This window comes from Gorilla gorilla, chromosome 5, assembly GCF_029281585.2.
Source record: "Gorilla gorilla gorilla isolate KB3781 chromosome 5, NHGRI_mGorGor1-v2.1_pri, whole genome shotgun sequence".
NCBI classification, from domain to species: Eukaryota; Metazoa; Chordata; class Mammalia; order Primates; family Hominidae; genus Gorilla; species Gorilla gorilla.
In genome coordinates, this window is record NC_073229.2 from 66,054,188 (window position 1) to 66,198,366 (window position 144,179).

The window sequence follows — 144,179 nt, forward strand, 5'->3', positions numbered from 1 at the left end:
CCATAAACTTGGGGCTTAGAATATCAACATATGAATTTGGGAGAACACCAACATTTAGACCATAACATCCACCATGACCCGCACTCTATTCCTACCACTAGTTCCTGCTCATTCAGCCTCACTCATGTCCAGGTCCTCCATCTGCCCCAGTGGTTCTCAACTAAATCAGTATCTCTGGAGGGTTGATGCTCAGACATTGGTATTTTTCCAGTGCTTGAATTCACCTGCTTTTATCGTCAAATGCAGGAAAAAGACAAATAATTGCAATTCTAGTACTAGTAGCTGTACCCCATTTGTTTTGGGAAATTACCTTCTACGCTATAAAAGGATCCCAAGTATTTTTACTGAGGACTTACTTTCTTCCCAGAACTTGTTCTTGGCTCTGGAGAAACCACAGTGAGGAAGGAAGGAATGTTCCTGCCGTCTTTGAGCTTAATTTCTGGTGGGAAAACAGACAATAAATAAATGAATATAAGCATACACCAATAGTCAAAAAGCATACACTAGAAAAAACAAACAACAAATAAGCACAATAATTGTGATAAATGCTGAGGTTGGAAATACACCATTCTAAAATGTAATAAAGAAGCTAAGTCCTGAAAGCTGAGAAAGAGGCCAGCTGTACAAAGAAATAGCATGAGTTCTAGTTAGGAGAAATAAAGGACAAGCACAATACAATCACGAAATGGGAACAAAATTGTTGTTCCTAGAAAAGAAAGAACACCAACGTGAAAGCACTACAATGAGAAAGGAGACTGGAATGAAAAGGCTATTTGCAGACAGGGGTCAGATCAGTTTATCTGTCTGAACTCCCCTCCCTGCTTGTGTTGTCATGTCTGCAAAAACCCTCACTATAATGTTGGCCTTCCTCATCAGCCTCCATTTCTGTTCATTTTCATCTGTTCAGCTTGACTCTCAGGCTCAGACCTCACTCAAACACTGAACCTTGACTATGTCCTTTTAAGAATAATGCAAAGGAATAAGAATGATACAACGGACTTAGGGACTTGGAGGAAAGGGTGTCAGGGGGAATGACAGATAAAAGACTACAAATTGGGTACAGTGTATCCTGCTTGGGTGGTGGTTGGACCAAAATCTCAGAAATCACCACTAAACAACTTATCCATGTAACAAAACACCACCTGTTCCCCCCAAAAATATTGAAATAATAACTTTTAAAAAGCCTGATACTCTGGAACTTGATCTTATCTTTGCTCCTGAGACTGTTTTTGTCAACATTCTTTATTTTTGTTTTTTTAATTTTGCTTTAAGTTCTGGAATACATGTGCTGAATGTGCAGGTTTGTTACATAGGTATACATGTGCCATAGTGGTGGTTTGCTGCACCCATCAACTCGTCATCTAGATTTTAAGCCCAACATGCATTAGGTATTTGTCCTAATGCTCTTCCTCCCCTAGCCACTCATCGCCCCCTAGCGCCTCATCCCCCAACAGGCCCCAGTGTGTGATGTTCCCCTCCCTGTGTCCATGTGTTCTCACTGTTCAACTCCCACTTATGAGTGAGAATATGTGGTATTTGGTTTTCTGTTCCTGTGTTAGTTTGCTGAGGATTATAGTTTCCAGCTTTATTTATGTCCTTTCAAAGGACATGAACTCATTTTTTTATGGTAGCATAATATTCCATGGTGTATATGTGCCACATTGTCTTTATGCAGTCTATCATTGATGGGCATTTGGGTTGGTTCCAAGTCTTTGCTATTATAAATAGTGCTGCAAAAAACATACATGTGCATGTGTCTTTATAGTAGAATTATTTATAATGCTTTGGGAATATAACCAGAAATGGTATTGCTGGGTCAAATGGTATTTCTGGCTCTAGATCCATGAGGAATAACCACACTGTCTTCCACAATGGTTGAACTAATTCACACTCCCACCAACAGTGTAAAAGCATTCCTATTTCTCTGCTTCCTCACAGCATCTGTTGTTTCCAGACTTTTTAATGATCACCATTCTAACTGGTATGAGTTGGTATCTCATTGAGGTTTTGATTTGAATTTCTCTAATGACCAGTGATAATGAGTTTTTTTCATTGTTTGTTGGCCGCATACATGCCTTCTTTTGAGAAGTGCCTGTTCATATCCTTTGCCCACTTTTTGATGGGGTTGTTTTTTTTTTTTTCTTGTAAATATGTTTAAGTTCCTTGTAGATTCTGGATATTAGACTTGTCAGATGGATAGACTGCAAAAAATTTTCTCCCATTCTGTAGGTTGCCTGTTCATTCTGATGATAGTTTTTTTTTTTTTTTTTTTTTTTGCTGTATGGAAGCTCGTTAGTTTAATTAGATCCCATATATCAATTTTGGCATTTGTTGTAACTGCTTTTGGTGTTTCAATCATGAAGTCTTTGCCTATGCGTATGTCCTGAATGGCATTGCCTAGGTTTTCTTCTAGGGATTTTATGGTTTTTTTGGTTTTACATTTGAGTCTTTAATTCATCTTTAGTTAATTTTTGTGTAAGGTGTAAGGAAGGGATTCAGTTTTAGTTTTCTGCATATGGCTAGCCAGTTTTCCCAGAACCATTTATTAAACAGGGAATCCTTTCCCAATGCTTGCTTTTTCAGGTTTGTCAAAGATCAGATGATTGCAGATGTGTGGTGTTATTTCTGAGGCCTCCGTTCCATTCCGTTGGTCTATATATCTGTTTTGGTACCAGTACCATGCTGTTTTGGTTATTGTAGCCTTGTAATATAGTTTGAAGTCAGGTAGTGTGATGCCTCCAGCTTTTTTCTTTTGCTTAGGATTGTCTTGGCCATATGGGCTCTTTTTTGGTTCCATATGAAATTTAAAGTAGTTTTTCCTAGTTCTGTGAAGAAAGTCAATGGTAGCTTGATAAGAATAGCTTTGAATCTATAAATTACTCTGGGCAGTATGGCCATTTTCATGATATTGATTCTTTCTATCCATGAGCATGGACATTTTTTCCGTTTTTTTTTTGTCTTTTCTTAGTTTCTTGGGCAGTGCTTTGTAGTTCTTCTTGAAGAGGTCCTTCATGTCCCTTGTAAGTTGTATTCCTAGGTATTTTATTTTCTTTGTAGCAATTGTGAATGGGAGTTCACTCATGATTTGGCTCTGTGCTTGTCTATTATTGGTGTATAAGAATGCTTGTGATTTTTGCACATTGATTTTGTATCCTGAGACTTTGCTGAAGTTGTTTATCAGCTTAAGGAGTTTTGGGGCTGAGATGATGGGGTTTTCTAAATACACAGTCAAGTTGTCTGCAAACAAAGACAATTTGACTTCCTCTCTTCCTATTTGAATACTTTTATTTCTTTCTCTTGCCTGATTGCTCTGGTCAGGACTTCCAATACTATGTTCAATAGGAGTGATGAGAGAGGGCACCCTTGTCTTGTGCAGGTTTTCAAAGGGACCACTTCCAGCTTTTGCCCTTTCAGTATGATATTGGCTATGGGTTTTTCATAAATAGCTCTTATTATTTTGAAATAGGTTCTGTCAATACCTAGTTTATTGAAAGTATTTAGCATGAAGGGGTGTTAAATTTTATTGAAGGCATCTTCTGCCTCCATTGAGATCATCATGTGGTTTTTGCCATTGGTTCTGTTTATGTAATGGATTATATCTGTTGATTTGTGTATGAACCAACCTTGCATTCCAGGGATGAAGCCAACTTGATCATGGTGGATAAGCTTTTTGATGTGCTGCTGGATTTGATTTGCCAGCATTTTACTGAGAATTTTCACATTGATGTTTATCAGGGATATTGGCCTGAAATTTTTGTTGTTGTTGTTGTGTCTCTGCCAGGTTTTGAATCAAGATGATGCTGGCCTCATAAAAGGAGGTAGGGAGGAGTCCCTCTTTTTCTACTGTTTGAAATAGTTTCCGAAAGAATAGTACCAGCTCCTTTTTGCACGTCTGGTAGAATTTGGCTGTGAATCCATCTTGTCCTGGGCTTTTTTTTGTTGGTAGGCTATTAATTACTGCCTTAATTTCAGAATTTTTTATTGGTCTATTCAGGGATTCGACTTCTTACTGGTTTAGTCTTGGGAGGGTTTATGTGTCCAGGAATGTATACATGTCTTCTAGATTTTCTTTTCCTTTTTTCTGTTTTGGAGATGGAGTCTCTCTCTGTCACCCAGGCTGGAATGCAGTGGTGTGATCTCGGCTCACTGCAACCTCCACCTCCTGGGTTCAAGCAATCCTCCTATGTCAGCCTCGTGAGTAGCAGGGAGTACAGGTGCATGCCACCACGCCCTACTAATTTTTTTTTTCTGTATTTTTAGTTGAAACAGGGTTTCACCATGTTGCCCAGGATGGTTTTGAACTCCTGAGCTCAGGCAATCTGTCCCCCTTGGCCTCCCAAAGTGCTAGGATTACAGGCATGAGCCACTGTGCCTGACCCCCTTTATCATTTTTTATTGTGTCTATTTGATTCTTCTCTCTTTTCTTCTTTATTAGTGAGGCTAGTGGTCTATCTATTTTGTGATTCTTTTCAAAAAACCAGCTCCTGGATTAATTGATTTTTTTGAAGGGTTTTTCATGTCTCTATCTCCTTCAGTTCTGCTCTGATATTAGTCATTTCTTGTCTTCTGCTAGCTTTTGAATTTGCTTGCTTTTTCTTGCTTCTCTAGTTCTTTTAATTGAGATCTTTAGGTATCAATTTTAGTTCTTTCCCACTTTCTGATGTGGCCATTTAGTGCTATAAATTTCCTCTAAACACTGTTTTAGCTGTGTCCCAGAGATTCTGGTATGTTATCTCTTTATTCTCACTGGTTTCAAAGAACTTTCTTATTTCTGCCTTTATTTCATTATTTACCCAGTAGTCATGTAGGAACAGGTTGTTCAGTTTCCTTTACATTTTGGTATGTTTTTGCAGTGGCTGGTACCGGTTTTTCTTTTCCATATTTAGTACTTCCTTCAGGAGCTCATGTAAGGCAGGCCTCTTGTTGACAAACTCCCTCGGCATTTGCTTGTCTGTAACGATTTTATTTCTCCTTCACTTTTGAAACTTCATTTGGCTGGATATGAAATTCTGGGTTGAAAATTCTTTCCTTTAAGAATGTTGAATATTGGCTCCCACTCTCTTCTGGATTGTAGGGTTTCTGCAGAGAGATCCTCTGTTAGTGTGATGTGCTTCCCTTTGTAGGAAACCTAATCTTTCTCTCTGGCTGCCCTTAATATTTTTTTCTTTGTTTCAATCTTGGAGAATTTGATGATTATGTGTCTTGGGGTTGCTCTTCTTGAGGAGTATCTTAGTGTTGTTCTCTGTTCCTGAATTTGAATGTTGACCTGTCTTGCTAGGTTAGGGAAGTTCTCCTGGATAATATCCTAAAGTGTGTTTTCCAACTTGATTCCATTCTCCTCATCACTTTCAGGGACCCCAATCAATCACAAGTTTGATGGTTTCACATAGTCCCATATTTCTTGGAAGCTTTTTTCATTCTTTTTTTTTCTCTTTTCTCTAATGTTGTCTTCACACCTTATTGCAGCAAGTTGATCTTCCATCTCTGATACCCTGATATCCTTTCTTCTACTTGATTGATTTGGTTATTGATACTTGTGTGTACTTCACGAAGTTTTGGTGTTGTGTTTTTCAGCTCCATCAGGTCGTTTATCTTCTCTAAACTGGTCATTCTAGTTAGCAATTCCTGTAACCTTTTGTCAAGGTTCTTAGTTTCATTGCATCGGTTTGGAACATGCTCCTTTAGCTCAGAGGAGTTTGTTATTACCTACCTTCTGAAGCCTACTTCTGTCAATTTGTCAAACTCACTCTCTGTCCAGTTTTGTGCCCTTGCTGGAGAGCAGTTGCAATCATTTGGTGAAGATGCATTCTGGTTTTTGGAATTTTCAACATTTTTGCACTGGTTTTTCCTTGTCTTCATAGATTTATCTACCTTTGATCTTTGAGGCTGATGACCTTTGGATAGGGTTTCTGTGTGGGTTTTTTGTTGTTGTTTTTGTTGATGTTGATGTTGATGTTGATGTTATTGCTTTCTGTTTGTTAGTTTTTCCTCTAACAGTCAGGCCCCTCGTCTGCAGGTCTGCTGCAGTTTGCTGGAGGTCCAGTCCAGACCATATTTTCCTGGGTATCACCGGTGAAGTCTGCAGAACAGCAAAGATTGCTGCCTGCTTCATCCTCTGGAAGCTTCATCCCAGAGGGGCACCAGCTTGATGCCTCCCAGTGCCCTCCTGTATGAAGCGTCTGTCAACCCCTGTTGGGTGGTCTCTCCTGGTCAGGAGGCACAGGGGTCAGGACCCCACTTGAGGGGGCAGTCTGTCCCTTAGCAGAGCTCAAGTGCTCTGCTGGGAGAACCCTCCTTGTCAGGATCCACTGCTTTCTTCAGAGCTGGCAGGCAGGAATATTTAAGTCTGCTGAAGCTGTGCCCACAGCTGCCCCTTCCTCCAGGGGCTCTGTCCCAGGGATATCGTAGTTTTATCTATGAGCTCCTGACTGGGACTGCTGCCTTTCTTTCAGAGATGCCCTGCCCAGTGAAGAGGAATCTAGAGAAGCAGTCTGGCCACAGCTGCTTTGCCATGCTGTGTTGAGTTCTACCCAGTACTTAGCACTGTCAGGGGAATATTGCCTACTCAAGCCTCAGTAATGGTGGACACCCCTCCCCCACCAAGTTTGATCATTCCAGGTTGACTTCAGACTGCTGTGCTGGCAGCGAGAATTTCAATCCATTGGTTCTTAGCTTGCTGGGCTCTGTGGGAGTGGGACCTTCTGAGAGAGACCACTTGGCTCCCTGGCTTCAGCCCCCTTTCTAGGAGAGTGTATGATTCTGTCTCCCTGGGGTTCCAGGCACCACTGGGGCACAAAACACACACACACACACACACACACACACACAAACAAAACTCCTGCAGCTAGCTCGGTGTCTGCCAGATCAGCTGCCCAATTTTGTGCTTGAAACCCAGGGCACTGGTGGTGTAGGCACACAAGGGAATCTCCTGGTCTGCAGATTGCAAAAACTGTGGGAAAAGCATAGTATCTGGGACAGATAGCACAGTCCCTCACAGCTTCCCTTGGCTGGAAAGGGAGGCCTCCGACTCCTTGCACTTTCTGGGTGAGGCAATGCCTCACCCTGCTTCTATTTGCCCTTTGTGGGCTGCACCCACTGCCTAACCAGTCTCAATGAGATGAACAGGGTACCTCAGTTGGAAATGCAGAAATCACCCATCTTTCACGTTGGTCCCACTGGGAGCGGCAGACTGGAGCTGTTCCTATTTGGCCCTCTTGCCAGATCTCTCAGCCATCTTGCCAGATCCAGGCATTCTTGCTTTCTTCCATACCCTCCTCAAATCTACCATCAACATTTCCTGTGGAATCTAGACCATGACCATGATCTTCAGCCCAGGACTCTTCCACCAATGTGGGTGCTGGTCAGGCACACCAGGGCCACTTTTTCCTCAACTCACTACCTAATGTGCTGCCTGCCTTTAATAATCACAGTAGCCACTGAACACCAGAACCCAAAACATGCAGCTCCTGGCAACTGCTGATGAGCAGCTAAAAAAGGGAGCAACTGTGTCCAACATGAATCATGAAACCTCAATGGAGAGTTGGTCTTATTTTGGAATTTTAGCCAACAATTATTTCTCTTTTAAATTTTCCAAGTCAATTTTTAGATACTGATATCCATTCAAATATTAGTTCATGGTATGAAGTTGAAATAGCTTTCATGTTTATTTCATATTTGTTAGAAAGAAGGGAATTCCTAAATACTGTTGACTGTTAAAAGTGAATAAACTTAATATGGTAAAGCATCTTTTATTCTTTTCATGTCTTTTATTCTTTCATATTTCACTTATTTCACTGAGAATAATTCCATGAATTCCCTTTATATATTTATACATTTCAGGCTTATCAGTTAGATTTCTTTATCCCAATAAAACAGCTTCCAAAGTACACTGACTTCAGTGAGGCCCTTGTGGCCCCCATTAACAAAACAACAGGGAAGCTTTTAAGCTCTGAATTATAATCACTTGAGTTCATGAAAACCATAGATATTAAACTTTGAGTTGTTATGCACGGATAGTGATGATAACTGGATGGAAATTATAGTATATTCAACACCTTCACTGTTATTCTCTTGTTAATTATGCTTATCACCTAAAAGTCATTGATGCAACATATGTATGAGTCAATCTCACTCAATTAATTTGAACATTTTTATGAGTGAAATGTATTAAAATATAATCCAAAAAGGTTGTGCTTGGAAGATAATGGCTTTCAATTATAATACATAAATAAAAGATTGAAAAAGATGTACCAAACCATTTCTTCAACTCCCTAAAATACTTAAATTGAAAAAGAATAACAAAACTTTCTTAGGACCCAGAATAATTATATTTAACTTAGGTTTAGTTATGCTGCTTTAGCTATTATCAGAGATGATCGAGGTATTTTAAAATCTGAATATAAGTGTGGGACAATTAAAAGGCTGTGGATAGCAGGATGCAGTGTCAGCAGTATTATTTTTTAATGCGGTATTTAGGAAAATGTTTAAAATAATAAGAAACATTAGGCATAAGGGAAGTAATCATCACTGAGACACTGATACTTATGAAAATAGGGTGATCAAGTGTCCCGGCTTCCCTGAGTCTATCCAGCTTTTATCCTAAAATTTCTACATCCCAGGAATAACCTCAGGCTTAGACATACCAGGATGTTTGGTCAGTCTGTGTTTAAACCAGAACACGTAAGAAAACAATGTGAACGGAATAAAGAGATCCTATGGAGTACGAAACAGGGTACTTTATTATTATCCAAATAGGAGATCTATTTATGAGTAAAAACAGCACTATTAAAATTATACTGTGACAACATACATAAACTGGAACAGACTAAAGTGGAGTCAGCAAACTTTGTCTGTAAAGGGCCACAGAGTAAATATTTCTGGGAATTTAGGAATTTTAGAGGGCAAGAGAAAGTGTAATGATGATTAAGCAAACAGTCTCATAGAGCAAAGCCGAGTCAAGAACTAGAGGATAAACAAGTTGAGTGATAAGAGTATCTTGAACTTAGTGTTTGAAGTCTAATTTTGAACACCCAAGCCACTATTTCCAAAAATTTTTCGTCTTGTCTTCTATCATTCACATTTATAATCTCAATTGTCTTGATACGAGAACCCCTCTTGTTTTATTCCCATGAGGCTCAATGTGCAGTATCCTTGAATAATTAAAAGGCAACACTGGTGTCCTCTGGTGATTTATTTTATTAAAATCATTAGCCTACTATAGGGAAGAAAGGTCAAAATACTTAAGAGTTATATCAAGATCCCCTATAATGTTGGTGCTGGGGCACAGGGTTAACAACTGACCTATGAAGTAGGTCCAGAGAAAGACAATCTTGATCTTCCAAAGCTGTTCACTATACAAACATTCTTGAAAAGACAGTCAAAATGGCAATCATGAAGCTTACATTAAAGTTAAGGAAAGAAAATAATAAGAAACAGAGAGTGCATTAGGAGGGTTGATGTACTTCCCAGGATACTCTGGCAAATAATAATCACATGGGTCCTTTGAAGCTAAGCAGCTCACTGTGCCTTTGAGGCCAAGTATCCCAGTGTCATAGCTTTTCTGAGTAGTTATGCTTTTTCTAAGGATAAAAAGGTGAGATAGGCAGAAGCATTCATTTCTGAAATTGGCCTGGATTTTACAAGTTTACTTAGCATGTTTAGCCTAAGTGCCATAGAGAGCACTCAGTCTAGCAGTAGTTGCAGGCATGTACCTAGGAAGGGTTAATTTTATTCTGTCCAAAGAGTACTGGGTCTTCAACATGGCACAGTTCTTGCATTGCTAATTATGCCATATTCTGTGGATGGCTTTTGCACTTTGAATGGTTCTCTTGCTACACCAGCATCTGCTGAGTTTCCTAAATATAACTCTTGATGACTCCTTAACTTTTAGTTTCCTATGAGTTCTACAATGAGCCTCTTTTGCAGTTTTTCTTCCTCTTCTAAACATCTAAGGTGTGATAGTAACGTAGTCATTACGTATCTTTGGAATTTCTTATTGGAATCGCACACATTGGCTTTGTGTATTATTCTAAACTCTTTAGTTGAATTATAACTACATATCTGCATAATATCTCAACTTCAGATATGAAAAAGAGTAGATGTTGATTTTTTCTTTTTGGAAAATTCAAAATATTAATTCATCCATTAATCAATATGATTACCAAATAGTTATTAAGTGCTTATTAAGTACTAACATGTACAAATGCATTCCAATTAATTTTCTCTTAATTTCCTATCACTAATAGGAAAACATCGTTTTTGCTTAGGACTTCTCATCTTGCTGCTCAAATAGTGTCCATCTCTCATGGAATTTCCCCATTATAATCTTTCCTAACATTGGTTGATTTATCAATGAAATAAGAAATTATTATTCCCTTTTATCAACAGCATACTTAAGTGACTTACCAATGTTATGATGAAGCTTGGATTCAACAGAGATGCTCTATGTAAGCTTTGTGTTTCTTCTTATCCATAGGAAAAATGGTTTCCACTAGAGGATAGTTATTAACACCTCAAGGATAATTACTGCTTGTGATGACACTACCAAGGTAATAAGTTGCCCTTAAATATTCATGGTGACTCATTTAACAAGAAAATGGACTATATATTATTTTCTGTTTATTACAACTTGTCTTTTTTCATCTTTCTATGCAAATATTGAGTAAAATTAGGTTAACAATTACAATTATAAAAATACCACTTATGTCTATATCTTAGTAAAGTTTTCAGAGGTTTTTATTTATTAAAATATTAGTGTATTTTCTGACCTACTATGTGCCAGTGATGTTTGAGATGCTAGGGATATAGTATTGGAGAAACAGGTAACATTCTTTGCTCCTGTGTGGCTTGTAGTCTACTATCAAAAGAGATGAGCTGAATACCACAGCTAAGTACCACAGCTAGGAAGTGTTTAACTAGAATTCAAAACTGGGTTTGTTTGACCTAAAGTCCAAATTCTTTCCCTTTGCCCTGAAGCCTGGACTCAATTATTAATGTTTTCTACAAAAAAAAAAAGAGTTTTAAACATAGTCTTATTTCACAAATGGTAATAACTCTGTGAAAGAGGTTCTAAGATGTCAGCAGGTATTGTTGAAAGAGTAAACTAGCCACTTGGGCACATCTAAGAGTCAAAACATTTCTGTTCTTATTAGGTTAGAACGTAGACAAACTCTAATCCCTGAGAATCACTCCATTTTAGATTATTATGCAATTTTCTAAAAATTGTACAATATTGGGTAGATCTAGGGTTTCTATACCACAAATACATTCTCCTTGATTTGAGAACCTTTTGGTAAAGCTATTCTCTAAAGACTAACCTCAGGATGGATTATAATCCTAGTTCAAGAGAACAGAGTATAAATCCTAAGAGATATACCTATATGCGCCTCTGAATTCCACAGTGGACATGTTCAGAAGGGTACCAGAAAGATAATAGGGGTTATCAGAGTTCTTAATTTTTTTCCTCCATATCCATAAGAAAATGCACTGGCCATTTTATGTATTACCACCTATGGTAGGTAGCATAGTCCCTCAAACATGTTCACACTCTAACTTCTGAAACCCATGAACATAGACAACGTGACTTTGCAAATGTAATAAAAATTATGGAGCTAGACTATATGGATAGCCCTAATCTAACCATGTTGAGTCCTTTAAAGCAGAGAACTGTGATTACAGAAATACAGCAGAAGGGCAAGAGGGATGTGGGATAAGGGAAATCATAGAGATTCTAACCCTGAGTAGTTTTGATGATCCACTGTTGGCTCTAAGGCATAAAAGCTCACATGCAAAGATGGAAGACACGCCTCTAGGAAATGAGGGTGGTCTCTACCTGACAGCCACAAGTAAATGCATGCTTCAGCCCTATACCTGCAAGGAAATAAATTATAACAAAAATCTGAGTGAACTTGGAAGTGGATTCTTCCCCAGAGCCTCCAGAAAGGAATGCAATTTTTAGCTGAGTGAGAACTGCAGTGAATTTCCAACCTACAGAACTGTGAGATAATAAATGGGTATTACTGTAAGGTGCTATTTATTAATGTAGCAGTGAAAATCTAATGCATTACTTCTGATAATATTTCATGGCCTCTTGTCTAGTCTGTTATTTTGACTTATACATTCTATCTTATCAAATTTCACTGAAAATACTTGGCTTAAGACTTGTTTTTCATCCTTGGCCTCACCCCTTTTTGATTGAAATCTCAGTTCTTACTATTTCTTTCATTCTCATAGCTCCTTTTGGCTTTGGATATTTTCCACAGTTCTTTCTTTGTTCTAAAAAAGTAGTTCATATCAGGCTCACTCTACCCACATGCTTAGATCATGCTCCAGGATATAAGCTAATTTTTCCTTTCCTTTCATAGAAATTTTTCTTCCTATTTTCAGAAACTGTCTTTCTGTATTGCATATCAACATCACCGTACCTCTGTGAGACAGATGCACAAAACTTCCCCTTCCCCACTTCTCCATCTGATTATTTAGACTTTTTGCTTTCAATGGGTTAATACCATTGTATATTTATTCTCATAGTTAGCCACTTCTACTTAGGTCCCATAGTACTAAATAAGTGCACTTGTAAAAAGGCTAGCAAAGTGGCCTTATAAAAGCAAAAGATGAAAATATAAGAGAGCTAGAAGACATCTAAACTTTTTAAAAAATTTTTATTTTTATCTTCACATGTATTTTTGTAGTTGAAACTTTTGGAGTTAATGCTCCAGATTAACTAGAAAATGATTAAAATATTTTCATGAGGCTGTAGTGGCTACAGGGAAGGTTTCTGGGGCAAGCAAGTCTTTAGGCTTGCAAACATCAGTATACTAATTGGCAAATGACCTGGATTCTACTTTATCTGGAGAGTTAAAACAACAGTGGATTTAGAGTTCAAAGAATATGAGAAATTGCAGATTTGGAGGTCCTGGCATAAAATAATGACAATTTTATGACGCAAGTGGTCTCCAAAGATCACCTAAAGAATCTTCTGCCACCAGGGACATGCATGATAACTTATAAATTTGAATGTCTTTGAATTAGATTTAGATGCCAGAAAATACCCAAATAACAGTAGTTTAAGTCATATATAAATTTCTTCCTTGTATAAAAGAAGTCCATATTCAGATAGATTGAAACTGATATAGTTGTTCATGATTACCAGATACTCATGAAATTTACTTCTAACTTACTCTCCATTATCCTAAGACTGTAACTTCTACCCTAAATATCACCTCATGGTTTAAAAAACCACTAGAGCTCCAGTGAGGTATCTGCATTTAAGTCAACAGGAAGCATGTGGAAGTGGGGAGCAGAAAATGACATTCTTCCCAAGTCAATTTCTTCTGAAAATTCTTTATGGAGGTTCTACAAAATGCTCGTTTTAGGCCAGGCATGGTGGCTCACGCCTGTAATCCCAACATTTTGGGAGGCCGAGGCAGGTGGATCACAAGGTTCAAGACCAGCTCGGCCAAATGGTGAAACCCCGTCTCTACTAAAAATACAAAGAATTAGCTGGGCGTGGTGGTGCACACCATAGTCCCAGCTACTCAGGAGGCTGAGGTATAAGAATTGCTTGAACCCGGGAGGTGGAGGTTGAAGTGAGCCAAGACCGTGCCACTGTACTACAGCCTGGGTGACAGAGTGAGACTCCATCTCAAAAAAAACAAAACAAAACAAAACAAAAAAACACAAACTTGGTTTAGTATCATTAGCCAGATGTTATTTGACCAAACATGGTTAAAAGGGAGGAAGGGAAATTAATGATTTTAGCTAAGTAAAATAAACCCTAAGTAAAATCAGTGTTCTGTTTTTTTTTGTTTTTTTTTTTTTGTTTGTTTGTTTTGTTTGTTTGTTTTTTTGGTTTTTTTGTTTGTTTGTTTTTTATTATACTTTAAGTTTTAGGGTACATGTGCACATTGTGCAGGTTAGTTACATATGTATACATGTGCCATGCTGGTGCGCTGCACCCACTAACTCGTCATCTAGCATTAGGTATATCTCCCAATGCTATCCCTCCCCCCTCCCCCCACCCCACAACAGTCCCCAGAGTGTGATATTCCCCTTCCTGTGTCCATGTGATCTCATTGTTCAATTCCCACCTATGAGTGAGAATATGCGGTGTTTGGTTTTTTGTTCTTGCGATAGCTTACTGAGAATGATGGTTTCCAATTTCATCCATGTCCCTACAAAGGACATGAACTCATCATTTTTTATGGCTGCACAGTATTCCATGGTGTATATGTGCCACATTTTCTTAATCCAGTCTATCATTGTTGGACATTTGGGTTGGTTCCAAGTCTTTGCTATTGTGAATAATGCCGCAATAAACATACATGTGCATGTGTCTTTATAGCAGCATGATTTATAGTCCTTTGGGTATATACCCAGTAATGGGATGGCTGGGTCAAATGGTATTTCTAGTTCTAGATCCCTGAGGAATCGCCATACTGACTTCCACAATGGTTGAACTAGTTTACAGTCCCACCAACAGTGTAAAAGTGTTCCTATTTCTCCACATCCTCTCCAACACCTGTTGTTTCCTGACTTTTTAATGATTGCCATTCTAACTGGTGTGAGATGATATCTCATAGTGGTTTTGATTTGCATTTCTCAAAGAAGACATTTATGCAGCCAAAAAACACATGAAAAAATGCTCATCATCACTGGCCATCAGTGTTCTGTTTTAAGAAAGGAGAGAATAGATATTTTCTCCGTATTTTAAATAATACTTTCTGCTTTATTCAAATTTAAAGATTTCTACAAAAGAGAACCTTTATCCATCTTTGTAGTATATGTAGCTTAGAATACAATTGTTCCTTGCTTTCAGAATTTTCTGCAATGCTGTATAAATTAAGCTCATTAAGAGTATATGCAAAAGGTAAAAAAGATGTGAACTGCAATAGGCTTTATAGGTTTTCACTTTTCGACTGAAGACATGCCACTGAATTTTCTAGAGAGCCTATCCTTCCTTCACTTGAAGCCCATTTGGATTTGGCTGGTTGCAACTCCCTCTTATCTCCCAGAGAAGACTTAGTTGGCCTAAGCTAATCACCCATACAATGGCTATGGTGATTCTTACAGGGATAAGCACACAGCCCAATCCTATTCAAGGAGAGTTAGACCCAAGATTTTGCCTGAGTCTTAGAAACTAAGAAACTTACTTTCTCTTGATACCACACACTTACCTGGAAGACTGCATCTCTGGATGCAGCTGGCAATAATCCTGAGACCTCAAGGGAAAAGGCTGTCTGAGAATAGAGTCAATTTATAGACAGATATGTTAACAGGCAGAGAGAAAGTGAAGTCAGATCTTTTGAGACCCTGTATGAATTCCAAAGAAATCATTTCACTTAAGCAAATGTGTGTCAGGTTTTCTGTCCACTTACAGCCAAAATAGTCTTTATCATCATAGAAAAATAGTGTATTTGATTGGCTATTATATATTGGCCACCATGCATTTCATGTTGACATATTTTCTTTCAATAGTGCCCAATAATTAGTCTCCATAAAAAAGGGATAATAAAAACTATATCCTTTGGCCACTCAAAGAAATTTTCCTTGCATTTTCCAAAAGGAAGAAAAGTTTGCTGGATTACAACATTATAGCATTCCTCATTTCTTTTTATCTTTCTTCATATCACCTCTGATTTCTACTATTTGTTCAAAAATTTGTAAAGTTATTTTGGTATGTATGTATAGCTAAAACATAGATAACCAGGGCTAGCTGAGCTTAATAAGTGGCTCTTATTCCATCCAGTTTTATCCTCTTTTTAATTATTCCCCACCATAAACTTAACCACACCTTGTTTATCCTAGTAATTGGCAATTTTGCCACAGACTGTAAAAGGCACATATGATTAAACATCTTCACAAATATTAAGTCTCTGTTAATGTCACAAGGTAGTATTTGACAGCTTTAGTAGGCATGAAATATTATTTTTTAAATCTTTGACTGCCTTGCGTGTTGTCTTTTACCAAACTATAAAGCTATGATTTTTCATTTTTGCAGCCCTCAGGGTAGCAAGTTTATTGCATCAATTCAGAGAAAAGAAGAAGTGACATTTGGATTTCTGAAACAGACATTTGAAGCTTATAGCACACACAATAGTTTTTAGAGAAAAACATTTGGATTTAAAAGCTTGTCTTTATTGTGCATCAAAGGTCAAGGTCTTACTCTCTACACAGAAGGGATATACAGAAAGTTTATTGAGTAAGAAAATAGAGAGAAGGATATAAAAGAAACAAAAGAGTTAGATGTTGGACACACTGCTGTGGGCCTCCTCTTGCTTAAGTTCCCAGCACAAAATAAGAGAGACCCACTTCTCAAGTAGGTTAGGGATATAAGCACAGAGGACACATGTGCCTTGTATCCAGCAGTGGGTGTCTGAGAATATAGCAAGATTCTACAATGATTTCCACACCATAGAAGGAAGATACATAGGAGGAATAGGTATTTTTAATTAGAGGCCTTGAACCAGCCCCCCACCAAGTTTGCTCTCTACTTGAGATAGAAGTAGCTGCATTTTTCTAAGCTCTTAGAAAAAATCAGCAATAGAAAAGAGAGAGAGAGGGAGACCTGCCCCTTTGTAAGTTAATATCCCACAAGAAAGAGAAATTTTGACTAAAATTCAGTCAAATGAAAGTTTTAAATTCTCATGCTCCTGACTGGTTTTCTGTGGAAATCCTACTATTTTGGGTTGAGGATGTGTCTTCTAAGGTAATTTGTATTTGCTCACACCTGAGGCCCAGTCGGAATACCCATCTTAGATAACTCTCAAATGTAAACCCTCATGAGACCAGGCCTATGGCTGTAATTTCCCAGGGGAGCTCCTCCTGCTTTTGTTCCTCTGGTTCAGACTGAAACAGAAAGTCTGGGTGAGCAAACAGATTTTCCTCACCACCTTTTCTGGTGTTAAGTGATTTTTTTCTGGTCTATTCTTGAATTGAGGTTATAGAATTTCACAAGTTCCAATTTTATTTCAGGGCTATAGCTCCAAATCTGCCTGTGTACAAGCCCAAGATCTTGTATTCCATGAGGCACTTAACACTCAAGGCTGTATTTTTACCAGGATTGGAAATATCCTAGCAGCTGCTGTCCTGGCTTTAATATACTGTTGCAACCCTGACTTACTGCTTCCTATTTAGGTTGAATCTTGGGGATTTCTCTTACTTTCCAGTGAAATCAGTACACTTAAAAAGATGCCAGTTATATTCTGTCTCAATATTGTGTAGCAGAAGTTTCATCAGGATGTCTGGTTTGTCATAGATTGTGTTTTTCAAAACCCATTCACTCATGTTATCTCATTTGGGATCAGAGCTTATATACCTTTGTTAAAGATGAGGCAACAGGTGAAATGGAGAGTGCTTATTCTGTGAGAACTGTGTACTCCTTGTTACGGAAGCAGAACTCAAAACCTCTTCATTCTCTCTGATACATCAAGAACATCTCTTTCCCACCTATCTGTTAAAACACCCGGTGCTTCCAGACTCATGCATTTCTTGCCCCCTGGCTTGGTACCCTATTGACCTCGTGCTCACTCACTCTCATCCTTTAAAGACTGTGGCACCTACTTACAGACCCTCTTCTACCACACACGTTACCATCATTCTGGTTCAATTTAGTGAGTGTCCCATTTAACTCTCAGGCCTTATATTTATTCGATATTTTTATTTTTTATTATGTGCCCTGTCTCAAACGTTTAGTCCAGGGCAGCATGAAAATGTTGCATTCACTTGTGTTTTTATTTGTACAGATTTAAGGTGTACAAGTGCCATTTTATTACATGGATACACTTTCCTGTGATGTATTTTTCTCAGTAACTTCAGTCTTGATTTTTTTTTGGACCACACAGCTATACGGAAAACATTTAATCTGAAATAATAAATTCAGCCACTTAACCTTTTGACTACAATCTCCTGATTGTATACCCACTGAGTATTTGGAGTTTTTAGAGTTTTTTTGGATAACTCTAAATATCCATTCCTTGAACTCTCTTCTTCTTAACATTCTGCCCTATCTTGACCTTATTTCCTTCTGTGTATTGCTTAGACTCTGTGGGTCTTCATTTAAATTCTTTTGTTATTATTAACTTTAACAAGTTGTTTCATTTCCTTTTGTACCCAAACAGGAAAGCCCCAAGCATGAGCAAATCCAACTATATCCCTGTATGAAATGTCAAATGTTAAAATCAGCTAAAGGAAATCCACAGCTTCATAGATTACTTCTAACGTAATCTAGATATTCTGCTGTCATCTGGTTTTCCAGCTTTGTTCAGCACACTTTCACTTTTTTCTAGTTATGTATGTCTGCAGTGTTCTAAACCTTTTATTCTTTCTACAATCCTTCAGTTAAATCAACACCATTTTTTTTTGTCCTCTTTTTAAAAAGAAATTTTGTCGGTACATGGTAGGTGTATATATTTATAGGGTACATGAGATGTTTTGGTACGAGCATGCAATGTGAAATAAGCACATCATGGGGAATGGGGTATCTGTCCTCTCAAGCATTTGTCCTCTGAGTTACAAACAATCCAATTACACTCTTTAAGTTATGTTAAAATGTGCAGTTAATTCATTATTGACTATAGTCACCCTATTGTGCTACCAAATAGTAGGTTTTATTTATTCTATTTTTTTCCATCTATTGACTATCCCTACCTCCACCCAGACCCCCACTACCTTTCCCAGCCTCTGGTAATTATCCTTCTACTGTCTATATCCATGAGTTCAATTGTTTTGATGTTTAGATTGGACAAATAAGTGAGACATGTGTTATTTGTCTTTCTGTGCCTGGTTTATTTCACTTAACATAATGATCTCCAGTTTCATCCATGTTGTTGCAAATGAATGGATCTCGTTCTTTTTTTCATGGCTGAATAGTACTGCATCGTGTATATGTACAACACTTTTTAAAATCCATTTATCTGTTGATGGACACTTATGTTGCTTCCAAATCTTAGCTATTGTAAACAGTAGTGCCGCAAACATAGGAGTGCAGATATCTCTTTGATATACTGGTTTCCTTCCTTTTGAGTATATACCCAGAAGTGGGATTGGTGGATCACATGGTAGCTCAATTTTTGATGTTTTGAGGAACCTCCAAACTTTTCTTCATAGTAGTTTTACTAATTGACTTTCCCATCAGCAGTGCACAAGAGTTCCCATTTCTCCACATCCTCACCAGCATTTGTTATTGCCTGTCTTTTGGATATAAGCCATTTTAACTGGGGTGAGAAGATATCTCATTGTAGCTTTGATTTTTACTTCTCTGATGATCAGTGATGTTGAGCACTTTTTCATATACCTGTTTGCCATTCATATCTCATATTTTGGGAAATGTCTACTCAAATTTTTTGCCAATTTTCTGACCAGATTATTTTACTTTTTCCTATAGAGTTGTTTGAGTTCCTTACATATTCTGGTTATTAATCCCTTGTCAGATGGGTAGTTTGCAAGTATTTTTTCCCATTCTGTGGATTGTCTCTTTACTTTGTTGATTGTCTCTTTGTTGATCAAAGAAGTTTTACTAAAAACTTCTCTGATGCACAAAAGTTTTTAACTTGATGTAATCCTATTTGTCCATTTTTTTCTTTGGGTGCCTGTGCTTGTGGGTTATTGCTCAAGAAATCTTTGTCCAGAATAATGTTATGGGGAGTTTCTCCAGTGTTTTCTTACAGTAGTCTTATAGTTTGAGGTTTTAGATTTAAGTCTTTAATCCATTTTGATTTGATTTTTGTGTATGGTGTGAGATAGTGGTCTAGTTTCATTCTTTTGTACGGGGATATCCAGTTTTCCTGCTACCATTTATTGAAGACGGTGTCTTTTCCCTAATGTATGTTCCTGGCACCTTAGTCAAAAATGAATTCACTGCAGGTGTGTGGATTTGTTTACAGGTTCTACATTCTGTTCCATTGGTCTATGTGTCTATTTTTATGCCAGTACCACGCTCTTTTGTTTACTATATTTCTGGGGTATAGTTTGAAGTCAGGTAATGTGATTTCTTCAGTTTTGTTCTTTTTGCTTAGGATGGCTTTGGCTATTCTGGGTCTTTTGTGGTTCCATATAAATGTTAGGATTTCTTTTTTATTTCTGTGAAGAATTTCACTGGTATTTTGATAGGGATTACATTGAATCTGTAGATTACTTTGGGTAGTATGGACATTTTTGCAATATTGATTCTTCCAATCCAAGAACCTAGAATACTTTTCCATTTTTGGGTGTCCTCTTTATTTTTTTCATCAATGTTTTATAGCTTTCATTATAGAGATCTTTTATTACTTTGGTTAATTCCTATGTATTTAATTTTATGTATGGCTATTATAAATGGGATTACTTTTTAAAATTTCTTTTTCACATCGTTCACTGTTGGCATATAGAAATGCTACTATTTTTATGTTGATTTTGTATCCTGCAACTTTACTGAATTTGTTCATCAGTTCTAATAGTTTTCCTGTAGAGTCTTTAGGTTTTTCCAAATATATGATCATATCATCTGCAAACAAGGATAATTCAAATTTTTCCTTTCCAATATGGATGCCCTTTATATCTTTCTTTTGTCTAATTGCTACAGCTAGGACTTGCAGTACTATGTTGAATAATAGTAGTGACAGCGGGCATCCTGGTTGCATACCAGATCTTAGATCAACTTTTCCCCATTCAATATGATACTACTAGCTTTGGATCTGTCATATGTGACTTTTATTATGTTGAGGTATGTTCCTTCTATCTCCAGTTTTGTGAGGGTTTTTATTATGAAGAGATGTTGAATTTTATCAAGTGCTTTTTCAGCATCAATTGAAATGATTATATGTGTTTTATCCTATCAAGGATAGTTGATTTGATTGATATATGCAAATTATCACTGTGACACTTCATATCAACAGAATGTGACACATAGTTATCCAGAGATAAATCCCTCTTGGTCACGATGAATGATCTTTCTAGTGTATTGTTGAATTCAGTTTGCTGGTATTTTGTTGAGGATTTTTGCATTAGTATTCATCAGAGAGATTGGTCTGAGGTTTTCTTTTTTTCGTATATCTTCATCTGGTTTTGGTAAAAGGGTAATACTGGCCTCATATAATGAGTTTGGAAGTATTTCCTCCTCTATTTTTCAGAACAGTTTGAATAGGATTGGTATTAATGTTTCTTTAAATGTTTGGTAAAATTCAGCAGTGAAGCCACTGGGGCTCAAGCTTCCCTTTAGTGGAAAACTTTTTATTATGGCTTTAATCTTGTTACTTGTTACTGGTCTGTTCAAGTTTTGAATTTCTTCATGGTTCAATCTTTGTACATTTTATGTATGTAAAAGTGTGTTCTAGACTTTATAATTTATTGGCATATAGTTGCTCAGAGTTGCCACTAATAATCTTTGAATCTCTGCAGTGTTGGTTATAATGTCTTCTTTTTCATTTCTGATTTTATTTGGATCTTCTCTCTTTTTTTCTTATTTAGTCTACCCAATGTTTGTCAATTACGTTTAACTTTTCAAAAACCAACTTTTGTTTCATTCATCTTTTGCATTTTTTAAAATTTCAATTCATTGATTTCTGTTCTGATATTTATTATTTTTTTCTTCTATTAATTTGGGGTTTGGTTTGCTCTGGCATTTCTAGCTTTTCCAGATGCATCACTAGACGGTTCATTTGAAGTTTTTCCTATTTTTTGATGTACGTACCTATAGCTACAAACTTCCTCTCTTAAGAGGTACTGCTTTTGTTTTATCCGATAGGTTTTGGTATGTTGTGTTTTCATTATCATTTGTTTCAATACATGTTTAAGTTTCTTCTTAATTGCTTCATTGACACACTGGTAATTCAGGAGCATATTGTTTAATTTCCATGTATTTGTATAATTTCCAAAATTATTCTTCTTATTAATTTCTAGTTTTATTCCATTGTGGTCAGAGAAGATACTTGATATTATTTCAATTTCTTGGAATGTTTTAAGACTTGTTTTGTAACCTAACATATGTTCTATCCTTGAGAATGATCTATGTGTTGAGGAAAAAAATGTGTTTTCTATAGCTCTTAGATGAAATGTTCTGCTTTTCTCAAGCAGAAGGAATTTGGTCTATAGTACAGATTAAGTCTGATGTTTCTTTACTGAATTTCTGTCTGGAAGATCTGTCCAATGCTAAAAGTGGGGTGTTGAATTCTCCAGCTATTATTGTATTGGGGCCTATCTCTCTCTTTAGCTCTAAGTAATATTTTCTTTCTATATCTGGGTGCTCCAGTGTTAGGTGCCTGTCTATTTAAAATTGTTATATCCTCTTGCCAAATTGACCCCTTTATTATTATATAGTGACCTTCTTTTTCTCTTCCTACAGATTTTTGTCTTGAAATCTATTTTGTCTGACATAAGTATAGTGACTCCTGCTCTTTTTTTTATTTCCACTGGTATAGAATGTCTTTGTCCGTTTCTTCATTTTCAGTCAATGTGTGTCTTTATAGATGAAATGTGTTTCTTATAGGCAACAGATCAGTGGGTTTTGTTTATTCATTCATTCAGCCAGTCTATATATCTTTTGATTGGAGAGTTTAGTTCATTTACATTCAACGTTATCATTGATAAGTAAGGACTTACTCCTGCCGTTTTGTCATCTGTTTTCTGGTCATTTTATGGTCTTTATTTTTTCTTTACTTCCTGTCTACCTCTAGTGAAGGTGATTTTCTCTGGTGATATAATTTGATTTATCACTTTTTATCTTTTGTGTATTTATTGTATGTTTTTTGGCTTGAGGTTACCGTGAGGCTTGCAAATATTATCTTACAACCCATTATTTTAACCTGATAACAACTTAACACTATTTGCATAAACAAACAAGCAAAAAGAAAGCTAATAAAAACTCCATGCTTTAACTTCATGCCCATTCTTTAACTTTGTGTTGTTTATATCCTATTGTACCATGTCTTGAAAAGTTGTTGTAGTTATTATTTTTTATTGGATTCTTCATTTATTCTTTCTACTTAGGGTAACAATAGTTTACATACCATGCTTACAGTGTTATAATATTCTATGTCTATGTACTTACTATTACCAGTAAGTTTTTTTACCTTCAGGTGATTATTTATTGCTCATTATTGTCCTTTTCTTTCTGTTGAAGAACTCCATTTAGCATTTCTTGCAGGATAGGCCTGGCATTGGCAAAATCACACAGCTTTTGTTTGTCTGGAAAAGCCTTTATTTCTCCCTCATATTTGAAGGATATTTATTGCCACATATACTATTCTACAGTAAAAGATTTTTCCTTCAATGCTTTAAACATGGTACGCCATTCGCTCCTAGCTTGTAAGGTTTCCACTGAAAAGTCTGCTGCTAGACTTGGAGCTGGGGAGCCTGGGAAGCTCCATTGTGTTGTATTGTTTCTTTTCTCTTGCTGACTTTAGGATCCTTTCTTTATCCTTGGCCTTTAGGAGTTTGATTATTAAATGCCTTGAGGTTGTCTTCTTCAGGTTAAATCTGCTTGGTGTTCTATAACCTTCTTATACTTGGATATTGATATTTTTTCTAGGTTTGGGAAGTTCTCCATTATTATCCCCTCGAATAAACTTTCTACCCCTATCTCTTTCTCTACCTTCTCTTTAAGGCCAATAACTCTCAGCTTTGGCCTGTTGAGACTATTTTCTAGATCCTGTAGGCATGCTTCATTGTTTTTTATTCTTTTTTCTTTTGTCTGCTCCAACTGTGTATTTTCAAATAGCCTGTCATCAAGCTCACTAATTCCTTCTTCTGCTTGGTCCATTCTACTATTAAAGGACTCTGATGCATTATTCAGTTTGCCAACTGCATTTTTCAGTTTCAGAATTTCTGCTTTATTCTTTTTAAATTATTTCAATCTCTTCATTAAATGTATCTGACATAATTCTGAATTTCTTCTCTGTGCTATCTTGAATTTTTTAAAATTTCCTCAATACAGCTATTTTGAATTCTCTGTTTGAAAGGCCACGTGTCTCTGTTTCTCCAGGATTGGTCTCACATTCCTTACAGTGGACTATAGATAGTTCCTTTGGTGAGGTCATGTTTTCCTGGATGGTGTCAATGCTAGTAGATGTTCTTCAGGGTCTGGGTACTGAAGAATTAGGTATTCATTTTAGTCTTTACTGTTTGGGCTTATTTGTATCCATTCTTCTTGGGAAGGCTTTCCAAATATCTGAAAGGACTTGGGTGTTGTGATATAAGCTGTATCTGGTTTAGGAAGCACCACAAGCCCAGTAACATTGTGGCTCTTATAGACTTGTCGATGGTCTTTGACCAGCTCCAGGAGAATTCTCTGGATTACCAGGCAGAGACTCTTGTTCTCTTCCCTTACATTTTCCCAGACATACAGAGTGCTTCTCTCTGTTCTGAGTCACCTAAAGCTGGGGGTGAACTGACATGAGCACCACTGTGTCCACCACTACTTTGGCTATACTGGGTCAGAATTGAAGCCAGCATAGCACTGGGTCTTGCCCAAGGCCTACTGTAACTACTCCCTGTCTACTACCTATGTTCACTAAAGGCCTTGGGGCTCTACAAATAGCAGGTGGCAAAGCCAGCTAGGCCTGTGCCCTTCCCTTCAGGGCAGCAAGGTCCCCTAAGCCCTGGGTGGGTCCAGAAGTGCCATCTGGGACTTAGGGACTAGAGTCAAAAAACCTTAAAAGTCTACTTGAGCTTCTATTGTATTGAAGCTGAACTGAATTGCAGGTTGAGCTATAAGACACAGTCCTTTCCACTCTTCCCGCCCTTTCCACAGGCAGAGGAGCCTCACCTGGTAGCTACCACCACCCCAGGGTACAAGGAGTACTGTCAGTCTACCACCAATGTCCCCTTAAGGCTCAAGGTCTCTTAAGTCAGCTTGTCACAAGTGCTGCCTGGCCTGGGACTCAGTCTTCAGAGCAGTGGACTCCCCTCTGGCCTAAGGCTGGTCCAGAAATGCCATCCAAGAGTCAAGCCCTGAAATTGGTGACCCCAAGAGCCTGCTTGGTGCTCTGCCTCCCTGTGGCTGTGCTGGTAGCTAACCTGCAAGACAAAGTCTTCTTTACTTTTCCCTCTGCTTTTCTCAAGAAGAAGGAATTTTGCCCTGTAGCCACCACAGCTGGTAATGTGCTCAGTTTCACCTGAAGGTAGTAAGTCTCAGAGACCCACACAAGGCCCTCAGTGTAGGACCTGGGTATTGCTGCTGTTTATTCAGAGCCCAGGGGCTCTTCAGCTAGCAGTGATGAATGCTGCCAGGACTGGGTCCTTTCCTTCAAGGCAGCAGGTTCCCTTCTGGTCCAGGGTGTGTCTAGAAATGTCATCTGGGAGGTAGGACCTCGAACAGGGGCCTCACGACTGACGGGTGCCCTATCCTGCTGTAGCTGAGCTGGTGTCCTAGAAGCAAGACAAAATCCTTCCCACTCTGCCCTCTCCTCTCCTAAAGTGGAAGGAAGGGGTTTCTTTTGGAACCTTGAGCTGTGTAGCCTGGGGTTAGGAGAGGCATGATGCCAGCACTCCATTGGCTGCCCCAGATGGGTGTCTCGGTATTTTCTGTGCCCACTCAGTCCACTGTCTCTCAGCCTAGTTCAGCACTAGGAATCACCTAAAGACTTGTAGTCCTTATTGCCTAGACTGCCTTTCACATTTATTTGGAGACACAGAGTGCTGTAGCTCTTGGTGGTGAGGTTTTCAGGTACTCAAGTTCAAACCAATGAGATCTGCAATTCTCTTCTGGCTGGGGCTGGTTTAAATGCTTCCTTTGTGTGCAGGCATCAGCTGAATTTGGTCTGGCTTTTTCTGCTGTAACAGGACAGCACTGAGTTCAGTGCCTCACAGTTGCTGTGTTCTCCCTCTCCCAGTGCCCAGGGATGCTCTATGCAACACATTGCTGCTGCTGGGGGTGGGGGAGGGGTGGCATCTGTGGTTCAGGACTATTTTTTCTCTCTCTTCAGTGCCTCTTTCAGCAATATGAAGTTAAAACCAGGCACTGTGAGTGCTTACCTGATTTTTGGTTCTTATGAAGGTGTTTTTTGTTTTGTTTTTCTGTGTAGATAGTTGTTCACTTGGTGTCTTTATGGGGAGCGTGATTGGTGAAGCTTTTTATTTCACCATCTTTCTCTGCCTCCAAGAACAACACTGTTTTCTCATCCTTCACCACCAGGAAAAGAAACTTTCATCCATCACAAGGAAAATAGAAGTCATTAAGTAACTCATGTTCTTCCTACCCTTACATTTTTAAAACAATGGGCATGTGCATCTACCCTTTTTACCTCTTGAACAGTTACATTGAAAGAGAGTCACCCCTTTGCTCTAGGGCCCATCCTTCCACACATGTAAACCATCATTTTCTAATCCTCCTTAAAATACCCCTTAAGATCTCACTTTGCAGATTTTTATCTCACTGTCTGTACTTTTCATCTCTCCCTCATTGCTAGTACATTTTTCATTAAAAATAATAACAACAAAAACTTAATATGCTCCCTAACCCCATCTAAGGAAATCTTCAGGAATTGCCTCATTATTTCTTTGTTCCCTTAATAGCCAAGCCTCTAAGGAGATATGTAAATGTGTTTGTTCTGTGAAAGGGCCATGTATGCAAAGCAGTCCCCAAATGCCAAAGGAGCCCAGAAATCCAAGAAGGAGGCAGACAAATCCAGTTTGTCAGTATTGGGTGATTTATTAGGGGCGCTTACAGGCAGAAGCGTGGTCTTGGCAGCCTCAAGACAGGTAGATCTCCTCACTGTTCCTCCCAAACCCAAGGTATAGGGAAAGGATCTTATGTGCTCCAGCAAAACAGTTAAAGGCAACCCTCCAAAACCAGCAAGAATCCTGTGTGCGTCACAGCCTCTAATTTATGTGATAACATCAAGGTTGCTTTGATCTAAAAGTAGGAGTACATGTTCTTGCACTAGGGACAGAAAATAAAACAGAAACCAGGAGACATTCATGGGGCTAGGGCCAATCAGAAGTCAACCGGCAGATTAGCATCCACGATAGAGTCACTTTTGTCTCCACAGAACTTTCAGCCTCTATTGCTGCGTTGCTATTTAATTCTTATCTCATTGTCATCTAACTTTCCAACCCATGATGCCACAGAAACTCTCTGGCCAAAGTTCCTAAGAAATTCATTTGGCTAAAATCTAGGACATACTACTTTACAAACTAACTGTTTTTTCGTTTGTGTTCCAAACAGACAGAAAGCTCCTGAGGACAGAAAACATTTGTTTCTTATTCTTACTATGACCGAGCAGGTATTATAGTTCCCAGCCTAGAGTAGATACTCAATAGATATTTCATAAATTAATATATTAACATTATCAATACGTGAAAATAAAAGAATTACAACTTCCTCAATTCTATAGCATGTTGAGATATTATTTTCCAACCCCCCTGCTACAACACCAAATAAAAGTGCATCGAGTCAAGAAGGCATCAGAAACACACAGTGATATCTACCCCTTACCTATTTTAAATACAAATCATTACTTCCTACTTCTAGCAACTGTGACAGTACTCAACAACAACCAAAAAAGTCGTGTGTTTATGAATTCTCAACCACACTTTCAGTCTTATGAGCAGGATCTTTTAGTACACAGTCTTACTTTCTTTGGCTCTGAGATTTTCTTCTGCTGAGCAGAAAGCATTGCCCCCCAGGACATAATTAGGACTGAAAGTATAATGCACAGCTTCACAGAGCCATGGAGTTTGTCAGCCGCACTGCATGTGTCCCTCCCTCTCCTTCCCTGCCAGACTCTGCCAGCTCTTAGGCCATCTGTAGTGGTGCTGCAAGATTGGGTTAATAAACCCGAATTACTCTGAAAGTTTCGCATTAAAATATGAACATTTATCTTAGCCCAGGGAGCCAAGCTTTCTGTGTAATATAAAAGGATTCTGAGATATAGGAAGAAAAGGCCTTTTTAATAGCCCATTCAATCTTTTCTAGAGGGTCACTGACTGTTTACTTTCTTCACCTAAGGTTGATCTGCTAAATTTTCTATGTAAACTTAAAAGTATTCTATAATGGTAATAGATATGCAGTAAATTCCAAACAAACAAACAAACAAAACCCAAGCAAAAAAAGGAAATGGCCTGGTGAAAATCAGGAGAAAGTAGAAATCCAGCTTTTGATATCTACAAAATAATTTGAGAATTAAATGTTCTAATTAATTAATGGAGGAAACAAAACCTTAATAAGATGTTTTTATAAAAATTTTAGCACTAATATTTATTTAATTTATTACTTTGCAAAAGCATCATTTCTATTCTTAGGCTAAAATTGTCCTGCACACAATTTAGGTTGAAATCTTTTTTTTTTTTTTTTTTTGAGACAGAGTCTCACTCTGTCGCCCAGGCTGGAGTGCAGTGGTACAATCTTGGCTCACTGCAACTTTTCCCTCCTGGGTTCAAGTGACTCTCCTGCCTCAGCCTCCCCAGTAGCTGGGATTACAGGTGCATATCACCATGCCTGGCTAACTTTTGCATTTTTAGTAAAGATGAGGTTTCACCATATTGGCCAGGCTGGTCTTGAACTCCTGACCTCAAGTGATCCATCCACCTTGGTCTCCCAAAGTGCTGGGATTACAGGTGTGAGCCACTGCACCCAGCTTAGGCTGACATCTTAATTCAATTTGAATAAATCATTGATGAGATTGAATGAAAATACTAATCTCTGTAGATGTGTAATTTTTAGGTACCATGGTGTTTCATAGTTACTGTTGGACTTAGATATCACCATACACATACACACATCCTTATTTTACACATAGAGGTCTTAGTTTCAGAAAGACACATTTGTTCAATTGCTCATTTATTTATCCTGCTGATAAGTGCCTTCTCTGTCATGAGTTCTGTGTTGGTGCCAATCTTCCAGAAGCAATAACACAAGTGCCCTGCCCTTGAGGAGAAGCTCACAGTCTGGTGTGGAAAATGTAAAGTTAGCCAAACAATTACATTTTAACATGCACATGGAAATATAAGTGTGTCTAAAATAATTTGATGGTATATTAAAACTAGTGATAAATTAGAAGATAAAGAGCATATGTTGCAGGCAGAGGGTTGATGACTTGGTGCCCAATATTAACTTATCAACCTCCTTTCTGTTTATACATTTGTCTTGTAAATAATAAAATCTGTAGAACCTCCTCATACCCACTGCTTTTGACTGCAGTCTCTGACTATGGCCAGGTTTCATGTTTATGAGTATTTGAAAGGAATTCTTCTATCCTAGGAAGCATGAATCAGACATTCTTCTCGACTCTGAGACCACCTTGGGCCTTATGGAATCACAATGTCTAGTGATATTATGATTTCTATGTCACTAAAGCAGAGACCAGAAACTGACAGCCTGTATATGTGCTGTGTATGGCCCAAGTTTGCCCTTTGGTACTTTAAAATACCAAACTTAAATGTTTTGGAATATTGACTGCATTTCCAGTTTACCATGATCTCCACTGCTTCCCGCTGTTGATTATCAGTTGCTTCATTTGTGATATTTGCCTGTCCATATTGGCATTTTAATTTATGATCTTCAGATTAAACTGTGAAAGAGCCAATGCCATTTATCAGTCAAGGGGCACCAGTCAACAAAAGAAAAGAAAAAAGATATTACTAGTTTGTTTTGGGGTGGTCCTATTTAAGCCATTGCTTTCTCTCTGGTAGTTGACTTGCAACTGACGGAAAATAACTCATTAAACAGTTATATTGATAGAGGGTAAGTGGGCACAAAATCATTTAATTTATGGTTCTTTGTAATTAAATCTTTGGGAAAACTGATGTCCCACTTTGTCGTGGTTGAAAAATAACAGGCAAACTCAATGATTTAAAATAAAGTTACAAACTCAGAATTAAGAAAAAGTGTTCCCGTAAATTTTAATGAAAATACTTATCACAAAACTTAGGCACTTTAATTCCCAAGAGAGGCTTGAAGCCAGACTTTGTCATACTATGTTAGTTGTGTTAGCATCACAAACTTAGAGGCTTAATATAACACACACTTACTATCTCACTGTTACTAAGGGTCAGGAAATGAGGTGTGGCTCAGCTGGGCTCTCTGCTTCAATGTCTCTCGCAAGGCTATGGCTGAGGTCTCATCTGAGACTCAGCTGGGGAAAGATCTGCTTCTAAGTTTGTAAGGCCATTGGCAATATTCAGTTCTTTGTGGGTTTTTGAGGACTTCAATATATTGCTAGTTGTTGATTGAGGCTGTCCTCAGTTCCTTGTTATTAAGCCTGTTCACACGGCAGCTTGCTTCACCAAAGCCAGGAAGAAAAATGGTTAATTGATTCTGCTAGCGTGATGGAAGTTATAATTTTATGAAACATAATCATGGGAGTGACATCCCATCACCTTTGCCATATTCTATAGATTAGAAGCTTGTCAGTTCCATCCACACTTAGTGAAAGGGGATTATCCAAATGTGTGAATACCAGGAGGAAGGGTTAATTTAAACTCCTTTTACTGTTGTTAACCACCAATATATAGAGATGGTGGTGATGTGATGCCAGCTAACTTTCACTAGTCTCCTGTTCTCCTGTGTGTGCCAGATTTTCTTTTCTTTCTTTTTTTTTAATTATACTTTAAAGTTTTAGGGTACATGTGCACAATGTGCAGGCTAGTTACATATGTATACATGTGCCATGTTGGTGTGCTGCACCCATTAACTCGTCATTTAACATTAGCTATATCTCCTAATGCTATCCCTCCCCCTTCCCCGACCCCACAACAGGCCTTGGTGTGTGATGTTCCCCTTGCTGTGTCCATGTGTTCTCATTGTTCAATTCCCACCTATGAGTGAGAACATGCGGTGTTTGGTTTTTTGTCCTTGTGATAATTTGCTGAGAATGATGGTATCCAGCTTCATGCATGTCCCTACAAAGGACATGAACTCATCATTTTTATGGCTGCATAGTATTCCATTGTGTATATGTGCCACATTTTCTTAATCCAGTCTATCACTGTTGGACATTTGAGATCAGAGCAGAACTGAAGGAAATAGAGACACAAAAAACCCTTCAAAAAATCAATGAATACAGGAGCTGGTTTTTTGAAAAATCAACAAAATTGATAGACCACTAGCAAGACTAATAAAGAAGAGAGAAGAATCAAATAGATGCAATATAAATTGATAAAGGGATATCACCACCGATCCCACAGAAATACAGACTACCATCAGAGAATACTATAAATACCTCTACACAAATAAACTAGAAAATCTAGAAGAAATGGAGAAATTCCTCAACACATAGACCCTCCCAAGACTAAACCAGGAAGAAGCTTTTTTTTGTTTTTTGTTTTTTTTTTTTTTGAGACAGAGTCTCACTCTGTCACCCAGGCTGGAGTGCAGTGGCACGATCCGTCTTGGCTCACTGCAAGCTCCACCTCCCTGGTTCACGCCATTCTCCTGCCTCAGCCTCCTGAGTAGCTGGGACTACAAGCACCCACCACCACGCCTGGCAGATTTTTTTGTATTTTTAGTAGAGACAGGGTTTCACTGTGTTAGCCAGGATGGTCTCAACCTCTTGGCCTCGTGATCTGCCCATCTCGGCCTCCCAAAGTGCTGGGATTATAGGCGTGAACGTGCCAGATTTTCATTTAGGCATTTTATATGTACCGATTCACTTGTTCCTTCACATTCCACCCCCAAAAAATACAATGCATATATTATTATCATTATCAAAAAAAAAAAAAGCAGCTAGAAAACAGGAAAGCATACTGTTAATATCTTACCCAAAGTCACAGTTAGAAACTTGTGGAACTGGAATTCTAACCCAAGCAGTCCGAACTTATACCCTAAGCTATTTTATTAACAACCTTTTAAAATTTCAGTACTACATACATAGAGGAAAATATACAAACTATATTGGTTTAGCTTAATGAATTATCATAAGTTAAACACACCCATATAACCACCACCCAGGTGAGAAGATGGAGGATTACCAACACTCAATGAACTTCTCTCCAGTCCTTTTCCCAATCACTACCTCTACTCTTCATCTTAAAGGTAACCTGTATCTTGACTTCCAGCTAGTTTTATCTGTTTTTGATTTTTATGTATGAATACATATATACATATAATAAATACTGTTTTATTTCTGCTTCCTTCATTCAACAATGTTAGGTTACTCTATGTTGAATGCAACATCAGTTCATTCATTTTTATGGTGTCTAAAACTGTATTCTACCCATGATCTATAATTTATTACCCATCCCACTGTTAGCAGATACTTGTTTTCATTTTTAAATTATTACAAATTATGATTTTATGACTACCTATATACATGTGTTTTGGTTGATGTATGTACATGATTCTATTTGGTATGTACAAATATGTAGAAGTAGTGTAGGCAATTGTATTAGATAGAAAAATAGATTTCAAAATAGGTAGTATCCATTGCAGTAAATAACACCAGTGGCATATAATAGATCCTCATTAGAACTCAGTATTGACAGTCATTCTCACCACACTCATTTTAATGAACGAGTAATGGTATCTTGTTGTTATATTTTGCATTTCCTTGAAAAGGGTGGATATCTATTCATAGATATTATTGACCATCTTGATATACATTTGCAAGTAGGAGGTTCAAATATCTTAATTAAATATTTAGCCATTTCTTAGTAATATTTAGGAATTCTTTATGTATTTTCAACTTCACAGAATTATAGGTTGTTTTTTCATTTTATCAAAGATGTCTTTTAACAGATATCAGTTTTGTATATCTAAATCATTAAAACTTTCTCACATGGCTAGTGCTGTTTTTTAGTGTCCTGTTAAGAAATTTGTCTACCTCAACATTCTGAAGATATTATTTCCTTTATCTTTTAAAACTTTATTATTTTACTTCTCACATTACATTGTTAATCCCCCATACATGATATACCGAGGAGCATGAATGCTGGGTCTTATTGTAGGAATATGTTTAATTTTGTCTGGAATTATTTTTCATCTGCCTTATTTTTCTTAGTGCTAGTTTGCTGCTGCCAAATTATATTTTGTCTGCAAACATCTTTCATTGACTTTAATTTTTAATGTAATAGTAGCCAAGAAATTTCCAAAACAGACTAAAGCTCTTCATCTACAGACATAAGAAACACTAGAAACCTGAGTATACTAAATACAAATGAAAACACACCTGGATATCAAAATAGAATTGCTGATAACCAAAGAAAAATAGTGCTTCAGCCTTATTATCTCACTTTTCTCTTTATGATATTCAAATTAAATGTATATTAGGTCTTTCATTATTTCCTTTATGTATATCTGATGATACATATGTATCTTCCTATCCTTTAGTCTGAACATTTTGTTCTGACATATTTACCAGTTCCTAAATTCCTTTTTAAATATGAATTAACTTATCTTGAAACCAATACCTGATGATTCCAGTGTCTTGATATCCTGCATATTTATTATGTTTACTCTTTTTTTTTTGCTGTAATGTTTCCTTTTTGTATGCCTGATTAATTTTGCTTGTGTGCTTGACATTGTGAATGAACATTTTTTAGAAAAATTGAAGGCTTTAAATGTCTTTTTCGTTCAGTGAGCATTTACATTTTCTTCTAGGAGGAAGCCTGTTTAGGGACAATCACCTTATTTTATTCATGAGTGAAGTCATTCAAAGACAAATTATTTTTGAAGGATGCTCTCATTCTGTCTTTTTGGTGAGCCCTAAACTTTAATTTTTGACCTTCCTTGCCCTTGAGGCTGCTGAAAGTTATACTCCACTTTTTAGCCTTTTTGTTTTTTCTTTCAATTTTGAAATTGGGAACCACCTTAAGCAGCTACTATAATCACAAATACTCAACTTACCTATTTAGCTTCTGTTTTTAAGCAATTCTCACCCTATAAATTCTTATATCCTTGTCAGTGTTCTAATTCCTAAAACCAGATACTTTTTGGAGGGAAGAAGGGTCACTTATATTTTATTCAGCTTTCTAGTTCACATTAGAAAGTTTTAGGTAAAACAATTAAGTCAGCCATTCCAGGGAGCTGACCTCCAAAGCCTATGTTTGTAACCAAAAGAAGTAAATATTCTTGTCTTAGAATTATCAGTAAACTGATATATAAAGTATGAAGCTCAGTTTTTTATTTTGCACATAAACATGAGAAATGGACTAGATATGAATTTGAAGTTTGTAATACTGATAAAAGAAAACAAATGTATTGACAAGGTTGTGGTTGGAGAATAAGTAATTTAATCAACATTTAGCATGGTATCCAACAAGTATATACATACACACATATGCACAAACACACATTATAATATTTAACCTAATGTAAATTCTATAAGGTTAGAAATTGCCATCCTTCTTTCACAAATGAGGAAACTGAGATTCAGACAGAATAAATAATGTGAATCACAAATTAACCTACTTCTTTTCGATGACTATATATGTGTTATATATGTATACACACAGATATTACATATATTCTAATTTATCACTGTGCATTGATTTTATTCTGACACAAATACATTGAAATATATACTTTAGAAAGCTTTTTCTTTCATAATATGTCTTTTTGAGTTTCTTAAGATTTAATTCTTAAGATGTTGCCCATCCTTTTCTTGAACATTTGCTTACATATGATAGCTAAATTTTAATAATCCAAGAAGCTAAATAAAATACACTTAATGACTTTTTTTTTTTTTTGAGACACAGTCTCCCTCAGTCACCTAGGCTGGAGTGCAGTGGTGCAATCATAGCTCAATGAGCCTCCAATGCCTAATTAGGCTCAAGTGATCTTCCCACATTGGTCTCCCAAAGTGCTAGTATTACAGGCATGAGCCACTGTGCCTGGCCATATTTTCAAATGTGATATAAATCACACTTGCCTTGGAGATATTTCAAAAAATATACAATCAACTGGTGATGTAATTCTACAATTTACACTTAATAAGTTACCATGATCAGATCTAATTTTTCACTGAGGCAGAATACCTAGTGAATTTTAAGCATTGGTGGCTCATGAACAGATAAGTTAGCTTTGCCATGTCCAAATCATTATCAATACGTAAGAAGTATTACCTACTGTTTAAGAGTTCAGAGAGTGCCAGATTTTTGAATTCTTTATCTGGGTTTAACATATTTGTCTGTTGTGAGCCTTATTCTCTTTTCGGATATAGAAAAGCATAGCTGAAATATTAACAGTACATGGCCCACTCTGTTTCTCCTTATCCTTTTTGCTCATTACAACCATAGGATGTCCCTTAAAACAGAGCCAACTTCAGTAAAACAACAAATAATAATACCTTGATATGGCACTTTGTGAAGTGCACCTCTGGAGATTGTTATGTAATCCTCAAGAACGTTATGAAACATAGGTATTAGTATTCTAGTTTTAAATCTGAAAAAAATTGGAGCTCAGAGAGGTTTAACATGTGTCTAAGGTTTTACAATTTGTAAACTGTTGGGTGAAGATTCATGCATGTTTGGGCAGTAAACAGAAAATAAAGAGCGTGGTATAAAATTTATTGGACTTAGATAATAAAAACAGTGTTAATTCAGTGTATCCAGGTGAACATAAAAAAAGTAAAAAAAATGCTTTGGAAAATCAGGGAAAGTAACATTGAGGGAACTGAGAAATGATTATATTTTTGTAAGCAGAGAGTCAGATAAGACAAAAGGACATTTGGAGGCTCTCTGGTTGCCAAGGCCTTTCTATAGCTTCAGCTCATGTGGAAGCCTGATCAGCAAAACTCAGAAAACTTAACAGCTTGAAAATATTTCAGAGTGGGTAGATAATGCTCCCTACCTTTTTTTTTGTTTGATTCATTAATTCATTCAACAAATATTTATTCAAAGCCTATGTTGTATCAGGCACTACTCTAGATGATGAGGATACAGCAATGATCAAAACTGACAAAAATCACTGCCTTTAGGGAGCTTACATCCTAATGGGAGAAAAAGGATAAGCCATAGAGTAATTACATCATGTATTACATGAGAAGTTCTTACGTACTATGAGGGCAAAAGTAAACCAGGCAAATGGGGATGGGGTGATGCAGCTTTAATAATAGCTAAATCAGACTGCAGTGAGAAGGTTAACTCGTGAAAGGGGTGAGGTCTGAGCCTGGTGGATATCTGATGAAGAACATTTCAAGCTGACTGCGAGTCCCCTGAGGTAGAAGGATGCCTGTTGTGTTCAAGAAGTAGCAAGAAGGTCAAAGTGGCTAAAACAAAGAGAAGGAGCGGAAAGAAGAGCATATTAGCCTGGGGAAGTCACTGAGCAGCCAGTGATCCCCTCCGGCCTCCCCATTTAACAAGTGAAAGGTTAACCATTGGCAGCTTCTGAGAAAATGAGTAGCATGATTTTACCTGTAACCAACCTAACAGCAAGGAAACTGGTTGCTGTTTTGAGAACTTATTAGAGAAGTAAGGACGGAAAAAAAATCAGTTAGAAAGCTTCGGCAATGATTCTTACTGCGGCTTAGATGAAATGGTTGCAGTAAAGTTTATAAGTGGCCAGATGCTGGGTATCTTTATGATGGTAGAGAAATAAGATGAATTTCTGGACTTTTATCTCTTGAAACATTGACATTCTATTCTTCATTGAACTATTTTATACACATATTTGTTAAAGGTGGTTGCATATTTTGTCTTAATTTCTGTGTCAAATAGTGATATCGTGAGTAATCTGTGAAGAACTTGTTAGGTACACATTGGAAGTTATTCAAAGCTAAGTGGAGGGCTTGTTCAGAGAGATTTCTCAGCATCCAGTATGACACGAATAAAGGGCATCAAGATATTGATGTATGGTAATTCTATCTATTTTTTGATGATTATCAGTGGTAAAGGGGATAATCACTGCAACCTCAAACTCCTGCATTTCACAAAGTGCCATATCAAGGTATTATTATTTGTTGTTTTACCGAAGTTGGCTCTGTTTTGAGGGACATCCTATGGTTGTAATGAGCAAAAAGGATAAGGAGAAACAGAGTGGGCCACGTACTGTTAATATTTCAGCTATGCTTTTCTATATCCGAAAAGAGAATAAGGCTCACAACAGACAAACCAATTTTGATGATTATCAGTGGAAAAGGCGGCACAGGAGAGTACTCAGTAGATGACATGGGTTATGGATTATGATGCTGAAACTTCTTATGCCTCCTTGCAAATTGTTCATTAATATTATGTCAGTGTCATAATTCTTAAGTGTCATTTCATTACATTGCTCAGAATGACTATAAACACTACTGTAAAAGATAAATTTGATTACACTTTGCAGATGTCAGTTCCATGGAACTAGTAAATAACAACAATAAAAATGTTATGATTGTGCTCTCTTTCTAAAGGAGTTTCCCCTCCATTTTGTACATTGGGGAAAAAATTCAAATGAGTGAGTCTTACAATAAACCTTCATTTACCTTCTTTCCAGAATATCATGAAAGGAGAGTAGAAATTCCAGTGAGTCCTTGTCACTCTTCTGCATGTGAGGGGTTTGTGGCCGACTCCAAATCAATTTTTCTTCTTCTTAGTTGCCAACTTGGAAGCAGAAGTTTCTAAAGTTTAAATGGGTTTTAGGGATTATTTAAGTTACTTAACCTCTCTGACCCTAAGTCTTTGCCTCTGTAATGTGATAAATAAATAGCTCAGAGCTGTGAGGGTAAAATGAGATATTGTCTGCAGTGAGAGTGAGAGGTATTTATTGCACATACTCAGTTTGGACATAATTGGCTTACACTACTGTCTACTGCAGAAAAATTGGAGGCTGAGAGAAATGATATACACAAGATTTCATACTTAGGAATACAACTTATTTTCTTACTTCCAGACTGGTCCTCTGTAACAGGAGACTGTGATGGTTAGTTTTACATGTCAACCTGGCTGGGGCAGAGTGTGACCAGAAATTTGGTCAAACATTATTCTGGATGTGTTTGTGTGGGTGTTTCTGGATATGATTAACATTTAAATTGGTAGACTGAGTAAAGCAAATGTCCTCCATAAGGTGGGTGGTCTCCATACATTCAATTGAAGGCCAGAATAAAACAAAAAGGCTCATCCTGCTGTGAGTATGAAAGAACTCCTTTTTCCTGTCTACCTGCAAACTGGGACATTATTTTCTTCCTGACTTTGTGCTTGAACTGAAACATCAGCTCTTCCTGGGTTTTGAGCTTACAAGCATTGAACTGGAACTATACAATTGGCTCTCCTGATCTCAGATTTTCAAAACTGGAACTATACTGTCAGCTCCCCTGGGTCTCCAGCTTGTTGACTGAAGAGCTTGGGACTTGTTAGTCTCTGTAATTATGTGAGCCAATTCCTTATGAGAAATAACATATGCACACACCCTGTGGGTTCTGTTTCTGTCAACAACAGGTCTCTAATACAGAGACCTGTGCTTGTAACACAGAAAATACAAGTTTTACCCTTGACCTGAAAAAATTTTAAAATATACTCTTATTATATATGCATGTCAAGTGTTTGAAAGTGTGGCTAATTGGGCCAGTTGCAGTGACTGATGCCTGTAATCTCAGTACTTTGGGAGTCTGAGGCAGGAGGATTGCTTGAGCTGGGAGTTTGTGACCAGCCTGGGGCAACATAGGGAGACCTCATCTCTACAAAACATACAAAAAATTAGCTGGGCATGGTGGCATGTTTCTGTGGTCCCAGCTATTGAGGAGGCTAAGGTAGGAGGTTGTCTTGAGCCCAGGAGTTTGAGGTTGCAGTGAGCCCTATTCCTGCTACCACACTGCAGCCTGGGTGACAAAGCGAAACCTCGTCTCCAAAAGAAAAAACGAAAGTGTGGATAATCTATTGTATGATATTAGGATTCTGGCTTACCTGGAACATGTTAGAAGAAACGTGATTGTAAAGAGCTGAAGCAACTTAATTCTGTGTAAAAGAAAAAAAAAATAGACACAGAAAAACCTGAAATCCAATTTTATTGTTTTGCTAATCATTATACTGGTGAGGTACCACAGCTAAGGCCAAGTGGTTGGCAAAATAAGGAGCAGAGGCATATAGAAGAAGAAGGGCCATGAGGAAATCAAATGACTGAAATTAACAAAGCCACAACTAAGACCTATGTTGTCCTGAGGTATGTCTTTGACACCTGGTAGCCACCATGGAACAGCAGATTGCAACTTGAAGATGTCAACACCCATAGTTTCAGGGCATAACTGAGTGGCTCCTGGGAGACTGAGTGACACATCCTGAGACCCTAAAAGGGAATAGAAGGACATATCCTGAGCAAGAGGAAGAAGTCTTATTCCTATTGATTTCTCTCATGGACACTAAAAATACGTGGGTTTCTTTTATTTTCAGTATGGAAAACAAACATACTTTATGCACAAAACTGTAGGAAACACAGAGACTACTAACTAATTCAAAATAAAATGTCTTCTTTTCTGGGAATGAATAGCTTGGTTATACTGATAGCTGATAATGCCATTTGGAATCTGAATAGGAATAATCACATTAGAAGGACGGTCTCCAAAGTTGATGATTTAATGTTACAACTTTGCTGTTGCAGTAACATACAGAGATCAGAGCAGTTCAAAGATTTGATTATCAGTTTCCAAAGACAACAGATTTTAGAAAGACAATTCAGCCTTTAAAATATTAACTTAGTCTAAATATTGTGTCTATTCTTGGCTCCGAGGCAATATTAGCAACTCATTCTTTCTTCCTAAAGCTACTTGCAAAACTGAAATCAACCTACTGTACCATATAACTAATGTTTATGGTTTCTTTTGAATAAACATGGAAATTGACTCCTCCTGTCTTAAAACTTAAGAAAGTTACATTTGTCTTATCTGAGTTTCTTTTTTTAGGAAACCAACCATCAGGCATCCCAGATAGTATCAAGGAGCTGAAACTCACCAGGTTACTATATTAGGACAATGAGATGTCAGATCCCTTACCTGTCATGATTTCCTAACTGACCACCTGCTTCCTATTTCAATTCCTTGTCCTAATTTCTGTTTTCCCACACATGGTTACATTTCTTCCCTGCTATATACATTCCTAATTTTAGTTGGTCAGAGAGTTGGATTTGAGACTGATCTCCCAGCACCTGATTAAAGCCTTTTTCCCTGGCAACACTTGTTGTCTCAGTGGTTGGCTTTCTTTGTGGCAAGCAGCAGGACCTAGGCTGAACCTGTGATGTTTTGGTAACAAAACTATCATGAGTTGGGGTAGAACCTCTTCAGTTGGATATTACACATGCACAAATGGGTCTGTGTTCTCACAACACATTCAGATGTTATTGCTGCCCAATAACAAGGAAGAGCACAGTTTGTCAGAGAAGACATCTTTTAAATTTCCTATTGACACTCTAACCATTGAATCAATCTGCCTGACTCCCTGGAATAGCGTTTTGATCATATTCCAACCCTCTCCCTCTTTTAGGGAACAAAGTTCTTCTCTCCAGAGTTCCCATATTGTACCATACTGACTTGTTGGATTCTGTTTAAAGAGGTTCTATTTGGCTTTGCAAGCCAGCTTTTGAGGTGCTGTATGTTTAGGACCATGGCGAGTACATGGTGAGACCATAATAAATGATCAGGAAAAGATTGTATGCAATGCACATCTTTCAACAAGGCCACATTTACTTATAGGTAGCCAAAGGGAAGAACGATAAGTAAGGTAAGATGGATTGCCAAAAGAAGTTGGAAAAAAAGAGAATGGAGGGAGAGGGGAGTCCTAAATCAACTAATTTGCTGAAGGGATAGATTTTTATTCTTAGGTAATAGGGACCCTGGCAACAGACTAAGAAACAAAAAAACATTTTTTCTATTTTTAATTTTTTTATTAACAGGCACAGGGAATTTCCTATTGAGAAAGGAAAATGGAGAACAATAAAATAAAGTAACTGAGAGAGCTGGTTAAAGAAACCCTGAAAATAGTAGTTTTAAGTTTCCAATTGTTGTTTCAACCTAGTTTGGGAATATAAAATAAGAGTTATCTAAAGGTTAGGAAAATGATTTTTATTATTTCATCTTTTAGTCAAATAGTATTTTTGAATGGAATAGAGAACATACACTAAATAAAGTAGGAAAAAGTACCTTATGTATTGCAGCTTATATGAAAGAATCAAGATAATACATATATAGTATGTAGATAATGCTTGATTATTACAGAAAGGATTATAATCTGAATTATACATTTTATTCTGTGAGAAAAGGCTTCCATTAACACACAGTCTGGATAGATTTTTGGATATGCATACGTATTACAGATTGGTGATTTTGTGAAAAATAACTATAGGTGCATTATCTAAGAATTAAATATGTACCTCAGTGAATGGGAACAAAGAGACATTAAAATTGATTATAGGTTATTCTGACTTTTATCTAAAAGTGGATTAATATAAATCAGAATAGATGAGGATACTAAGACTTATGTAGTATCCACTCTCTATCATGTGTTTCTCGTCGTTTTAATCCACACATTATCTGATATAGTAGGCAACATTATCCACATTTTGAAATGTGATTAAAATCCACAGATGAAATCCACAGTATTAGTTGTAAAGCAAATATTTGGACTCAAGTCAAGCCACAATAATTCCTCAGAAATGGATAAAGGAGATAAGACAAAGGAATGAGTTAGAGATTATTGGGATCAGAGAGGATTTCAGGGAAAACACAGGTTGGATTAGTCTGTTCTTATGCTGCTTATAAAGAACTGCCCAAGACTGGATAGTTTATAAAGGAAAGAGGTTTAATTGACTCATGGTTCTGCGGGGCTGGGGAGGCCTCAAGAAACTTACAATTATTGAGGAAAGGGAAGCAAACACATCCTTCTACACATGGCAGCAGGAAGGATAAGTGCCAAGCAAAAAGGGAAAAAGCCCCTTATAAAGTCATCAGATATCATGAGAACTCACTCACTATTATGAGAACAGCCATGGAGCCCCCAGGATTCAATCATCTCTCACTGGGTTTCTCCAATGACATGTGGGGATTATGGGAACAACAATTCAAGAGAGATTTGGGTGGGGACGCAGTCAAACCATATCACAGGTTATTTTTGGTTTGTGAACAGTTGTTTGAGAGCAACTCAAGCCAGAGCTTATATCTGACCAAGACGGCAAACACCAGAAGGCCAGTGGCAGGAAAACAGTTCTATATCCTCCATGACTAGAGGAACTGAATGTATAAAGAGGATGGAATTGCAATAGACATATTTTTCAGCAGGCGGGGAAGAATAACAACTGGACTAAAGTTTATACAATTATAAATCTTTATATAAAACTTATCAGAAGTTTGATGGGCTAAATAATGGCCCAACAAATAGGTCCATGCCCTAATCCTCAGCATCAGTAAATATACTGCGTTAAATGTCAAAAGGAACTTTTGTAGATGTAATTCAATTAGTGATCTTGAGATGGGGAGATTATCCTGAATTGTCTGGGTTGGTCTAATGTATTCAGAAGTGTCCTTTAAAGAGGGAGGCAGTAGAATTAGATTCAGCAAACATATATGATGGCAGAGCAGATGTTGGACTGATGCATTTTGAAGATGGACTAAGTGGCCTCTAGATGAGGAAGGCTGGCAACCCCCGAAGCTGTAAATAGCAAGAAAATGGATTTTCTCCCAAAGTCTCAGAAGGCAAAGCCCTGCTGGCATCTAACTTTAGCCCATTGAGACTGATTTTAAACTTTTAACCACCAGAACTGTAAGGTGATATATTAGATCGTCTTCAGCCAGGAAGTTTGTGGTAATTTGTTATGGCATCAATAGGAAACTAAAACAAAAAGTATGAGAAACATCAAATTAATTTTTATGCTCCATGTAATTGTTTAGAATTCCCCTGTTCCTAGATGCCTTCTTACAGATTTTATTATTTCCTTATTTGTCTCAAGAAATTGTTGGGAATTAATTTCCTTTTGTATATGAGAGGTAGGACAGGTAAGAAAAAAAAGTTAAAACAATAGCAGAAAAATCTCTGTTCTTAAACCAATAGGAACAAAATAGGAAACTAACAGTTTTGCAATAGTCTGCAGCCTCTTTTTGGCATTTAGATACTTAAGTACTTTTCCTTTCCCCTCGCATTTGTAATTTCATTTGGGTTGTACAGGACAAAAACCCCGCAATTTTTATCTTAATTATAGTACTAGAATGAACTGTATCACTGTCAGCGCCAGGGTACATGGTATTCTGACTTAATCCATTTGTGCTTGATTATGATATCATGTATATTCTGCCTGTTCTGCAATGTCCCACTAATTCTCATACCTTTGGGACCTACTTTTCATTCATATTTTCATTCATTCACTCAAGAACTATTTATTCCATTCTATATGTAAGACATTATGCTAAGAACTGGGATAGATTTGTAAATAGAAAGAACATTATCCTCCCCTTTTATTCCTCCTCAAACTACTCCAGACTACAGTGATCTCATCTACTTACATTTATTCATATTTACTCATATTTACTTATGTCTGCTCCACCATGTTTAAGCACTTAATATAATTTAATGAATATTAGCATGCTTCTCCATCTTAGTTATATATTCATCCAACTTACCTTCTGTTAAAGTGCAGTTATTTTGTTTTCCATAGTATGAAACACTTGATAGACACTAAGTAATTTCTTGTTGACTAGTAGGTATATGAATCACCAAGATTTATAGAATCATTATATCTTGCACTAAGATATTTGAGTAGGTCTTTAGGGTAAGTAAAAATTGTTCAGGTGGTAAGGGAGAAGGACGAGCTTCAAGTGGAGAGAAAGATATGGGTGTTTGAATAGAAAAGAAAAATGTGTGAGGTATATCTAAAAAAGAATGAGTATTTTTGTGTGGTAGGAGCATTTTACATAGCACATCACAAGGCCAAAGAGCCATGCTGGAGTTATATCGAGAAGAACTTTTAGTGTCATAAGGTGTGTGAACGCCAATTTCTAAATTTTAAAGATTTTATTAATCATTTATTTGTTTTTTATTGTGGTAAAAACACATAGCAAAAAGTTTACCACCTTAACTATATTTAAAGTTCAGTAGTGTTAGGTATATTCACATTGTTGTAAAATAGATCTGCAGAACCTTTTCATCTTGCAAAACTGAAACTCCATGTTTTAAGTATAAGGGGATCTATAGAATGAAAAGGTTTGAAATAGATTATTAGAACTCCCCCATTTTTGTTAATAAAAGATAACTTCAGTGTCAATACAATTACCTGACAAAGGGATGAAGGAAATTCAAAAGCCAATTAGCGGCATGATATAATATACTGTTGAAACCAGAGAAGCCTAGATTTAAATTTTGGCTCCAGACTTAATTCCTGTCTTAAGTAAATTTTTAACTATGACATTTTTTCCTTAAGGTTCAAGAATGGGATTTGCTTGTTGATACTCACTTTGATTTGTGTGTGTGTGTGTGTGTGTGTGTGTGTGTGTGTGTGTGTGTGTTTAATCACTGACCATTCTTTTTCTATCTAGGTATTTCTTCTAAAGACTTATAGCAAAACTATTTGAAGGCGAATTGGCTAATAGTAGATTAAATATCTTTAATTTTCTCCATGATTTATATTAATCTATGTCTCCACATTTCCTGAATTCCTAAATGTTAAAATAAATTCTTGAAAATTTTTCTTAACTGCTAGAACATGACTATTTAATCCACTTTATGTTCCAAAATATAATTTAATCTTCACTTTCACAATTAGGGTTTTGAGACTAATATTCTGTGGCAGCTGTTCTCAACCATGACTGCAGATTAAAGTAACCAGAAAGCTTTTGAGAATATAATGCAGGGCCTTACCACAGAAAAATTAAATCACAATCTTTTTGGGTAAGCTTGAGCAGCTACGTAGTTTTTTAAAATTTCCCCAAGTGATTCTAATATAAAGTGAGGGCTGAGAATCACCATGCTACAGTGTGGTATCTTCCAGTGCACTTGTTTTAAATTGAAACCAAGTTGTTCCTTGAGTACGGCTTTCTGTATTTCATCCTGACTTTTTATAAGTATAGTTACTTGGGGAAAAAAATTTAGATGCCCTGTTCTCTGTTGTCATTTTAACATAAATATTTTGTTTTCAAAATTTATCTTATTACAGCCATTAAGTATCTTGATATTTATATAAGTTATGTAATACAGGAAAAGAATCAATGCTTTGTAAGCTCCTGCATGCTAGTAGAAATCTTGATTATATTTAATATCTTAATCAATGAGTTTTCACAAAATTTCAGGAGTGTCAAAACCAATCAATGTGTTGGAGGAGAATCTTTTCTTCTGCACATAATTCCCATCATCCTCTTCCACTGAAAACCACTAAAATGTAAACTATAAACTTGGGAGATACCTTTGGTAGGTAATTACTTTTGGGAGGTAATTAGGTCATAAGTGTAGAGTCCTCATAAATGGGATTAGTTCTCTATAAGAAGAGATGTGAGAGCTTGCCTCTTCTCTCTGTTCTCTGCCATGTAAAGATACAATGAGAAGATGACTATCTGAAAACCAGAAAGAATCCCCTCATGAGACCACAAGACACTGGATTTGCCAGTGCCTTGGCCTTAGACTTCCCAGCCTCTAGAAGTCTGAAAAATAAGTGTTTGTGGTTTAAACGACCAAGTCTACGGTATTGTGCTATTATGGCATCCCAAACTGACTAAGACACCTTATACGATGACGGTAGGCTTTATCCAATCAGTTGAAAGCTTGAATAGGACAAAAAGATAAGCCTTCCAGGGGCAACAAAACATTCTCCAGCAGACTACCTTTGGGCTTCATCAGTAACAGCAACCTTCCCTGGTTCTACAGCAGAAAGTCTTTAGATTTAAACTGGGATATGAGCGCTCTGGTTCTCCAGACTACTGTCCTACCGTGCAAATTTTAGAATTGCCAGCCTTCGTAATCACATAAGCAAATTCTTACAACAAATCTCTTTATACACACACACACACACACACACACACACACACACACACACACCCTATTGGTTCTGTTTTTCTGGAGAATTCTAATATACACTTCAAGAAATGTCTCTTATCCCAGCTTTTCAAAGGAATTTCGTTCCCAAGTCACCTGCTATATAGAAATAGACTTTTGATAATCCTAACTTACTTTAATTCTTCTACTTTGGAAATAATATGTCTTGGAGCTGGTCCATGACCCTATATATTATAGGGATTTGGGATGATTTATTCCAGATGGTAATTAAAAGTAATTTACAAAAAGTCTTTTATTGTTGTTTCCAGTAGAAGAGACCTGGTACTTCCTACTTTGAATTAATAAGATAAAAGGCCATATTGGCTGTTTCAAGTTTCCCCTGTATTCCCGTTTCTTTTGAACGTTATGACCAACCAGAAAGACACAGAAAAGTACTACAGTCTAATGACACAGTCTGCATAAAACCTCTATGCCTTTTTTTCCTGCTTGATAAACTGTGAATTATAGCTCTATATCCTTTCAAGCCAGAAGTTTCCTTTAACTTTTTGTGGCCTTTTTACAGGAAATCTGCTATTTTGCTCAAAACATATTTTTCACTTTGATACAAAACATAGAACCATTCTTAAACCTGGATGCATTCATCTGACAAAATTTTACTGACTATAAATTATTCTATTCCCTTGCGCTAGGTATCAGAGACTAGGAATGATTAAAATATTATTTAACACAAAAGTTCGAATAAAAAGAATAGAAGGTGTCCTAAGGCAATGATTAGTATAGTAACTAAGAAATATAGACATATGGGGTAAAGAAAAATTGCAGGAAATGAATAGAGCTATTGAGATTTAAGCTGGTCCCTAATAAATGTGTACTATATATATCAGGCAAAATTTTTATGTCAAACTCAGTGGAGGCCAAAGATCGCTTACAAAAGGAAAATACTGGATGGCCTCCTAACATCAATAATTCTGTTTTATAGCCCTGTGATTTATTTCACTGGAGGAATAAGCTATTTTCCTTTTGTTACATGCATGTAAGATCCTGGGGTCAATTCTGACCTTACATTATACATCTCATGCATATATGCAGCCACAGGTACTCTGAGAATATTACTTATCTTCTACAGAACATACAAACTAAATGTTATGCTTGCCCCTTCAGCGAAAGAAACACAAACCATGGAAGTGTGTGGAGTTATATATTCTATATAGTGATATATGGTTGATGGAGCATCTAGGGTCTAATGACAAGCTTCTAATCTATAGAATATGGCAAAGGTGATGGGATGTCACTCCCATGATTATGTTTCATAAAATTGTAACTTCCATCACGCTAGCAGAATCAATTGACAGAGAGAGCACAAGCCTTTTGCCATTTACCCCTCTATTTGGAGCTCTCTTTTCTATCAAAACAAAAATTCCCATATTTTCTGACTCACTACTTTCCTATCTTTTCATTTGAATCACTTCCCAAATGACATCAATATGATTTCTGCCCTCATCACTCCACTAAAGGCATTTTTCCAAAGCTCACCAATGATCACCATATAGCAAAATTAAAGGACCCTTCCCATTGGTCAATATACAGTGATGACTCTGCAATATTTGGCACTAATGATCCACTAAGAAATACCTACTTTGTTCTGTGATATACTGCATTCTACTCAATTCTTCATCTCTTTGGATGCCCCTTTACTCATGTTTTGTTTAATTAAAACCATTAAATATTGGAAATTCTCAGAACCCTGTCCTTGATTGTCCTTCCACTCAAACTTTACTCTTTCTTTAAGACAAAATTTTTAGCCTTGGTACTGTTGACATATTGACTATGATTGACTCACCAGACTATTATTTTATTTTATTTGTATCAATTAATTTATTTTCCTTTCAATAGCTTTAGGGTTACAAGTGGTTTTTGGTTACATGGAAGAATTGTACAGAAAATTATTTTTATGTGTTTGTGAGGTGTGTCCCTTATATTACAGGAAGTTTACCGAGCCTTATTCTTGGTCTCTATCCACTAAATGTCAGTAGCATACTCTTTCCCAGTTGTGATAATCAAAAGTATCTCCCACATCGCCAAATGTACCCTTAAAGGCAAAATTGCTTTCAGTGGAGAACAACTGTTCTAGGTGATCTATATCATTGTAGCCCATGTTTTTTGTTTGTTTGTTTGTTATGGTTCTTGTTTTTTATCCATTCTACAACCTGTATGCCACTGGTTTATATCCTCCTTTGGCTGCTATATTGAATTCCAAAGTCATTTATCTAACCGCCATCGCACTGTCTTACTAGTGGGCTTCATATAAAACTTACTATTCAAAAAGTCCCAAATTAAGGTAAGTGTCCTCCCACCATCATACATGCCCCTCTTCCACTTTTGAACCTCAGCCCACCCGGGTACTTGTGCCAGAATCATTGGATTAAAGGACCTAACAAAAATCAACAACTATTTCCTTTTGATTATAATTCTAAAATCTTTTTCAAATCCAACCAGTTCTCTCTATCTCTACTGTCACCAGTTTAATCCAAACCTCCATTTTATCCAGCATCCAGGACTGCAGTATCCACCTCAGACCTCCTCTGTGGTCTCCACGTTGAAGCCAAAACAATCTTTTTAAAAAAACATAATCATGTTATTCTCCTGCTTAAATCTACTTTTAATTTTCTCATAATCTTTCCATTAATGAACAGAAACTATTTCAAAGCCTTGTAAAATCTGGTCCTTGGCAAAGCCTCATTTCTCTTCACTGTCCATTTACCGTCTGCTTTAGCTTTATTGTCCATCTATCACTTTCTTAAATGTGCCACAGTTTTCCTTGACTTAGGGCTATTTCATAGAATGTCATTCTACTCCCACCTTTCATCTAACTAATGATCTCTAGGAAGCAATTGGTTCACTTGTGCGGCACACAGATTAAGAGCTCCCAAATTATGTTTACATCTTAATTCTTATAACTTGTGAATATTCTAGGTTTTATGGCAAAGGGGAATTAAGGTTACAGATAAAATTGAGGTTGCAAATCAGCTGAACTTGCATAAAGAGATTATCCTGGACTCTCCAGGTGGGCCCGATGTAATCACAAAGTTCTTTTAAAATAGAAGGAGGAAGAGGCAGGAGCTCACGGTGATGGTGAGAAGAGCTCAATTCAGCATTGCTGGCCTGTAAGATCGAAGAAGGCGGGGAGCCAATAAATTCGGGCAATCTTTAGAATATTAAAAAAGCAGGGAAAGGGAATTATGTGTAGAACCCACAGAAGGAATGCAGACCTATAAACATCTTCATTTTATGTCATTGAGACCCATGTGAGACTTCGATTTATGGAACAGTGAGATAATACATTTGTATTATTTAAGCCACTAAGTTTGTGGTGGTTTGTTACATCAGCAATAGGAAACTAATACAACCTGTTACTCACATCCATCACACACTCTGTTTTTCTTCCTTACAGTCTTTTGTGTACTGTCAGTTTTATATTCAATGACACTCTGCCTTGTGAGATTGTGTCCAGGTGATAACCATCTTGCTTTTCTCTATTGCTTTTTCTCAAAAAAGGAGGATTCAGAAAATATTCATCGAACAAGTGAAAGGATAATTTGGTTCAGAGTTTATTTTCATCACTTTATTGTATCACATGAATTTCTGCCCCCTGTATCTCGCTGACCTATGGAAAAAATACAGAGCTGGTGTCCTACCTTTTTTTCACAACTATTTTGAAATCAAATGAAATGAAGCATGAGGAATAACTTTAAAAACCTCAAAGCATAATATAAGTTTCTGTTATTTGCAGTATATAGCAAAGATAAGAATTAAATTAATATGTTTAATGAGCAGACACCAAATTTACACTTGCATTTAATTATACAAAATCAGTTAGTGCTTAGAAGTTTTAGGTAGCAAAAATTAACGCCAGGCATAATGAACCCACTTCTCTTTTGAAAACAGACTTCTAGACTGGGGTGGCAGTGTGGGACAAGAAAAGGACATAGCAGTATTAAATAAATATACTGGTAAAAGGGATGTGTCTGGGGAGCTAACACTATAAAAACCGTAGAAAACCCTAGACTTAGTGACAGGACACTTTTCTGTCTCAATACCCTCTAACTCCTTGCACACCATGGGATATATTAGTTGTTAAAAATGTTTTAAAAATAATGTTCAGACTCATAATGAATATCTTTATGCTTTTAAACATTATTTCTTTATGAAAAAAACCTTAATGCTAGAATATTTTTCACTTATTAAAAAAATTTCTAGGCTACAGCCTTCATTTTATCTTGATGTGCTTTCTATTTCTTTCTTTTACTTTATGATGATTTAAAAAATGTATTTGCATGTTTGTTTTGTGTTTATCTCAATTTCTTTATCTTTGAATTCCATAGGTAGGGGACAATGAGTGGATTTTTCACAAGCTATTTGTACTAAGTGTGAACTAGGGCTGAGTTGGTGGCACTACAGATCTACCTCCCACTCACACTATTTTCAAATTCCAGAATACCCTTATTGTTTCATTCTTTTCCTCCGTGTAAAACCTGCCCTTCCTTCCTGGGTCTCCCACTCCCTTTCCTTTCCTGTTCCTCAGAATACCAGGTCCATTCAATCTAATTCTTTGAGCACCTCAGGTGACCTTTATCATTAGCACTTCAAGACCCAACTTGATCTCTGTGCTCCCTGCTAGGTGATTTAGTGTCTAGAGTGAAGGGGGTATTCCAGCTTTTGGAGGGAACGATGTCAAAGACCACTATATCAGGAAAAATAACCTGTGTTCAAAATTATCCCGGAAAATCCTTCAGGGAGATACCTGGGTAGAGAAGAACTACCACATCTCTAATGTAGTCACTAGAACAGGACAGTTAAACAGGACACAAATAATTATGCATGTAGCATTCATTTGATGGTCTTGCAACATGTGAAAATATTTGTTTAAACAATAAAATGACAACCCATATGTCAAGATGATCACACCACAAGAGGAATGCAACGAGCTGACAGTTGAAATTACATAATTTAAATGAGGATCTGATTCCAAAATAGTGTATGAGAACAAAGCGATTTCTTTAAAATAATTTATAATAAACGCTAAGTTTTGAATGTCTAGTGGTCCAAAATATTCAAAAGTTTATTTTATTTATTTCTTTTTAATTTTTAAGAAAGCAATTTGTTTACCTGAATGAGAAGATGGAATCAGCAGGTATTTCTGAGCCTGGGACAATACAGAAACCTCTGGCAACTCTGAATCACTGAGATTCCCCACATGCTCAGGAATTTATAAACACAAATGCACTAAGTGGTGGGTCAGAATAAACACAAATAGATTCAGCTTCCATTTCTCCTGCTCTACTGCCCATATTACAGAAGGTGGCTGGTTCCCCAATTATTTATCAAGTGCAGATTGGTAGGAATCTGATAGCGGGATAACACAAGCTGTGAAACTTTTCGTTAGGCAGCTACTTGAGTTTCCCCAAGTTTCAAACACACACACAAGAGTATCCTTCACCACTGTCCCACAGGGCATGAAAGCCTTTGAGGAGAACCACAGAGCACCTAGTAATTTCATCTCTTTGGAGTTCTAGATGGGCCAAAAGTGCAGAGACCCTATAGCTGTGGCTACCTTCCCTGACATTTGCCAGAGCCACCACCTGGGGTAGCCTCGAAGCAGCTGCTATTTTTGCCTTCTCTTAAGTCACATTACAGCTGATATGGTAATTTGGGGAAAAACTGAGATTCAGTAACTGTTTAATTAGACGGAATATTCCTAGTTTAATTCTATATTATAAATATTCTTTTCTGAACACTTCTTTTTTATATTTTTGTGTGAAGTTTTACTTCATTACCTTTATGGAGCAAAGATTTACCCTCTCACCTCACCCCCTGACCACATACACACGAAATGTTCATCAGGATGGGATTTAAGCTGTCTTTCTGGAATCAGAAACAGCTGGAACTATAGATGGTGTCATACTAGTTCTGAGGCTTCAGTTTCCAGGGACGAGATACTTGGACAGGAAAAGGGAATCTCCAGGAAGGAGTAAATTGAGACATTAAGAAACATATAGGAAAGAGGAGATGTATTTTATTCTGCAACCTACTCATACAACCTTTCTTGTGAATAAGGCCTATTAAGCTGACTGAATTTTGGAAAGGCCCCATTCACACTTTTTTTTTTTATGACTTCTTTTCACAAAGAATAAATACCACAGAGAAACCAAGAGAATGCTGGCTTGGTTATTACCTTTAAAGGTCATTCTGAGTAGAGTACCATATTACTCAATGTTAATGTGACATTTCACCTTAATGCTCCAGGGAAATGTCAACCACAAACAATTAGGGTCAGGGTATACAGGGACTCTCTATTTTGTCTTTGCCACTTTTCTAACTATTCTACAATAAAAATATATTAAAGAATAAAAGTTTCAGGAACCAAAAAATGAAAAGTCATTCTCTCTCTACTTTTGGTAGGAGAATCTGGTGGTGGTGATGATAGCATAGGCAAGGTAGCAATTCTTACTTAAAATAATTGTTATCTTCAGGAACTTAATGCCAGATGGCAATGGGAATTAAAAGGAGATACTATAAAATTTCCATCCAAGTGAAGTTTTCTTTTTAAGATTTAAATTTTTCCAAATGCTATCCCTCCCCACTCCCCCCACCCCACAACAGGTCCCAGTGTGTGATGTTCCCCTTCCTGTGTCTTTGTGTTCTCATTATTCAATTCCCACCTATGAGTGAGAACATGTGGTTTTTGGTTTTTTGTCCTTGCGATAGTTTGCTGAGAATGATGGTTTCCAGCTTCATCCATGTCTCTACAAAGGACATGAACTCATCTTTTTTTATGGCTGCATAGTACCCTAAAACTTAAAGTATAATTAAAAAAAAAAGACTAGATGGAATATCGTGCCTGTTGAGTTTTAGAGACAAAAGGTAACACAGATAAATAAAAGGGAGCTTAATGCAAAAAAAAAAAAATTAAATTTTTAAAAAATGTTGGAGGCTTTTAAAATTAGTCTTTCTCTATGTCAGTATGATTATCTATCTATTTACCCTTCTTTCATTGTAGATACCTGTGGACAAAACTGGAAAATGAATGGGATTAGGATTTATTCTACTAGCTTCCTTTTCTTTCCTCTGGATAAGCCCCTTCATGGCATAGAGTTTCCTACAGTTCCCAGGAAAATTTATCTGGCTGCTCATTTCTACTAAAATAGGGAATATATTTGATAAGATTTCTACATTCAGAGCTTTGCCATTTCCAGTAGGATTTATAGTCTGCTGTTATTATTCATGCAGTGCATTAAAAATGCATGCACTTCTAAGTGCTCATACATTCATTTTTATAGATGTCACTGGGCTTCAGTAGTGTCTCATTAATGGTTTTGCAAGTAATCCAAGACACATTCCAGTTTTTATTTCTAACAGAAAGTGAGACTATCTCTTACATTATACTTTTGAGGTTTGAAAAAGCTGGAAATAAAATTTCATTGAAAAAAATCAAAGAGAAAGGAAGTCTATTCAAATGGTAATGATTTTGCAGTTAAGACAAAATGGTATAAAAAAGATCTATGAAATTTTTTGTTTCATTATAATGAAAGGTTGATTTCCATTTGACAGACTGCAACATATGAAATACAAAGAATATGTGATTCATTTTTGAAGTTGTTCAGCAAGGTCTCTCCATGTAGAGCACTGTGACAATTGTTGTATTAGAGCCTCATTTCTTAAACTCATTCTGTAAGCCAGACTCTGTGCTAAATACTGAGATCCCCACAAAAATCACAGGATAAAGTTACTACCATTAGCCCTATATGATAGAAGAGGAAACTGATACTTAAAATATTATAGAACTAGGCCAGGCACAGTGGCTCATGCCTGTAATCCTAGCAATTTGGGAGGCTGAGGTTGTGGATCACCTAAGGTCAGGAGTTCAAGACCAGCCTGACCAACATGGAGAAACCCTGTTTCTACTAAAAGTACAAAACATTAGCCAGGCGTGGTGGCATGAGCCTGTAATCCCAGCTACTGGGGAGGCCAAGGCAGGAGCATTGCTTGAACTCAGGAGGCGGAGGTTGTGGTGAGCCGAGATTGTGCCATTTGCACTCTAGCCTGGGCAACAAGAGCAAAACTCCATCTCAAGTATATATATATTTGAGAACTAGGAAATAGAGAGTCGAGGTTCTAACCCAAGTCTGTCAGTCACAGAATCTGTTCTCTTATACAATTTCTAGTTGGGGAATAAAAGTTTTAAATTTTGAATAAAATGATATTTGACATATGGAAGCTTACAGTATGAGTAATATGAGTTTGCAAAATAATAATGTGTCTAAAGAAAATTTATAAATTGTCACATTAAGATAGTATGCCAGGCCAGGAATAGTGGCTCATACCTGTAATCTTAGCACTTTGGGAGGCTGAGGCAAGAGGATCATCACTTAATTTCAGGAGTTTGAGACTGGCCTGGGCAACATAGTGATACCCTGTCTGTAGGAAAAAAAAAAAAAAAAGAAAAAAAAAGCTCATTGTGGTGGCATGCGCCTGTGGTCTCAGCTACTAGGGAGGTTGAGATGGGAGGATTGTTTGAGCCTGGGAGGTTGAGGCTTCAGTGGGCTATAATGTGTCATTGCACTCTAGCCTAGGCCACAGAGCAAGACCCTGTCTAAAATAATAATAAAAACTGATAGTATGTCAGTATCAGTTTATTTTTTATTCTAAAATCACAATTTGCTTCTTGCTTTCCCATACTAAATGGAAGTGCTCCTTTAAACACACTGCATGATGTCAAGCATTCTCAGTACAAGGCATTGGAGAGATATTTCAGGAAGAAGGGATTTCCCTTGCAGTTTTTAGAGACTGCATCATTGATTAGTAGCACGGATGTGAGGGCATCTTGTGATTCTTTGCCCCAGCCATGCACATAGGATGCATCGTCTTTTGATGACCTCATAGACCTGGCCTGGCCTAGTGATAATTCTCTTGCAGCTCTCCTGATACAGGCAACAGTTGCTTTAGGCCTCCTGCCCACCGCACTGCTCTGACTCGCTCTGCATGCTGGCTTGCCTGTACACGGGCTATGGCTCATCTGTGACTGAAGAATCTCTCTGTCAAATGGCTGTGCCATCTGTGGCCTGGATTACCCAGTGAAGTTCTCTGATATGTAGTGGGTCGTTAGCACAACTTCAGTGAGATCTGAACTCCTACCTTGGCGAGTGGGTACACCTTTCAAATAGATATCTGAATACAGAATTCAAGGAAATGCCATGACTGAATACCATAATTTGAAGATCGTTGTGTATAGATAGATTTTTAAACCACAGAATTGAATGGCGTTATTTAGGGAAAGAGTTTAGGTACATTAAAATAAATATAAAATAGGGGCATGGTATGGAGCTGTAGGAAACTCTCATAATTAGATGTAAAACATAGGAGTTAGAAACAGCAAGAAAGAGAAAGCAGCCATAATACATAGATGAGATAGAAAATCAGGAGAGGGGACATTACCATGAGAAGGAAAATTTTCCAGAAGGAAGAAAAAATAAACAATGCTGATACTGCCAAGAAGCTAATAAAAGTCATGACATATGAACATTTTATTTGTTGATAGTTCAGCAGAGTAACAAGATGGTTCCTGCAGGGAAATGTGAAGGCAAAGGGAGTTTTAAGTAGAAGATACTGGAATATGTCGTATGCAGTTAGGAATGATTCAGAAGAGAGAGGAAGAAATTAGGATTCAGAATAAAAGGGCAGAGTTAATAAAGGAAATTTCTGGCTAAGACAAGAGGAAACATCTGTGAGACAGAGAGAAAAGAGGCTGTTTCAGAGGAGCAGGGAAGGGAAGACAAAGGGCATAAGAAGAGAGTGAGGGTGTAAGAGAATTGCCATTTATCTGGTTGCTTCTATTTTCTCAGTGAAGCAGGAGGCAAGAGTCATGGAAGTACATGATTGGACTGGTTTTGTGAAAAAGAGAGATACGAAATGACTACTTTAAAAATGGTAATGCAAACCAGAGAAGGATGAATGTGTGTGTGTGTGTGTGTGTGTGTGTGTGTGCATTTTAACAGTGGTAGTTGCTTGAGTGCCAGGGCAGAGTAGGGAGCTAGTAGATTCACCAGGCTTAGGGTTCACCACATGAGTGAAATGGAGTGAGAAGGGAGCAAAGGAGTTAAAGATTTTTTGAAGAGAGTGAGTATAATGATGGGATGTAAACCGTAAGGGGAAAGGTAAGGACATGTGGAAGCAAGGTCAATGAACTTGAGATCTTTATTGAAGGTGAAGAATTGCTCATATAGGAGTACTTATTTAGGTAAGCTGAGAAAATAGAAACAGTTTTCCAAAAACTAAATTCTTAAAATAGTTTTCGTGGTGACAAGGCCACAGATATGTTCATGGTGGTGTACGACTGAGCTGGAATGAAAGAAAAGCCCTTTGGAGATGAGGAGGTCAAGGAACTTGGAGTCCAGAAATTATCCTTAATCTGTCAATTCTCCAAGAACTAGGGATGAAGATATTTAAATAGGATAGAGAAGTACACACGTTTTCAATAAATTTATAGGTTACTTTTCCTCTTCCTGTGAACAACTTTGAGTTTCCATTTCCAGCTTTAGCATAGTCTACCCACTTGAAGTTCTGAACCCTAATACATATTGTATGTGTGTGTTCGGGTGGGGGGGCGCTGGGAAATTGGGAGACATAGTTTGGTGCAAATTTTTGTGGGAAATGTAACACATTAGCAATTATTGGCTATTAATAATAATTGGCGAAATTTGTCAAAGCTTTTATGAAAGTTCCAGTAAGAAACAGAAACCACGTCTAAACCTGTTTTATTTGTTGGATGAAATTTTGTGTTTCATGAGGAAAGGATGAAGGGTGATAAATTATTCTGATATTTCCCAGGCAGGTATAGAGCAGCATGAGTACCTTAGGGTCAGGTCACTGTGAAGTAGGAAACAGCACTAAAAAGAAAGGGGAAATGAATGTCATGAAAAGTTCCTATTGACAACTTTATTTTGTATGGAGACAGGATATCCAGAAATCTCTGTTACATCAGTGTCCTACCCACAGTGAAAACATATAGATAATGATTCATTCCCCACTGACTATTTTCTACCAGAATTTTTCTGGTGGATTTTAAAAAGAACCACAAAAATATAAATCTTTAAAAATTCACTTTTATTGTACCATATAATGGTGCTTTTTTGTTAAGGAATCAATGTGTACAATCTAAAACCGGGTGACTGGGGAGGTTGGGACTTTATTTCTGCAACTGGAGAAATTTTCCATAATAGAAGAAAATGCACCAACTTTTTTTGCTGCAGGTTTTCCTTTGAGATCAATAAAATAATAAACCACGAAAATACAGCCATTAAAGTATTGGGTTTTCCATGAGAATATAGCATGTTTATAGGCTGGCCTTCAAGTCCCTTGTCTTCAATCAGGCATATCTAAGGCACCAGAGTTGCAACTAATAACAAGATGATGAGCTGTTTTTTGTTGTTGTTGCCTTTGTTGCTCACTCCTCCCCACTGTGAGGTAAGGGCTGTCCTGGGTTATCTTGTTGTTGTTTCAAGTTTCTTTGCACATTGCTTGCAGAAATCCACCCTCTACTTTTCTGTAAAGGAGAAACCTTTGTGAGAAGGTGGATAACAATTAGATAGAAGAAAGGAATTAGTCATCCATCATGAAGTCACTGCTATTAAGTGCTATAATATAATCTCTACTGCTATTTCTAACTAGCTTTTAGTCATTCCAGACATTTAGTCCTACAAAGCTCCTTTTAAAAAACACTTTATGAAATTATTCGATGACGTTTTTGCAAATACAATACATTCCAAAGTATTAACTGTCTGAAAAATATCCGTTAGAGGAACAGTGTTGTAATTATACCAATCGTATAGGGGTTTTTATCCTTTTCCAAGTCATCTCCATATATTTTAACCATTCTGCATTACCCTATATCAAATATGACTGATGTAAAAATTTCTAAGATAGGACAGTTTAATAAGACAGCCAAAAATGTGTAAGGAATATGACAAATTGTACTATATGCTTTACCCAGCTGGTTGCATTTGTGCCTATTGCTTCATCTAGCCCTATCTCCCCCAGATTTCATCTTCTCTCTTTGCTGCAGGAAAATATATCTAATTGTCCAATCAAAACTGGCTCTTGGCTAACTCAAAGGCTCCTAAATTCAACTTTTTGAAAACAAAATAAATAACCTTAACCTCTTCCATACTGTCTCAGTTTATTTACGTTGCTATAAAAGAATACCTGAAGCTGGGTGACTTATAAAGAAGAGAAGTGTATTTGGCTCATGGTTCTGCAGGCTTTACAAGAAGCATGGCACTAGCATTTGCTTCTGGTGAGGACCTCAGGAAGCTTCCACCCATAGTGGAAAGTGAAGGGTAATAGGCATCACATGGAGAGAGTAAGGGAGGGAAGGGATGAGTTGCCAGACTCTTTTCAACAATCAGGTCTCTTGGGAACTAATAGGGCAAGAATTCACTTATTACCAAGTTATTCATGAGGGATCTGAGCCCATGATCCAAACACCTCCCACAAGGTCCCAACTTCAACACTGGGGATCAAATTTCAACATGAGATCCAGAGAAGACAAATATTCAAACTATATCACATGCCAAAATAAAAAAAGAAAACAACATCAAAACCAAAAAAATTCTACTCTTCCAGTATTTTTTTCTCAATGAACATCATCACTTTCAATTCAACTGAAAGGCAAGAAACTATTTTACCTTTGACATCACCTCCACTTTACCTCTTTGTTCAACCTATCACTGTGTCCTCTTGATTCTACCTCATAGATAGTCCTCAATTCCTTTCACTATTCAATACCTCTATCACCACTGCTGTAGTTCAAACTCTCATCAGTTTTCACCTGGGAAACTGTGATGTCTTCTTAGTGAGTTTCCTTGCCTTCTATCTTGGCCATTCTAGTTGATTCTCTAGGTGGTTTCTGAAGTAATCATTAAAAAGGTAGATATTATTTTGTCATGCCCTTGATTATAACTTTTAAATTGTTTCCCATAGTTCTTTGGATAAGAACAAATTTCTTCACTATATTAAAGTGTTCCCATATAAACTGTCTTCTGTAAGTTTATCAGCATCATCTTTTATAACTTGCCAGTAATTCTAAGAAGTCTACCTTGGCTTATTATACATCCTACAAAATCATGCTTATTTCTGTTTTAGGATTATACATCCTACAAAATCATGCTTATTTCTGCCTTTCCACAGGCCATTCTGTGAAGATTCTAGGTTTCCTTAGGATAAGGACCATATTTCTTTCACTTGCTTTTTATCCAAAGCCCATCAGAATACCTAGTACTTGGAACTCAGTAAAAAATACATATTTATATTTATGTAAAAATGTATTTATGTATATAAATGTATGTATATATTTCCTGCATGAATCATGATTAAGTGAAAAATTATACCCTATTACCCCATTTTTATTTGCCCTCTTTTAAATTCTTAGATATATATGTCCTGGACTAAAATGGAAAGTACTTATTTTCATTGCTACAAGTGTAATTCTTATTACAGTTAATCAACAATAGTTTATCGAGCTCTAATAATGTTCAGATGATTTCATTAACAGCTAAGGATATCTGAAGGCTACCTAATTTTCATAAGTAATATTTTGGTTAAAAAATTAACAAAGATAAGAGATAGGGAGAGGAGAACATAGTTTGAGATAAGACCGCAAAACAAATTTGGGTTGCAGAAGCAGCAGAGACCATTCTGTTTACATTAGAAAGTATGGGCCAATAAGTATGAAACTATAACTTTCAAAATGTCCAGTTAAGCTAACCTGGATGAAGTATTTTCTGATAATCAAAGTCCATCAATTCTGAATCAATTTTTCCCTATTATTTTTAACGTCCGGTTCCATAGAGCTATCTACTAAAATTTGTCTATATCAAAGGAACAGTATTAACAAGGTTAATATATACTGCTAAGGCCTGTCTCCACATAAGAACCTATGGATCTCTGGAGTATGGTGGGGTATTATTATTTTAGACCACTGGCAAATGTAGTGGATGTTGGTACCAGGGAAATCAGTAAAGTATAAAGATCACAAAGGAGAATATATACATTTCCCTAGATTATTTCAGAAGAAGGAAGGGATTTTAGCTCTAACAATTCTGTGAAGCAGATTAAAAGCCAAGTTTTTAAAAAACTATTTAATTATTATAATCATGTACAGGCTGACATTGAAGCTTGAGTTACAAGTCATAACATGACTTTGATGCTAGGCTCATGTTTGAAAAAATTCCATGCAAAGTCCTTAGCACAGTAATATACCCTTAATAGCTTGTTTTAAAACTTTTTTTCCTGTGTGTTAGCAAGCATAATTTTACATGCTAGGATTTTTGCATCCTGAAAAGATTAGAACTATTGGATTAAGTTATCGAGAGGAAGCACCTGGGATGATTAAGAGAAGGAAATGCAAAAAATCAGAGGCAAATATTAAACTTATATACTGAGTGCCTTGTTTTAAAAAGAACAACCCTCTAGATTTTAAAATTTTGTAAGAATTATAATGTTCTTTTTTTAAAAATTATTCTACTGTCATAAAATAATATTTTGAAATTTCTTCCCTTTTGAGAAGAAAAAATTGTACTATTATGAAATACAGGAAATGAATCAGTATGTAATTTTCAAGTCCAGATTATATCCTATACTAGGAACCACCCTGATATTGTAATTTATTTTGTCTATACCCTTAAAAGGTTATTTTCTTTAAATATAAATATTTAAGAGCCATTATGTATGGTATATGCTAAAATCCTAGAATATAGAGTCAAAATGGCTTAGATGCAGAATGTAAAGTTTTTAAATTTAAATTTAAACTTTTAAAGCCATGAAACCCCAGACCTTATTTTTAGGGTTTCTGAATATTGGTCTCCTCATATAAAATAATGATAATATTTATATCTTATAGATGTATGGGATTAAAAGAAACAATGAATGTGGAGTATTTGGAATATTAACTGGTAAATAATAATTGATAAATGGTGACTATTGTTGGTGCTTTTATTATAGTACTAATATTTACATTCAGAGAACCAGAATGTTATAAATAAATCCAATATACCCCTTTGAAAAAATACTTCATAGAGGTGTCCATAAAAAGGGAGCAAAAATGTTTTTGCTACTTCAAAGAATGTGTATAATACATTTATGAGATTTTGGCTGACCAGGATCTATACATTCAACTTCCAATAATGATTTGAAGATCCATCTGTCTCTTCTGCCACATTTAATCCATAAGGTTTGAATAGGATTCCTACTTTCATTCTAGGCAGATGGCATACAATAACTCAAGCCTAGGTTTATTAGTATATGACATTTTTCTTAGCTTTGGTGATTGACTTAGGCTGGGCACTTACAACAAGCACAGCCAATGAGATGGAATTAAGCTTTTGTTGGAATTTATAGGAGAGAAGCTATTTCCCTTTTCCACAGAATTTGAAACTGGAATGATGGAAGATTGGGAGTCAATATAGATGTCATGTACCTACCAGAGGTCTTCCATGTAAAATAAAGCCAAAATGGAGAAGAGTGGAGCTAAGAATCAAACTTGATCCTTATGATAATTGTTTGAGCCCACTGATCATGTCAGGCTTTAAACGTCACTATGATCAGATGTTTATATCCCCCAAAATTCCTATGTTGAAATCCTAACCCCCCAAATGGATTTTTATATCCCCCAAAATTCATATGTTGAAATCCTAATACCCCTGTTTGGAGGTGTGGCCTTTCGGAGGTGATTAGATCATGGGGGCAAAGCCCTCATGAATGGGCTTGGTGCCTTTAGAAAACAGGTCCAAAGGAGCTCTTTCATCCATTTCACCATGTGAGGACATAGCACAGAAGCACCAGCTATGAACCATATAGTGGGCCCTCACCAGACACTTATCTGCTGACACCTTGATCTTGTGCTTCTCAGACTTCAGGACAGTGAAAAATTTCAGTTGTTTATAAGCTACCCAGTTAATGATATTTTGTCTTAGCAGTCCCCAACAACTAACACAGACACGTCATCTGGATTTTAAGGAATCACTGAAAGAAACAAGGAATAGAAATGTGTTCTTGAGCCAGAGCATAAGCAGGAATACCCCTTTGAAGGTGTGATTTAAGTGTTGTAACTTGGAAGACTTTCACTGGTAGTAAGCATAACTTTGCAATGATTTCAAAATAAAATGGAAGACAGAATTTTTGTTTGCTTGCTTTTCAAAACTAGACAGAACACAGTTGATTAATTAGGAAACACAATGCTTATTATACAGATTATTTTTGGTTACATAAAATGTTTTAATTATAAATGTTTAATTTTTGAAATATCATAGATACAAACAAAATTAAACGTACAAAGATATTTGTTTCTGTCCAGCATCCACAGTTAATTTTAGCAGATACTTGTATATAGTGTCTACTTTGAATAGTTGACCTAGGAGTGTCCAAAAACTATTCATAAGTATTGATGTTTTTCTAATAAGACGGTATCATCCAAAGCAATTAAGGTTTGAAAAAATAGTTACTTTATTGAATTTTATTGTCTTTTGTTGTTAAAACACTGGATAAGAAAGGTGCCAATTCAAAATCCTGGGAATAGAAAATAGAAATGGAGAATAATGAAAGAATGGATTTGTTCAGTATTTACTAGCTATTTCCCTTACCTTCATTATATAAGTTATATAAATTCTGAGAATAGAAAAATAACTTGAGTTTTGAATGTGAATTATGCTATTCAGATCTCTTTTGTCTTCATTTTAAAATAACTTCGTAAAGTTGGCTAACACAAATTTTCAAAAAATTACCTTTGAATTGTAAGTATAGCTATGTTGACAATATTCTTAAACAACTTTCAATGACACGTAATACACATAAAGAGAAGTGCACCTATATAAATGTATATATTGCAGGATTTTCACAACTAAACATATCCCTGCAATCAGCCCCCGTATTAAGAGACAGATTATTACCAACACACCAGAATCTCCCTTCTTACATTCCATTTCACTATTGCTATCTTCTAAAACATAGTTTTGACTATTCCTACACTTTGTGTTATTTGAGTCATATTATACGTAGTCTTTATTAACTAACTTCCTTTGTTCAACATTCTCTGTGAGGTCCATTCATACTGTTGGGCATGAGGCTAATTCTATTGGAACTAAAAGTTGAGTATTCCAAATAAAAAAATCCAAAAAAAATTGCTGCAAAATCTGAAACTTCCGGACTGCCAAAGTAATACTCAAAATAAATGCTTATTGGAGAATTTCAGATTTTCAGATTTGGGATGTTCAACCAATAAGTATATATAATACACATATCTCAAATCCAAAAACGTCACAAATCTGAAACTCTTTTGGTCCCAAGCATTTTGGCTAAGGAATACTCAACCAGTATTACAAACAGTGCCACTCTAAATCTTGTAGTATGTGTCTTTTGGTAAGCATATGTATGAATTTCTGTTCGGTATTACTTAAGGAGTGGAATTGTTAGATCACATAAATTGTATGAGTAACTATTTTCAAAGTGGTTGTACCAATTTATAGTCTTACCAGCAGCACATGAGAATTCTAGTTGCTCCACATTCTCACCAGTACTTGTTATTTTCTACCTTTTAAGTTGTAGCCATTTTGGTTGGTATGTGGTAGTACCTCACAGTTTTAATTTATATTTCCTTGATGTGTATATTTTTATTCATTTATTTGTTCGTTTGTTATCACCTTTGGTGATGTGTCAGTTCAAAGTTTTTTGTATAGTGACAGCATTTTTATAACGTTAAATCAGTAGCAGTTACAATATTTGAAGTCAGGATTTTCATTTCAAATGGAAGCTCAAAAATCCCTTTGGTTCATACATGCCTTCATCCATCTCAAATAATATAACATCTGATACAGAAAAGTGTATTTGTTTCTTGGAGCTAACAGTAGGAATTTGCACGTGCTGAGGGAAAAAAAACCTAAGTTCTGATTCTAGCAAAAGAGTAATTATTTTGGAATTTCTCTTAATATTAAAAGTGAAGGCATTTTACCATTATTTTTGTCATTAAAAGTGATGGAAAAACTGCAATTACTTTTGCACCAACCTAATAGCCCTATAAAGTCTTCACCACTCTAAATTAATTTGCAGGAGAGAGAATTGTCATCGATTTAATTATGTGATAAAGTATCTATATTTATAGTAGCTATCTCATTGGAAATGGTTATTCATTTGAAAAATTTGATTTTTTTCGACATTTTTAAACTTGATCTGTCATTCTTTTGGTATTTTCTTTTACTTAGTATATTTAGCTCCTACTATTGATTTGGTGCTCTACCTGACCTATTACATATATTATCTAATTTAATATTCACAGTAAGTGTAGCAGGTAGGATTTCTATTATCTTCATTTTAAAGATGAGTACATGGAGGCTTAGAGAAGAGAGAAACTTACTCCATGTCACAGTGCTGTTAAGAAGTGAGGACAGGATTCAAAGATAGCTTTGGCGTATCAAAACTGATGCTTTATTCCACAGGGAGCGGTGGCTCACGTCTGTAATCCCAGCACTTTGGGAGGCCGAGGCGGGAAGATCACGAGGTCAGGAGATCGAGACCATCCTGGCTAACACGGTGAAACCCCGTCTCTACTAAAAATACAAAAAATTAGCTGGGCATTGTGGCGAGCGCCTGTAGTTCCAGCTACTCAGGAGGCTAAGGCAGGAGAATGGCGTGAACCCGGGAGGCGGAGCTTGCAGTGAGCTGAGATTGCGCCACTGCACTCCAGCCTGGGCGACAGAGCGACAGAGTGACAGAGCGAGACTCCGTCTTAAAAAAAAAACAAAAAAAACCAACCAAACAAACAAAAAAAAAACCCTGATGCTTTACTTCTTGTTATCCCCTATAACTTACTTGGTGTACAGCTCCTCAAGTCTATCAAACAGTATAAACACACGTGTTTTATTTGGGCCTCACTAAGTCAAGTTGGATCTCTGTTTTGCTATATCTAAGGGACATTTTTTGCTCCCATCTTTCTTTACATCACAGCAACATTCTACATTATTGACCACTTCCATGTCCTTTGAAACACACTTTCCTTTGGCTTCCATGAAAGAGCACTTTCCACTCTTTCTGTGTCTTTTTCTAGTGACTGCTTAGACAGGAGACACTGCTTAGACCTATGTAGGCTGTATCCCCTCAGTGTGGGCTTGTCTCTCAGTAGGAACTTCTAATTGAGTGTTTTGTGCATTTGACTGAAAGAGTCTCATTCCACTTTCAATACTTTCTTTATCTTCTTAGCATATCTTTGTTAAACTGCTCTGATGGGGCTGCCCTTGGCTGTTTAAAACATCTACATCCTTCTCTGAAGTTCTTTTCAAATTTTATACTACTGTACTCCTTGTTAGATTCCAAAACTCTCATTTTTTAAAAAAAGTGACTCACCCTGCATGTTGAAAAGTTCTGGTGGTTCTGGCACCTTAGATTTGGCCTCAGAAATTATTACAGTTCAGCCTAAGTATAATTTTTTCCACATTGATTTGATTTATGATGAGCATTTGTTTCACTCTTGTCAAACAAGAACTCATTTATTTTAAATAAAATGACATTCTGAGCCAGAAGACAGAAGGTGTACTTGGCAAATGAAAAGATCACCATGTTTGCTTGCATCAGTAGAAATTATGTTTTTATATACTCTGAGAATATTTTAAGTGTGGGCTCTTTTATTTGATTTGTACCATAAACAAAGAGGCAAGAGAAATGGATCAACATGAGGTAGAAAAGACATAAATTATTAACATCAGAAGAGATTACTTTCAGGATGAAGCAGTAGCTGTGAATTTCATAGATTAATAAAGAAATAGCAGAAAGCAGAAACAAAGTTTCATACACTGAAATTCATTTTGAGGCTCCATTTGCTACATCTTTGCTTTTTGTTAGAGCACCTCATTAGACATCAAATTGTTTGGTTTTTATCTTTGTATTCAGCACATAGAATGCCTGAAAATAGCCTTTGACTCACAAAGAGCAATCTCCATTAGAAAGTGAGTGAGAGGCAGAAGGATGGCCTTGATCTACTATAGCTTCACTAAGAAGTGTAGAGTGAGGCAGCTTCCAGGAAAAGGAGCTACTATGTATTGTGAGGGTTTTAGAGGAAATGGTTCCCAACTGCTTGAGCACTCCCAGGAAAATCAGAAGGAGGATGACAGTTTTATCTCAGCAAGGATGAGCATCCGAATCAAATCTAACATGGCATCCTGGGTGAATGTGTGATTCCTGAAGGTGACTGCATATAAATTAAGAATGGCTGGATGAGGATATCTCCCCTGTGAACACTGATGGATTCTACTTCACTGGTACCCCTCTCCACGTTCTTTTCAATGTGCCCCAAATCCCTTGCTCAATACAAAGCCAAGTTCTACCAGCTGTTGCACACTGGTAACTCAGCAAGACCAGCCTCCGCTCAGTCTTGGTGTTCTACTCAGGGTTATGACTACTCATGATTTATGCCTGAGGCCCCTCCATGTGTTCTGCCCAATTTAGCAACTGTCCCGCATTTATTTTCATTTTAAATAGTGTATCAGTATTTGGGGGCTCCTTAAAATTCACTGGGATGGGTTTAAGAGGCCTCTGCTTTATAGTTGGAATTTCTACTATGTCCTCAACTGTAGTGAACAACTAGGTTCACTGTATCTATAGAGGACAACTCAACAGAAAGTGGACAAATTTTTTTCTGATACCTGCTTTAATCAGAAAGATAATTAGTAAGGGTTTAAACATATCAATATAACCAGGACCTTCCTTTCAAGGGCAGCATGCAAGCCTCAGCTGACAAAATTAACTGCTTGTGGATATGAATTGCTGAAGACAACTAACTCTGTACTTGGGTGGTATTACAGAAGTATTCACTTCTGCTGTCTGTTGGCCACTGGAGTTTCCATCCAGTTAGGCCATTGTGCTTTTTAGTGCCTGAGAGGTACATGAGGCCCCCAGAATCCAGTTAGTAATATCAGTAGAAAGCATCAGAAATTTTACATTAGATATATATATGTAGTATATATATACTATATATATATACTATATATATATACTATATATATATAGTATATGTAGGAAATAAATATTAAGTAGTCCTGCCATACATAGTCTATAGTCCAAAGTTTTTTATTAATTTTTTATGTTAAAATCTATAATTCTTGTTCAATGATGCTGTTTTGTTTTGCAATTAACCTTTTTGACAACAATAAATGTAAAAATATAAACGCATATTTAATAAGAAATTTGTATTACATTTATGCTTTCAAAAAATAGATGATACATGTATGTCTTACAGAAAAGTTGATCAAAAGTTGCCATCCTTTGTGGGTTGCATATCATTACTATCCTTGTGAAACCCAGAAGACACTAATCTATTGGTCAAGAATCAGCAACTACTTTAAAGTTAAAAGTTATTTTTAAGAACACTGTATTCAAAGATGGCAATACTAGCTGTGCAGCTGCAAAAGATGCATTAATATACAACTCTTGAGCATTATTTTTCATTTAGATCAAATGAATGACCTTTTAAGTTAATTATGCTAATTCTTGGTTAGAAATTTCGTGTGTGTAGAGAAAAAGCACACAAGTACATAAGCACACACTTAGATATTGCTAAGTTAAATATCTCAAGTGAAATAGCTGACATTATGAATGATATTATAAATTTAGCTAAAAGTTCAACGTTAATTTTGTTTCAGTGATATTATGAATATTAATTTCATTGTGGTATAACTCCATGGTCAAAACAATTTTCTAACCAAAGAAAAGAAGCCAGGGAGCAGAAATGTACTTTGTGGTACAAACAAACCAATATGTGGTACAGAAACTTGATATAATTCGTAATTATGCTCAAACAAAATGCAATATTCTACCAATAGAAATAAAGTTGTCGAAATTTGTAAATATGTTAGGTATATACATAATAACTAAACCACCAAGGTGTTTTGCTAAGCCTGATGTTGAAAACAAGCAAAAAATTGTATAAGCTCTTTCTTTTTTCTACTCATCAGCAAGTTTATTTTAGAAATACATGAGCCTTTGAAGTGCTATTTTCAAAATCAACCTAACTGTACTACAAAAGGTTTAAATTTTTCTACACAAGTCTACTATGATTTTATATTTGTACTTTGTTCAAAATTAGTTGTAAAACTTTAATCAAAATAATCAATGAATGAGGGCCCTAAATTAATTCTTTGAAGTTTATAGCAAATTGAAATTATAAAAACAATACTTGCAAGCAGAAAGACATTTGAGTTTAGCTCTACTAAAGGAAGGTTAAATTGAACAAAATATGCAATGCAAGTTCAAATAATGTACTGAATTTGGTTTTGAATTTATATAATAATACTTGAAGCATCTTAAACTGTGGGCAACTGTTTAATGTTGTTACTTTTTTTTTTTTTTTGAGATGGAGTCTCGCTGTGTCACTCAGGCTGGAGTGCAGGCAATCTCAGCTCACTGCAAGCTCCAACTCCCGGGTTCACTCCATTCTCCTGCCTCAGCCTCCGGAGTAGCTGGGACTACAGGCCCTCACCACGCCCAGCTAATTTTTTGTATTTTTAGTAAAGACAGGGTTTCACCGTGTTAGCCAGGATGGTCTCGATCTCCCGACCTCGTAATCCAACCGCCTCAGCCTCCCAAAGTGCTGGGATTATAGGCGTGAGACACCGCGCCTGACCTGTTGTTACTATTTTTAATTGGATACATTTACATTTTCAATGGAATGAAATTGAGACTGTCTAACATATTGCAACATCCAAATCCAGCCAAAGACCCAAGAGAGTCAACAGAAAATTTATTGATGAGTTTCTTTTGTAAGAATGAAGCAGGAATGGATGATATTCACATAGATTTGGGGCTCTAAACATCTATATAACCTGGAAGAAGTTGTTAGACTTTCTATTGTTTCAACTGAGCAGATAATGGGTGGGGAAGAAGAGGATTCAAATATTGATAATTTGACAATAACATGGGGCACCCTTCCTTTCTTCCTAAAAATTTATTTGACATACAAAAAGCTGTACATAATTAAAATGTATACAACTTGATGGAGATAAGTTTATATCCTTGAAATCATCATCACAGTTTATGCCATGAACCTATATATCACCTGCAAAACTTACCCTTCTTGTTTTTATTGCTATTATTATTATTGATAAAAGAATTTAACTTAGATCTATACTCTTAAGTTTTAAAATATACAGTACAGGATTATTAACTGTAGGCGTTATGCTGTACAGATCTCTACGACTTGGTTATCTTACACAACTGAAATTGCACTCTTTGACTAATGCCTCCACATTTTCTCTCACTTACCCCAGGCCCTGCGAACCACCATTCCACTCCCTGCTTCTATGAGCGTAACTATTTAGAGTCACTATATAAGTGGTATCGTGTAGTATTTGTTCTGTCTCTGGCTTATTTCACTTGGCCAATGTCCCCCAGGTTCGTCTGTGTTGTCTTAGGTGGCAGGATTTCCTTCTTTTTAAGACTGAATAAAATTCCATTGTATTTATATACTACATTTTCTTTCTTTATTTTTCTGCTAATGAACACTGAGGTTGCTTCCATGTCTTGGCTATTGTGAATAATGCTGCAATAATATGGAATGTAGATATCTCTTAGAGATCCCAATTTCAATTCCTTTGGATTTGTATCCAGAAGTAGGATTTCTGGATTATATGATAGCTCTATTTTTAGTTGTTTGGGGGAACTTCCATACTGTTTTCCGTAGTGGTTACACTAATTTACGTTTACATCAACAGTATAAAAGGGTTCCCTGTTCTCTATATTCTCACTAAAATTTGATATATATGATACATATATCATATTTGATATATATAATAACAGTCATCCTAATAAGTGTGAAGTGATCTCGTTGTTTTTATTTGCATTTCCCTGATGATTTGTGATGTTGAGCACCTTTTCATATACCTGTTAGTGGGGGCACTTTTATACAACTCATTCTTTGTATCCCTTTCACAGTTCCTTCCCATACAGTTGGTGTATAAAAAGTGTGCCACATTTTATAATTCAAGTATTAACTGATACGCAAACGCACACAGAGAGCTGGAAGAAAATTTAGAATTTAAAAGAAATGGCAGAACTGGAAAACCAACAGTATCTGACATCAGACAATTGTCCTTTCAATTTGCCAGATGCCTTGCAGTTGGACTTTATGAACAAACTTGGTAGTCAGTCATTTATGATTTGAGAAAATCTAAGATCTATTACAAGTAAACCTTTCAGATTGGTTAAGAAATTAAAATCTTTACTATAATGCAATCTCATATAAGTATAGTGAGAAACCAAACAAAACACCACTGGGAAGGATTTTGAAAAACATATTTCCTAGGCTCCCAAGCACCTGTGATGCTGGAAAGAGGATAAATGTTTAAACATATCTCTGAGTTGTCAATAGATAATCACCACAGAAACCTTTATATACATGTTTGAAAATAACACAAACTGTCATAGGTTATTCATGGACATATTGATGTTTATGAAAACTGTCATTATGGAATGGAAAGATATCAACTTCAAGAGCTTAGTTATCTATGAAAAAGGAGAAGAGCTTCAACTTTATAAGATTTTTATTTACGAAAAATTCTGAGTGGGAAGCAAATGGTGAAAATGTTCATATTTGTACGATTTCTTCATGGTAATTATATTCTTCTGTCATTTTTATAATTTTGAAATACTTCATAATTATTCGATTTATTAAAAAAAAAGCAGCAGCACAATGGAGATTGGAAGGGAATAAAAATCTGTACCTTCTTGAAAGTGTTTCTAGGTTCAGTCCTAAAAATGCTTGGGGGACATGTCAAACCAAACATTGTTATTAAAACAATATAGTCTCTGCAGTCTGAACTATAGAAGGCTTCACAATACAAAGGTTAATCCTAATTTTAAATCATTGTGCCATATATCTTCATTAAATTAAATAATCTCTTCTTTCTGCAAAAGTTTTGTGATGCTGTGGTAAGATAAGAATCAGTTTATTTTTATTATCACTTCGAGGATAAATGTTTTGCAAATTCTTCTGTATACATTACGATATTTGATCCAGATAACAACATTGTTAGATAGAAAGGGTTGTCCTCATTATCCCACGTTAAAGACTACCATTTGACCCAGCCATCCCATTACTGGGTATATACCCAAAGGATTATAAATCATGCTGCTATAAAGACACATAACATGCACACGTATGTTTATTGTGGCACTATTCACAATAGCAAAGACTTGGAACCAACCCAAATGTCCAACAATGATAGACTGGATTAAGAAAATGTGGCACATATACACCATGGAATACTATGCAGCCATAAAAATTGATGAGTTCATGTCCTTTGTAGGGACATGGATGAAGCTGGAAACCATCATACTCAGCAAACTATCGCAAGGACAAAAAACCAAACTCCGCATGTTCTCACTCATAGGTGGGAACTGAACAATGAGAACACATGGACACAGGGAGGGGAACATCACACACCAGGGACTGTTGTGGGGCGGGGGGAGGAGGGAGGGATAGCATTCGGAGATATATCTAACGCTAAATGACGAGTTAATGGGTGCAGCACACCAACATGGCACATGTATACATATGTAACAAACCTGCACGTTGTGCACATGTATCCTAAAACTTAAAGTATAATAATAATAATAATAATAATAATAATAATAATAATAATGATAATAATAATAATAAAAGACTAGCAACCAAAGCTTTCTCCTCCCTGGTTACTCTGTGAGCACATTATCACACAGCTAATCTGTGATAGGGCAACTGTTAGAAATCAGGATTTCTAACTTCCAGCAACTTGATACTTTTTTCTACGTCACCATTTTGTCCCCCTCATTACATGTCTTTCAAGTTGTGATTTTTCAAATTATCTTATTTTTTTAACCAATAATATTTCAGTCGTGTTAATATGATGATAAAGGATTCCTAAGGAGAAAAATTAAAGAAAACCCTTCTAACAGTTTCTGTAACTCCTAAGTTCTACAATTCTCTACTTTCCTGTAATTTCCCAGCCTCTATGTCTTTAGAGACAATGTGCCATCTTATTATTCATGAGATCCAAGTTGTCAGAAAGAGCCAAAGAAAATAAATGTTATACATATGAGAAGCAAACATACACTTTTAGGCAAAACTCAGTGCTATATAATTTTATTATTTTCAAAAAATGGAGATTAATTAAACACATAGCACATTGATTTAATTTTGTAATATTGTAAACGTTATAACTCTCTTAATGCTCACAAATTTTAACATTAGGAAAAATTTTTAGAAATGTGTATGTATTTTTGGTTTAGAAAATATGGTCATCTCAGTGTATTGACACAACAGCCTAGAATTAAAGGTAAATGCTAATAATAATATAAACATACGTTGAATCAGAAACTTGCAAAAATCTATTTGTTATTAAATTTTTTCATTTTTTTTCTTAAGGAAGGCCATAAGTTTTTTTCAAGTTTCTTTTAACTTTGTTTTCTATTTTTGTGGCTGTCATTTTTTAAATAAAGCTAAGCTCTGAAGCAAATATGTGAAGAAATCAACATTTTCATGTTTCAGTTTTCTGCTATTGTTGCTCTACCTCACCCCAAGAGGCCTACAAACATTTTTATCTCTGCCCTTTCTGAAATTGTCCAATTTCCTTTAATTTCTCTAACTGGAGTGTCATTATTATAGTTCCTGATTCTTACATGTGCCAAGAGACAGGTAATGGGAAAATCTTCCACGAGGAAAAAGGTGGAGACTGAAACAAGGCTTATGACTGAGTTTTATGCTAATTGCCTCTAAAGAAATAAATTAAAGAACTAATTATGGCAACTAAATTTATTCTCCTGAATTTAGTTGAGGAGAAAAGATCGTGAATGACATTGTGGTAACACCTGAAAGAAAAGCAAAATCAATGCATTTGTTTTATTGGTGTTCTATATTTATTACTGCTTATTCTTGCAGCAAATATCCTTAGAGCCTGCTTTCAACAAAGCTGTTTGCTTAGATGATTACATAATCCATAAAAATAATGTTTGATTAGTCTAACAGATAAGAATTATTCCTAATGGGTTTAGGATGACAAATGCTAATTAACAATTGTACAAATGAGACACCCTAAAAAACAAACAAACAAACAAAAATTAGCTTCTATCTATGTCTTTTCCACCTCACTATTTTTGTCCCACCCAGATAGCTATTGTATTTATTTCTGTTTTTATCTTGTAATGTTTCCTTATTACATACATACATACACACACACACATGTGCACACAAAATGATTGTGGAAAAATCAACAACATATTCTCTTGCAAAATTTAAACACTTTATAAAATTTTTCACTGTTTTCCATATAGTTGGTGCATATTTGATACATACACACATAGGCATACACATCTAAAAATTGTGCATACTTTTTTTATATATTGGCATACTATGTCAAAAATGTATTCTCTATGAATTCAAAAATATTCCAAAGGGAAAAAGAACATAATTTCTTAAGTGCTGGAAGGCTATGGTTCTGTGTTATTTGTGACTGTGGTCTTTACTGTATGTCAAATTTGACTTCAGATTTAGTCTAAGTTCCTATATGCTAGAAATTTTCTTATACTTTTTTTTAATCCTTCACAATATCCATCACCATCACTACTGAAAACAGTAGTAACTAAAATATATTGACTCGATATGCTTCAGTGTTCTTTACTTTCAAAAGAGAACAGGTGATCTTGGTCTCGCTACATAAAACTACAATTTTAATGGGGTAAGCGAGAAGCTTGTATTGTAATCTTGGCTGTTTTCTACTGTGCCTTGAAAACTTTTTTTATTTTCAATTAGTGAAGCCAAATGGAGCTCTTTTAGCCCTTACATTCTATTATTACACAGTATGATAATCTTATGGGTAGTATTTGGAACTAAGATGCATAGGTAGCTGATCAATGCTCAATGTCACCCATGAGTATTGATAAATAAGGAAGCAGATCGGTATGAATAGAAAAAAAATAAAACCGTACAGAGAGTGGTAAAGATGAAAAGGATATGTGGCCCCATTCATTCATTCAACAGCCATTTGGGAACTTATTTTAATTGGGCATTATGCTAGGTGTTTAGGAAACATTAACAAACTTAATTATGATCCATGCCTTCTGAGAGCTTCAGGTCACAGTGAAACAGACATTATAAATGGATACAACATAAACATAAGCACATTCATATAGTAAATATGTAATTAATTGAAATTCTGTCAAGTATCAAATCAAAAAAGCAAACACACTTGCAATGAGAAAGTGTCATAGGAGGAAATGCTTAGTGGTGAAAGCAGTTGGAAAAGGCAAAGCTCTTATGAAGAAGTGATTTTCAAGTTGATGTAGCCATAGTTAGAACCGCTTAGAGAGAAGCACAGAATCTGACTTCATGAATCTCCTAATGTTCTCCAGACTCTAGTTCAATTCTTTCACAGGGTCCAGGTGTACTCCCTGATATTCTGGTTTGGGAGATGCTTTTGAGTCCTAATAATAAATCCCCTTTGGTTTAAACTTTAGGAAACATATTTATTTATTTGAGACCAAAGAACCTTCGGTACCATGTGTGCAAAAGCTGCATTTATACTGAGATGAGTCTTTATGTGATAGTGAGTATAAAAATGCATCATTTGAGGGTCTGATCTTCTTTGAATTGATACTCTAGCAGTTAGCATATTAGTAAATTTAAAACATACTGAATATGCCTATATTTTTGAATAGCCTTCTTTCCTCAAAATAACCTATCTGAAGTGTTGATTTTGTAATCAGTTATAAATTTGTAGAATTTTTAGAGACAGAAAAGGCCCTCAGGAAATCGTGTTATTTTGAAGATAAGAAAACAGAAAAGAAAAATAGAAGAGACAGAGATACAGGGATGAGGTAAGACTGTAAAACTGATGTATAGTATGATGTACAGGATGAAGCTAAGTATGATTGCCATTTTAAGGCTTTCTTTAAAAGTATTTGTCAAGTCACTCTTTAAAAATTTATAGGTTTGGCAAAATATATTGATGACTCTTTGATCATATAACAGCTTTTCCAGACAGGGACAAGTCATCGGCACATGATTGCCTACTACAACTACAACATACAATGTTGGGGTAACATTTGAGTGCAGCAAGAAGATCTAGGCAGATTCTTCACCACATTACTGGAATCAAATAATGTTATTTTTATTTATTTATTTATTTTTGAGACAGAGCCTTGCTCTGTCACCCAGGCTGGAGTGCAATGGTGTGATCTTGGCTCACTGCAACCTTCACCTCCTGGGTTCAAGCGATTCTCCTGCCTCAGCCTCCCGAGTAGCTGGGATTACAAGTGTGCACCACCACACGGCTAATTTTTTTGTATTTTTAGCAGAGACAGGGTTTCACCATGTTGGCCAGGCTGGTCTCAGACTCCTGACCTCAAGCGATCTGCCCGACTCAGCCTCCCAAAATGTTGGGATTACAGGCGTGAGCCACCGCACCCGGCCAAATAATAATCTTGATTTCAGTTTTTCCTTTATAGATTAGTAGTACTAGTTTAGCCTGAATAAGATTATGTAGGACTTGGACTACCCGCAGTTAATCACTTAACCAACTTTAAAAGTGGGCTAAGCAGCAGTGTTCTCATGGTCACCACATTGTGCCTAAAATACATCAAAGAGATGCCCCTCGGGCCAGATGATGGCATCAAATTGATTACATCATTCTTTGGCAGTAGAAGCTGAAGGACATTGAAATCACTGCAGCAATGCCCAGTGCCAAGACCTGAACCAACAGCTTGCTGGTCTCTTTCAAATTCTTTTAAAGGAACAACATAAGAAAACTTCAAGCCCACATAAAATGGTTATGTATTGAGTTTATAGAGAATACAAAGATTTAACAATTCGTCATTGCTGCAAAAAAATCACACCCAATATGCCAATCTGCAAATATTTCATGGTATTCATACAAATAAGATTTAAGAGTATGTATATTGGTGGAAAAAGGAAAGCACATTAAAACCAGAAGAATTATTCTGAACATAGTGTTGTTCATAATAGATAAAATTTTCTCACAGGGGAAGAATTTTGTTTGAATATCTAAAGGCTTGCTGACACAGCTGCAAGATAAGTTTCTCAACCAATAAGTTTCAATAAAATCCGTAGTAGACACCTAAATTAGGGCAATTGAGGACAAAAGCTAGGACAAAAGAGGGAGAAAAAAAGAACTTGTTTTATCAGGGTGCGAAAACACTTCTCAGCTTAATATGGATCAAAACACTCACTTTAGTAATATTTAAACTGTGATCCCAGATTAGTGCTATCTAAACTGAGGGCTTCAAGTCCTAATCCTAGGCTTCTCAGCTGTTGATAATTGAATATACCATTTCTGTTGCTTACCACCTTGTGTGGTCATTACCAAACATAAAAACTGCTTGTCTTTGCAATGTGAGGAATAATACACATGATCATACCAAAATCTCAGATAGAAAAGTAAAATCGAATATCCTTTTCAGTCTGTGCTTAGGTTTCTTAAGCAGAATGCCGGTATTTTTTTTTTAAATCTCTTCATACATTTGCAAAATGGTCTATTGAACTTTTCATTTCCAAATAATTACATTAGATTCTCCTAATGGGAACCATTCGTTCCTTGCCTTATGTCTTTTTCTACAATGTTAAAACACATTGTTTTCTGTTAGTTGTTATGAGAATCCTGAACCATGGCTGGGTGCGGTGGCTCACGCCTGTAATCCCAGCACTTTGGGAGGCCGAGGCAGGCGGATCACGAGGTCAGGAAATCGAGACCATCCTGGCTAACACGGTGAAACCCCGTCTTTACTAAAAACAATACAAAAAATTTGCCGGGCGTGGTGGCGGGCGCCTGTAGTCCCAGCTACTCCGGAGGCTGAGGCAGGAGAATGGCGTGAACCCGGGAGGTGGAGCTTGCAGTGAGCTGAGATCGCGCCACTGCACTCCAGCCTGGGAGACAGAGCGAGACTCAGTCTCAAAAAAAAAAAAAAAAAAAAAAAAAAAAAAAATCCTGAATCATATAGTAAAGAAAGAACAGTATCCTGGGTATTTACAGTTCCTTCTTGAATTGGATCAGTGAAAACACATAGAGGCGCACACACACACACACACGCACACACACGCACACACACGCACACACACTTCTTCCAATAGACACTTTTTAAAATAATATTTCTGTTTCTATCACTTAGAAATTAAATAAATTGGAAGTATTCATCACATGGAGTTTATTCATTTTCAAAGCCAACCCTATTATTTAAGTTATTGTAAAAACACACATTTTTAGATTATATTTCTGTAGACTTAATAGTTTTAAAAGTAATATCTATGTTTCTATCATTATAAGAGATGTCATTATATAAACATACATATATATGAAGGCATATCTATAAGTGGATACATAAATGTGTATATCTATGACCAAAAATCAAAGCATGTGTATCTATCCCTGTCTATCATATCCCTCTCCAGCACATAAAGAACAAGTAATTTAAGTTTCTTTTTAACTTATGACATGTCATAAGTTATCGGTTATAACAAGGAATAAGGCCCTATACTAATAATATCAGTGACTATTCATTTTAACACACAAAGCATTTGATAGGCAAGGATTTCTTCTCAGACCAAATGAGAACATGTGTCAGGTATTTTTTTTCCCTTTACCTAATTCCACTGGAAAAAAAATGTTCTTTTTATAGGCACAGCCTTCTCCTCAATCATAAGATGTGAGTGGGTAAGTGGGACGATAGAAAAGTAATAGGATTGGAGAGTTGAGTTGAGTCTAGTGAAATATGGCTTAGGAAAAAAAAATGCCTGTAGAAACTTTTCTCGGAGCTAGGTTTCCTTGACTTATATAGTGGGGAGTCATGCAGCCAATACAACAGAAATGGTGGCTTTCGAAAGAGTCTTTTATTTTTAGCTCCCCTGGATTTCAAAAGAGGAATGTCTACAGGCATAAGGGTCATGGTTGTCATAGAAACTTATTCTAGATACTTCTAAAAACAAGATTTCTTTCTCCAATCTTGGTTTCTGCTCCTTGACCAGAAGCAGAAATAAAGTTAGAAAATATAAGAAGTTATTTTGGAGTTCTATAAGACTAAATAAAGTTAGAACATTAAAAGAAAGTTTAAAGAGAAAAAAATGATTCTAGTGATATGCACAAAACTGAATCCTACTCTAGTGAGGTAAGTATACTGTAGAATACATCATGGATGTATAGCACATTATGTGAAGTATGGTCTTTCTTACTTTTTGTATAATAAACCTTAATTTTATATTTAGATATTATTTAGAATATGTAAGCTGTTTGTGTCAAGGCTGGAGTATCACAATCTCTACTGAAAGAATACGGAAGGAGGTTTGGGCCAGGAGTAAGAGTGGCCAAAACAAAACCAGTACCAAAAGATTAAAGTTCAGATGAAAAAAATGTATGAAATTTAAAGATGGCTAATAGTTTAAGTAAGCTAGCATCCTTGGGAGTGCCCTGTGGAATTGGGTATGAGCCACAATTTCTACAAGCAAGCTATTTTTTTTTTTTTTTTTGAGACAGAGTCTCCCTCTGTCGCCCAGGCTGGAGTGCAGTGGGGCGATCTCAGCTTACTGTAACATCCATCTCCCGGGTTCAAGCAATTCTCCTGTTTCAGTCTCCCCAGTAGCTGGGACTACAGGTGCACACCACCACGCCTAGCTATTTTTATTTTATTTTATTTTTTTTTGTATTTTTAGTAAAGATGTGGTTCTCACCATATTGGTCAGGCTGGTCTCAAACTGCTGACCTCAGGTGATCCACGTGCCTCAGCCTCCCAAAGTGCTAGAATTACAGGCATGAGCCACCGTGCCTGGCCCAAACAAGCTATTCTAAGAGAAAAGATGTGTTTTAACCAGTTTGTCCACTACTGTCAGTTCATAGTAGCTACCTGCATTGCTGTGTTGATATAGCTTCTGAGGCCAGGGTTGGTGCTAGTGATAAATGTAGAAAGAGAAGTAGAAAGTGATGGTGGCATGCATTGCGTGAGCTTGCTATTTCTGCGCTAGGTTTTTGTTTTTCTTTTCTTTCTTTCTTTCTTTTATTTATTTATTTTTTTTAGATGTAATTTTGCTTTTGTCACCTAGGCTGGAGTGCAATGGCGCGATCTCACTGCAACCTCCGCCTCTCGGGTTCAAGCAATTCTCCTGCCTCAGCCTCCCAGGTTGCTGGGATTACAGACGTCCACCACCATGCCTGGGCTAATTTTTGTATTTGTAGTAGAAATGGGGTTTCACCATGTTGATTAGGCTGGTCTTAAACTTCTGACTTCAGGTGATCCACCTGCCTTGGCCTCCCAAAATGCTGGGATTACAGGTGTGAGCCACTGCGCCCAGCCTATTTATTTATTTATTTTTTGATATATGGTCTGGCTCTGTTGTCCAGTCTGGAGTGCAGTGGCAGAATCTCAGCTAAATGCAACCTCTGCCTCCCAGGTTCAAGCTATCCTCCCACCTCAGCCTCCCAAGTAGCTGGGACTACAGGCACGTGCTACCATGCCCTGCTAATTTTTTTTTTTTTTTGTATTTTGTATAGAAGGGATTTCACCATGTTACCCAAGCTGGTCTCGAACTCCTTAGCTCAAGCTATCTGCCTACCTCAGGCTTCCACAGTGCAGGGATTACAGGTGTGAGCCACCTCGCCCTGGCAGAAGTTGCTTTTTCATTGGCCTGGAGTAGACTATTAGTGCAGTTAGTAAGTCCTGCCCTGATGTGGTCCAATCTTTTCAATTTTTGCTGCTCCGACAATGGATGTGTAGAAGGCCAGCAACTTCTGCTTTAGTTGCTCCGTTAACAGCATCGAGACTGCAGCATTTCATGGTAAAATATAGGCAGCTATTTCTTAGGATCAGATGGTGGAAATGTTTTGAAATTTCATTCTAGAGATTGCATTACCCAGGTACTGGAGTTTTATGGGGTATTTTGCAAGAACAGTATTGAGTTATTGGTTTCATATTATGAGAGTCTCTCTAAGGGATTCTCTGTAAATTACTTTTGTGTACAGGTAATATCTACTGAGTGAGGCTACACCAAAAGACTTCCAATTGGAGAATTAAGATTAGTCAAATGAGAAAAAGAATTAAATGAAGACAACTTTTGATGTTATGCCTATTAAAAAAATTACCTCTTTCATTTTATTGTATTTGTAGAAAAGGAACATTAGGATTTGTAAATATTTTGCTTTCTAGTTATCTGAAATGGCCAAAACCAGGTAAAATAGGTGTAAATGGCTTAGAAATTTTACAGATTTTTATTATAAAGAAAAAAATGTTCAGATACCCGAAATAAAAGACAAGATTTCTGAAATCAGGAAGGTGGGGTGAAATATTTTGAAGAAATAATGTTAATCAGCAGGTTAAGAAAGGAAGTTGTATATTAACCAGAGATTGTTATATTAAAATATCAAACCTCACTTTCCACTCACATCTTATATTTCCCAAAAAGCCAGGCATTTCCTTTCTGTCCAAACATAATTTTCCCAAATCCACACATAAATTAATGGGGATGAAATCAGTACCATCTTGCTATGCTACTTCTTGTCATGTTCAGTTCTGCACAGTGCCATGATGGATACATAACACCCTCTGCACTGATTCCACATCCGGGTCTTGTAACTTCACATCATGTATCATTCTTGGGATGTAGGGTTATAGCTCTCTTGGTTTGTGAGGAAGCCACTTCCTAGAGGCAAATTATCTTTCAGAACTTGACTCAGCTCCGTTTCCCTTGTCTTCCATTTTCTTTCTTCCATGCCAGTGATTATCTCCTCCGAGATGTGGAGTAATTGTTTTATGTGGCACATATACACCATGGAATACTATGCAGCCATAAAAATTGATGAGTTCATGTGCTTTGTAGGGACATGGATGAAGCTGGAAACCATCATTCTCAGCAAACTATCTCAAGGACAGAAAACCAAACACTGCATGTTCTCACTCATAGGTGGGAATTGAACAATGAGAACACATGGACACAGGAAGGGGAACATCACACACAGGGGCCTGTTGTGGGGTGGGGGGAGAAGGGGGGAGGGATAGCATTAGGAGCTATACCTAATGTTAAATGACGAGTTAATGGGTGCAGCACACCAACATGGCACATGTAAACATATGTAACTAACCTGCACGTTGTGCACATGTACCCTAAAACTTAAAGTATAATAATAATAAAAAAAAAGAAATAAATCTTCAAAACACACCAATTCTTCTCACAGCAACTCTTTTTTTTTTTTTTAAAGAATTGGGTCCCTTAACTTAACACCTACGTTCGTAAGACAGACAACATTCTATGTTTCCAAAGTGCATTAATGTCCCCACATGTACTCTGATGTTTCTGGTTCATTTATTGATTCAGAAAAAAGGTAGCCCCATGGAAAGGCACAAATCGAAAGCAGTTTAAACATTTTACATTGCTTTTCATTTTAAAATTCAAGAAGTGCTTCAAAAGTTTATCTCTTAAGTACGTCGCTTTTTAACAAGGAAAGGTTAGCAACTGTAAAAATATTGTCAAGAAATGTGGAAAAACAACTTTATCTCCTTGTTATGAGTATTGTGAGTTAGAATATTGTCATGGAATATGTTCCTAGTGAATGAAGAAGTTTCTACATTTTAAAAAACCCTGTTAATTATATAGTTTGAATATATCAATCTAGAAGCAGTGCTTCAGTTCAAAAGAAGTTGTCTGTGGCAAAACTTGGAAATAATTAATCTTGAATCTCATTACTGCATCGTCTTTACTTCAGAGACCTCTTCATTCTCCATTCCTGAACCATGTCATCATATATATATATATATATATATACACACACACATACAAAAGGGCTTACCGTGTGTTTTATTCTCCATTTATGCTCTCTGTCTCTGAGTGTATTTGCTCAAAACTGTTCCTAAAGAAGTTTTCAAGTGCTACAATTATAAGTTAGTTGCTACAATTATAAGTTAGTTAATAATAAACCTCTGAGATATAATGGAATTACTGTAAAATAGAGGAAAGGTGTGAGAGGTAGATTTTTGGACTGGGCAAAACGTATTGATTAGCACACTTTCTGTAGTGTGGAATAATTTAACTCTTGTGAATAAGAAAAGCTCTAATTTCTAAACGTTTACAACCCTACATAGGTAAGGATGTCAATTCTATCTGGTAAGTTAAAAATGTTTGTTAAAGATGTTTCAATTTAAGTAGAGCTACTTACCTTGTGATGAAACTGCTAACGTTATTAGTTTATTAGCATTCCCATGACAATGAAAATAGATTTGGGCCAGAAGTTCATTCAAGTGAGAAACCTTAAATTCTAAATACACATAGGTATTAGTAGGGCTTAAATTAATGAAGTAATAGCCATTTATATAGTTTGATAGTTTGATCTATAAACATATGTAGCACATTTTTAATGCCAAAGATATTCAATGACTTCAAATTAGTCACTGTTATCCTCACCATAAGTGTTAAGAATGAAGACTGTGTGTATAGAGCCCACCCTTACATATAGCAGTGAAAAAGATCTGCTCAATCATCAAAGTAGAAAACTAAAAAAAAGGTAGCTTTTAAATTACCTTTATATTTTATGTGAAGTACATTTTCATTAAAATGTTATTAAATCACCATTTCACATTATTAAAAATAAACTTAAATTTCATAAGACTAATTTTGTTACATGTCTTAAATTCTGATCTTGAGAAAGTCTGAATAGCATTAAGAGTTGCACTAAACATGTGCTCTGTGAAAGACCTACAGGAGCTTGAGGGGTACCTAAGACTGAATTTTCCACCATTTCAAAGGGATGACGCCACAGAATCAGATTTTGATTTAATAAAAATAAAATACTATGATAACTTCTACATATATAAATGTTTTAAATAAATTTCACATTCCTATTTGAATATCTATTGATCTATTTGGATATTGAAATATATAGATAAATTGGATTTTAGGTATCTATACCAGGGGTGTCCAATCTTTTGACTTCCCTGGGCCACAATGGAAGAAGAAGAATTGTCTTGGGACACACATAAAATACACTAACACTAATATTAACCATAGTTGATGAGCTGACTAAAAAGAAAATTTGCAAAAAAATTTCATAATGTCTTAAGAAAGTTTATGAATTTGTCTTGGGCTGCGTTCAAAGCTGTCCTGAGCCGCATGCGGCCTGTGGGTCACAGGTTGGACAAGCTTGATCTACATCAATATAAATATAAGTGAGATATAGATAATTGTTAGTTCTATATACTTGAATATCTTTTGAGGGGTCAGTATTTAAGTTAAAGGAATGGCATGTGTGCAGTACGACTTTTAATATCACTGTGTAGAGCACACTTGACGTAACTAACTCCATCTTAGAAAAAGACTCCATTTGATATTTCATAGGGCACTTTGTCAGCAAGAATAAGGTGTTTCATTTAATAAATAACAACAACAAAAAATAAAGACTGCATCCAACCAGATAAGGACACAAACAAGCACACTCTTCCATTATCATTTCTCACCAGAGGACTCTGTGATTATAAAAGATTAGACCTCCAGCAGCTTAAAATGGCCATCTTAACTGACACCATTTTGCATTCACTCATGATAAGAACTTGGCATCTGCCACTGAAGGCTCTGCCACCTCAAAGACTCTTCCTTGCAAGGCTTGATGGACTACCAGGCCCAGACCAAGAATCCTTCCTTTTGTCTTCTTTGCATCCCCTGGACTGGTTTGTTACCCTTTCTTCTATCTTTTTTTTCTCTCGATGTGAAATATTACTTTGTGTGTTGTGGCATGCTTAACCTGTAGCATTTATATATTGATTATATATACTATTATGTATGGTTTGCAATATTGACTGACTTGTGGAGTGGCTTGGGCCTGTGTGCCTGCAGCTCTGACTATCGAGTGGATGGGAAGTACTAAGTTGAATTACCTCCTTGGGAACTCCATGTAGCTAGTAGCTTTTGTGATTAACATAGCATCAGGAAAAGCCTGACATTGTGGAAAGATACAAGCATGTACGGACCTGGTTATTTCTAACTTTGCTCTGCTCATGACAATCACCTGTTATGCATTCAGTAGGCCACATTAAAGTCCCTAAAATTATAAATCTTAAGTAGTTGTTGCTTGCCTGGCTTTTGCCTATTTAATTTTGTGATAGTATTTCCCTCTCACCCCAGCTGGCTCAAAGAATATGACTAATATGTCAAATTTCTCTGCCTAAGAATAGCCTTTCCTCTGGTTCGTGTGAGACAAGGGGCCCAAAGGGCCTGAGCTCACGGGCAACAAGTCGAGGAACAAACCTATGACTCAATGTCACTAGTTCTCATGTTACTTTCCCTAGTTTTACACCCCTTTTATTGTTATCACTTACAGATCCTATAAACTGTAAGTTAAAAAGTATTTTAAAAAAATCTATGTCAGGGGATAATTTGACACCTCATGTATGATTTCTCCTCTGTAGTCAAACTGTCCCTGACTTGGATTTTTTTTCTCTTTTATTTAAGTTAAATTAGAGCAAAGATTTTGGCCAATTTTTTGAAAGTAAAATCTTAACATGGTGGAAACTACACTAAGCAAAAAATTCTTAATCTGTTATTCAGCCTCAGCTCTGGTATGTGCTAAATTTATGATCTTGGAGAAATTAGCTTTCTACAGTCAGCTTCCAAATATATAAACTACTATACAAAGGTAAGTTATTCTCATTATCTCTTATTCCTACCTACTTTCAAATGTAAACGAATTCCAACTATATTAGGGTCTTGAGTCCTGAATATAGATTCTAACAGACTTAAGATTTGGGGCATAATCTTAACTGATAAAAAAATTATTTTTAAAAGTCTAATATTTATTTTAATTCATTTTGCAGTTTAATTAACATCTATGGCGTTTTCATGTCCAGTTTTGCTTATAGACACTGCCAACAGTGTTTCCTTATCCATAAAAAATATTGTGTTGATATTTTTGAAAAAAAGGAATGAGATCCCTAAAATTTCTTTGAGGGGTTAATGGAACAGCTATCTCACAGTGCAACTATGTCCAATGAATAAAAACTGTTTCTTAATCTAAAAAGATATTTATTATCTCTCCTAAAAATGGATGAACAACTGGTTTGTAACTACCAGTGAAAACCAAACTTGGACCAATTCAATTGAAATGATTTTTTATGCATGAATGTAAGTAATGTAAAAATTGATTTTTGTACAGTTGAGATATTAAATGTTATTAAGTATCACTAACATTGTCAAATTGTAGAAGTTAAAAACCGATGGTAAGCAGTGACATAAAATATTGTTGGTCCAAAATTATATAAGATCCACCATAGAAATGAAAAGGACGATTATAAGCTAGTGACTAATATCATAAAAGCATTTTGTACAAGGCATGAAATTATTTAAAACATCACTTCCATTTTATTGGGTAAAGGAAATCATAATGCTGAAGTTTATGAGTGCATTTGAATTTGAATTATTGCTACTCTATATAACTGTTCCTGCCATTTCTGCCTAAAAACATCTAATGTGGTAATCTTCATGTACAAAAATGTATGTCAAAATCATAGAAAATAGTGCAAGGAGAGTCCGTTTTGACAGTCTGGTATTGTTCAGTAGTCTATGCACTTTCTCAGCAGTCAATTGCTTCTCTAAATATTTTTAAATTTATCTTTAATATGTACCACCACAACATGGGGACACTATTATTATTTTTTAATTAGTGAAGCATAATTTTTATATTGAGAACTACACATATCTAAATACAGCTCAACAAATCTTCAAAAACTGGTGAACTGAGCACCATATCAAGAAACAGATCGTCATTCACACATCAGAAGAATTCTTGTGATCTCTTTCAGCTGCTACAGCTACTACCTAATCCAAATAAGGGTAACAAATCTGAGGACTTATTAACATCTAGGTTAGTTTTGACTATTTTGTACTTTATATAACCAAAATCACATATTGTGCGCTTCTTAATGACTGACTTCTTTCATCAATAATATCCTTGGGCACAACATATAGTTGTGTTTAGCTGTAAATCATATCACTTATTTATGATAGTCAACTGTATAAATAAATCACATTTTACTTGTTGATTCTACTGTTGGGTGTTTCGTTAGTTTCTAGTTTGGGACTATTATAAATAGGTCTACTTAAAATATTTTAAAAATAACATTTGGTGAATATATGGAAACTTTCCTTTTGGGTGCATAAACCATATGAAATTGCTGCTTGTAAGTCGCAAACAATTGGAAATTAGCAGTTTCATAGGATTTAATCTAATGCACAGTATTAGACAGTTGGGTTACATTGTACACATATATTTTGTTGAGTAGATACTGCAAAAGAGTTTGCTAAAATTGCTGTATCAGTTTATCCACCTGCCAACAGTTTATTATTGTTGGGCTTTGCCACAATCTTTCAAATTTGGTATATATTCGTTTGTAAAAAATTTTAATTATTCCGATAGATTTGTAATTACATATCATTATAGCTTAAATTTTATTTCACTAATAAAATTAAGGCCCTTTTTATAAAATTGACAATTTGAATATCTCTTTTTTGTAAAATATGTTAAGTTCTTTGTCAAATTTATTTTAGTTTTCTCCTTTTCATTTGAATTTGAATTTCTGGTGTGTGTGTGTGTGTGTGTGTGTGTGTGTATTCTTAATCCAATGAGTGCCTTGTCAGATATATGCATTAGGAATGTCTTCTACAACTGTATTGGTTACTTTTTCCATTGCTGAATGGTATTTTTTGCTGAACAGAATTGCCTACATTTAATATAGTCTGATTTATCAATTACTTTTGTTTTATATTTAGTCTTAATGGGCCTGATTTAAGAAACCTTTACCTATTCAAAGGTATCCAAGATGTTCTATTTATTCTTCCAATAGCTCTAGTTTCATGTCTTTCACATTTAGATTTTGATTCATGTGCAATAAATTTTTTAGTATGAAGCAAATGTGGGGGCCAATATACATTTTTCCTTATGGGTATCTACAGTCCTTTATTGAAAAGTTAATACTTTTCCTGCTGAATTGCAGTTTTGTCTTTGTCATAAGTCAGATTATATACATATCCACATTTGTTTCCAGACTACCAGCAACATTCTTTTAAATGTCATAAATGATAGCAAGACTTCATTCATGGGGGTAGACTTGGGATTTGTAAAAAGTCAAACTTTATTTGAACCTGTGTCTAGGAATGCTACCTATGAGCAAACTGGACAAAAATTAAAAATGAGAAAATATTTAAATTGCCAGATTAATTTCTGGTGTGGCATATAAACTTCTCAAGTCAATTTCAACTGAAGAGTTTCAAAAATAGTCAAGCAGCGATGGGCACTTGGGGGGTTGTGTGGTGCAAGGGGAGGGAAAGCATTAGGACAAATACCTAATGCATACGAGGCTTAAAAGCTAGATGATGGGTTGATGGGTGCAGCAAACCACCATGGCACATGTATACCTATGTAACAAACCTGCACATTCTGCACATGTATCCTAGAACTTAAAGTATAATTTAAAAAAAGAAAAAAAATAGTCAAGCAGTATAACTGTCACTGAACTAGCACGCAAAAATAACACTACTAAAAACACTAGATGTTTGTTCAGATAACTCTGTATTTTGTATCTCTATCTTCCAAACAACACTAAAGAATCTTTGATCACTGTCTGTTTTAACATTTGTAGTAATTTAAACAATACATAAACAAATAAACGTGACACTTTTTAAAACAGTTTCAAAGCGATCATATAAACAGATAATTCTGCATTCATTGATGTATTTCCAAATATTGCCATATATATTCGCTGATTTAAGCCTTGGAGACTTCTTGTTATAAAATGTGTGTAATTTACTTATGTATTTTATTTAACTCAAACTTGACTAGATTTTACTTAATATTTTCTTTCCTATTAGCTTCTTTCTCTCTCTTCAACTTTTATTTTTATTTCCACATTCTCATCTGAAGCTCTATCTGGTTGCCATCAGCAGCAGTAAATAAAAATTTAGATTGGCTTAACCTCAGAGTTAACTTTTAAAAATATTTGAGGTTTTTAGAATCCTATGTTTTGTGAAAATTATAGGAAAATAGCTGGTTAAAATGTTAGACTACATCATCAAGTATAAGAGGGAGAAACAAGAAAATAAGCAGGATATATTTCATGTTTATACAAATTGTGTTGAAGACCTGAGTTGCAAGTTGCATGAAAAGTTTCCCTGTTTTTCCCTACTCTCTGACTTTCAAAACCTTTTCTACATTTTTTGAAAGTCTCAACAAATCTTATTTTTGAACTGAGATATTGAAAACAATTATTTACAAATATAAGTTATTAGACAGACAAATATATTTATATCCATTTATTTACCAGATTCCAACTTTCTTAATTCTATAGAAGGGTCTAGAACACTCAGTGGGTTCAACAAGGAAAATGTCCATACATAATAAAGAGGAATATTTATGAGAATGAGACAGCATGTGGTCACGATGGGGCCCTTCAGTGAAGAACCTGGCTGGTTTGGAGGAGAAAGTGTAGTTTGAGGACCCTGAAGAGTTGATGAGTGTGGCAACAAAAGAAAAGAAGACACTCAGACAGGCAAAAGAAAATGCTTGCTACATGTACATCTCTTTTTCCACTTGGCTTAAATTCTGTTCTGCCTCCTAGAGGGGTGGAGAGCTTCCTTATGTACTTGGGGAGGCAAAAAGAGGTCATTTGTCTCTCCTTCAGGTATGAAGGATCCTTCTGTATTTGGTACAGATGGGAACACAGAAGTGATCACAGTGCTTGTTTGACACTCTGTGATTTTCAACAGCTTTATATAAAGAACAAAACCCAATAGAGTTACAGTATAACATCAAGAACTTTTTTTTCTTTGCATAAGCTGCACTAAATACTTCTGCTCAACAGAAAACACCATTAAACAATTGAAAAGCAACTTACACAACTGGAGAAGGCATCTTTAATACATATTTCTGACAAAGCTCTTAGTGTATTTGGAATGCACATGTAAGTGTCCTCAGCTGTTAATACGCAACATGAGTGAAAAGTAAATATTTGTTGTTGAAAGTCAATGAAATTATAAAGTTGTTCGTTAGTTACCATGAGAAATGGTGGGCTATGGATACATCCACAAAGAATCCTATTGAAAGTTAGCTCTATTCATTATTTCAGTACTTTCTCTCATACCAAAGATGGAGAGCATAATTCCACCTTCCAACCCCAAAGTGAAAAAAGTCTCTTTTCTTCAAACCAGTCACTCTCACATCTAGTCTTAACTTGCAGAGTCACTGGAAGTGGTCCACAGGCTCCAAAATGAGATGAACATTAATAGTTCTCTGAACATACTGAGATCGAAGAGTAAAGTAGGTCACTTGAAACTGAATGTCTTTATAACTATTTGCGTCACTTCAATGGCTATAATATTCTACAGAAGTCATGAGTGTTTAATTTAAAAAATATATAATACTTTATTTTTTACAACAGTTTCAGATTTACAGGAAAATTGAGCAGATGGTACAGATGGTTCCTATACATCACTGTGTAGTTTCCTCTATTATTCCTCTACTATTAATATATTCCATTAGTATACTTTTGTTGTAACGAATGCACTGATATTGATACATTTTTATTAACCAAGGCTTATGCTTTCTCAGATTGCCTTAGTTTTTGTGGCTGGGTAATTTGTAAAGAAAGGAGGTTCATTTGGCTCACAGATCTGCTAGCTGAAAGATTGGACATCTGGTGAAAGCCTCACGCTTACTTCCCCTCATGGTGCAAGGCAAAGAGGAACTGGCGTGTGCAGAGATCACCTGGTGAGACAGGAATCCCAAGAGAGAGGGAGGGAAGAGATGCCGGCTGTTTTTAACAATCAGCTCTCTCAGGAACTAAAATAATCCTAGAAGAGTGGGAACTCACTCGTTACCATGAGGATGGCACCAAGGCATTTGTAAGAGATCTGCTGCCATGACCCACATACTTCTCATCGGGCCCCACCTATAATGCTGGGGATCAAATTTTAACATGTGGTTTGGTGGGACAAAAATTCAAACTATAGCATCAACTAATGTCCTTTTTTCTGTTCCGGGAATTCCTCTATAATAGATACCACATTATATTTAGTAGGCATGTCTCCTTAGCCTCTTCTTTACTGTGACAGTTTTGTTGACTTCCCTTGTTTCAGATGAAGCTTGATGTTTTTGAGGAACAATGGTCAGAAGTATTGCAATATGGACTTTTAAAATTTGTCGAATATTTTTCTCCTAAATATACCAGGGTTATGAGTTTTGGGGAAGAAGATCACACATGTAAACTGCCATTCTCATAAAATCATATTAAGTGTATGCCCTAAGATGATTTATGACTATTGATGTTGACATTGATTATCTGGCTAAAGTAGTGTTTATCAAGTTTTTCTACTGTAGACTTAATATTTTTACCCTTTTTATACTGTACTCTTTGGAGGGAAGACATTATGCATAGCACACACATAAGGAGCAAGGATTTAAGCTCCACCTTTTTAGGGTGAAGTGTCTACATACTTTATTTGAAATTCTTCTGCATAGGCTGTCTCTGTTTTCCCATTAGTTTATTCAATCATGTATTTATACAAGTATAGACATATATTATCTATATAAATATCTCATGGATATCTATTTTATACTTTGGTCTATGATCCAATACATAATCCTTACTTATATTCTTGCTTAAATGGTTCCAGCTTTGGCCATTGGGAGCTCTTTCAGTTGGCTTCTGTGTCTTTTTGAAATATCCTGTTATTATGTTTTCTAGAGTTAAAAAAATTGTTTATGTTGTTGTTGTTTCTGTTTGTTTGCTTTTAGAATTCCTTACTTTCTGGCACTATAAGATGCTTCAGGTTCATCTTGCAGATTTTTTGATCTCCCTCTCCAGCCTTAGAATCAGTATTTCTTCAAGGAGACTTGGCTCCATGTAATAGCATTAAACATCAAAGTCTGAGTGATAGATGCACTCGTTGCTACTGGGGTCTCATTTATTTTAGACCTCTCATCTGTCAGAGCAAATAAATATACGTGTGAATACTAACCATTTGTATACACATTTTAATAAATATTTATCTACACAACCAACTTGATTTATATTAAGTTACATAAGAGTTTTTAATATTGTCAAAAGCTGTAATTCATTACAGTATTGATCAATTAAATTTCTCTTCTTGCTTATCTGTAGATCCCCACTTCAACAGTCAGAAGCCTGGTTTCCATCAATTGTCATGTATTTACTTAATTTTTCAATTCCTGTTTCTGTGTACAGTGTTATCAGAATTCTTAATCCTTGCCCTAGTGGTAAAGAATGTTACCAACTAGAGTACAGAAATATGTGTAGTTATTTTGCTTTTAGTCTTTTAAAATAAATTTAATTTTTAATTTTTATGGGTACGTAATAATTGTATTTATTTATGGGGTAAATGTGATGTTTTGATACAGGCATACAATGTGTAATGATCAAATCAGAATAATTAAAGTATCCATTACCTCAAACACTTATAATTTCTTTCTGTTAGTAACATTCAAATTCCATTCATTTCATTATTTAAAAATACATAAGATTTTACCCATACCCTATTCCAGATAGAGTCGCCCTGGTTTCAACACCTCTGACAAAACAAAGATATGTGGTCTGAGAAATCACTCCTGCTTGCTGCTTGGCACCTACAGAAGGCACCTAGACCTGCATCCACCAACATTCCCCACCCAGTAAGACCATGCGCACAATCACCAGCAGGGACCCCTGCCAGCTGTGTTGCCTCCACCATTGTGGTGAACACCCACAGGGAGGCCAGCACCGTGGCACCTGCTAGCACTCTGCCACAACTGCCATATCTCAGGCACCACCAGGGCAGTGGATTCCTAACCTTAAGAAGCCAGAGAACAAAGTCAATGCCCAATACAAGTCCCCCAGAGTTAGAGCATACAGTCTAGGAGTTGGGAGTTCAGTGCTGGCCACCTAAAATCTTCTAGAAACAAAGCAAATTGGCTGAATCCACCTTATAACGGAATCAAACCCTCAAGGTCATCAAATAAGATTAAAAAAATTCATCCAAAAGTCAGAAACCTCAATGATCGAAGGCAGATAAGCCCACAAAGTTGAGAAAAAATCAGCACAAGAAACCTGAAAACTAAAAAAGCCAGAGTGCCTTTTTTTTTTTTCTCCAAATGAGAGCATCACCTCTTCAGGAAGGGTTCTGAACCAGACTGACATGGCTAAAATGAAAGAAATAGAATTCAGAATATAGATAGGAACAAAGATCATTGAGCTACAGGAGTGCATTGAAACTCAATCCATGGAAGCTAAAAATCATGATAAAACAGTGCAGGAGCTGACAAACAAAATAACCAGGATAGAAAAGAATATAACCACTCTGATAGACCAGAAAAACACACTACAAGAATTTCATAACACAATCATAAATATTAATAGCAGAATAGACCAAGTGGAAGAAAGAATATTAGAGCTTGGAGACTGGCTTTCTGAAATAAGACAGTTGGGAAATAATAGAGAAAAAAGAATAAAAAGCAATGAACAAAGCCTCTGGGAAATATGGGATTATGTAAGAAGACAAAATCTATGGCTCGTTGATGTCCCTGAAAGAGATGGGGAGAATGGAACCAACTTGAAAAACATATTTCAGAATATCATTCATTAGAATTTCCCCAACCTAGCTAGAGGCCAGCATTCAAGTTCAGGAAATGCAGAGAACCTCAGTAAGATAGTTCACAAAAAGATCATCCCGAAGACACATAATCATCAGATTCTCCAAGGTCAAAATGAAGAAAAAAATTGTTAAAGGCAGCTAGAGAGAAAAGACTAACAGCAGACATCTCCTTAGAAACCCTACAAGGCAGAAGAGATAGGGGGACAATATTCAGCATTCTTAAAGGAAAGAAATTCCAACATAGAATGCCATATCTAGCCAAACTAGGCTTCACAAGCAAAGGAGAAATAAGATCCTTTTCAGACAAGTAAATGCTGAGGGAATTTGTTACCACCAGACTTGCCTTATGAGAGTTCCTGAAGGAAGCACTAAATATGGTAAGAAAAGACTACTACCAGTTCCTAAAAAAACAGAGAAGCGACCATTGTAAAACAACCACATAAACAAGTCAGCAAAATAACCATGTAAACATCATTATGACAAGATCAAATCCACACATATCAATACTAACCTTAAATGTAAATGGGCTAAATACCCCAATTAAAAGACACAGAGTGACAACCTGGATAAAGAACCAAGACCCTTTGGTATACTGTCTTCAAGAGACCCATCTCACACACATAGGCAAAAAAAAAAAAAAAAAAAAAAAAAACAAGGGATGGAGAAAAATCTACCAAGCAAATGGAAAACAGAAAAACAGCTGGGGTTGTAATCCTAGTTTCTGACAAAACAGACTTTTAACCAACAAGGATCAAAAAAGGTAAAGAAGGGCATAACAGAATGGTAAAGAGTTCAATTCAACAAGTAGATGTAACTACCCTAAATATATATGCACCCAAAACAGGAGCACCCAGATTGATAAAACAAGTTCTTAGAGACCTTCAAAGGGACTTAGACTTCTTCACAATAATAGTGGGAGATTTTAACATCCCACTGACAATATCAGACAGGTCATCAAGATAGAAAATTAATGAAGATCTTCAGAACCGGAAGTTAGCACTGGATCAAATGAACGTGATAGATATCTACAGGACTCTCCACCCAAAACCAACAGAAGATATATTCTTTTCATTGCCATATGGCATATAGTCTGAAATTGATCACATACTTGGAAGTAAAACCTTCCTTAGCAAATGCAAAAGAACTGAAATCATAACAAACAATCTCTCGAACCACAGCACAATCAAATTAGAAATCAAGACTAAGAAATACATTCAAAACAATACAATTACCTGAAAATTGAATAACCTGTTCCTAAATGATCTTAGAATAAATACTGAAATTAAGGAGGAAATCAAGAAGTTCTCCAAAGCTAATGAGAACAAAGATACAACACACCAGAATCTCTGTGACACAGCTAAGGCACTGTTAAGAAGGAAATTTATAGCACTAAATATTCACAGTAAAAACTTAAAAAGATGTCAAGTTAACCTAACATCACAACTAAAAGAAGTAGAGAACCAAGAGCAAACAAATTCCAAAGCTAGAAGGCAAGAAATAACCAAAATCAGAGCTGAACTGAAGGAGATTGAGATACACACACGCACACACATGACATTCAAAAGATCAACAAATTCAGGAGCTGGTTTGTTGAAAGAAATTAATAAAATAGACCATTAGTGAGACTAATAAAGAAGAAAATGGAATATTCAAACAAATACCATTAGAAATGACAGGGAATATTACCACTGACCAGTCAGAAATACAAACAACCATCAGAAAATATTATGACAACTCTACGCACATAAACTAGAAAATCTAGAAGAAATGGTTACATTCCTGGACACATACACCCTCCTAAGACTGAACCAGGAAGATATTGAATCCCTGAACAGCCCAATAACGAGCTCTGAAATTGAGTCAGCAATAAATAGCTTACCAGCCAAAATAAGCCCAGGACCAAATGGATTCATAGCTGAATTCTACCAGATGTACAAAGAAGAGCTGGTATCATTCTTGTTGAAACTATTTCAAAATACTGAGGAGTAGGGATGCCTCCCTAACTCATTCTAGGAGGCCAGCATTATCCTGATACCCAGAGACACAACAAAAGAAGAAAACTTCACATCAGTGTTTTTGATGAACATTGATGCAAAAATCCTCAACAAAATACTGGCAAAGTAAATCCAGCAACACATCAAAAAGCTTATCCACCACAATCAAGTAGGTTTTATCTCTGAGATACAAGATTAGTTCAACATAAACAAACCAATAAACTTGATTCCTTATGTGAACAGAACTATAGACAAAAGTCACATGATTATCTCAATAGATGCAGAAAAGACTTTTGATAAAATTAAACACCACTTCATGTTAAAAAACTCTCAACAAAGTAGGTACTGAAGGAACATCGCTCAAAATAATAAGAGCCATCTATGAGAAACCCACAGCCAGCATCATACTGAATTGGCAAAAGCTGGAAGCATTCTACTTGAAAGTCAGCACAAAACAAGGAAGCCCTCTTTCACCACTTTTATTCAACATAGTATTGGAAGTACTGCCTAGGGTAATCAGACAAGAGAAACAAATAAAGGAGATGCATATAGGAAAAGAGAAAGTCAAATTATCTCTGTGTGCAGATGACATGATTAGATATCTGGAAAATCCCACAGTCTCAGCCCAAAAGCTCCTTAAACTGATAAACAATTTCAGCAAAGTCTTAGGATACAAAATTAATGTGTGAAAGTCACCAGCATTCCTATACACCAACAACAGTCAAGCTGAGAGCCAAATCAGGAACACAATCCCATTTACAATTGACACAAGAAAGAATAAAATACCTAGGAAAGCAGCTAATCTGGGGCATGAAAGATTTCTACAAGCTGAACTACAAAACACTCCTCAAAGAAATCAGAGATGACACAAACAAACAGAAAAACTTCCATGCTCATGCCTAGAAAAAGTCAATATTGCTAAAATGGCCATACTACACAAAACAATTTGTAGACTCAGTTCTATTTCTATTAAACTACCATTGACATTCTTCACAGAACTAGAGAAAATTTAATAATCGTATGGAACCAAAAACGAAATAGCCAAGGCAATCCTACACAAAGAGAAAAAAGCTGAAGGCATCACACTACCTCCCTTCAAACTATACTACAGGGCTACAGTAACCAAAAAAGCATGATACTGGTACAAAAAGAGACACACAGACCAAGGAACAGAATAGAGAACCCAGAAATAAGATTGCACACCTACAACTATCTGATCTTTAATAAACCTGACAAAAACAAGCAATGAGGAAATGATATCCTGTTAAATAAATGGTGCTAGAATAACTGACTAGATATGTGCAGAAGATTGAAACTGGACCCCTTCCTTACACCATATACAAAAATTAACTTAAAATGGATTAAAGACTTAAATGTAAAACCCAAAACCATAAAACCCCTAGAAGATAATCTAGGCAATACCACTCAGGACATAGGAACAGGCAAAGATTTCATGATGAAGATGCCAAAAGCAATTCTAACAAAACCAAAAATTGACAACGGAACCTAATTAAACCAAAGAGCTTCTACACAACAAAGGAAACTATCAACAGAGTGAACAGACAATGTACAGAATGGGAGAAAATATTTGCAAACTCTGCATCTGACAAAGGTCTGATATACAGTATCTATAGAGAACGTAAACAAATTTACTAGAAACAAACCCCATGAAAAAGTGGGCAAAGGACATGAACAGATACTTTTAAAGAAGACATAGAGGTGGCCAAGAAGCATATGAAAAAAAGCTCAGCATCACTGATCATTGGAGAAATACATACCAAAACCACAATGAGATACCATCTCACACCAGTCACAATGGCTATTACTAAAAAGTCAAAAAATGGCAGATGCTGCTGAGGTTGCAGAGAAAAAGGAACACTGCTAACACAAGAGTATAAAACCAAACACTGCACGTTCTTACTTATAAGTGGGAGCTGAACAATGAGAACACATGGACACAGGGAGAGGAAAACTGTCGGTGGGTGGGGGAAGGGAGAACATCAGGATCAATAGCTAATGCATGTGGGTCTTAATACCTAGGTGATGGGTTGATAGGTGCAGCAAACCATCACGACAGACATTTACTTATGTAACAAACCTGCACATCCTGCATGTGTATCCTGGAACTTAATATAAAATAAAATATTTTTTTAAAAAGAAACACTTATACACTGTTGGTGGGAGTGTAAATAATTTGACAAAATTCAGCCTGTTTGTTACTTTGTAAAATATAAATAGATGTTAAAAAATAAAATTTTAATAATATATTCTTCAATGTAATTATTTAAGGTCTATATAAAAACAGCTGGTAGAAAATATTCTAAAAAATCTAAAGAAAAAATATTTTAGTTAAACTTAGGAGATAAACAAGTATGCCAACAAACAATATTGTTGTCAACATTGTCTTGGAGATTCCAGTGAGTACACTAAGGTAAAACATGGAATTACTATCTCAAACATTGACTACAAATAGTTAACCATCTTTGGAATGACCTTAGATGGTATATGCAGAAAACACAATAGAATCTGTCAAACACATCCTTTTTAAAATCTACCTGCTTACCTACGTCTTTATGAATAAGCATTTTATAATGGAAATTTGAAAAATTTTTAATCAGAATATGGATAACTATAAAATACTTAAAATTAAATTAAATAATAAAGTCATAATAATTACATATACAAAATAAAAAATTTCTTTTAGAGAATCAAGAACAATGAATAAATTAACTGACCAACTTAAAAACAAGCCCCAAGCACCAAGACCTGCCTTCTAAGAGCAAATTCTATTATTATAAAATTATAAATACACCAAGGCTTCCAAGGCTTAACATTATTTTTTTTACTTCCAAATTGATCCACAACAAATTGTTTTTTTCTTATTATAAAAATACATTAAATGTATACAGAGGAATAATTGTCCAAGAAAAGCCCAAATATATATAAAAAATGAAGACTAAGAATAAACTTGCTTGCCTGGCATAAAAACAAATTATAAAGCTTTAAGAATCAAATTGATATTTTATCAACCCCACAATAGAGGAAATTTTCTTTAAATAGAGATTACCAGAATAGATTATAATGTATATAAGACAGTAATCTGTATCTCTAAGAATTGTATATTAATTTAGTCAGAAAAAATATATTATGATGACACAACTGGCTATGTGTACAGAAAAAATTGATCTCAGATCCTGTATCTGTTAGAAATGCTTTTGTCCATAAATAACAGGACAAAAGTCATGCATAGGTGTTGACCTTTCTCACTTGGCAAAAAGTCTGCAAGTTGATAGTCTAGGCTGAGGCAGATGCTCTAGGATGTTGTAAGCAATGGGTTTCCTTCTGGCTTTCCACCTCCAGGTTTGCTGAGGAAATTTACATGACTACCACAATGGTTGCAAAATGGCTCCTGAAACTCTAGTCATCCAGGGAAGATATAAAGGAAAGGTACAAAAAGAAAAAGGACTTTCTGCTAGCTATGTTTTGCCATATTTTATTAAAAAAACTGTGACTCTCTAATTCTTTGATTAGAACTTTATTTTTTGGGCTGTGAGGAAAATTGCTGAAAGATAATATATTGAGCTTTCCAGCCATTGTTGTAAAAACAGGCCTGAAAAAAGGTGGTTGAGCATGGAAGTTGAATAAGAAGGTTTTCAGATTCCTAAATTACCATTAATGTATCTCATGCACAAAAAATACATATTCTAGATACATTAAATACTTAACTATATACTATAGAAACCTACAAGCACTCTCTAAAGAGACGATATGAGCCATCTTGGTAAGAAGGAAACATTCTAAACCAAATTCTAAAACTAGAGGCTAAGAAAGAAAATAGAATTTTACCAGTCTCTATAATAAATGAAATATTTTATTTGGCAAAAATAACATTAAGTTGATAAAAATACTATTTTGGAAAAAATTGTAACAAAATTAGCGGTCAAAAGTCTAATATTCAAAATGTTCTCAAAAAAGTACTCTTACATGTTGACAAGAAAATAAATGAAGGAACCAGAGGATAAATGAGAAAGAAACATGTTCAGTTTTTTTAAAGGTAACCACTAAGCTAATTTTCTTTATTCATCTCTTGATGAAATGATCTTAATAAAATTTGTCATAATGCTTATATTTGATCACCTCTAACTCTGAATTCCTTTGGCACAATATGGTTTCCACCCCACTCCACTACTTAAATTGCCCCTTCAAAGGTAACCAAAAACCTCCTTGAGGCTTAATCCAATGCATACTTCAATAATTTGTCTTCTTCTTCACTTCGTTAAACATTATTAATCTTGCCTTTCTTCCAAACATTCTCACCTCACCTTTTCAACTTGTATTGGAACTAATTATAGACTCAAAGAAAGTTGCAAAAATAGCATAGAAGAACTTGTGGACTTTGCACAGCTTCCTTGATGGTAACATCTTATATGATTGTAGTATAATATCAACACTAGAACATTGACACTGAATTAGCACTACTGATTCGACTACAGACTTTAATAAGTTTATAATTTTTCATGATTTGTGTGCAGGTGTGTATAGTTTTATGCAATTTTATCCTGTGTACAGTCTCACGTAACCACTACCCAAACCAAGAAGCAGAACTGTCCTACATGACTACAAAGAAACTTTCTCATGCTACCTGTTTATAACACACACACACACACACACACACACACACACACACACACACACACATATTTATCCCACACTCCTTTTGTCTTATTATGATGCCACATTTTTCTGTTTTTTCTCCTACCTTGATGCTTATCATCCTTAAGCATTCATATTCCTCATAGCTCTGCTATAGGCCCTCCTCTCTTTGTACCTCATGTCAGTACTTCTTAGGCAGAAATTGACTCCTCTCATGCTCAATATTCCTGCCTCTCTCCTACCTCAAGGCATTCACACATGGCATTCTCTCTGCCTGTAACATTTTTATAATCCACCTTAGCCCTCATTCACCTGCCTTTTCCTAATCGCACCTACCATTTTCTCTCTCAAGGGGCTTTTTCACCCTCTGTCCCACTGTACTAGGTTAGGTCCTCTTTTTTATGCGTTCCCATTAAATCTTGTACTTGTTATATTAAAATTATAATATGCTACTGTAATTATTTAATTTCACGACTTCCCTAGTTAAAGATATACCCCATATGGGTAGAGTACAAGTCCATCTTATATTCTGTTGTGTGTCCAACACCTAGCAATAAGTAGCTCATACTGGGCACTTAATAATATCTGTTAAATGAGGTCCTATACTTTTATGAACTGTTGAACCAATTGCTGGTCTGACCTTGAACAGCAGGGTTTTTTGCCTTCATAACCTCTGTTCTAATTTCCACAATTTGTTCTAGTGCCTCAAACCTCGGCTTACACCACAGCAGAACAATATGGAAAAAGCACAAGGCATGATAGTAAGGGGATTATTTGCTTTGTAGAAAGATTTAACCAGCAAAGTACTGGGCAATTTCTGATGAATGAGGTTTCTACTGAGGGAAAAAAAAATTTCCTCTATTCAAGCAATTTTTTTCTAAGTATTGCAAATTTCAGTTAAGAGAGAAATTTCTATCAAAGTGAAGGGAATGAGGGTAATTTCTGCTATAAACCAAAAAACAGATAGCCTAACCACTTCTTAATGAAATTATCTGTCTCTTCTCCATAGATGCACCTCTGACTTGACGCCAAGTTAATTATTCAGGAGAAGCTAAACTCCTCAATATGTAAGGGATTTCTGGCTTGGGTGCTGTTCTCAAATTTTGGTGAGAAGGAATTCATGTGCTGTTTTATTAAGCTTATCAAAAACTTTCCAAATTCTGGCTGGGCACGGTGGCTCACACCTGTAATCCCAGCATTTTAAGAACCTAAGGAGGGTAAATTGCTTTACCCCAGGAGTTCAAGACTAGCCTGGGAAACATAGTGAAACCGTATCTCTACAAAAAATAAAAAATAAATTAAAAAAAATTAGCTGCGTGTAGTGGCACAGGCCTGTGTTCTCAGCTACTCTAGAGGCTGAAGTGGAAGGATCACCTGAGCTTGGGAGGTCGAGTCTGCAGTGAACCGTGATCACACCACTGATACTCTAGCTTGGGTGACAGAGAGAGACCCTAACTTTTCAAATTCTCAAATACATTTTCACTTGTCTTTCCCAAGCTCTAATAAACCTTTCCATTCTTCTCATTTCATTTCCTATTTATGTATCCTCTCTATTTCCTAAAATATCCAATTGTAATGTGCATTCCTTCATTTCTGAAACTCCACTTGTACCTACAGCCCTAAGGTTACACAGGTCTTTGCTTTTTCATTATGCTTGTCATCTATGATCTTTACATATTCTTTGTGTGCACTTGAGTGTGTGTGTGTGCATGCACTCTCTTGCATTTCTTTTCTGTTTACCATTTGGGATTTGTTTTCTAATATTGTTGAGTCAATCTGATAACAGAGGGTGGGATATATAATAGATATCTTATTTAAGGTAAAACTTTTATGTACATCCCTTTTATCCATCCTCAACTGCTTTGTAACACTCACAATAATCTCAAATGGAATAAAAAGTTTGTTATTGCTTATGGTTGTTTTGTTTTGTTTTGTTTTTCATCATTTTAAAATTTCTGTTGTTTTAATTGTTTTTAAGTGCCAATACTCCAATCTTACAACATTATCTGTCAGTTAATCAAAATTTACTTATGGCTTGATGACAAAAGATGTAGGGAGGGAAGATTTGAAGATTAGAGAAATGGACACACTAGTGGCCTCTAATATTTAAGACGCTAATCAGGTTAACTCTGTGCCCTTTATATGAAATTTTTTCTTGTATTTAGTAATAATCTGAGAAAATGCTGTCATTTAGAAAACAAAGAGCATAGTGGTAGGTGACACAATTATAATAACTTTGGAATAATTTTGTAGATCAGTTGATGCAATTATTAAGTAGGCAGAAGATACTAAGAGGATTTTTTAAAATATTGTTTCCAAAACCGAATATTTGTTTTAAAAATATGAGCATATTTAACAAATTTTCTCAAAACATTACTCTGTAAATCCATTACACAGAAATCAAAGTTACAACAACAGATGATTTTGTAACCAAAATGTATAATATTTATAGTACAGTTAGAGATTTTTTATATGAACTAGATAAAAAGTTCATTTGTATATGAACCAAAGAACCTGCTTTACATATTTTTATTTAATTGAACTTTTATAGCATTAACTTGAAATCCATGAGGGAAAAATAAAAACTGAAACTTATATAAAGTATATTTTTGTTGGAAGGCACAACTTATTGCTAAAGGAAATCATTCTCTTGGCTTCTTTATATGGTTTACAATAAACTATTTTTCCTTTACAGACTCATTTTTTAATACCAAAAATACTCTTTCCTTCCATGAGATCTTAATAATTCTCTGATGTTGCCAGTTATCTTCATAATATTCAGTGGCATTAAAATAAAAACCGAAGATTTGTTTTATTGCTAAAGCAGATCGGATTTGTATTAGTCTTTTTTTTGTTCAAGCTTCTGAGTATCAAATGTGAAATTTTCTTTGAGCTTCTCTCTGAAATTGCATTTTGATAAGTTCCTAGTGAGATCACAGAGGATAACACAGAATGACTAAAGATTCCGGGTGGCTTTGAAGATTTACTTAGTTGAGCATATTAAATACATGTGGAGTATATAGAATATACCAAGTATCATGGCACTATAATAATCTTCGTTCGGTATCTTTTAGGAGGTATATGATTTAAAATTCTGATTCTGTAATGTCATTGTTAATGGTTTCTATTGAATAGATTTATCTTTTAGATATATTTTTTAGATATTTAAAATTCATGAATCACATAAGAATGATCATCAGCATTTTATTGATTATAACCCCTACAAATAATACATTTGTGCACATAGCATGGTGGAATTTTTGGACATCAGTAAGACTCAAAACTTCTGGCTGCTTTAAGAAAATGCATTAAAATATGACACAATATATGGCAACTGTATAGCACTAACAAAACACTATCTTACACATACGTTACTTTATTTCACGTATTTGACCTTCACAACTTTTGATTCTATGGTAGATCCTATAGTGTATGCTCCTTGCTGTGTGGTTTATAGAGCACACTGGAGTGAGAATACAGATACCTACCTTGGTTCTATTTTAATGGTAAAATTATTTATGTGTTTGTTTTTAACGGACAAATAATTATTGTGTATATATATGGGGTACAATATAATGTTTTGATCTACGCATACCTTGCAGAAAGACAAAAATCAAGATAATTAATGTATCCATCACCTCACCAGCCTATCTTCTTTTGTGGTAAGAATATTAAAAATCACTATGTTGAATAGGAGTGGTGAGAGAGGACATCCCTGTCTTATGCCAGTTTTCAAAGGGAATGCTTCCAGTTTTTCCCATTCAGTATGATATCGGCTGTGGGTTTGTCATAGATAGCTCTTATTATTTTGAGATATGTCCCATCAATACCTAATTTACTGAGAGTTTTTAGTATGAAGAGTTGTTGAATTTTATCAAAGGCCTTTTCTGCATCTATTGAGATAATCATGTGGTTTTTGTCTTTGGTTCTGTTTATATGCTGGATTACATTTATTGATTTGCGTATATTGAACCACACTTGCATCCCAGGGAAGAAGCCCACTTGATCATGGTGGATAAGCTTTTTGATGTGCTGCTGGATTCATTTTGCCAGTATTTTATTGAGGATTTTTGCATCAATGTTCATCAAGGATATTGGTCTAAAATTCTCTTCTTTGGTTGTGTCTCTGCCCGGCTTTGGTATCAGGATGATGCTGGCCTCATAAAATGAGTTAGGGAGGATTCCCTCTTTTTCTGTTGATTGGAATAGTTTCAGAAGGAGTGGTACCAGTTCCTCCTTGTACCTCTGGTAGAATTCAGCTGTGAATCCATCTGGTCCTGGACTTTTTTTGGTTGGTAAGCTATTGATTATTACCACAATTTCAGAGCCTGTTATTGGTCTATTGAGAGATTCAACCTTTTCCTGGTTCAGTCTTGGGAGGGTGTATGTGTCGAGGAATTTATCCATTTCTTCTAGATTTTCTAGTTTATTTGTGTAGAGGTGTTTGTAGTATTCTCTGATGGTAGTTTGTATTTCTGTGGGATCAGTGGTGATATGACCTTTATCATTTTTTATTGCATCTATTTGATTCTTCTCTCTTTTCTTCTTTATTAGTCTTGCTAGCGGTCTATCAATTTTGTTGATCTTTTCAAAAAACCAGCTCCTGGATTCGTTAATTTTTTGAAGGGTTTTTTATGTCTCTATTTCCTTCAGTTCTGCTCTGATTTTAGTTATTTCTTGCCTTCTACTAGCTTTTGAATGTGTTTGCTCTTGCTTTTCTAGTTCTTTTAATTGTGATGTTAGGGTATCAATTTTGGATCTTTCCTGCTTTCTCTTGTGGGCATTTAGTGTTGTATATAAATTTCCCTCTACACACTGCTTTGAATGTGTCCCAGAGATTCTGGTATGTTGTGTCTTTGTTCTCATTGGTTTCAAAGAACATCTTTATTTCTGCCTTCATTTCGTTATGTATCCAGTAGTCATTCAGGAGCAGGTTCTTCAGTTTCCACGTAGCTGAGTGGTTTTGAGTGAGTTTCTTAATCCTGAGTTCTAGTTTGATTGCACTGTGGTCTGGGAGACAGTTTGTTATAATTTCTGTTCTTTTACATTTGCTGAGGAGAGCTTTACTTCCAACTATGTGGTCAATTTTGGAATAGGTGTGGTGTGATGCTGAAAAAAATGTATATTCTGTTGATTTGGGGTGGAGAGTTCTGTAGATGTCTATTAGGTCTGCTTGGTGCAGAGCTGAGTTCAATTCCTGGATATCCTTGTTAACTTTCTGTCTTGCTGATCTGTCTAATGTTGACAGTGGGGTGTTAAAGTCTCCCATGATTATTGTGTGGGAGTCTAAGTCTCTTTATAGGTCACTCAGGACTTGCTTTATGAATCTGGGTGCTCCTGTATTGGGTGCATATATATTTAGGATAGTTAGCTCTTCTTGTTGAATTGATCCCTTTACCATTATGTAATGGCCTTCTTTGTCTCTTTGGTCTTTGTTGGTTTAAAGTCTGTTTTATCAGCAGGAGAAGGAAATAAAGGGTATTCAGTTAGGAAAAGAGGAAGTCAAATTGTCCTTGTTTGCAGATGACATGATTGCATATCTAGAAAACCCCATCGTCTCAGCTCAAAATCTCCTTAAGCTGATAAGCAACTTCAGCAAAGTCTCAGGATACAAAATCAATGTACAAAAATCACACGCATTCTTATACACCAACAACAGACAAACAAAGAGGCAAATCATGAGTGAACTCCCATTCACAATTGCTTCAAAGAGAATAAAATACCTAGAAATCCAACTTACAAGGGATGTGAAGGACCTCTTCAAGGAGAACTACAATCCACTGCTCAAGGAAATAAAAGAGGATACAAACAAATGGAAGAACATTCCATGCTCATGGGTAGGAAGAATCAATATCAGGAAAATGGCCATACTGCCCAGGGTAATTTATAGATTCAATGCCATCCCCATCCAGCTACCAATGACTTTCTTCACAGAATTGGAAAAAACTATTTTCAAGTTCATATGGAACCAAAAAACAGCCCACATTGCCAAGTCAATCCTAAGCCAAAAGTAAAAAGCTGGAGGCATCATGCTACCTGACTTCAAACTACTACAAGGCTACAGTAACCAAAACAGCATGTTACTGGTACAAAACAGAGATATAGATCAATGGAACAGAACAGAGCCCTCAGAAATAATGCCGCTTATCTACAACTATCTGATCTTTGACAAACCTGAGAAAAACAAGCAATGGGGAAAGGATTCCCTATTTAAGAAATGGTGCTGGGAAAACTGGCTAGCCATATGTAGAAAGCTGAAACTGGATCCCTTCCTTACACCTTATACAAAAATTAATTCAAGATGGATTAAAGACTTAAATGTTAGACCTAAAACCATAAAAACCCTAGAAGAAAACCTAGGCATTACCATTCACGACATAGGCATGGGCAAGGACTTCATGTCTGAAACACCAAAAGCAATGGCAACAAAAGCCAAAATTGTCAAATGGGATCTAATTAAACTAAAGAGCTTCTGCACAGCCAAAGAAACTACCATCAGAGTGAACAGGCAACCTACAAAATGGGAGAAAATTTTCGCAACCTACTCATCTGACAAAGGGCTAATATCCAGAATCTACAATGAATTCAAACAAATTTACAAGAAAAAAACAAGCAACCCCATCAAAATTGGGCAAAGGATATGAACAGACACTTCTCAAAAGAAGACATTTATGCAGCCAAAAAACACATGAAAAAATGCTCACCATCACTGGCCATCAGAGAAATGCACATCAAAACCACAATGAGATACCATCTCACACCAGTTAGAATGGCGATCATGAAAAAGTCAGGAAACAACAGGTGCTGGAGAGCATGTGGAGAAATAGGAACACTTTTACACTGTTGGTGGGACTGTAAACTAGCTCAACCATTGTGGAAGTCAGTGTGGTGATTCCTCAGGGATCTAGAACTAGAAATACCATTTGACCCAGCCATCCTATTACTGGGTATATACCCAAAGGACTATAAGTCATGCTCCTATAAAGACACATGCACACGTATGTTTATTGTGGCACTATTCACAATAGCAAAGACTTGGAACCAACCCAAATGTCCAACAATGATAGACTGGATTAAGCAAATGTGGCACATATACACCATGGAATACTATGCAGCCATAAAAAATGATGAGTTCATGTCCTTTGTAGGGACATGGATGAAATTGGAAATCATCATTCTCAGTAAACTATCGCAAGAACAAAAAACCAAACACCGCATATTCTCACTCATAGGTGGGAATTGAACAATGAGAACACATGGACACAGGAAGGGGAACATCACACTCTGGGGACTGTTGTGGGGTGGGGGGAGGGGGGAGGGTAGCTTTAGGAGATATACCTAAAGCTAAATGATGAGTTAATGGGTGCAGCACACAGCATGGCACATGTATACATATGTAACTAACCTGCACATTGTGCACATGTACCCTAAAACTGAAAGTATATTAATAATAAACTAAAATAAATAAAAATATATTATTTTAGCAATTTTGACATATAGATTATTTTTAACTGTGGTTACCACACAGTGCCTGTCTAATTGAAATTTTGTACCCTTTGATTGACACCTCCCCTTTCCTGAACCCTCCCCATCTCCCACATTTCTGGTGATGATCTTTCTACTCGTTTGTATGACGTCAGCTTTTTTAGATTCCACATATAAGTGAAATTATACGGTATTTATATTTCTGTGCCTGGTTTATTACACTTGGCAGAATGTCCTCCAATTTCATTTATACTGTCACAAATGATAAAATTTCCTTCCTTCTTTAAGGCTGTATGGTATTTCATTGTGTATATATGAAGATGCTCTTCAAATTACAATGGAGTTATGTCTTGATAAACTCATCACACGCTGAAAATACTAAGTCAAAAGGATGTTTCTGCCTTCAGAATATTTCTACATATGGTAGGATAATCTAGGTATAATTTCATCTTAAATTGATGAGTGTACTGAATGCACATAGTTATCACACCATTGTGAGGCCAAAAAATCGCAAGGCACATCATTGTAACTCTGGGAATGTACATATAATATTTTCTTTACCCATTCATTTGTCGATGGACATTTAGGTTTCTCCCATGTCTTGGCTATTGTGAAAAATACAAAAATGAACATGAAAATGCAGATATTTCTTTGACATACCAATTTCAATTCCTTTGAATATATACCCAGTGAGAGTGCTGGATCATATTTTAATTTTATGTTTAGATTTTTGAGAAACCTCCACACTAATTTCCAAAATAACAGTACTAATTTACATTTCCACCAACAGTGTGCAAACATTTCCTTTTCTCCACATCCTTCCAAACACTTGTTATCATGTGTCTTTTTGATAACAGTAACTCTAATAGGTGTGAGGTAATATTTCATTGTGGTTTTAATTTGCCTCTCCTTGAAGATTAGAGATACTGAGCATTTTTCATTTATGTGTTGGGCACTTATATTTACGAGTGAGTCATTGGGCAAATCACTTAACCTTTCTAGCTCTGAAGTTTCTGATTTGTAAATTGAGATGGTTGAATTAGATTGGTGTTTTCTTTTTTGTTTTGTTTTTTGTTGGATTTTTTTTTTAATTTACCACTGGCTATACAGTAGACTCTCATGAGAAACAAAAAAATTAGATGTCCGGCCCCAACCCAAAGAATTTTGGAATAATTGATCTGGGATAAGGATCAAGCATTGTTTGCAACTTCTCAGGTGATTCCAAGGTGCAGCCAGAATTTAATACTACTGGGCTGAAATCTATCTAACATCTCTTTCAAACTCTAATTACATTTTCCTTTTATTGTCAGTGAATTAAATTATAATGCATTCCATTTTTCCTTGACTTATATAATCAATGCTAAAATAGGTTTTCTACTACTCCACAAGACAAAATTACATCAAAAAATATGGACTTTAATATATACTTAAGGGAAAAAGAAAAAATATTTTATACATGACTATTTGGAATTTATTTAGTAGTTTTATGATGTGAAGGATGATTTATTTATTCTTAGTTGCTCTTATGTGTCTCAGGCTGTGTTCTATAAAGAGCCCACGACTTGACCGTAATACTCAGACACTATACTGATACACATCTTCATTAAACCGTCTGAGAAAAACTTCCAGTGACAGACATATTATACTGTCCAGTATGCTAGAATGTCTTGATAGAGCTTTCATGAAACCTGAATTTCTGTACTTAGTCATTTTGTTAATAGAGAGAAAAGCACATATGAGTTTTGGTCAGCCTATACTTAGCACTCAATTTAAATAATTTTTATTTATTTCAGTAAAAAGTAATGTCAAGAATCTTTTCTATACATTAAAAAACCTCACATAAAATGTGTTAAAAATAAATATAAATGTATAAAAATTTTAAAAGCTTTCAAGTAAACAAGTTACCCATCTACAATCTGTTTAATCCAGTAACTCTACATTTCTGCATATTTATTTTCAGTTTGGTCCAAATCATTATTTTGGCCCTAATTTCTCTACTAAGCAACAATTTTAAACTATCTGTGAGATATAAAGACTCAGGTATTACCCTGTGTTTCACAGTGGACAGGTCTGTACGAACCTACCTCAAAATCTGAGGAAGCCAATAGGCCGAGGAAAGATGCTGACAAATCCGGTTTCTTAGGAAGAAACATTTAACTGAGACTTTTGAACAGAAGTTAGGTCTGTGTCTTGAGCAGCAGCAAGTAAAGATGGTGGACCCCATGCCATTAACCCCAGACCTAGGGCATAGATGCCATAGGTGACGGGTGGTTCAGAAGGGTAGGACAGTTGAAGTACAACAGCATCAAGGCTGTTTGACCTAAAAGCAGAATTTAGTGTAAGTACCTGCTCTAACATAAGGAACAATAGATAAATGGAAATCTCAGAGACCTTCCCATAACACGTGTTAATTAGAAGCCAACATGGTGGATTAGCATAGAAGATGGAGTTGCTTTAGCCTCCATACCTTGTCCTCCAAAAAGATCAAAACTGAAATAATTTTTGTTTAAGCTTCAGCTTTACATATATTTTCTATTTCATTTAACAACATCATTATCTTCTCAGAAATAATTTTTATGTAAGCGTTTCAGCTCTACGTATATTTTCTATTTCATTTAACAACATCATTATCTTCCCGGCGGTCTATGTTAGTTATTTCAGGTCAATCTTTTTCTAACCCATTCACACTTCCTCCTAACATTGTATGAGTCATGAACTCTTAAAACAGACTACTTCTCCAAGACTATGGATTCCACTTGGACATTTATAATATTTGTTTCCTTTACACTAAAAATTTATCTATTTAACTTATACTGGAAACAAAGATAAATGAAAAACGACTGAAAGCTAGCTTCAAATCAATTCAATTACTGATTGTGTTAAAAGTTACCTAATTCTACCTTAAGTCTTCAAATTGTTAAGACAAATCCTCCCTGGTGTAAAATAACATAACCCTAATACTCAATTTATCTGTATAAAAATTATACACAGAATGTTAAAAATATTACTGGGGAAAGTTACAAAAAAAGCCATCTAGCAGAAGGAATCTCAGTAACCAAACCAATGGCCTTTGTTAGGAAGGGAAAGGGCTCAACTCAGTAATGGACTGATACAGAGGCTCCTGGGATGAATGTGGGTGGGTGGTTTCTGCCAGCATGAATGCTTAGAGAAATGTCCTTTTCAGCCAGGTGCAGTGGCTCACGCCTTTAGTCCCATCACTTTGGGAGGCCCACGCAGGTGGATCACTTGAGGTCAGGAGTTCGAGACCAGCCTAGCCAACACAGTGAAACCCCATCTCTACAAAAATACAAAAATCAGCCAGTCGTGGTGTCAGGTGCCTGTAATCCCAGCTACTCGGGAGGCTGAGACAGGAGAATTGCTTGAACCCAGAAGGCGGAGGTTGCAGTGAGCCGAGATTTCACCACTGCACTCCGGCCTGGGTGACAGAGTGAAACTCCATCTCACCACATACACACACACACACACACACACACACACACACACACACACACACACACACACAGGAATGTCCTTTCCATAAAAGGAAAATTACTTTTATATTTAGAATACATAGGGCATAATGTGGATTTATTTGTCCTGTAGATAAAATGAAAAACCACTCAGGTAAGAATGCTCTCTCATGGCAGTTTTCAAGCATGAAAATTGTTTCCTGAAAGTATCATCACTTTTCCTTATTAAAGAAGGCTGTTAATTGGATTTTGAGTTCTTACCTCAAAAAAACTTGAATTTTGGCAGGGGAAGTGGGCTCAAAAGATAATATATATTTCGCATTCACATTCAGACCCCACAACTTGGAGTCCAATTTTCAGTATTTTAATTACCTTAATAATACTATGAATGTGAGATAGCGGGATAGAGATCCCAACTTGAAAAAACAGCCAGTGCCTGTGGTAATTTCATGTCTTGTCAAATACTTTTATCGATTGGTTTATATGTCATTCTTGTTATAGAAGACTATGCCTTTTAAAAAATCTTATTAGTAACACTTTCCTAATTTGTATTTTAGAAAGCTAAAGGTCACTGGATTAATAACACTGGGAGGGTTAGAATAAAACAATACATTAATATTGCTGCAAACCTGAGGTGGCATGGGGTGGTTGGAAAACCAGAACTATTTTAAAAACATTAAGCTCCACTATAAATATAACTCACAACTCCTGGCTTTGGGGAGTGGGAGAGCATTGTGTGGGTTTCGTTCAATTTATTGACTAAATAGGCCTTTTTTGAGATTACTGGACCATCGTTAAATGTGTACTGTGAAGAGCTTAATGATATGTATAAAGGGCTTTACTACAGTCCACTAAATAAACACTACTAAAGTACAGACTGCAAACCAAAATGTATCTGTGTTATGACATCAGTTGCAAGTAGCAAGCATGGTGCTAAAGTCTACACCAATGGAATTAGATGAGTCCTATGCATGAATTTTAAAATTAGTTTTCAGTAACAAAAAATGCCATCTAGACAGATGTAAAGATATACCATATTCATGAACTGAAAGGTTCATTAGTATAATGACATTCATTTATCATCTTTAAATTGATCTATAGATTTGGTGGAACCACAGTGAAGTTCTTAGAGGCCAATTCTGGAAGCTAAGGTAATCTTAAAATTTACTTGAAAATAAAAGTGAAACAATTAGCTAACACAAACTTTAAGAACAAAATTAGTGGAGTCATACAACCATATATGGAAACTTACTATAAAGGTGAGGTAACTAAACATTTTGGTATCAGAGAAATTGTAGACAGACAACCATATCAAAATAACACATGTGTAAACAGACCAACACATATATGAACATGCTTTATAACAAAACTGGCATTGCAAAGCAGTGGGGAAAGGAATCATTTCTGTAATTGGTAGCCATAAAAATATCATTACATCATGAACCCTTCCCTAACATGATACACAAATATCAAGGTTTCATACTTCAGTGTGAATGATTAAAAATATATAAAGCTTCTAGAATATAATACTAGTGAATATCTTCATGACTTTGGGATAGGCAATGATATCTTTAATAGCACATAAAAATCAGTTAATAGACTAAATTAAAATAAGAAATGTGTGCTAATCAAAAGATGCCATTAAGAGTGTGGAAAGGTCTCCTACCATCTTCCAGTTTCTAGGGTAGAGAAAAACTGAGTTCAACTATTCAGTTATTTCCTGACTTTGAAAGAATCAGGGAACTGAGGCACACTCATGACAGTTATTATCTCCCAACCACACCCCACCTGATGACACAGAGTAATGTACTCAAGCTTTTCCCGATATTCCATCACCCTGCAATTTTTGCCTCTGTTCTCCAGTGGAGCCAATCATTAATCCATGGTTTGGAACACAATGTGGTGAACCCAATTCTAGTGATTTTTGAGGTTAACTGAACAGAGCTCTCACTTTGTCCAAACCCATATGTTACGTGTCAGAAGCCATATGACTCTGATGTGGAGATAACCTAGCTAGCAGGTGAAAAGCCAAAGAAAGGAAATTGACTTAGGTGTCATTCCTGACAGGAAATACAGTCTTAGGGTAATTGAGGCACTGAATTATAATTATTTGCTATTATGTTTGTTTACTCCACTATCCTTAAAAGTTTAAAAGTTGCTTGAACTCAAGAGTTCGAGCCCAGCCTGGGCAACATGGCAAAACCCCATATCTACAAAAAATTAACTGGGTGTGGTGGCATATGCTTGTAGTCCCAGCTACCAGGGAGGCTGAGGCGGGAGAATAGCCTGAGCCCGGCAGTTCTAGGCTCCAGTGAGCCGTAATCCTGCCACTGCACTCCAGCCTAGGCAACAGAGCGACACCCTGTCTCTTTTTTGATCCTGCAGTGGCGCGATCTCTTTTCATTGCAGCCTCAACCTGCCGGGTTCAAGCGATTCTCCAGCCTCAGCCAGGCCCCCGCCCCAAGTAGCTGGGACTGCAGGCGCGTGCCACTAGGCCCGGCTAATTTTTTGTACTTTTTTTTTCTTAATAGAGATGGGATTTCACTCCTGACCTCCAGTGATCCGCTCGCCTCGGCCTCCCAAAGTGCTGTGATAATAGGCATGAGCCACGGAGACTGGCCAAAAAAAAAAGTTTAAAAGGTGTAGTTCCTTATTTATTATTGTGTTCTTAGCACATCACCCAGAACATGGAACACATTCAGAAATATACATATTTATATACATTTATTAAAATTAATAACTTCCTATTAAGTGTTGACTATTTTTTAGTTTGTTAGTGACACATCCAGATATATAATCGTGTCAAAACAAATAAAATTAAATCATGTCTATACATTCTATGTTGTGATAGATGTGTTAGCTCCTCTAATCCCTGAAATGCCTAAAATGACCAAGGAAATCCATCTGCACGTATGTTGGGAAGGGTCACAAGTCACTTCTTCCACTTAACACTTCATTTACGCCAGTCAAAGAAGCTTTATCCCTAAAGTCTCCCAACATAAGTATCCGTATTCCATTTTTTTTTCCAACCAAGCTGATGAGACATTTTGTTATACTTCCTGACTTGTTTACCTTTCCTTTTGCAAAAGCAGAATTCAGTTATGAGAAATTCTAATACTTACATTCTGACTTTTTTTCAATATGCCCGTAAACATAAACTTTACAAATAGCAATTAAAAACATAAAACTACAGCTAATTGACCAGGATGTAGTCTCCCTTATTGATTAAGTTTAGCGTTTATTTTTTCAATGTCAGTGGGTCAGAGTTCTGAAACTGCTTCTGTGTTTGTGTGGCTGTATTTATATGTGTAAAAGAGAGGATTTAGGGAAGTGAAAGAAAGAAAGAGAGGGAGAGTGAGAGAGACAGAGACAGAGAAAGGAAGAGAGAGAGGCTGGCTGATGATATTTTATTTATTTATTTATTTATTTATTTTTCCCAGGCCTATGCTTAAAGATGTTTTCTTTTTTTTTTTTTATTATACTTTAAGTTTCAGTATGCAGCCATAAAAAATGATGAGTTCATGTCCTTTGTAGGGACATGGATGAAATTGGAAACCATCATTCTCAGTAAACTATCACAAGAACAAAAAACCAAACACCGCATGTTCTCACTCATAGGTGGGAATTGAACAATGAGATCACATGGACACAGGAAGGGGATGATATTTTATTAAACTGCTTTGAGTGGTGAATGTCAGAAAGAAGCAAGATAACAAATGACAGGGCTAAAGTGCTCTATATGAGGAAATCAGAGATTCACATTTGCTCCTTTAGATGATAGGACATAAAAGAAAGTGTTCAGAGGAAGAAAGAAACAGGAAATGATGGAAAACTTGGTGTGCTGAGTAAAGTGATGTTTCCCATGAGAATCCCCAGGATGGGGAAAGGATTCTGATTTGGAAATATATATATGTCGTTTTTTTTTAATTTTTATGAGTACATTGTAGGTGTATATATTTATGGAGTACATGAGATATTTTGATATTGGCATACAAAGTGTAATAATCACATCAGGGTAAATGGGGTATCCATTACCTCAAGCATTTATCATTTTTTTGTGTTATAAACATTATGATTATATTTTTTTACTTGTTTTAAAGTGTACAGTAAATTATCGTTGACTGTATGTTACTTCATGTAGAATGTGTTTTGTTACCTATCCCGATGACCAACCAACTTAGGCAAGCTACGTACTTATATTTGTAGTTATTTCTACAGAGACGTTGAGGAAACAAGGCAAATGACTCTTCTTTCCCCACCTCCCCATCACTTCTGGTTTCCATCCCTCTCTTCCTCTTACTCCACTTCTGTCTTCTTTTTCCATTTCTTTCCTCCCCCTCTATGTCTTCCTCCTTTTCCTCCTCCCTTGTCCTCTCTATGTTCCCCCTCCCTGACCCTATGGTTCAAAATCTGAAGAGCCATTAAAATGCTACATACCAAGGAAAGTATTATGAATGGAGAAAACTATAGTCAGAATAATCAAGAATTTAAGAAATCATAGCTTTGCAGTTATATGAACATGAAATAAAACATTGAGTCAATTGTATCCAGGTCTCTAGTTACCAGAAAACTTCAGGTAATACTTAGTTGAGATGTGTGTGTGTGCTCATGTATGTCTATGTGTGTATAAATTTAATGTAATGTTGTCATGAAGACATTACATATTTATAATATGTAAAAATATCAGTTCATGTTACTAGTTATAATTCCTAGCATCATTCTATTTTCATGATAATATAATCATGTTTAATTAATTTTCATCTGCTATCACATCATCTAGCATCCTAACAAATATTGTACATTCATTTCACTTTCATTTTCACAAGGCAAAGTCACTCTTTGCCTCGATCTAGGTCTCCATCAAGAAAGTTAATGCCACATCCTTAAATAAGGACTGAAAGTTGTAACAATGTTTATTGGACTTAAATTTAAGAATTGAATTACCTGATATGAAGAGTAATATGAAACTAGCTTGATTATTAATATTTTATATTTGATGTGATTAAATGTGAATAGTTTATCAATTTACTCGGCCCTCTAATGACACCTTTTATACTGGCATCCTCCCAGGTATTTCAACCTCCAGTTTCTCTACTATATCAAAGTGGTTACAAACTTTTGCCCTCATTGCTATTCTTGCCTCCAATTACCCTAAAAATTGAGAGTTTCTGTGTAATACCAACGTACCAATGTTTCACAATAAGATTAAATAAATACAATCGCAGTTCAAGTTAAAGCTTACAAGAGATTCAAAAACTGGTTTGTCTCTTAATAAATCTTTAGGCAAACATTGTCACTTAGTCCTCAATGAACACAGAATTGGCAGTGCAATTTGAAAGTAAAGGGTGTAATGCTGGTAATTGAGATTTATTAAATGCAGGTGGCCAAGTTGGCATTAAATATGTATATTGTGAGAGATACTAAGTGTGGATGTGTGTGTGGTTTAACTGACTATGAATGTTTCTTCTATGCAGGAAACTATAAAACAAGAACTATCCTCTGATGTTTTCCACCTGTTCAAATAAAGTTATAAACTACCCAAGTGAATGTAAACAACTCATACACAGAAAATAGAGCCATAATCCTGATTCTACTGTTCTCAAACCCTAGTTCTACATAAGAATACAACAAAGAAAGAATCATTTATATGTATCAGAAAAAGCACAAGTCTGAACAGAAAATTTAAATGATTAACACTAGGAACTTCCAGTCTCAGCACTGACTGCTAAAGAGCTTGGAAGTAATCACATCTATTCTTACAAAAACAACCAAACAAAACACAACAAAAAACACCAACAAAGTTACTTACAGCCATCAGAGAACTGAGACCACAGGGTAAATCACCAGTTTGGAAAGACAGGCCAACACAGAGAATTATACGTGAGATACCTTACCTGAAGCAGAACCTACTGGATCCATAAACTAACAGGAAAGATTAAATAGTAATTTTGACAAATTTTGGGAGGCTTAAGAGTTCTTGAGGTCTCAATCTCAGGGATACCCCACACTTCCAAGGGTTTTAACTGCAAGAATTACTCCAAATCCTCATGGTGAAGATCTGAGAACAATTCCCTCAAATTGTGAGCCAGGGGAGAGGAAAGCTAATCATGTTGAAATACATTGAAAGTAATATTCACAACAAAGTCCTACTCCCCAAGATAAGCCTATTTCTCAGAGCCTTATCCCACTGGGGGAAGGGCAATTGCCAAGCTGTAGCCCACTCTGGCTCTGTCTCACCTAAAGAGAGGTTGAAAAAGCTGAGAAACATTCTAAAGTCACAGCCTAGGGATTCACTCCCACTAAAATATTGAGATTTAATCATAGAATCATACAATGTTCCCCTCCTCTGCACCTTACCATGGTATCAATAGGGCTCCAGTATAACAGTGTATTAGAACTGAAAGAGCAATAAGACACAGCTTCTATTTAAGAAGTAATACTTATAGAAAAACAGAGGGATCAGGAGAGAAACATAAACAAGGTCAGCAAAGGAAACAAGTCTCTAACACCAATGGCCACAAAAAACATTAATCATTAATACCGTCTAGCTCAAAAACATTAATACAGTCTAGCTCCTAGCCAGAATAACACACCACCTGACACTGAAAGCCTATTTGGCTCAGTTTCTATTATCCATATAATTAAATAATACTTCACACGAAAATGTTACAACAAAATACGAAAAAGGCAAGAGAAAAACACAATCTGAAGAGACAAAGCAAACATCAGGATTGGACTCAAATATGACACAGATTTGGAAATTATTAGATGAAAAATTTAAATTTAATTTGAATTAATACATATTTACTATGTTAAGTTTTCCAATAAAAAATAGACAACATGTAAGAACGGATGGATAATGTAAGCAGAGAGATGGAAACACTAAGAAAGAATGGAAAGAAAATGGTAAAAATAAAAAATGCTAACAGATATAAATAATGCCTATGCTGGTGTTATCAGTAGAGTAGATATGGCCAAGGAAAGAATCAGTGAGTTTGACAGCCCAAACTGAAGTGTAAAGAGAAAAAACATTTAAAAAAACGTATTCAAGAACTAAGGCCCGATGCCAAAAAAAAAAATGTATGACATATATGTAATTGAAATACGCAAAGGAGAAAAAAGAGAAAAAGGAGAAGCTAAAATACTTAAAATGCTAAATGACGAGTCAATGGGTGCAGCACACTAACATGGCACATATATACATATGTAACAAACCTGCACATTGTGCACATGTACCCTAAAACTTAAAGTATAATAATAATAAAATAAAATTAAAAAATAAAAATAAATAAATAAATAAATAAGCATTGCTGAGCCTCTAAAAAAAAGAAATAATGTCCAACAATTTTCCAAAATTAATGAGACATTAAACCACAGATCTGAGAATTTCAGAGAATTCCAAGCATAAGAAATACCAAAAGAATATACACATAGGCATGCCATATTCAAACTGCAGAAAAACAAAGTAAAACTGAAAATCTTAGAAGACGACAGAGGACAAAAAAGCCACATTACATGTAAAAGAAAAAGGGTACATAATACACCAGAATTTTCACCAGAAACCATACAAGCAAGTAAAGAGTACAGTGAGATATATAAAGTGTTGAAAGAAAAACCTCACCAATACAGATATTTTTATCTATTGAAATTACCCTTCAAGGCTGAAGGAGAAATACTTTGTCAGATAAGCAAAATCTTAGGGATTTTTGTGTCAGTACAACAGGCCTGTAAGAAATGTTTAAAAATGTTCTTTGTAGGGAAGAAAAATGATACAGGTCAGAATCTTAGATCAAAGATCAGCAAAGAAGAAACAAAGACAAAGATAATTTTAAAAAATTCTTAATTGTTCTAATATGCAACTGTCTATTTAAAGTAACAGTAGTAATTACATAGTGGGTAATTGTGGAATACATATAAGTGAAATGAATGACAGCAATATGATGAGGACAGGAGTGTAAAATTGCTAATACTCTGGTATAAAGTTCCTGTACTACTCATTAAGTATCATAGTGAGAGTAAACTTAAATTTCTTATAAATGCTTATTACAAGCCCCAGTACCCTAAAATATTTTAAAAGTATAATTAATACGTTTAGGAAATAAAATGGAATTGTATATTATCTGCAATTGAAACTGGAAAGGGTAGAAAAGAGAAGAAAAACAAAAGAAATGAAAGAACTAGTATAATAAGTAGAAAAGCTACAAACATGGTAAATATTAACTATATCAATAATACTTTTCAATGTGAATGGTCTATATGCACCAATACAGAAGCAGAGATCAACAAAGATTTAAAGAAAAGATCAAACTCTATGTTGTCTGTGAGAAATCCACTTTAAATATAAAGACAAAGATAGGTTAAAAGTAAATGAATGAAGAAAGATATATCATGACAACACTAGCCAAAATAAACTTGGAGTAGTTTATTACACTAAGATAAGGAAGGCTTCCAAATAGGTAATATTATCACGGATAAGGAGAGGGGCATACAATTATCAAAGGTTGATTATCTAAAAATACATTTTTTGAAAGAATTTATTTATATATTTATTTATTTTAATTTCAATAGCTGTAGAAGTACAAGTGGTTTTTGGTTACATGGATGAATTGTATAGTGGTGAAGTCCAAGATTTCAGTGAACCAGAAACCCAAGTTGTGTACCTTGTACCCAATAGGTAGTTTTTCATCCCTCCCCCATCACTCTCCCCTCTTCTGAGTCTCCAGTGTCCATTATACCACTCTATATGTCTTTGTGAACCCATAGCTTATCTCCCGCTTATAAGCAAGAATATGTGATATTTGGTTTTCACTTCCTGAGTTACTTCACTTGGAATAATGGCCTTCAGTTCCATTCAAGTTGTTGCAAAAGAAATTGTTTTGTTCTTTTTTATGGCTGACTAGACACACACACACACACACACGTGGAACAGAATAGAAAATCTATAAATAAAGCCAAATATATATATAGATAAAAATGTTCTTTGTCAAGGATCAGTTGGTTGAATTTGGCACTATTTATGGGTTTTATATTCCGTTCCATTAGACCATGACTTTTATGCCAGTGCCATGCTGTTTTGGTTTTTATAGCTGTGTAGTATAGTTTGAAGTCAGATAATGTGATGTCTCCAGATTTGTTCTTTTTGCTTAGGGTTGCATTGGCTACTGGGCTCCTTTTTGGTTCCATATAAATTTTAGGATTGTTTTTTCTAATTCTGTGAAAAATTATAGTGGCATTTTGATAGGAATTATATTGAATCTGTAGATTGCTTTGGGCAATATGGTTGTTTTCAAAATATTTACTCTTCCAATCCATGAGCATGGGATATATTTCCATTTGTGTCATCTATGATTTCTTTCAGCAGTGTTTTGTATTCTCCTTCTAGAGATCTTTAACCTCCTTGGTTAAGTATATTCAAAGGTGTGTTTTTTTTTTAAGCTATTGTAAAAGGAATTAAGTTCTTAGTTGGATTCTCTGCTTGGTTGTTCTTGGTATATAGCAGTGCTACTGATTTGTGTACATTGATCTTGCAACCTGACATCTCACTAAACTCATTTATCAGGTCTACGAGTCTTTTGGAGGAGTCCTTGGCAATTTCTACGTATATGATCAACAAACAGACATAGTTTGACTTCCTCTTTTCCAGTTTAGATGCCCTTTATTTATTCCTGCCTGACTGCTCTGGCTAAGACTTCTGGTACTATTTTTGTCTTGCTCCAGTTCTTAGTGAGAATGCTTTCAACTTTTCCCTATTTAGGGTGATGTTGGCTGTGGGTTTGTCATATACAGCTTTTATTATTTTGAGGTATGTTCCTTCTATGCCTAGTTTTTTGAGGGTTTTTATCATAAAGCAATGCTGGGTTTTATTAAATGCTTTTTCTGCATCCATTGAGATAATCATATTTTCATTTTTAATTCGGTTTATGTGATGGATCACATTTATTGATTTACATATGTTGAACTATCTCTGCATCATTGGAATGAAATTTACTGATCATGGTGAATTATTATTTTTTGATATGCTGCTGGATTCAGTTTGCTAGTATTTTGTTGAGGATTCTGGCATCTATATTAATCAGGCACATTGGTCTGTAGATTGTTGTTGTTGTTGTAATGTCCTTTCTGGGCTCTGGTATCAGGGCAATAGTGGCTTCACAGAATGAGTTAGGAAGGGTTCCTTCCTTCTCAATCTTTTGTAATAGTTTCTTTAGAATTAGTACCTATTCTTCTTGAAATATCTAGTAGAATTTGGCTGTGAATCTCTCTGGCTCTGTGATTTTTCTTGTTGGTAGATTTTTTTGTTGTTGTTTAAATTACTGATTTAATCTTACTGCTTGTTATTTGTCAGTTCAGGATTTCTATTTCTTCCCAATGAAAGCTAGGGGAGTTGTATGTTTCCAGGAATTTATCAGTTTCTTCTAGATTTTCTAGTTTGTGTTCCTAGAGGTGTTCGTAGCAGAGTTGAATGATCCTTTGTATTTTTCAGGTGTCAGCTGTAATGTCTCCATTTTATTTCTAATTGAACTTATTTGAATCTTCTCTTTTCTTGCTTAATCTAGCTAGTGGTCTATCAATTTGGTTTATCTTTTTGTTTCATTGATTTTTTTGTATTGTTTGTTTTTTCTTCTTTTTGATTCAGTTTCTTTAGATCTGCTCTGATTTTTGATGTTTATTTTCTTCTGCTAGCTTTGGGTTAGATTTGTTTTTGTTTCTCTAGTTCCTTGAGGTATGACATTAGGTTGTTAATTTGGCATCTTTCAGACTTTTAATAATTTTTTATTTTAATTCCATAGTTGGTATGGTACAGGTGGTTTGTGGTTACATAGATACATTCCTTAGTGGTGATTTCTGGGATTTTGGTGCACCTGTCAACTGAGCAGTGTACACTGTACCAGATTACGTAGTCTTTTATCCCTCATTCCTCTCCCATCCTTCCCATCGAGTCCTCAAAGTCTATTATATTATTTTTATGCATTTGCATCCTCATAGTTTAGCTCTCACTTATAAGTGAGAACATACGATATTTGGTTTTCTATTCCTGAGTTACTTCACTTAGAATAATGGCCTCCAGCTTTATCCAAGTTGCTGTTATTGCTTTTAATCACAAAGTGATGCTGGGTTTTACCAAATGGTTTTACTGCATCTATTAACATGATCAAATAATTTTTGTTTTTAATTCTGTTTATGTGATATATCACATTTATTGACTTGCATATGTGAAACCATCTCTGCATCTGTGGTATGAAACCCACTTGATCATGATGTATTATCTTTTTGATATGCTATTGGATTTGATCAGCTAGCATTTTGTTGAGGATTTTTGTATCTGTTTATCAGGGACATTGGTCTCTAGTGTCTGTTGTTGTTATGTCCTTTCCCGGTTTTGGTATTAGGGTGATCCTAGCTTCATAGAATGATTTAGGGAGGATTCCCTCTTTCTCTATCTTTTAAAATAGTTTTATTGGAATTGGTAGCAGTTCTTCTTTGAATGTCTGATATAATTTAGCTGTGACTCCATCTGGTCCTGGATTTTTTTTATTGGAAATTGTTTTATTACTTATTTAATCTTGCTGCTTGTTATTGGTTTGTTTAGGGTTTCTATTTATTCCTGATCTAATCTAAGAGGATTGTATATCTCCAGGAATTTATCCATTTCCTCTAGATTTCTTAGTTTGTGTGTGTAAAGGTGTTCATGATAGTCCGGAGTGGTCTTTTGTATTTCAGTGGTATCAGTTGTAATATCTCTACTTTCATTTCTAATTGAACTTATTTGGATCGTCTCTCTTTTCTTGTTAATCTCACTAATGATCTATCAATTTTGTTCATCTTTTCAAAGGACTAGCTTTCTGTTGCTTTTACTTTTTGTTTGTTTGTTTCATTTAGTTCTGCTCTTATCTTTTGTATTTCTTTTCTTCTGTTGGGTTTGGGTTTAGTTTGTTTTTGTTTCTCTAGTTCCTTGAGGTGTGATATTAGATTGTCTATTTGTGCTCTTTCAAACTTTTTGATGAAGGCATTAAATGCTATAAATTTTTCTCTTAGCACTGCTTTTGCTGTATCCCAGAAGTTTTGATAAGTTGTGTCACTATTATCATTCATTTCAAATATTTTTTAAACTTCTATCTTGATTTCATTGTTAATCCCCAAATCATTCCAGAACAGATTATTTATTAGGTTGGTGCAAAAATAGTTGGTATTAGGGTGATTCTGGCTTCATAGAATTATTTAGGGGGGATTCTCTCTTTCTCTATCTTTTAAAATAGTTTTATTAGGATTGGTACCAATTCTTCTTTGAATGCCTGATAGAATTTAGCTGTGAATCCAAAGATTGGTTGGATCCACGTTTGAATTAGGTTGGTTGGTGCCATTACTTTTCATGTCAAAAAACAATTATTTTTGTGCCAGGCTAATAATTTCCATGTATTGGTATAGTTTTGAGGTTCCTTTTGGAGTTGATTTTGAGTTTTATTCCACTGTTGTCTGAAAAGATGCTTTATATAATTTTAATTTTCTTAAATTTATCGAGACTTGTTTTGTGGCCTATCACATGGTCTATCTTGGAGAATGTTCCATGTGCTGATGAGAAAAATGTATATTCTTCAGATTTGGGGAATAATATTCTGTAAATATCTCTTAAGTTCATTTGTTCTAGGGTACAGTTTAAATTGATTTTTTTCTTTGTTTACTTTCTGTCTTAATGACCTGTCTAGTGCTGTCAGTGGAGTATTGGAGTCCCCCGCTATTATTGTGTTTCTACCTCATTCCTTAGGTCTAAGAAGTAATTATTTTACAAATTTGGAAGCTCTAGTGTTAGATGCACATAAATTTAGGATTATAATATCTTCGTATTGGACTACTTTTTTATCATTATATAATTTCCTTCTTTTTTTTTTTTTTACTGTTGTTGCTTTAAAGTCTGTTTTTTTCTTACATAAGAATAGGTACTCCTGCTGACTTTTGGTTTAAATTTCTGTGTAATATCTTTTTCTACCCCTATACTTTATGTTTATGTGAGTCCTTATGTGTTAGATGAGTCTCTTGAAGGCAGCAGATATTTGGTTGGTGGTTTTTTAAATTTATTCGGCATTCTGTTATCTTTTAAGTAGAGCATTTAGGCCATTTACATTCAACATTAATATTGAGCTGTAGGTACCTCTGCATTCATCATGTTAATTGTTGCCTAGATACTTTGTTTTTTTATTGTTTTTTTTTTGTAGGCCTAGTGAAATTTATGCATTATGAAGTTTCCTTTGTGGTGTATATCGAGCTTTTGTTTGAAGATTCAGAACTCCTTGTAGCATTTTTTGTGGGGCTAGCCTGGTAGTGACAAATTCCCTCAGCATTTATTTGTCTGAAAAAGACTTTCTCTTTCATTCATAAAGCTTAGGTTTGCTGTATACAAAATTCTTCACTGAAAATAATCTTGTTTAAGGAGGCTAAAGTTAGGACCCCAATCCCTTCTGGCTTGTAAGTCTTCTGCTGAGAAATCTGCTATTAGTTTGATAGGTTTTAACTTTACAGGTTACCTGATACTTTTGTCTCACAGCTCTTGAGATTCCTTCCTTGGTCTTGACTTTAGATAGCCTGATGACAATGGGCCTTCATGATGATCTTTTTTCAGTGAATTCCCCAAGTGTTCTTTGAGCTTCTTGTATTTGGATGTCTACATCTCTACCAAGACCAGGAAAGTTTTCCTCAATTATTCCCTCAAATAATTTTTCCAAACTTTGAGACTTCTCCCTCAGGAACACCAATTTTTCAAAGGTTTGGCTGTTTTACATAATCCCATATTTCTTGGAGACTTTGTTCATTTTTTAAATTATTTTTTCTTCGTCTTTATATGATTGGGTTAATCCAAAAGCCTTGTCATTGAGGTCTGAAATTCATCTAGTTCTAGTCTTGCTCTAGTCTATAGTTGAAATCTTTCACTGCATTTTATATTTCCCTAATTGTATATTTGATTTCCAGAAGTTCTGATTTTTTTAATAATATATATTTCTCTGGACAGTTTTTCATTTATATCCTGGATTTTTAAAAATTTATTTAAGATGTTTTTTACCTTTCTATGGTATCTCCTTGAGTAGCTTAATAATCAACCCTCTGAATTCTTTATCTGGCATTTCAGAGATTTCTTCATGGTTTGGGTCCATTGCTGGGGAGCTAGTGTGATCTTTTGGGGGTGTTATAGAACCATATTTTGTCATATTACCAGAACTAATTTTTGACTCCTCATTTGGGTAGATTATTTCTTAAAGTTGTTCTTAAATTTTTTATTGGACTGTGTTTATTTTTTATTTTTCTTTCTTATAAATCTAAGTTTAACGTTTATAGTTCATTTTAGGCTAATTTGATTCTTGGTGTTTAAAGGGTGAATACTCTGTATGAGTTTTTTAGTTATAGAGGCTCTTCGTGTACTGACTTTCCCAGATGCTGTTTGTAGTAGTTATGTACTTGGTGTGTGGGCAAGTCCACTGTCTTTTATGGGGTTGAAATGGCAAGAATCTTTTGAAGCTTATCTCATTCTTTCACTGTGTACACTGTATTTATTTATTTAATTTATCCCCAGTATTTTATTTACTGAGTCAATGATTCAGGCATCAGGCCAATAGGGAGGCATCCCTGGGTAGGCAATGGTTATAAATAAGGCAAGTGGGTAGATATAATATCCAATGGTGGGGAGATGTACTAGCCTTGATGAAAGCCACTGGGGGAGCTCTCAATTAGATGTGCTGAGGTTTTATCAGAGTGAAGAGTGGGAGCTACCTTAGCTCCCCTGCCATGCCAGGCAGGAAAGCTATCCACTTCACAGCCTCACTCCTATCCCAGTATTCTGGTTATTCGTATCAGACAGGTACCTCTTTTCATCCTTAGAAATGTTGATTTTCCAAGTAGGGAGAAACTGTGATTCTGCCTTTTGTTCAGATCTGAATCTGGGGAGTGCTCCTCCTGTGGGGTTTCCATCACACTGAAATGCTCCAGAAAGGCTGTCTAAAGGTGTATCCACGCTGTGTTTTTGGAGAGAATCCCCAGCTGTCTCTTCAATGGTGTGCTGCAGAGGAAAAAGTACCCCCTCTTTAAGGCCCTTCACAATCACAGAGATTGCCCGCCTGTTAGGATAGAGGTGCAGACTTTCCCTACTGCACCCAGCACTACAATTGTGTCTCTGCTGTAAGAAACTTCCCACTAGACTCAAGGCCTGCCGTTCAGATTCTTTTGTCCCATGGGATGTTCCCTTGATGCGTTGCCCTCCCTCTTCCCCTATGAATGGGGCTTCCTTAGAGCTGAACTACAGTGCTTATTATCACTCTTCTGGGTCTACCCACTCAGTGGGGCTATCTGGCTTTTCAGGTCTCCTAGCAGCGGATACCAGGACTTGCTCTGATGGAGGTGGCAGGGGAGTGACATAGACTCCGTGAGAATTCTTGGTTGTAGATAGACTTAGTGTGTGGGCTTTCTAGAATGCTGGTTGTTTTAGTAGTGAACTTGTCACATGGACAGAGTTGTTTTAGTAGTGAACTTGTCACATGGACAGAGTCAGGACTTTTGATTAGCAAGCAGTGATGTTAGCTGAGACCCTGCTGCTGTTTTCTCCTTCCTGGGCTCAGTGTTATTCTGACAAGAGGTGCTGTAATTGCCTGAGTTGGTTGGCTTCCAGCCAGGAGGTGGTGCTTCCAAGAAAACACCAGCTTCAGTAGTAGCAGTGGGATTTGAGCTTGCCCCAAGTTGTCCAGAGGATGTATTCTGGTTCCTCAGGTGAGAGGTGGGGCCATAAATCTCCCAAAATTGTGTGTCTTTTGTGTTAAGCTACCAGGGAAAGGTAAAGAAATACCATCAGGTGGGGGCAGAGTTAGGTGGTTCTGAGCTCAGACTCTCCTTGGGCGGGGCTTGCTGTGGCCACTGTGGGGGATGGGGCGTGGTTCTCAGGCTGCTGGGATAACGTTCCAGAGGGGACTTATAACTGCCTCCGCTGTGCAGAAGAGTTTGCAAAGGGAGTGGGGTGTAGACAGCAGCAGTAAGCCTCACCCAGCTCCCATGCAGTTTGCAAGGCTGGTCTCACTCCCACAGTGCCTTGCTAACAGTGCCAGGTTTAGATCCTGGCAGCTTGCACACAGAACTCAGTACTTCCTCAGTCCATAAGCTTCCCCACAGAGATAGCAAACAGGGCTTTCATGCCATGCGCCTCCCCATCTGTCCACAAGGCCAGGAATCCAGCTCCTGTGCTCATGTGTTCAGCACACTTCCAGCTTGTCCCTCAGTTCTGTTCAAGGGAGTTCATCCCCACTTGAAATGATAAAATAAAATTCAGGTGGGAGGTTCTTTCACCCTGTGATCCCTCCTTGAGTTCGTTTGCTGACTTCTCTGAGGTCCCCTGTGACATATAGTCAGGAATGGATTTCCTGGACTTAAGCTGGAGATTGGGAATTCCTACAAGACACTTCCCACTGCTGGGAGTTTCATGCTGCTCCCTAAATCCATTCCAGCTCTGGGTAGGGTTAAGGACTTCTCCCGTGATCTGCATTTTCAGATTCCTCACTGGGGATGTGTGTTTGAAGGCAAGCTCTCCTCTCACACTCTGGAAACTTACAGTTTTTCACCTGTGTCTTGGAGTAGCTGCAGCATGCTGCTTCTTTCAAAGGTTCTGTGATTAATTATGGCTTTCCTGGTCAAGTTCCTTTGGTGATTCTTGGAAAAAAAAAATTACAGCATGAATCTCTACACACTATTCTGTCCTTCCAAGTGGGAGAGCATGCTGACACTGCCTCCTGTCCACCATCTTGAAAAAAAAGAAGTTTCAGTCTTTTTGATGTAGACATTCAGCGCTATAAATCTTCCTCTTAGCACTGCTTTTTCTGTTTCCCAGAGGTTTGGATAATTTTTATCACTGTAATTGCTCATTTAATTTTTTTTTAAATTTTCATTTTGATTTTATTATTAACCCAATAATCATTTAGGACCAGATTATTTAAGTTTCATATATTGTGTACTTTCAAGGACTCCTTTTAGAATTAATTTCTGGTTTATTCTGCTGTGTTCTGAGAAGATACTTGATATGATTTTGATTTTTTCAAATTTATTAAGACTTGTTTTGTGGCCTACTATATGGTCTATCTTAGAGAATGTTCTATGTGCTGATGAGATAAATGTATATTCTTGGGTAGAATGTGTTGTAAATAGCTATGAGGTCTGTTTTTTCTAGAGTGCAGTATATATATATATATATGAAATACTATATATATTATATATGAAATACTATATATATTATATATATGAAATACTATATATATTACATATATGAAATACTATATATAATATATATGAAATATATATGAAATACTATATATATGTTATATATAATATATATAGTATTTCTTTGTTGACTTTCTGCCTCGAGGATCTGTCTAGTACTGTGAATGGAGTGGTGAAGATTCCCCATTATTATTGTGTTGCTGCCTATCTCTTTTCTTAGTTCTACTAGTAATTGCTTTCTGAATCTGAGAGCTATGGAGTTAGGTGCATATATATTTAGGATTTTTATATCTTCTTGTTGAATTTATTATTTTATCAATATATAATGACCTTTTCTGTCATTTTCTACTGTTGTTGATTTAAAGTCTGTTTTACGAAATTTACTTCTCACTTTTGGATTCCACTTGCACAAAATATCACTTTCCACCCCTTTACATGGAATCTATAAGAATATTTGCTTGTTAGGTGTGTCTCCTGAAGACAGCAGATATTTGGCTTGTATTTTTTTTTGTTTCTTTTGTCAGTCTGTGTCTTTTTAAGAGGAGAATTTAGATCATTTACATTCAACGTTAATATTAATATGTGAGGATCTGTTTCAATCATCATGTTGACTTTTACCTAGGAACTTTGTTTTCTGGTTGTGTTATTGTTTTTTAAGCCCTGTGAATTGTATTCTTTCAGAAGTTTCTATTCTGGTGTGTATAGATCTTTTATTTCAAGATTTAGAACTCCTTTTAGCATTTATTATGGAGCTGATCTAGTACTGATAGATTTCCTCAGCAATTGCTTGTCTGAAAAATAGTCTATTTCTCCTTCATTTATTAAACTTAGTTTTTCTAGATACAACATTGTTAGCTGACAGTTATTCTATTTAAGGAGAGTATAGACAGGAGTCCAGTACCTTCTGGCTTATAAGATTTCTGCTGAGAAGTTTACTGTTCGTCTGATAAATATGCTTTCCCAGAAGGACATAACAATTCTTAGCATATATAAACCCAATAAAACAATTCAAAATTATTGAAGCAAAAGCTGATAGAACTGCAAAAAGAAATGGAAAAAATGGGAAACTGAAAAAGAAGCACAATTAAACCTAAAGCAAGCAGAAGAAATGATAAAAATTAGAGTGGAAATCTGTAAAATTAAGAACATAAAATCAATAGAGAAAAACAAAAAAATTAAAAGCTGTTATTTGAAATTAATGAAATTGAAAAGTCTCTAGCCAGACTAAGAAAAACAAAACAAAAACAAAAACATGAGAACACACAAATTTTAGAAATAAAAGTGGGGTCATCACTACTGAATTTGTAGGCATTAAAATGATACTAAAATGATAAAAAATACAAACAGCTTTATGACCACAAATTTGATTACTTAAGTAAAATGGGCCAATACCCCAAAAGACATGAACTACCAAAGCTCACACAAAGAGACGCAGATAATCTGAGTGGTCCTAAACCTATTAAATTGAATAAATATTCAATAACCTTCCAAAACAAAATGCACCAGGGCTGACTGGGTTCAATGGTGAATTCTACTAAACATTTAAGAAAGAAATTATGGGCCGGGCGCGGTGGCTCACGCCTGTAATCCCAGCACTTTGGGAGGCCGAGGCGGGTGGATCACGAGGTCAGGAGATCGAGACCATCCTGGCTAACACGGTGAAACCCCGTCTCTACTAAAAATACTAAAAATTAGCCGGGCGTGGTGGCGGGCGCCTGTAGTCCCAGCTACTCGGGAGGCTGAGGCAGGAGAATGGCGTGAACCCAGGAGGCGGAGCTTGCAGTGAGCCGAGATCGCGCCACTGCACTCCAGCCTGGGCGACAGAGCGAGACTCCGCCTCAAAAAAAAAAAAAAAAAAAAAAAGAAAGAAATTATGTCAATTTTCTACAGTATCTTCCATAAAGTAGAAGTCATAATTACCCTAATAACAATACTAGATAGACATTACAAGAAAACTATAGACCACTATTTCTTATGAACATAGATGCAAATATCCTTAATGAAATATTAGCCACAATTATACACCATGACAAAGTGGGATTTATTTCATGTATTTGAAGTTGGCTCCACATTAAAAATGAGTTAATGTAATTTATGACACCAATAGAATAAAGAAATAAAAAGTCTGCAATCATATCAATTGATAAAGGAAAAGTATTTAACAAAACCCAACAGTCATTAGTGATAAAAAAAATCTCAGCAGATTAGAAATAGAAGGGAACTTTCCCAACTTAATAAAGAATGTCTACTAAAAACCTGCAGTTAATGTAGGTTTTCTGGATGCTTTTCTTGCAACATTAGAGACAAGAATGTACTCTCTTACTACATTTATTCAATGTCATACTGGAAGGCCTAGATAATGAAATAAGATAATAAAATAAATTATATACAGATTATGAAGGTAGTAAATGCACTGTCTTTTTTCATGCATGACATGATTATGTAGAAGTCTCAAAGAATTGAAGAAAAGCTTCTGGCAGTAAAAAGTAATTATGGTAAGGTCATAGGATGCAAGGTTAACGTACAAAAGTTGATTGCTTTTTTGTATACCAACAGTGAACAATTATAATTTTGAAATTAAAAACACAATACCATATTTAGTAGCATAAAAACATGAAATAAAGCACAAATTAAAAAATGTATACAAGATCTTTGCATAGCTAACTACAAAACTCTGATGAAATGAATAAAATAGGATATAGAGATATTTGATGTCCATGAATTGGAAGACTCAAAATTGTTAAAATGCCAATTCTTCCCAAGTTCATCTATAGATTTAATACAATCCCAATCAACTTCCCAAGAAGCAATTTTATGGTATTAACCAACTGATTCCAAAGTTTACTTGGAAAGGCAAAGGACTCAGAATAGCCAACAGAACATTGAAGAAGAACAATATTTGAGAACCAATGATACTTGACTTCAAGACTTATTATGAAGCTATTGTAGTCAAAACAGCTTAGTAGTGGCAAAAAAAAAAAAAAAAAAAGGATACCTAGATCAATGGAACAAACTAGAGTACCCAGAAATAGACCCATGCAAATACAGTCAACTGACCTTTGACAAAGGAACAAAGGAAATTCCATGGAGAAAGATAGTTTTCTCTACAAAACAAATGTGAGAAATTTGGACAACCGTATGCCAAAAAAAAAAAAAAATGAATCTTACAACCAGATCTTACAACTTTTACAAAATTAACTCAAGATTAGTCATAGACCAATGGTTGCCAGGGCTTTGAAGGAGAGTGAGTGGGGTAGGTGAAGTACAGAGAATTTTTTGGATGGAGAAACTATTCTCTGTATTTACTCAGTGTATCTGAATCCACAGCTAAATTCACCCCAAATTAGAGATAGGAAAACTCCTATGAAGGACTGTCCCAAACTGTCCCAAGATGGGGCTAGTTGGAATTCTAAAGAAAGGTAATCTGTTTAAAGCATTATCAGGGGAAGTTTACAGAGGAAAGGTGCTAATTTATATAAGTTGGAAAGAAATGGAGTCTGTAAGACTAAAGGCAGAAAGACAAATACCACGTTTTCTCACTAATGTGAGGGACTAAAAAAAAATTGAACTCATGGAGATAGATAGTAGAACGATAGTTCTACCAGAGGATGGAAAGGGTAGTGGGCAGAAGGGGATATAGTGGAGGCTGTTAATGTAGATAAAAATACAGTTAGATAAAATAAATAAGATCTAGTATTCAGTAGCACAATAGGGTGACTGCAGTTAACAATGCTTTATTGTATATTTTATTTATTTTTAAAAAGTTAACTTTTTTTTTAAGTTCAGGGTACATGTGCCAGTTCATTATATAGGTAAACTTGTGTCACAGGTGATTGTTGTACAAATTATTTCATCACCCATGTATTAAGCTTAGTTCCCATTAGAGATTTTTTACTGATCCTCTTCCTCCTCCCATCCTCCACCCTTCAATATACCCAGTGTGTGTTGTTCCCCTCTACGTATCCATGCGTTCTCATCATTTAGCTCCCACCTAGAAGTGAGAACATGTAGTATTTGGTTTTCTGTTCCTGCATTAGTTTGATAAGGATAATGGCCTCCAGCTCCATCATGTTCCTACAAAGGACAAAATTTTGTTCTTTTTTACGACTGCATAGTATTCCATGGTATAATTGTACCACATTTTCTTTATCCAGCCTGTCATCGATGGGCATTTATGTTGATTCCATGCCTTTGCTGCTGTGAATAGTGCTGCAATCAACATATGTGTGCATTTGTCTGTATAATAAAACAATTTATATTCCTTTGGGTATATACCCAGTAATGGGATTGCTGGGTCAAATGATATTTCTGTTTCTAGGTCTTTGACAAATCCCCACACTGCCTTCCAAAATGGTTGAACTAATTTACACTCCTACTAACAGTGTATAAGCATTCCATTTTCTCCTCAACCTGGCCAGCATGTGTAATTTTATGAATTTTTATTAATAGCCATTCTGACTGAGGAGAGACAGTATATCATTCTGGTTTTAATTTGCATTTATCTAATGTTCAGTGATGTTAAGCTTTTTTATCATATGCTTGCTAGCCATATGTATGCCATTTTTTGAAAAGTATGTGTTCATGTCCTTTGCCCACCTTTTCATGGTTTTTTTTTTTGTAAATTTGTTTAAGTGCCTTATAAATTCTGGATATTAGACCTTTGTTAGATACACACTTTGCAAACATTTTCTCCCATTCTGTAGGTTTTCTGCTCACTCTGTTGATAGTTTCCTTTGCTGCATAGAGGCTCTTTAGTTTAATTAGATCCCATTTGTCTATTTTTGGTTTTGTTGCAGTTGCTTTTGGCATGTTCATTATGAAATATTTGCCTGTTCCTATGTCCTGAGTGGTATTGCCTAGATTGTCTTCCAGGGTTTTTATGGTTTTGGGTTTTCCATCTAAGTCTTTAGTCCATCTAAATTTTTGTATATGGTGTAAGGAAGGGGTTCACTTTCAATCTTGTGCATATGGTTAGCCAGTTATTCCAGCACCATTTATTGAATAGGAAATCCTTTACCCATTGCTTGTTTTTGTCAGTTTTGTTAAAGGTCAGATGGTTTGTAGGTGTGAGGTCTTATTTCTGGGTTATTTATTCTGTTCCTTGGTCTGTGTGTCTTTTTTTTGTACCGGTATCATGTTCTTTTGGTTACTGTAGCCCTGTAGTATAGTTGGAAGTCAGGTAGCATGATGCTTCCTGCTTTGTTCTGTTTGTGTAGTTTTGCTTTGGCTATTTTGGCTTTTTTGGTTCCATATGAAATTTAAATAGTTCTTCTTAGTTCTGTGAAGAATCTTAATGGTATTTTAATAGTAATAGCACTGAATCTATAAATTGCTTTGGGCATTATGGGCATTTTAACAATATTGACTTGTCCTATCCATGAGCATGGAATTTTTTTTTTCATTTGTTTGCATCATCTCTGATTTCTGTGAGCAGTGTTTTGCAGTTCTGCTTACAGAGGTCTTTCATGTCCCTGGTTAGCTGTATACCTTGGTACTTTATTCTCTTCTGGCAATTGTGAGTGAGATTACATTCCTGATTTGGCTCTCAATGTCAACTGTTGTTGCTGTATACAAATGTTAGTGATTTTAGCACATTGATTTTGTATCCTGAGACTTTGGCAAAGTTGTTTATCAGCTTAAGAAGCTTTTGGGCTGAGACCATGGGGTTTTTCTAGATCATGTCATTTGCAAACAGAGATAGTTTTACATCCTGTGTTTCTCTTTGGGTGTCTTCCTTTCTTCCTTGCTTTCTTGCTTTCTTGCTTTTTATTTATTTCTTCCTTTCTTTTCATGATTGCCCTGGACAGTACTTGCAATACTATGTTGAATATAAGTGAGGAGAGAGGGCATTCTTGCCTTGTGCCAGTTGTCAAGGGGAATGTTTCCAGCTTTTGCCCATTCAGTATGATGTTGGCTGTGTATTTGCCATAGATGGCTCTTATTATTTTGAAGTAAGAACATACATTTTCATTATTATTTGAAATACTTTAAATCATCAGGGAAAAATGGAAAACCATATAATCATTTTATAAAGGCAGAATACATTTAATACCCAAATCCGATAAGACTGTCAAACAAGTTGTGATCAAATAAAAATATCACTCTATAAGTAGGATAATCTAAATAAATTCCTAGCAAAAGAATCAAATAATGTGACAAAAATACCTTACTAACATATAAGACTTGTTCTAGGAAGAAAGGATTTATTCAGTAACCAGAATGCTAATATAATTCATCATAATTACAAATTGAAGTTTTTTTTTCTGTAGATTATGTCAATAAAGTCAAGGTAACCCACAAGCCTTGCCAGGTTTTATTACTAGAGAGTTCATCTGTTTATTAGACAAATTTTTTCTTATAAAGATATTACAATGGTCAGAACAAATGAGTATTATTGAGAATACCCCTAAAATTCATAATTATTGGTGGACTTCCACATGTTTGAAGATGCAAGCCATGTTTTCAAAATAAATGTATAATAATTTAAATCCCAAAAGTGATATATATTTTCATTTGAAGCAGCAACGTTTAGTAGCTAGAATGGTAGGAATTGAAATCTAGTTCCTTTACTAACAATCTTTGTGAACCTATGCAAATTACTTAACCTGTCTGTCTCTGTTTCTCATATGTAATATAGTTTCTATCTCATAGGATTATTTATAAACATTAAATAAATTAATATATGTAAATATTTAGAATAGTGCCCAGTTTATAGCAAGTGAATACAAGTATTAGTATCATTAATATTAGCACTACCATTACCACTACTACTCCCACTATTATCAGTGATTCCAAATCGTGATCAAGTCCAGGTACCTTGGTATACAGAGGAGGAAATCAGCAACTAGTATAATTTAAAGAATAACATATACCTTAAAATATTCAATGTGTAAGTTTTCTAAAAATTATTCATAATAAAGAATTGATCTAGGAATTATATACTGAAAATTTAAAAAAGCAGTTTTTAGAAGGAATAAAAGGTGATTAGACAAGCATCAAGTTTAATTTAATTTAATTTAATGGCTTGCTAGCATTTAAATCCATAAGTCTGTGCTACCCAACTGGTGATTTTTTGGATATCCTGAAAAATTTGAATTTATGAATCCTATATATAATTTCAAACATTATCCACAAAACTTGAACAAAAACTGCCCAATAGCCTTCATAAAGGTTCTCTTCTGCTGTTATCTTCATAAATAACTGTCAACATTAAAAATGTGCATGCTGTTTGTTTAAATTGAATAATTCAAATAATACTGAATATTGTTAGGTTGACTATCATGGTAGCAGACATTAAAAAAGAATAGTAGTGTAGATGAGAAGAGTTGATGTGTTTCAGAATATAGCAAATCTCTAGAATTTTGAAGTAAAAAGAGATTGATATCTTATGTGATATAGGAGTTTGTCTTCAATCAACCAACCTCTTGTCCACATTCTTTTCCTTCAGGAAAGTAAATTGATTGTCACTCACATTATATTATTCAAGGCTAATTTGACTCACTTAGTTGTACCTTGACAGCTAAATACCAGATATCTTACTCAGCATCCCTCATTGACACTTCTTAATCACTTTAGTGCTCTTGCTAATGTTCCAACAAGTCCTTTTCTCTTTTCTGGTTTTGAACATTATTGCTCTTTCGGTTTGTACAGTAGTTAGTCCAAGGGGTTTATTATTGATAGTACATTTTCCTTTTTCTAGTTATATTTACATCACCCATCTAAAACACTGAATTTGAGTAAAAGTGATTGATCCTGTTTCCATTTTAAATTAATTAGGTAAAAAACAGAGAGAAATTCAAACAGGTAGGGCATTCAAAGGCTAAGATTTCTCATTGTGACAAAACTTGTATTTTCAAATATATGAGCATCTAAAAATCTCTGAACCCAATAGACACATTGTGTTTGTGTGTGTGTGATAGCTTTGATGGGTCTTTTGACATTATCATGGAGTGAGATTTAGGAAGAAAACAAATCCAATCTTAGCCGTACCATTTACTAACTTACTAGATACTAGACACTTACTAGATACTAACATTACTTGCAGGACTGCTCTTAGGATTAATAAACGTGCTAAATATAATTACTTGGAACAATGGCCTGTACCACATACACCCTAGGCTGCAGTTCCCTTTACCCTGCTTTATTACTTCCTATTCCTCCATCTACTCTAGTTTCACAAGCTCCAGAAAAATGTCATATTATCTTATCTGCTCAGACCTAACTCCTATTATTTTCTTTTATTGTTGTTGAATATGTATTCCCTTTATTCTTTTATTGTCAAGGTAATGACATCTCAGGAGGAAAAGGTGATAAATGATTATGCCTAATCTGTCATTTTGGATAAACTACTCCATGTTATTTTGTTATCATATAGAATACATTAAAGTAATCTTTGCTAAGTCTCTGAATGCAATATATCTAATTTTTATAACAGCCCTATAAACTGCATATGATTCTCATTTATAGTTAAAATTGAATTTTTAGGTGGTAAAATAATTTTGTTCACTAACTGAACTAATAAATTCAAGAATGAAGATTCAAGCTGACGCCTTTAACTGTGCAAAGTCTGTACTATTTTTGTCTTTTCAAACAGAGGAAACATCAATAGCTTAACTAGAATGCAAGATTATTTCAGCAATTAGTAAGCTAATACAATAAAATGCATTCTTCAGAATACTAGTGCATTGTTTTGTACTTATCATAAAAGAAAACTTGTAAACGTATAAATCACTTGCACAGTTATGTGAGGCTTTTTATTTATTTCAGCTCACCAGTGAGTTTCCCATTATTAAATCTGACAGTCAATTCTGTCTTTATTTTACCTGACCTAAAAGCAAAATTAGAAACATTTTATGATTCCCTTCACCAAGAAATGCTTTTGTTGCTTGGGTTTTAAATGGTCACATTCTCCTCATTTTCTTCCTTCCTTTCTTGCAAATACTTGTTCTCAGTTTCTACCAATATTGGAGGTCCTTAGGATTTAGTCTTTAGACCACTTCTCTTCTGTCTGTAATTATAATTCCTTTGGAGACTCCTGTAATCTCCATAAATACCATATCTTGCTGATTATTTGCAAATATATTTCCTTGATTTCTCTCTTGAAATCCATACTTGTGTATCCTACTGCCTACTTGACATCTCCTCTTATTTCTAATAGAAAGTCTGTAGACATCTAGACATTTCAAAATTAAAATATTTAAGCCAAATCTTAAATCATATTCCCTGACCCTGTTTTACTTACAACTTTTTATGTTAATTGCTGGCAACTTTATCCACCAGTAGTTCCAGCCAAAAATATTTATTTCACCCACATGCTACATTTACTCCAGCAGAGTTAACTCTACCTTTAAAATATATCCAGAACCATCTGCTAATTACCCTTCATTGCTCTATCTTAATTCCAAGCACTAATATCTGGCATTAGCTATTGCCATAGACTCTCAACTGGTCTTCCAGCTCCCATTTTTGTCTCCCTAGAGTTTATTCTCAAAACATCCTATCAAAATGTGTATCAATTATGTCACACATCTCTGCAAAACCCCTCAATGAGATTCCAGTTGTTTTAGGGTAAATATGAAATCTCAATAATGGTATTGGCACCAGTGACAATTCACTGCTACCCTCTTCTTACTCACTCTGCTCCACCTTTGCTGCTCCTTAAGCTTGTCAGGCACACTTCACTCTTGGAGCTTTACATTGTGTTCTCTCTGCTTGGAAGAACTTTTCTTCGCATATCTGCAGAATTTACTTCCTCCACTCCTTTGACTATGTGCTCAGATTTTTCTTTCTCAAAAATGCTACTCAGGTCATTTATCCACAATTTCAGCCTTTCCCATAGTTCTTCCACCTTACCCAATTTGGTGCCATTTTAATTTTTAACCTCCTATTGCACTACACAATATTTTTGTTTGTTTGTTTCTTGTCTTTCTAGCCCCACAAATATGTTAGCTTCATGAGGGCATGGATTTTTGCTCCCCATCTCCCATGAATACATTCTCAGTGCTCAGAACAGTGCCTGGTTTATAGTAGAATCTTAAACGGTATTTCTTAAATGAATGAATGAATTAACACCATGATGGGACTCCAGGTTTTTGAAATAGTGGCCAATTGGAGCCAACAGCCATGAACACATGAGGAACAATGACTTGAAATATCTTCCTTTATTCAAACAAGACTGTCTTTAACACATAGGAATCAATTCCTCAAACATTTTTTTTTCTTAAAATCACTCTCAAATATTGGACAAGTGTAAACATTCCAGTCCCCATGACAGTGAATATTCAACAAAGACCCTCTGTTAAATACATTAAAGTAGTTTCAAAAGCAATAAAGTTGTAAGCATGCAAGACAACAAGTAAAATAATAGAAAAAACACATTTGCTGGCTTAAACTAGTGAAAAAATATTGGACATGATCATTTTTTCCCTCTTATCTCATAAAAAATGACTAGTGTCTTGAGAATATAAAAAAACTTCAAAATAGGTCAACAAGTTCAATGCCCTTCAAGCCATTCTTTAGCTAATGCTCCAGCCCTTAAAACTGTCTGTTCAGATTGCAACTTTTAGAGGCACTAACATCTGTCTGCCTAATACGTCCCCCAACTCCAGCAGGTGAGCCAACTTCCTAAATAGCAAGCCTTGCTCTAAAGAACAGAAGTTGTATCCCCCGGGATGTTCTTTTGGCAGGGCTAGTGGGCTGTTCTCAGCAATTTTCCAAACTTCCATTTCACACTTCCTTAGTTCTGAAAAGAAAAAAAGGTGGGGGGAAGCAACTAACAACTTCAACGTTTTTCTGAAGCAAAATAGAAAATGTCATAGCGTTCAGTGGCTATAAAATAAATTTGTAAGAGCTCTCTTACTAGCTTATTGCGACAAATTATCTAAGATGATACCACTTGTGTTCTATATATGGTTAAGTACTTTCAGCTCTCCTTAAGGTTTAGGTACCTTAAAAAGTGTTCCTATTTTCAGCTTAGAGTTGATTCAAAGTTGTTTTGGAGAATCTGGTTTTGCTTGGATGAACTCTGAGAATTTTATTCAAATAGAGACTAGGTGTCTTCCTGATGTTGCTTGATGTATTTTAGGAGGATAATTTGCATATGTTGTTGAAACTAATCCTGCATTTAACTTATATTTCTTCCAAAGTTCTTTGGTAAATGTTGAGAAATAATGATGTTAATTTTTTTGTTTTCTTTGTGAAGACACTAAATCATTTAATAGTCACCAAAATTAGTCTTAACTTCTTTGTTAAATTGGTAGGTTAGGCAGCAACAACTAAGAAGAAAACAATGAGTACAATTAGGTTTTAGGTTTGACATTGGCAGAAGAGTATACTTTTGTGAAAGTTTCATAGTTACAATTATCTTATAAAATGTGCATTTTCATTATTAATTTGTAGTAGTCAATTCTCACACTGCTGTAAAGAAATACTGAAGACTGGGTAAATTGTAAAGAAAAGAGGTTTCATTGGCTCATGGTTCTGCAGGCTAGACAGAAAGCATGGCTAGGGAGGCCTTAGGAAACTTACAATCATGACAAAGGTGAAGTGGGAAGCAGGCATTCTTCACATGGCCAGAGGAGGATAGAAGTGTAGGAAGGGGTAGTTCTACACACTTTTAAACAACCAGATCTTGTGATTAACTCATTCACTATCATGAGAACAGCAGCAAAGGGGAAATCTGGCCCCATGATCCAATCATCTCTCACCTGTCCCCACCTCCAACACTGGGAATTACAATTTGACATGAGATTTGGGCAGGGATGCAGACTCAAACTATATTGTAATTCAAATGCTCCAAGTACACTAAATCTCTTTCTTTCTCTTCTATTAAATTGTCTTAGTTTCTCATATGAGGGCAAAATAAACTTTTTGGGTCTGTAGATAGTATGTATTAGCCATATCATTTAATAAATATTACTAATTAAACTAAGAAATTACATTGAAAGAAGGGTAATTATCCAGCATTTTAGAATTAGAGAATCTGTGCTTTTCTTATATTCCAAAAATATTTCCCAAAAACATCTTTGTTGGAAATCTTAAATAGTTATTGTTCTGGGAAATATATTTTAGAAGTAAAATATTCTTGAAATGAAAAGCTATATAAGTTATAGTCAAAGTAATTCTTTCTATCATAAATATATATCTGGTTAATCACTCATTATGAGATAATTATTCATCTTCTTGAGGGGTTTTAGTCTTTAATCTTTAGAGTGGTCTTGAGAAAGCTCATAAGGTCTTTGATAAGTTAATGGAAAATAATGCTAAGATTCAATATTGATAAAATAAAGTGTCTTTCTTCATGGAGAGAAGTCAAGACTATTAGGTTTTATAGGCTATATGTTCTATCTCTATAGTATCTATCTATCTATCTATCTATCTATCTATCTATCTATCTATCTATCTATCTACCTACCCACCTACCTATATGTATATCAACCAGGGTAGCTTCTGGAGAAGGCTAGCTGAAATAATAACACTTTCAACACCTGAAATATTTTTTAAAAAACTTCTCCCCAAAGTGTTATTAGTCAAAATATAAATTTTCATTTCATTTTCCAAAATGATTATTATTTCTTCCTGTCAATAATTGAAGGATTTTTAAAATGTAAAAAATATAGGTATTAATAATTAAAGCTAAGGAAATATGGCCAAAGTAGGGGAAATAATAATTTTGACTAGCTGGGGCTAAGAAAGAATCTTTGAAAGTGATCAACGCTTCTGATTCAGCAGTCTTTTTTTAATATAAATGAACTAAGCTTATCTAGTCTACTAGTCCAAAGACATCAACATTCCATTCCCGCAATCAAGTATGTGTATGTGTGAGAAAGACAGAGAGATAGAGACAGACACAGAGAGATGGGGAGGTAATGGACTGAAGGAGAGGGAAAATTTAAAAAAAGATGAGACTTATAAACTGAGAATTATTAAAAAAAGGTTTCAATATTGAATTTGCCTCATTTCTTTATTCTACTTTTTTATTCAGTAATGTATGTGTAGCTCTCTCTTATCTTTTGAACAAACTATACTCAAACTTAAGTGGGTAAGAAAAAATTAGTAAAGTCAACCTCTTACCAGAAGTCTTTACCATCTATCATAAGATCCACCATCTAAGATGAAATAAAATTTATACTAGTTAGATTTTTTCTGAAGAGATCAACTTGGCTTCTTCAGTACAGAACACGTATTGGCCATAAATCTTAGGTTGGTGCAAAAGTACTTGCGGTTTTTGCCATTGAAAGTAAAAGAAAGAAGACCAAGTCATCCTTTTGAGACAATAACCTTATTCGTTAGTCGAATGCCTTCCAAAGTATTATCTCAAATGATATTCATGGGGTTTACTGAAAAGAAAAACATTATAATTCAGGTAGTGGTCCAACAATAAAACCTCACTTTGGGGTGATCCTACAATATTTACAGGTTAACGCCAGCTTGTTAACAGTAGGGAAAATACGCATTTCAGCTAAGAAAATGAATTGCCATAACATTCTGAAATGATGGGCTTACATCAGTAGAAAACAGATGATGTAAACGGAGATAAAAACAACTAAATGTGAGTTGCTGATTACTCACGCTGCATGTTTGCTTCTTTCCCATCCCCGTTTCCTTCTGTGTGGATAATGCCTCACCTTTTTTGTCCTCTACACTTGTCTGTACCACCTAACTCATTATGCCTCTGGGAAGTGGGCTGGTTTATCTGACTGATGAAACTGACCAGAAAAATCTGGACTTCCTCAATTGAGCTCAGCTCTTACATTTCCTTTCTTGTGAACTGCATGTGCCCAACAGCAGGCATTCTTCTTTCCTCATGTAGTAAGTCCTACCCTAGTACCCTTCCCCACTATTGGGAGGAAAAGCTTGTGCTAGCCCAGCACTGCTTATGACTGGCTGGGAAGATAAGTTGACTTCCAGACTTCAGATAGAGAACTCAATTGGACTTTGCATAAATATGTTATTCATTTCTGTTGAGTAAACATATGGAAGTGGTATTTTTGAATCCTAAGATAAGTTTATGTTTTACTTTAGTAGAATCTGCCAAACTGTTTGCTAAAGTGGTTGTACCATTTTCCATTCCCGCAATCAAGCTGTCTTCATATCTTCACCAACACTTAATATTATCAGTCCTTCTAATTTTTTGGTATTCCTTTTTATTTTAATTTTAAATTTTTTACTGACTACTGACCTTGACTCTCTTTTCATATATTTGTTTACAATTTATGTATACCTTTTGGTGAAATATCTATTCAAAATTATCTTCATTTGTTTAATAGAGTTCTTTGCTTTTTATTTTTAAGTTATAGGACAATATATTCTGGATATAAATTCTTGGTCATGTACATGTTTTGAAAACATTCTCTCTCTGTGTTGCCTGCCAATTCATTTTTTAATGATGACTTTTAAAAGGTAACATATTTATTTTGATCTTCAGTTTATAAATTTTTTATAATTGGCTATTTTGTGTTTTTATTAAAAATCAGTTGAACATCTATTTTGGATATATTTCTGAAATATAGTCCTGGCCTATTTATATATCTATCCTTATTCACGTAACATAGCCTTGGTTATTGTATCTATAGAGTGAGTATTGAAATAAGGTAGTGTGTCCTTTACCTTTTTCTTTAAGAAAATTGTTTTGGCTATTATAAATTTTCAAACCAGTTTATTCATTTCTAAAATCAATTGCTGAAATTTTAATTGGTACTATATTAAATCTATAGATGAATTTGGAGAGAATTAGCATCTTAACAAGGTTCATTCTTTTGCTACTTGAACATAGTATATCTTTTCGTTATTTATGAACCTTGGACATAGTATCTATCTCCATTCTCCCTAAAATGTTTTATAGTTTTCAGTTTATAGGTCCTGCACATATTTTGCTAAGCTTATCTCTGCGTATTTTATTTTTTGATCTTGTCAGAAATGTATTTTAAGTGCCAAGCTCCAAATGTTTATGGCTGGTATATAGGAATATAATTGGTTTTGGTTTATTGAAATCTATGAACTTGCCAATACCACTTTAGTGTTAACAGCTTTTTTGTAAATTCCTTAAGATTTTTTGGATAGACAATCATATCACCTGCAAATAAAAATAATTTATTATTTTATTTACAAGACGTATGCCTTTTAATTATATTTTCATTTTTCTCTAGCTAGGAATCCAGGCAAATAATGAATAAAAATATGAGATCAGATTTCCTTATCACATTAAAAGGTCCCCTTCAATTAGCAGTTTGCTGAGGGATTTTATCTGATTAGTTGATGGATTTTCCTGAAATCCCTCTCCTGCATCAATTAAGATAATTGTAAGGTTTTCCCTTTTTTATTCTGTTGACATTGCAAATTACATTGCTTGATTTTTTTAAAGTATTAAACCAGTTTTGCATTCCTCACATAAACCCCACTTGTTCTTTTGTGTCTATATTTCTGGATTTAATTTTCTAAAATCTTAAAATGCATTATGTATGGCAAGTATGGATATGGGATCAAAGAATATTGGTTGGTAATTTTCTGTTCTTATAATATCTTTGAATAGTCTTAATATTAGTGTAATCCCAGCTTCATAAAAGGAAATGGGAAGTGTTTCCACTAGTGTTTTCTGAAAGACTCTGTAGAATTGGTATAATTTTGTTTTCTTAAATGTTTGTTAAAATGTATCATTGAGGGCCGGGCACAGTGGCTCATGCCTGTAATCCCAGCCCTTTGGGAGGCCGAGGCCAGTGGATCACGAGGTCAGGAGATCAAGACCACCTTGGCTAACACGGTGAAACCCCATCTCTACTAAAAATACAAAAAATTCACCAGGCATGGTTGCGGGTGCCTGTAGTCCCAGCTACTCAGGACGCTGAGGCAGGAGAATGGCGTGAACCCGAGAGGTGGAGCTTGCAGTGAGCCAAGATTGCACAACTGCACTCCAGCCTGGGCAACAGAGCAAGACTCTGCCTCAAAAAACAAAACAAAACAAAACAAAAAGTCATCAATGAGGCTCTCTGGGCCTGGGGTTTTCTTTGTAGGAAAGTTCAAAACTAAAAATTCAATTTGTAAATACATATCAAACTACTTAGGCTGTCTATTTATTCTAGAGTGAGATTGGATCCTTTGTATTTTTCAAAGAAACTATTCCTTCGAAGTTATTCAACTCTGACATACCGTTGTTATAATATTCATCTTGTTAGCTACTAACATTGACAGGATCAGAAGTTACACCCCATCGTTAATGTTTCTGTCTTCCTTTTCCTGCTCTCATTTTAACTCTCTGAAAAAGTTAGCTTTTAGTTTTGTTTTTAACATTGTTGTAAATTTTCTATTCCACTTAGTTCTTCTCTTTATTTTCTCCATAGAATTATTTCAAGTTATGGGTAATTTGGTGTTCTTAGAGTAAAAGTATAGATCCTTTATTTGAGGCCCTTCTTTTCTGTAATATAAACATTAAATGCTAGAAGTTCTCTCTAAGTCTGCTGTTAATTCAATCGAGTAAATTTTTCTCTTCAGATATATTAATCTCTATAAATCTTATTTGTGTCTTTTAAAAACATTTGGTGTCTTTCCTCATTGTGCTCTGGCTTTCTTCTACCATCTTAAACATATGAAATATTTATCAAAGCTCTTGAATTGTCCTTGTCTACTCTCATCATCTATTGTTTCTGGGATTATTTTTATTAATTGATTTTTCTGCTAACTATAGATCATATTTTCTTGCATCATTGAATGCTTGGCAATTTCAGATTGGATACTGAACATTGTGAATTTACATTTTTGGTTGTTAGATATTTTTGCTGGAATACAGTTAAATTATTTGAAATCAGTTGTGTATTTATACAACTG